The sequence below is a fragment of the Hyperolius riggenbachi genome, chromosome 6 (genome assembly GCF_040937935.1).
Source record: "Hyperolius riggenbachi isolate aHypRig1 chromosome 6, aHypRig1.pri, whole genome shotgun sequence".
NCBI lineage: Eukaryota > Metazoa > Chordata > Amphibia > Anura > Hyperoliidae > Hyperolius > Hyperolius riggenbachi.
Window position 1 is genome coordinate 111,348,977 of NC_090651.1, and position 144,179 is coordinate 111,493,155.

At 45.6% G+C, this 144,179-nt stretch overlaps 1 protein-coding gene and 3 long non-coding RNA genes across 4 annotated transcripts; 1 reads left to right on the forward strand and 3 right to left on the reverse strand.

Annotated features, from left to right (window-relative positions):
* Positions 1-1,975: 1,975 nt before the first annotated feature.
* LOC137521040 (uncharacterized) lies at positions 1,976-26,389 on the reverse strand. The gene is made up of 3 exons (XR_011022000.1): positions 26,366-26,389; positions 22,859-22,937; positions 1,976-2,196 (listed from the first exon to the last, which is right to left on the reverse strand). It is a non-coding gene; the product is annotated as an uncharacterized lncRNA (long non-coding RNA).
* On the forward strand, positions 2,048-84,601 carry LOC137521043 (uncharacterized). The gene is made up of 3 exons (XR_011022002.1): positions 2,048-2,207; positions 78,222-78,336; positions 84,543-84,601. It is a non-coding gene; the product is annotated as an uncharacterized lncRNA (long non-coding RNA).
* LOC137521041 (uncharacterized) lies at positions 26,389-99,236 on the reverse strand. The gene is made up of 3 exons (XR_011022001.1): positions 99,183-99,236; positions 38,940-39,100; positions 26,389-26,505 (listed from the first exon to the last, which is right to left on the reverse strand). It is a non-coding gene; the product is annotated as an uncharacterized lncRNA (long non-coding RNA).
* Positions 99,237-100,535: 1,299 nt separating this feature from the next.
* On the reverse strand, positions 100,536-108,551 carry LOC137522065 (uncharacterized). Its single transcript, XM_068242089.1, has 4 exons — positions 108,365-108,551; positions 106,960-107,122; positions 106,096-106,449; positions 100,536-100,539 (listed from the first exon to the last, which is right to left on the reverse strand). The coding sequence occupies exons 1-4, from the start codon at positions 108,549-108,551 to the stop codon at positions 100,536-100,538; spliced, it is 708 nt and encodes a 235-aa protein (XP_068098190.1).
* Positions 108,552-144,179: the final 35,628 nt, after the last annotated feature.

Genomic DNA, 144,179 nt, shown 5'->3' on the forward strand with positions numbered 1-144,179 from the left:
TGTTTATAAACAAACTTTTTAAAACTGTTTTTAACCACTTTTTTAATGCGGCGAAATTGTGACAGAGGGTAATAGATGTCCCCTAACGCACTGGTATGTTTACTTTTGTGCGATTTTAACAATACAGATTCTCTTAAATTTCTGAAATTTTGGTCCATACTGACATAAAAGCTTCACCCAGGTCCTGCAAATGGATCAGTTGCACATCTATGATCCTGTTTGACCCCATCATGGGAAAAGTTCTGTGTGTGTGTGTGTGTGTGTGTACCTTTTAGTTAAACTGTTACATAACATTTGGCTCCACCTACATACTGTCCTAGCTATGCCTGTTTTCCTTGATGCCCTGGATATTTCAGGATTTTAGCAATGCCCCAGCCTCTTACAGTAATTGTTGTCTACTGGCTCCCTCTCCATCACCATATAGTAATCCCCGGTGTCTTGTGGTTTCCCCCTCCCTTCCCCATACAGAGTGATACCTGGTGTCTAGTGGTACCCCCACCATACAGTGATCCCTGGTGTCTAGTGGTTCCTTTCCCTTTACACTGATCCCTGGTGACTAGTGGCATGCCCCCCATACAGTGATCCCTGATGTCTGGTGGCTCCCCTCTCTCTCATACAGTGATCCCTGGTGTCTAGTGGCTCTCCCTCCTTCCCCCGTACAATGTTCCTTGGTGTCTATTGGCTCTCCCTCTCCCATACAGTGATCCTTGGTGTCTAGTGACACCCCCTCCCTCCCCTATACTGTAATCCCTGATGTCTGTTGGCACCCCTCCCTCCCCAATACAGTGATCCTTGGTGTCAAGGGGTTCCCTACTCCCCATACAGTGGTCCCTGGAGACTAGTGGCTCACCCTCCCTCCCTCCATACAGTGATCCCTGGTGTCTAGTGATTCCCTTTACCTTACAGTGATCCCTGATGTCTAGTGGCTCCCCTCTACCCCAGACAGTGATACCTTGTGTCTAGTGGATCCCCCTCCTTCCCCCGTTCAATGATCCCTGATGTCTAGTGGCTCCCCCTTTCCCAAACAGTGATCTCATCTCTGGTGTATAGTGGCTCCCCCCTTCCTTCCCCCATACAGTGATCCTTGGTGTCTAGCGGCACCCCCTCCCACCCCCATACTGTCCTGATGTCTATTGGCACCCCTCCTTCTCTCATACAGTGGTCCCTGGGGTCTAGTGACTCTTCCCCCCGACCCCCCCCCCCCCCGGTAGATCGCGACCGCCTATTTGGTAGATTGCGGCTGTTCGGCCGCGTCATGTTAAATTTTGCGACTGGCAGCTATCAGATTCTGCTGCCAGCCGCTGGCTAATCGGAGGAGGCAGAGGATGAGAGAAGCGGTGCAGCAGGAGAGGAAGAAGCCGCAACGTCATAGCTGGGGGCGGCGCTGGGCACGATGTATCAACGCACGCTGCCCGTAGCCCCTTGCGCCCGCCATTCAGCCACCCATCTGCACGTTAGCCAGCGCGGCCAAAGGAGGGGAGACCAGGAGGAGCCCCAGACACCGCCGCTGGAACTGGAGGGGGGTAAGTGGCCCCCACACCTAATTACACTATACCTGGTTAACTATCCTGAAGGCCCCTACATCTAACTACACTATACCTGGCTAACTATCCTGAAGGCCCCTACATCTAACTACACTATACCTGGCTAACTATCCTGAAGGCCCCTACATCTAACTACACTATACCTGGCTAACTATCCTGAAGACCCCTACACCTAACTACACTATACCTGGCTAACTATACTGAAGGTACCTACACCTAACTACACTATATCTGGCTAACTATACTGAAGGCACCCACACCTAACTACACTATACCTAGCTACCTAAATGTTGGTAGATCTCCTGGACTCGGCAAATTTTAAAGTAGCTCGTGAGCCGAAAAAGTGTGAGCACCCCTGTCATTGACTATCATATTAATAGCTTTCATTCACTGAATTTCTTATCCATTAGAAAAGAACACAAGAGACAACATTTCACACTAATAACAGAAGATATGTTATATTTGTTGGAGTTACAGAGAAGTGTTTATGCTCCAGAGCACACTTTTTCCTGTTCTTTTAATCTAGGAGTCCAGTGGCACATCGAGGATCCCCGACACGGTGCTGTTGATCCCAGAGACAGCGTTCAATGTCTTCAGAGTGCAAGGTCCTCATGGTTTTATGCCATAAGATGTGAAGTCACAAACTGCAGAGCTGAGAAAAGAGTAAGGCACACCTTCAATTCAAAAAAATCTATTCATCATAGATAACAAAAAAATAGTTAAAACATCAGTTAACAATTACATTAGAAATGTGCTTTTTCAAACTCATTGGAAAAATATGTTGAGATCAGAAGTTGATTAACCCTCCTGGCGGTTAATTTTTTTTTGCCACTTAGGCAAAAATCTTTTTTTTTTTTTTTTTTTTTTTTTTTGTTTCATGTAAAGCTACCAGAGTGGTAGCTACATGAAACACCACTAGAGGGCGCATGTGTCCCTCTAGTGCGATCGTCGCCGGCATCAAAAGCAAACAGGGGAACGCGTATATAACGCGCTCCCCTGTTTGGCTTCTCCTGTCGCCATGGCGACGATCGGAATGACGTCAGCCGACGTCCTGACGTCAGACGTCTCCGATCCAGCCCATAGCGCTGCCCGGAACTCATTGGTCCGGGCAGCGCAGGGCTCTGGTGGGGGGGGGGAGGCCTCTTGTGCCGCTGCGTGCGGGCGATCGCCGCAGAGCGGCGGCGATCGAGCTGTACGCGCGGCTAGCAAAGTGCTAGCTGCGCGTACAGCAGTTTAAAGTGTGCAAATCGCCCCACCAGGGGCTGAGATATCTTCCTGCGCGGCATAGCCGAGCTCAGCTCGGGCTTACCGCCAGGAAGGTTAACCACTTCAGGACCACAGTCTTTTCGCCCCTTAAGGACCAGAGCCTTTTTCTCCATTCAGACCACTGCAGCTTTCACGGTTTATTGCTCGCTCATACAACCTACCACCTAAATGAATTTTACCTCCTTTTCTTGTCACTAATACAGCTTTCTTTTGGTGCTATTTGATTGCTCCTGCGATTTTTACTTTTTATTATATTCAGCAAAAAAGACATGAATTTTGGCAAAAAAATGATTTTTTTTAACTTTCTGTGCTGACATTTTTCAAATAAAGTAAAATTTCCTATACATTTGAGCGCGAAAGTTATTCTGCTACATGTCTTTGATAAAAAAAAAAACCATTCAGTGTATATTTATTGGATTGGGTAAAAGTTATAGCGTTTACAAACTATGGTGCCAAAAGTGAATTTTCCCATTTTCAAGCATCTCTGACTTTTCTGCGCACCTGTCAGGTTTCATGAGGGGCTAAAATTCCAGGAAAGTACAAATACCCCCCAAATTACCCCATTTTAGAAAGAAGACATCCCAAAGTATTCAGTGAGAGGCATGGTGCGTTCATAGAAGATTTTATTTTTTGTCACAAGTTAGCAGAAAATGACACTTTCTGACAAAAAAGAAAAAAAAAAAAAGTTTCCATTTCTTCTAACTTGCGACAAAAAAAAATGAAATCTGCCACGGACTCACTATGCTCCTCTCTGAATACCTTGAAGTGTCTACTTTCCAAAATGGGGTCATTTGTGGGGTGTGTTCACTGTCCTGGCATTTTGGGGGGTGCCTAATTGTAAGCACCCCTGTAAAGCCTAAAGATGCTCATTGGACTTTGGGCCCCTTAGCGCAGTTAGGCTTCAAAAAAGTGCCACACATGTGGTATTGCCGTACTCAGGAGAAGTAGTATAATGTGTTTTGGGGTGTATTTTTACACATACCCATGCTGGGTGGGAGAAATATCTCCATAAATGACAATTTATTTTTTTTTACACACAATTGTCTATTTATAGAGATATTTTTTCCCACTCAGCATGGGTATGTGGAAAAATACACCCCAAAACACATTATACTACTTCTCCTGAGTACGGCGATACCACATGTGTGGCACTTTTTTGCACCCTAACTGCGCTAAGGGGACCAAAGTCCAATGAGTACCTTTAGGATTTCACAGGTCATTTTGAGAAATTTGGTTTCAAGACTACTCCTCACGGTTTAGGGCCCCTAAAATGCCAGGACAGTATAGGAACCCCACAAATTACCCCATTTTAGAAAGAAGACCCCCCAAGGTATTCCGTTAGGAGTATGGTGAGTTCATAGAAGATTTTTTTTTTTTTGTCACAAGTTAGCAGAAATTGATTTTAATTTTTTTTTTCACAAAGTGTCATTTTCCGCTAACTTGTGACAAAAAATAAAATCTTCTATGAACTCACCGTACTCTTGATAAGCTGGTGTGAGAGTGTGCATTGCGTGAGCCAAGCAAGCACACGACGGGCTGCTGCAATTCGTGGAAACCAGCGGCGAACCGCGTGGATGTTAAACTTTGACTGAAAGTGCACATCAGTCATAGCCAAAACCGGGTCGCAGGTGACTGGAAGCTCCGAGGCCGGCTGGCAGCTGCCGCTGGAGATCGATCCGCTGAGCCAGTGTGGGTACACAGAGATGGCTCAGTAATTCCAGGGGGTCCACTCAAGGTTCGTGAAGTTGCCACAAGCTGGGCGAATTGGCAGGCCTACGAAGTCCTCTGCTCAGGCAAGTTGGATTTACGTTGTTATATGGCATTATATGTGTTGTATTTGGGTGTTATAACAAGGAGAGAATGATGTGTTAAGGTGTACAGTCTGTGTTAATTGCAGCGGGGAGGCTGCGTGCTTCATTTTTTTTTGTGTGTTGTTCCTTTTTCTGTGTTGGTTTTGTTTTTTTTTCTCCCCGTCCAGAGACTGGGAGTGATGCCAGCTGTGTTTTCGCTTAGCAGAGAGCTGCCCGCGGAAGAGATGAGGGGGGGCGGCTGTCGAGCAGGTGGAGGGGAGAGAAGAAAGAGAGAGAGGTAGCAGAGTAGACAGGAGAGAAGTAATTTTTTCCTTCGGTGAGCTGGCGTTTTTTCCCGAGCCCGATCAGGGTGTTTTTTTTCCCTCTCTGTCCATAATGGAAAGCGTAGAGAGATAAGTAGGCTTATCTCGTCCCAGTCAGAGCTGCTTCAAAGGCTTTAAATGTCGGTATCTGTTATGTTGTTTAGCCAGCTCGTCTGTTGTTCGTCTCAGTAATAGCGCTGTAATAGTTCTGAGTTATGGCTGAGATAAGCTGCAGATGAGTTGTGGAGAGAGGGGATAGAGGGAGAGAGATTCCTACGTCTCTGGGGATCCGTATGTCTGATTGCAGTTCGGATTACAGCTGAGACGTGAAGGAATGCTGAGGCTGATTTTTGTGCACTGTGGATAGATGCTGTGTGTGACTAGGCATGTTTGTTTGTATTTTGTTCTCTCTCCTAGGTCTATAGGAACGAGAGGCTGCTATGGGAGCAGCCATCTTGGCTGGCAGTCCAGGACTCAAAATGGCGGCAGTGGAGAGAGCCCGCCCCCGTGAGTCATGGCCCCCACACGTCATGGCAGGGGGGAGGAGGGGCTGGGGGGATCCACGTCACGTCAGGCTGTGCTCGCGGCTCCGGGCAGAGCAGCTGAAAGGAAGGGGGGTAGAAATACAGAGACGTTCTCCTGTGTGTCTCGGTTCTCAAAGTATTTCCCCAGAGTTTTTCCCAGAGTCCATGGACAGGAATACCAGAATAGGAAGTGTTTCCCAGCTCGGTGCAGGGACACACGTAGCAGTGCAGGTCAGGAAAGTGTCTGTACTGTGTTGCTTATGGGATTCTTCCTGTAAGTGGGGCACCTTAATGGGTGGTGCAGCATGAGTTCCCAATAGAGTATAGGGGGGGACAGTGCATCAGGGGGGTGCCGGAGGTGGAAAAAAAGGGAGTTGACCAATATGGGTTTCCGTCGCCGCTGATGCAGAGCGGTAACGTTTTTTCCGGTTTTTGTCGTGGACAGGGCCAGAGCTTGACTGAGAGGTCTATGCTGGGCTGTTTTTTTGTGGGGTTTTTTTTTTTGGTTGGTCAAATATGTTTTTTCCAGCTCCTGTCAATTGTAGCACAAAGAACAAGGACTGACAGCAGTTCATGGGGCAATTATACAGATGATAGAATTGCCGTTTACAGAGTGACAGTGTATCAGTACGGTGTTTGCCAGGTGACTACCTCCCAAGTGGGCATTCAGGGATCTGCATACAGGCATGTGACGCTGGTATGCTTAGCCCTGCACCCTGTGTAGTTTAAGTGCAAAGCGCTCCTTCCTGCAGGGAGGCAGCCGTTTTTTTTGTGAAGTCTGGGGGTAGTGGCACGGCAAACATTGATCAGAGGGTACAACACACAGAACTTCTAGCAGAGCTGGTATCGCGATGAAGTTCTAGACAAGTAAATGCGATAATGAGTAAGAGCATTGCAGGCTCACCTGCAAAGCAGCAACAGGTGTGGCATCCGTAATCTGTGCATGCGACGGCCGCGCATGGACAGATAGGGGGGGATGTGGAGTGAGCTGCAATGAGGTGAGAGCTTCCAAAGGGGAAGCGAGCTTCCAAAGGTGAAGTCCGCGGGAGCATATTTTAAACAGGTAAGTACTGAGGATAGTACTGAGGTAGGGGGGTGAAGTTTAACTCCAATCTACCAATAAGAGTAAACAGAGTTCATGAGAACCATAAAGCAACGAGATCAATTACGATATATATTGATCAATTTAAAGGGTAAAGGGTAAAGAGTACAAGCCGCAGGGCGAATCCCAAATCATTAATAAGAATTGATTTATTTGTATTTCGATTTCAGGTGTTTGGCAATATGGAATTGAGACAGCTGCAGTGCTGGCAGCAAAGATGGAGATGTCAGTCGGATAAGCGAAAGGTTCCAGATGCCAATCTAAGCTTGGAGGAACACGAGATTCCTGAAATCGGAAAGAGACTAAAACACGAGATTCCTGAAATTGGAAAGAGACTAAACCGCGAGATTCCTGAAATCGGAAAGAGACTAACAAAACTGTCGGAGCAAAGCATAATGCAAAGTGCTAATGTTTTTCTTTCCCAGGGTGGTGCTTTTATAATGAGGAGTACCGTGCTGATGGCGATCCTAGGTTGCCATTTCGTCCTAGGAGAACAAAGAGAGGACATTCTCATCTATAATAAGGGGTTAATGAGAATGCAAGGCCCAAGCATGTTAATGTTGGGTGACAAAGGTACTGATCCTTTCACACCTCCCTCCGCTTGGCACAGATGGACCATGCAGGGACGGAGGAAAAGAGCACTTGTGCCAGGAGAAAGCAAATTTCATGGCACAAGGTGGGTGAAAGGTCTGAAGGGTCAAGTGTGCGGGCAGTGGGAATTTAATGGCAGTGTAAATCTGCTATTGAATACCACACTCCCAGAATCAATGCACCGATCCAAAGGTTTGTTAAAAGGTACATTGCAGTATAATGGGTACATGCAAAAGGTGGAGTGTGTGATTCAGGGGTACCTTGTCTTGGTTATGCAGAGTGAGATGGTTCCAGATTGGAGAGGAACGAGCAGGAGGCGTCAATTCTCTTACCAGAGAGACGCAGGGGACAACATCACACTCTGGAGCTACCAACAGAGAGTGCCTCTGAAACAACTATACACACGTAAAGGCTGGAAAGCCAAGGGTGGGTGGTTCTCGAAACAAGAAGTAACAATCGAGATCAAGCCACATTTCCAGGTGACAAAGAGGGTGGGGAGAGCGGTCCCGGGGGAGGGAAAGCCAACACAGGGAACCCCATCCACACTACACGGGTCACAACAGGGGACGATATTACACAGTCCCTATGCAGCAGCTTATCCTCATGATAGTTGGGTAAGTGAAGAGGTACTCTTAATCGAAAGATTGCAGAGAGTACAGTCTTCCCGACCTCAGGTACATATTGTGCCTCAGGACGTAAGGGGGGAAGAGGTCCAATCAGGACAGCTGGGGACATATTTTGTCAGCGAGAGATTGGACAAGGGGAGGTATAGTAACTTTTCTGGAGAAGGATCTTTTGCATGGCATCTTCGAGATGTTTGGGTGAACAAATGGAAACGGTGCAACATTCCTATAGGCACCGCCACTTCCTTAGTTCCCACCTCAACACATGTCTTACACCAGGACCTGAGAGGTCAACCTTTTTTGGTGCTAGACGGGGAGGTGAAGCAAGTAGAGTTGTCCTCATGCGGGCAATTCTTGCAGAAGTATCTGCGTTGGCCGGGGCAAGCCAAATTTAGTGAAGAAGCCTGCGGGTTCAATAACGCAGACTGCGAGGCTACCATTCAAAAGATCCACCCTGAAGCCAAACCAATAGTTCCGGTGGCTGAAGGAAGGGTTTGGTTTTTTTAACATAAGGTCTAGTGATACATTCAAGGTATATTCTCATAATTGTTCCGATAAGGGGGAGTTTTCCAAGGGGAACATATTGTGTGAGTGGAGATCCCATATGGATCCTGTCATCCAGGCTGGATGACGTTGTTTCTCAAATTGTTAAGAGAACTCTAAAGGTCAAAGTTTCACGAGTAGTTCCCGTCCTGAAAGAGAACACGACATGGGACAAAAGGGAACAGGGTTTGATCCAAGACGGCCACATGTTGTTACAAAGGTTAAACAAACAGTACACTAAGTTAGAGGTAAGATTTCACCATGATACAGGTGATCTTAACGAGGTAGAACACAAAAATGAGCAGGTGAGTTCCAGTCTGCCCTGGTGGACAAAGGTTCCGGTGATGTTCCAGGGACACTCGGACGGGGCATCTGCAGTTCCAAAGTTCTTTCTACACCCACTGGTCGTCTGGATGGGGATGACAACTTTAGGCATCGTTATCCAGGTGAGGTTGCGGGTTAAAATTACGTAAAATAAATTAACCTGGTCCAGAGATTGGTGCCTCATAAACAATCTCCGGAACCAATAGTTTAAATTAAGGGATATACAGGGTTACGGGTATAGGTTTAGTAGTACCTAGGAGCTGATTGTATAAAGGCGCTCTTTTAGAAGGCACCTGGCACTGCTCCGTTTTGTAACAACCAAACGAGTTTCACTTTTCTGTGGTCATGCAAGTTTGTGAGTGATACGCAAGTGACGCAAATGCTGAGCATGTGGTGTTGAGGGACTTAGAAGTAGGGCTTTCCCAGAGAGCCTGGTTACAGGAAGACCAAGAGGTCTTGCTCTCTCTCTTCCAGGGGTAACCACCGAGAGCAGAGAAGTTGTGTGAGCACGAACATCGAAAAGTGAAACATAAACGAAAGAAACCAGGTACTGGGAGGTTCAGACGCTGGGATCTGCGGGTCAAGCCGTTTTAGGGGGGATTGTTATAATTTAAGTAGGCCTCAGTTATTTGGACTGAGTTAGTCAAAAAGGCTTGATGAGCAGACCTGCCCTTTAAGGGGATTTTCTCTGAAGAGAGAAAATCTGCAGTTCTGTCAGCAGAACTAGAACATACCAAGAAGCTGTTCTGAACAAGGCCGCGGGTCTCTCTGACCTGGGCATGTACCACCACCAGAACAGAAAACATTGGCCATGTTTACAAAACATCCACATTCCTGTAAGTAAAGGAAAGGTGACATTAAATATTAATCGAGTAGGCGTGTAGGATGACACCACGAGTAGGGTCCACCAATAAACTGGTTTAGGGGGTGGCGAAGGTGATGTCATATTTAACTCTTTCCTAGTCGCTATTAAAGGTGGAGGGAGCTATGAGAGCTCACTTCTGCTCTTGACTTTCACGCTAGCTCGCCAGGCTGACTGGGACTTCTAAGCATGTTATTCCTTTCTGTAATCTGATATAATGTATGCTGTACATAGTTAGTCTAGATGTAACATAGAGTAGATACAAGAAGACCTGGGTATCTTCAGTAGGATAGATACTCAAGTAGCTGTAACGCAACATGGAAGTCTGCTTTGCCAGGAGATGAATGTATCTATCTGTATTCCTGTTTCCTGAATAAATAACGTAAACATTGGAAAAAGCCTGAGGAAGTCTATATCCGGTTTGCGGTGTGGAGAGTCAAGTGATCTCACAGTCTGTGAGACGATGGTGTCGAAGCAAGGTGATAAGAACAGTTTATAACAATACCCATGCTGGGTGGGAGAAATATCTCCATAAATGACAATTTTTTATTTTTTTTTACACACAATTGTCTATTTATAGAGATATTTTTTCCCACTCAGCATGGGTATGTGGAAAAATACACCCCAAAACACATTATACTACTTCTCCTGAGTACGGCGATACCACATGTGTGGCACTTTTTTGCACCCTAACTGCGCTAAGGGGACCAAAGTCCAATGAGTACCTTTAGGATTTCACAGGTCATTTTGAGAAATTTGGTTTCAAGACTACTCCTCACAGTTTAGGGCCCCTAAAATGCCAGGACAGTATAGGAACCCCACAAATTACCCCATTTTAGAAAGAAGACCCCCCAAGGTATTCCGTTAGGAGTATGGTGAGTTCATAGAAGATTTTTTTTTTTTGTCACAAGTTAGCAGAAATTGATTTTAATTTTTTTTTTCACAAAGTGTCATTTTCCGCTAACTTGTGACAAAAAATAAAATCTTCTATGAACTCACCGTACTCCTAACGGAATACCTTGGGGTGTCTTCTTTCTAAAATGTGGTCATTTGTGGGATTCCTATACTGCCCTGGCATTTTAGGGGCCCTAAACCGTGAGGAGTAGTCTTGAAACCAAATGTCGCAAAATGACCTGTGAAATCCTAAAGGTACTCATTGGACTTTGGGCCCCTTAGCGCAGTTAGGGTGCAAAAAAGTGCCACACATGTGGTATCGCCGTACTCGGGAGAAGTATTATAATGTGTTTTGGGATGTATTTTTACACATACCCATGCTGGGTGGGAGAAATATCTCTGTAAATGACAATTATTTGATTTTTTTTTACACACAATTGTCCATTTACAGAGAGATTTCTCCCACCCAGCATGGGTATGTATAAAAATACACCCCAAAACACATTATACTACTTCTTCTGAGTACGGCGATACCACATGTGTGACACTTTTTTGCAGCCTAGGTGCGCTAAGGGGCCCAACGTCCTATTCACAGGTCATTTTGAGGCATTTGTTTTCTAGACTACTTCTCACGGTTTAGGGCCCCTAAAATGCCAGGGCAGTATAGGAACCCCACAAGTGAAACCATTTTAGAAAGAAGACACCCCAAGGTATTCCGTTAGGGGTATGGTGAGTTCGTAGAAGATTTTATTTTTTGTCACAAGTTAGTGAAAAATGACACTTTGTGAAAAAAACAATAAAAATCCAATTTCCGCTAACTTTTGACAAAAAATAAAATCTTCTATGAACTCATCATACACCTAACAGAATACCTTGGGGTGTCTTCTTTCTAAAATGGGGTCACTTGTGGGGTTCCTATACTGCCCTGGCATTTTAGGGGCCCTAAACCGCGAGGAGTAGTCTAGAAAACAAATGCCTCAAAATGACTGTTCAGGGGTATAAGCATCTGCAAATTTTGATGACAGGTGGTCTATGAGGGGGCAAATTTTGTGGAACCGGTCATAAGCAGGGTGGCCTCTTAGATGACAGGATGTATTGGGCCTGTTCTGATGGATAGGAGTGCTAGGGGGGTGACAGGAGGTGATTGATGGGTGTCTCAGGGGGCGGTTAGAGGGGAAAATAGATGCAATCAATGCACTGGGGAGGTGATCGGAAGGGGGTCTGAGGGGGATCTGAGGGTTTGGCCAAGTGATCAGGAGCCCACACGGGGCAAATTAGGGCCTGATCTGATGGGTAGGTGTGCTAGGGGGTGACAGGAGGTGATTGATGGGTGTCTCAAGGTGTGATTAGAGGGGGGAAATAGATGCAAGCAATGCACTGGCGAGGTGATCAGGGCTGGGGTCTGAGGGCGTTCTGAGGTGTGGGCGGGTGATTGGGTGCCCGCAAGGGGCAGATTAGGGTCTAATCTGATGGGTAACAGTGACAGGTGGTGATAGGGGGTGATTGATGGGTAATTAGTGGGTGTTTAGAGGAGAGAAGAGATGTAAACACTGCACTTGGGAGGTGATCTGATGTCGGACCTGCGGGCGATCTATTGGTGTGGGTGGGTGGGTGATCAGATTGCCCGCAAGGGGCAGGTTAGGGGCTGATTGATGGGTGGCAGTGACAGGGGGTGATTGACGGGTGATTGACGGGTGATTGACAGGTGATCAGTGGGTTATTACAGGGAATAACAGATGTAAATATTGCACTGGCGAATTGATAAGGGGGGGTCTGAGGGCAATCTGAGCGTGTGGGCGGGTGATTGGGTGCCCGCAAGGGGCAGATTAGGGTCTAATCTGATGGGTAACAGTGACAGGTGGTGATAGGGGGTGATTGATGGGTAATTAGTGGGTGTTTAGAGGAGAGAAGAGATGTAAACACTGCATTTGGGAGGTGATCTGATGTCGGATCTGCGGGCGATCTATTGGTGTGGGTGGGTGATCAGATTGCCCGCAAGGGGCAGGTTAGGGGCTGATTGATGGGTGGCAGTGACAGGGGGTGATTGACGGGTGATCAGGGGGGATAGATGCATACAGTACACGGGGGGGGGGGTCTGGGGAGAATCTGAGGGGTGGGGGGGTGATCAGGAGGGAGTAGGGGGCAGATTAGGGACTAAAAAAAAAATAGCGTTTGACAGATAGTGACAGGGAGTGATTGATGGGTGATTAGGGGGGTGATTGGGTGCAAACAGTGGTCTGGGGGGTGGGCAGGGGGGGGTCTGAGGGGTGCTGTGGGCGATCAGGGGGCAGGGGGGGGGGAATCAGTGTGCTTGGGTGCAGACTAGGGTGGCTGCAGCCTGCCCTGGCGCTTCCGAACGGCCGGCGGGTTACAGCGAGCGGTGGGCGGAGCCAGTCCCCGGCGGCTGATCGCGTCACAAATGACGCGATCGCCGCATAGCCACTCCCGCAGCCGCCCCCGCCGATGGGCGTATTGCGGTTGTTTGGGCCCGGACTTTGCCGCCGCCCATCGGCTGGGGGCGGTCGTTAAGTGGTTAAGATGAACTATTGCCCGGGGCAAGATAGCAGTTTTTTCCCACTGCTGATGGTTACCTGGCTTGTTTTAGTTAATTTGGTGAGGGCTATCATCCACCAGGTCCCTAGACTCTCTCCAGGCCCTAGGCAACTGCCTTGTGGATGTCAGAAACACCTGATCTGCATTTGCTTGTTCAGGTTCTATGGCTAAACGTTATAGAGGCAGAGGATCTGCGTGATGGTTTTGCTTAAAAGGAAATAAATATGTCAGCCTCTATATCCCTCCAGCTTCAGTTGCCCTTTAAAGTACCCCTGACCCGGTTTCAAATAAACATACTGTTAACACAGTTTTAAGTGTGGTGATGTTGTCCCAGCGCCTTCAGTGCTCCCTGTAGCCCCCACTCTGCTCCGCCAAAATCTTCGACTGAGAAGAAAGTTGAATATGGGAAGGTAGGAAGTGTCAGTACTTCCTCCTCTCAGCCCGTCCTTAGTTCCACTCACCTCTGATGGTTCCTGCTATGTGTTATAGTACACAGCATACTGCGGAGTTGTACTGTGTGCGGTGTTGGGATAGTTTAGCTCGGAAAGATAGTGTACTAATACAGCTATTAGTATACTATCTTTCACAGCTAAATTATCACAATACCGCACACAGCGCAGCTCCACTGCACGCTATGTACTATAACACCTAGCAGGAACTATCAAAGGTGAGTGGAGGGGGCGGAACTAAGGACAGGCGGAGAGGAGGAAGTACTGACACTTCCTCCCTCCGTCCAGAGGATTTCAGCTCAGAAGAGCGGGGGGCGCAGGGGACGCTGGAGGGGGAGAAAGTTGCTGTGTCACTTGTACACACACTATACATAAAATGTATTAAAAGCATGTATCTGTTAGACCAGGTCAGGGGTACTGTATCTACAAGTGTTTTATGTAATTGTTTCCATACCAGGAGAGAGCTTCTGGGAGTCATTTTACCAAGTATTCGTTAAATTGGCAGCTGACAGACGTGTTTGCCACCTTCTCTAGTGGAATTGGAGGTGCTTGAAGGTTAGCATGGGCAGTGGTGCCCTGGCAGTTATGTCAGTTCTAGAAGTGCCTTGTGAAAAGGGGTCCTGGTGTCCAGGGGCATAAATATGATCCTCCGAGCCCCGCACCAGCAAAAATCTCACAGTCCTTAAGAAGTTTGAAACGTGGGCACCAGTGCACTTTAGCAAACATTTATTGCACGATAGTGTAAAACAGTTATAGCAATGTGTCACATGGTAAAACCAGTACAGTACTTCACCCGTCTAGATGACACCACACACATCAGAACCCATCCTCCAACAAATGTTTCGCACCGAGCGGTGCTTGATCACGGATGGTTTGGCTCAATGGTGTTGGACTTCATATCGTCCAATAAATGTTTGCTAAATTGCACTGGTGCCCACGTTTCAAACTTCTTAAGGACTGTGGTTGTTTATACTAGTGTGTGGAGGCACAGTGCTCACGGAGAAGCAAACTGCACTTACGTGTGTCCCTTTGATCGTGTCAGGAGTGTGGGGTATCTGCTTTGCTGCTTTTCCAGCAAAAATCTGACAGCCCCCCTCCTCCTCCCACACACAAGGTACAGATTTTTCCTATTCCCTCCCTCTCTTCCCAAAAGTCAGAGTATCAGGTCGTTTCTTTCCACCTGTTATGTAGAGCAGCAGCAGAGGGTTATGCCAGTGGCGTAGCTTAGGAGCTGTGGGCCCCGTTGCAAGTTTTACATGGGGCCCCCCAAGCACTCTACAAATAACAAATGATACGGCGCACCAAAACCTGGCAATGGCAACTACAGTGTCAGTGATGCAAGAAGGGGATGGGTAACAGTTTGTTAATGATTACCACTATTCAAAGTATCTATAGAAGTGATTATTATGGGCACAGGACCAATAGAGAGCTAATACTGCAGTTCAGGGAGGAGCCTACGGGGCCCCTCTGGCCCAAGGGCCCCGATGCGGTCGCAACCTCTGCCCCCCCTATTGCTACGCCCCTGGGTTATGCATTACCTGCTCCCGGTGTCAGGACAGGTCCTCTTCAGTGTAGCTCATCACCATGCGCCTCTAGATACACACCTTTAAGAGTCATGGCTGCACGGTATGGCGATGAGCTACACTAAAGAGTGAGAAAGACCCAGAGAAGGATTAAGACAAAATGGGGCCCCAGGCAAGGATATACTCTGGCTCCCCATGTCTTCCTGGCAAGCTAAGCTGGGAAAAGGTTCAAAAGGAGATGGCACCTTGACCCACTAGGCCCCAGGTACCTGTTCAGGTTGCCTTGTGGATGATTCTGCTATGGGAGGACCTGTCCTGCCGCTGGGAGGTAATGCATAATCTTCCGCTGACACTCTGCATATTAACCATGGAGCGGGCCCCCTTTAGCCCCTCATTTCAATAACCTTTTGACAAAACACAGCAAACGGAGTACAACCAGTCTGTGAGTTAAACAAAATTTCCCAGCTATTCCGATAAAAATACATTTTATACAGAGAAATAAGTCATAGAGCTTCAATCAATACACAGAGGCTTTTTTATTTTTTCTTATGAACTTTTGCTTTGTTATTATGTTAGTGCCCAACCGGTGCCGGAACAAGGTTCTCTAGCTCCAGAGGTGGAGTTTCCAAAGTTGGCCCCTCTTCCCTCCCGAACTGTGCCTTCCCCAGTGTACAGATGTGGACTTAGTATTAAGTAGGTAGCCCCCTTTCCCAGGATAGGCAGAAAGAATTGCCCCCAGTTTTAGGCAGGCAGCCGTCCCTGAAGGTCCCAGCACAGAGACGAGAGGTGAAAAGCACTTCTACAGCTCCACTCGTGACTCTGCATATGGCTGAGCTAGGGGGTCCACTGGGAGGGGGGAATGCATGGGTGCACCCTCAGGGCTGTGTGCCCAGAGACTGGTGCCGCCTCTGCCTCGGCTCAGCCCTGCATCCAACAGTCCATTTTAAAAACATAAAAGCAGAGCGATCAACAGTAACAAGAACTGCAACACTAATGCTGCTAAGTAATCAATGTCCTCTTTGGCGTAAGCCTAATGCTGTCCAAACAAAGTTCATCCACATTTGATAAGTATAGGCTCTTCACTGTAAAACTTCCTCCAAAGAAATTGATAAATTTCTGTCACAGCGCTTATCACTATACGCTCACCAGATCGGTTGGCCAATCTTTTCAGATCAGCAGTCAGCGTTTTTGGCCTTGCCAGCAAGAGATTCCTCCGATCACTTCACCAGCCTCTCCAGGCATCCGACCATAAGCTCAGAATAAAACAAGGGAAATGCAATAGTGTGATACCATTTGGATAGAGCTTAATATTATCACCAGTGCACCCCTTTTCCAGAACAGTGCCACCAACGTGCTTCCACCATAAACAGATACACAAGGCGCTCACCAGATGCACTGGCCGACCCGCAACAGACCAGCAATATAGCGTGTTGTTATAACTTCAGTTTTTGGGATAAAGGACATCCTAGGACTCAAACAAAGCCGACCATAGCATAATTCCGTTTGATTTTAATAAGTAATAAAAGTAGTGCACTTACAAATTTGCAGTAAAACATGCGCATATAAAAAAACGTAGCACAGGATCCTCCAGCGTCTCCTCAGCTCCTTAGGCTCCGCCCTACTAGTTTCGTCCAATGACTCATCAGGGGCTCGGCCATTCAGAGCTGAGGGACGCTTAAAATACTCTCCACCTCTATCACATGACCAGCTGTCTCAGCTGGATTCATTCGCTGCTGCCGCTTCTGTCATAATCATGCGGCCACTCCAATAGGCTGTCCATATTGGACTAAAGACTACAGTACCCATCTCACTTAGCGGCTACTTCCGCATTTCGGGTGTGTACACCCATCACCCAGCATTTATTACTTGAAATCCTAATCCCACTTCCAGTTAAAAACAGTAGCCTTATTAAACAACCCCAGTATATCATTACACTCACCGCTTTACTCCACTGTACATCCCCCATCTGCTAACTGGGGGCTGCAAACTCCAGAATCCACATGTCAGCAGCAGCGGCCATCTTGTGCCTCATAGACTACATTACCCAGAATCCCCTGAGTCAGACGGCTGCCATCTTGAAAAAACAGACTACAGGGATACTAATGTCCTCTACTCCGGATTGCAATGACTACATCACCCAGGATCCCCTGAGTCATAGCGGCGGCCATCTTGGAGAGGGACTACAAGGAAAAAATGCCCTTTGGACAATATTTCATAGATATCTTCTGCCTACTCTTGCAGGCATGAAGATAGTACAAGCTAAAAACTCAAAAATTAAAAGTAAAACTAAAAAAGTCTTGCAAAATAAACTACATAAACAAAAATATATAAAATTGAAAAAAGGGGGGATAAGAAACATCACCAATCAGTGGCCGTAGAAATTCTCATTCCTGAGCAACCTTATTTGAAAATCGGGGAAATAAAGAAGGTATGGTTACCACATGACTCAGAGTACCCCCTTATGTGATGCCCCCACACACGATCACCTATCGGGACCCATCCTACATATCATTACATTCACCACTTTCCTCCACTATACACCCCCATCTACTAACTAAGGGCTGCAAACTCCAGAATCCACCTGTCAGCAGCAGCGACCATCTTGTCCCACATTGACTACATTACCCAGAATCCCCTGAGTCAGACGGCTGCCATCTTGAAAAAACGGACTACAGGGACACTAATGCCCTCTGCTCCGGATTAGAATGACTACATCACCCAGGATCCCCTGAGTCATAGCGGTGGCCATCTTGGAAAGGGACTACAAGGAAAAAAATGCCCTTTGTACAGTATTTCATAGATATCTTCTGCCTATTTATGCGGGCATGAAGATAGTGCAAGCTAAAAACTCAAAAATGAAACTGAAACTAAAAAAGTCTTACAAAATAAAACTCCATAAACAAAAATATATAAAATGAAAATAATGAAAAAAAGGGGGGGGGGGGGTTAGAAATATCAACAAATAGTGGCCATAGAAATTCTCATTCCTGAGCGACCTTCTTGGGAGATCAGATCACGGAAATACAGTGACATAAAAAGGGTATGGTTACCACATGACTGAGTACCCCCTTATGTGATATCCCCACACACGACCACCTATCGGGACCCATCCACTAAGGTATAATTAACTAACCTCTCATCTACCCAATTTGTATAGATGCCTTAAATGGGCCTACAGTATAGACCAGAACCTTGACCAGTATAAAGAACTGCGGCTCATAAATCCAGCTTCAACAGTGGGAACACAATCCCCAAAATGACAGTTTAATCACCCTCACCCTCCCATATCACCTGATAACCCTAATCATCCGCAATAAAACAGTTTATGTCAAGTTCCACATTCAAACTCCCAGGGGTGAGTGTCTTAAGCTCATATATCCATCTCGTTTCCATTTTTGATATCTCCCTAACCTTATGACACCCCCTCCACCTAGTCGTTAATTTCTGTAACCCACAAAACTTCAAGAATGTAGGATTTCTATTGTGTTTCTCCAAAAAATGTTTAGACACACTGTGTCCCCCGAAACCTCTTGCAATATTATTAATGTGTTCCCCAATTCTCCTTTTTAGGGTCCTTTTCGTGCGGCCCACATATTGTAGGCCGCACGGGCACCAAAGGAGGTAGACCACATATTTACTGCTGCAGTGAATAAATTCCTTAATTTTATGACTCCTCCCAGTTTGCAAAGAAGTGATTTCCTGTTTCCTAACACCATGTGCTCTTTCGCATGCAACACATTGGTGACACGGATAAAAACCCACATTACCCCAGGCATCGGTTCTGTCTCTTACTTTAGGGCCATCCACATATGTTTTAACCAATTTTTGCTGAAGGTTACTAGCTCGCCTATAAATGAACTTTGGCTGCTCTGGTAGCGACCTACCCAGAACAGGGTCATTCCTTAAAAGACTCCAATGCCTTCTATAAATCCTTTCCACCTGTTTATATTGTGAGTTATAATCCATCAGGACCGCATATTCAAACACATTGGACCCATTGTTGCTCTCTCTTTTATCCTCTAAGTAATGTTCTCTCTGTGTATTTAAAACTTCAGTAGAAATTTCGTCAAGGTAATCCCTACTATATCCCTTTTCCACAAACCGCTCAATGAGCATCTCTGCTTGCATAATATAGTCTGTTTCAGTACTGCAATTTCTCCGTATTCTACTAAGTTGGCCTTTGGGAATGTTCCGCATCCAATTAGGGTGATGACAACTTTTTACTGGGATATATGAGTTCCGGTCGGTTTTTTTAAAAAAGGTTTTCGTTCCTACCGTACCCTCCCTTTTCATAACCACCACATCCAAAAAATCTATTTGTTCTTGACTACATTTCATTGTTAGTTCAATCCCCCATTCATTATTATTGGCCCACTGTATGTATCTTTCCAACTCTTCCTTATCACCACTCCAAATCCAGAAAAGGTCGTCAATAAACCGTTTCCAATTGGATACTTTACTACTTTCCTGTGCCCTTAGTATCTTTCTCTCCCACTGATCCATAAAAATATTTGCTACACTCGGAGCAAATTTTGCCCCCATGGCACATCCAACGGCCTGCACGTAAAATGCACCATTGTACCAAAAATAGTTGTGTGATAAACAGAATTCCAGTAGTTCCAAAATAAACCTAATTTGGTCCTCACCCACCCCCCCAGCCTCTAAAAGAGCTTCCTTTACAGTTTCCAATGCCCTTGTATGCGGAATGATGGTATATAACGCGGTCACATCTGCTGTGACCAACATGTCACTATCCCCAATTTTCATACCATTAATGGATCGTAGGAAATCTTTGGTATCCCTCAGTAAATACGGTAAAGTGCCCACTACTGGCTGCAAAAATATGTCAATATACTCACCAATTCTTTGGTTGAGTGACCCTATCCCACTCACAATAGGGCGTCCAGGTGGGTGGGTTTGACTTTTGTGGATTTTAGGGTTGATGTACATAACCGGAATACGTGGGGCATCAACCATGAGGTATCTGAACTCTACATCCTTTAGAATACCTTTCTCCAACCCACTCCTAAGAATTTTCCTTAATATTTCCATATATTCGCTTGTTGGGTCTCCCTTAAGTTTTCTATAAGTAATGTTATCACTAAGAATATTGGTCATTTCTTGTGTGTATTGTTCATGATGCAAGACAACCACCCCACCCCCCTTATCAGCCGGCCTCACTAAAATTTCCTTTTTTTCGCTCAACTCTCGTATAAGCTGTGCTTCACCCTTGTTGTTTTTCATATTCAGTGATTCAACATCTTTGAGTACCATATTTTTAAAACTCACTATTGTGCTATCTTTTGACATATCTGGTGGATTGAACGTGGAACGATTTTTTAAATTTGTGTGCATATATTGTGAATTTAGCCCTCCCCTATTGGCCCTATTAGTGGGTCCCTCTTTAGCTAAAAAATACTTCTTGATGTTCATCTTACGAATAAATTTATGCGTATCCACATATACATTAAATTTGTTTACACCTTGCTGAGGTGCATATTTCAGTCCTCTATCAAGGATATTTAATTCAGCTCTGGTCAATGGTATACCACTAATGTTAAAGATGCCCTTTCCACTCACTTCCTTCTTTTTAGATCTCCCCCCTCTTCTTCCCCGTCTGTGTCTCTTTTGCGTATGTTCCTTATCTGATAGTCCATGTCCTCCCATCTGTCTTCCTCCCCCCTCCTGTTCCCTAAAAAATGATGGCGAGTGACTTCATCCACCTCCCGCTCCAAGGGTTCAAATCTATTATAAATGGGCAGTGATTCCCTTAGTTCTTTTTCTTCCCAACTCCCCTTTGCTGGTGGTCTCCTATACGGACTAGGGTGATGGCCCCGATGTGGGTTACTCACATAATCCCCATTCTGACCTCCCATATGCAATCCTCTATTTCCTCCGGGGCCTCTACCTCTGTTATACCTGGGGATCTCCCACTGACTGAACCCCCTTCTACTGGGTGAGCTATACATACCTCTGCCCCCTCTTGTGGGTCTCTTTGGGACTGCTCCCCTATTCCATTGGGGTTCAGGTCTATCATAGAAACCTTCCCTCCCACATAGGGTGTCATAATTGTCAAGCTCATGGTCACACTCCCTACTCCTAATTTGTGGTTCAGTGGCCTTTTGGGTCTCATCCTCTTTCTTTTTCCTTTTACTCTGTTCCAGCTGCCACTTATATGCTGTTTTCTTCTTATAATCTTGCCAGTCATTTTGAAATCTGTTAGTCCTAATATCACATACTTCTTTTTCACACTTTTGCACAATTTTACTTAAGGCTGCTGCATTAGTTTTAACCTCATCATCATCTTTATAAGGCTCTAGTTTCCCTTTTATAACATCAATTTCCCTACCCAACCTTTCCAGTCTGTTTTGTTTCCTTTTGGCTAAAATTTTCAATAGACTTATCCCACAATTATTCAAAAACTCCCCCAATTCTCTATCATTTTCATCATTTTCTTCCCCATCATTGGGTAGGATATCCCACCTATATCTCCTCGGGATTATCCCCTCAGTGGCCTGTTTCTTAAGGCTAGCCAGATCCCACCATGTATTAGTTTCTCTAATCATTAAATGCTGCAATTGTTTGAAAAGTGCATCCGTACTAACATGGTTGGGGTCTGGTTCCTTAACAAAGATTTTATCCAGGTCTATGACCCCTCTATTTCTCAATTCAAACACCTCCATTTTCTCTATTTGAGTATGCTGCCCAAGTGTTAACACAATATAAAAATCAAATAAACATAAAACCTGGCGCTCCTCACTACCTCCTTGCTTTCCTCTCTCCTATATCAATCTGGTTCGCTTACTGCATAAAAAGTGTGTGTAACACTCACAAAAATATTAAAAACATAAAAGCAGAGCGATCAACAGTAACAAGAACTGCAACACTAATGCTGCTAAGTAATCAATGTCCTCTTTGGCGTAAGCCTAATGCTGTCCAAACAAAGTTCATCCACATTTGATAAGTATAGGCTCTTCACTGTAAAACTTCCTCCAAAGAAATTGATAAATTTCTGTCACAGCGCTTATCACTATACGCTCACCAGATCGGTTGGCCAATCTTTTCAGATCAGCAGTCAGCGTTTTTGGCCTTGCCAGCAAGAGATTCCTCCGATCACTTCACCAGCCTCTCCAGGCATCCGACCATAAGCTCAGAATAAAACAAGGAAAATGCAATAGTGTGATACCATTTGGATAGAGCTTAATATTATCACCAGTGCACCCCTTTTCCAGAACAGTGCCACCAACGTGCTTCCACCATAAACAGATACACAAGGCGCTCACCAGATGCACTGGCCGACCCGCAACAGACCAGCAATATAGCGTGTTGTTATAACTTCAGTTTTTGGGATAAAGGACATCCTAGGACTCAAACAAAGCCGACCATAGCATAATTCCGTTTGATTTTAATAAGTAATAAAAGTAGTGCACTTACAAATTTGCAGTAAAACATGCGCATATAAAAAAACGTAGCACAGGATCCTCCAGCGTCTCCTCAGCTCCTTAGGCTCCGCCCTACTAGTTTCGTCCAATGACTCATCAGGGGCTCGGCCATTCAGAGCTGAGGGACGCTTAAAATACTCTCCACCTCTATCACATGACCAGCTGTCTCAGCTGGATTCATTCGCTGCTGCCGCTTCTGTCATAATCATGCGGCCACTCCAATAGGCTGTCCATATTGGACTAAAGACTACAGTACCCATCTCACTTAGCGGCTACTTCCGCATTTCGGGTGTGTACACCCATCACCCAGCATTTATTACTTGAAATCCTAATCCCCCTTCCAGTTAAAAACAGTAGCCTTATTAAACAACCCCAGTATATCATTACACTCACCGCTTTACTCCACTGTACATCCCCCATCTGCTAACTGGGGGCTCCATTTTATTCTCACTACTGGAAGTTTCCAACGTTTGGTTTGGTGACCTGTTCACAGAATCATCTTTACCGCTGTATGGAATGTGTCTCCCCAAGGATGGTGATCTGATCATTTTCTACAAGGACATGATCTTCCTCCATCAACTGACCTGGGGAGATAAACAGGAATTATGAAAAATGCATTTCAGTGTGAAGCAGGGGCGTAACAATAGACCCTGCAAGGGATGCAGCTGCAGGGGGGCCCAGAAGCCACAGGAGGGCCTATCCTGAGATACTGACAACTAAGGGCAAGGAGAGAAGAAACTTTCTGCTCATTGCACAATTGTTCTAATGACTGCATCTGCTCAGCCACTGATAGCTAAACATACAAAATTTTGTAGACAAAGATTTGTAGACTGTCCCTATGCAGTGCGCAGGGGACCCCATCCAAAGTTTTGCAGGGGAGCCCAGTGATTTATAGTTACGCCCCTGGTGTGAAGGCATAAATCCTAACATCCCACCAGCTGCACTGGGGTATAAGCTGTTTGGACATCAGCTCCACTCTTTACCTTTGGGAGAGGCAGTGAGCCAATAGCAGGTGCTAAAAGAAGAGGATTCTGGGAAATCCCAACCAGGAAACGGAGTATAAATGCAATGGCTTTAGCGAAGAGAGGATTGTAATTTTTGGCAGAAAAGCATAGCTGGCTACAAGTTAAAGTGGACATATTAAATTATAAAATTACAGGTAAATAAAAATGGAGCATGTCATATCATTTATTTCTTTTTTTAGGACAAGGCTGTCTAGGCTGGCATTGCTTGTAAACTGACGCAGCAATCTGGCTTAGCTGCAGAGTGAATTACTACTTTCTTATAGACTGTACGGGCTGGATTACCATTATTACCATATATCACTGTGGATAAGCAGATGCCCACATTTTGAGTGTAAAGTGGTCGTGGTAGGAAGGGTAGGCCTATACCCAAATGACATACTGTGAATTACATGTTCATGGGGCTGCATATGCAAAGTGGACTGCTGAGTGTGCTTCAGCATTTATAGCTCCTTGCTCTGCTTTGCATCCTTTAGTGTCCCCTGCAGAATTCTGAACTGGCCACTAGAGCTCCAGGCTCAATACGGTCACATGACAGTGCGCCCGGAGCTCTAGTGGGCAATTCAGAAGCTGCGTGGGAAACTAGGAAGCAAGCTGGAGCAAGGACATGTATCTATACATGCTGAAGCACTCGGTTTACAAATTACTCACCTCCCTTCAGAATCTATAGATCTAGATCAGGGGTGTCAAACTCAATCAAGTAAGAGGCCAAAATCGAAAAATAGTCTAAGTGGCGGCTAAATTGTTTATGAAAATGTAACATTTAGTGTTTCAAACTAAGTGGCATAACTATAGCGATCGTAGGGCCCACCCCTCCCCTCTCTTAAAGGGAACCTAAACTGAGAGCAATATGGATATTTCCTTTTAAACTATACCAGTTGCCTGACTCTCCTGCTGATCTATTTGCTGCCGTAGTGGCTAAATCACACACCTGAAACAAGCATGCAGCTAATCCAGTCTGACTTCAGTCAGAGCACCTGATCTGCATGCTTGTTGAGGGGCTGTGGCTAAACTTATCAGAAACACAGGATCAGCAGGAGTGTCAGGCAACTGGTATTATTTTAAAAGGAAAAATCCACATCCTTCTCAGTTTAGGTTCCCTTTAAGGGTAGTGCAGTGGGACAGTTTAATATTTACCTGCTCTGGTGAGGCTTCTGGTCTCCTCTGATATTCCTGACAGCCACATGCTCTATGCTGCATACCTTTGGCTCTGAAAACATGTCATGTGATCGGGAGCTAGAGATATGGAAGCATAGAGCGTTCAGCTGCAGGAAAGAACAAACTCGATGCATCACTGGACTAGGTAAACAGTACTCAGCTGCAACGTGAGGAGATTGGGAGGGGGGGTAGGCTTGTGTTTATTTTACTAGCCACTCAAGGAGATTTGGATCCCAGGTGGGAGCCCATGCTAATTTAGCTGGGGAGTCCCGTGGGTTGCTACTGCACACAGGCTAAATGACAATGTTTCGATCAGAAGCACTGTCACCAGAGTGCTTCTCTGGATGGGAGAGTTCTGTCATTCTTTTACTGCTTACAATGATGCACATTTGAAGCTCTCAAGTGCCACATGAAGTGGCCCGTGGGGCTTGAGTTTGACACCTGTGAGCTAGATGTTTTATCTATTACATAGCAGGTTTTGCTTGGTGGATTAAGCCCATTGTTGGCTAGATCAGGGCTTTTCAACCCTGTCCTCAAGTACCACCAACAGTGCATGTTTTGTGGAAATTCAGCAGAGCCGATTAACTGCCTCTGTGGGACACTAATTACGTCACCTGTGAATGTTTGTGGTTTTCTGCAAAACATGCACAGTTGGTGGTACTTGAGGACGGGGTTGAAAAGACCTGGGCTAGATTACCTTTTCCTGATCTACTTTGTTGTGCTTTGTTTTCTTTGGGAGCATTTTTGTTTCCAGTTTTCCATCTTTCTCACCCCGCCACTTTCCGAAAGTTCACTGAGGGGTGAATGAGTGATTCTGAACTGGGCATGAGTAAGTTCTGAACCGCACATGCCAAGTGAAAGCATTTCAAGCCTTGTAAACACACGAGATAGTTCTTGGCTGTGGTGGCCAGTCAGGGCCGACTCTCCTGAGAATCCATGTGCCATAGTGCCAAAGCGTAAGAGACAAATCTGGTCTGCCGCATAATCTAGTCCAACCGCAGGCTGAATCTATTGTTCTACTTTTTAATCCTTCCCATCCACTGTGAGTTGTCGATCCACCCCTTTCATAGCAACCAGAAGGCACTTTTAGCCTCTAGGAACTCAGCCCTGAATTGTCACCCATAGGATCAAGTCCCCATCCCTGGAGGTGACTGTTATTGTGCATGTGTACTTATCTTAAATTGATGCCATAGTGGTAATGATCCCCTCTACAGTATATGTGTTTCAATACTGGTAATCATTAACAAACCATTTTCCTCTGCTTACACCTCTCTAACAACACCGCAGTCTTTAGATGTGTAGGTACTATAATTGGTGAGTTCAGCACAGGGTGAGCCGAATGACACGTCACCCTGTTGCTGATCAAATTCCTGGTGACGTTAAATACTCTTCCTCTTCCGAATCATAGCAACTTGGAAGGAGTAGTAATTCAGGGTCCACTGGAACCACAAATTACCCGTGTGCGAGCCGCGTACTATAGTACTACTGCTATAGCGGCGCCACGTGGGACACACGCACGGTGCCGAATCCACCTGCGTCGCCTAAAAGCCTGCTATTATACAAGCATCCAACATAGTTTACTGATTATGGAGGCATGCACTATGATTAACCAATGTGGTCACTGATATTTGGCTAGCAGTTGTTGGGCAGGGCCAAGGGACAGTTCGGTGGTAGAATTAGGTGAATCACTGAGCTGAAAAGAAAGGATCAGAGTGTAGAACAGTTCTAGTACCTCATGTGATTGCCACCTAATCAAGAGTGTCAAACAACAACTATGGTAAACGATGACAGGTCTACTTTATGGTGCATAGTAACTGACAGTCAGTACATACCAATGAGGCCCACACCAAATTCCTTCTTCTTACTCTCCACATGTACATTCAGGCGGTCAGGATTTTTTCCCCGTAAAACAAGGACTCAAAATCCACTGTCCAATGATATGATTAATTTCTCTCCTTCTTTCTTTACAAATCTTTCAGGAAATGTTAAAAAGTTTTTTAACCTTCCTGGCGGTAAGCCCGAGCTGAGCAGGAAGATATCTCAGCCCCTGGTGGGGCGATTTTGCTTATTTAAAGTGCTGTGCGCGCAGCTAGCACTTTGCTAGCCGCGTGCACAGCTTGATCGTCGCCGCTCTGCGGCGATCGTCCGCACGCAGCGGCGGAACAGGGCCCCGCCAGAGCCCTGCGCTGCCCGGACCAATGAGTTCCGGGCAGAGCTATGGGCTGGATCGGAGGCGTCTGACGTCAGGACGTCGGCTGACGTCCATGACGTCATTCCAATCGTCGCCATGGCGACAGGAGAAGCCAAACGGGAACGCATTCTGTACGTGTTCCCCTGTTTGCTATTGATGCCGGCGACGATCGCACTAGAGGGACACATGCGCCCTCTAGTGGTGTTTCATGTATTTTCATGTTTTCACTCTGGTAGCTTTACATGAAACAAACTAAAAAAAAATTGATTTCTGCCTATTTGGCAGAAAAAAAACGCCAGGTTAAGTATAGTTGTGCAAAGTTCTATACAATTCCAAAGATGGCTCTAAGCAGGTACAAACTTTGCTGAATAAAAAAAAGCATTAAAATCCTCTATCATAAAGATTTTTTTTAATTTTGAATACATCTGTACACATACTTATAAGAAGTACATTTTAAAATGCATCTACATTACTTTCCCCCCAAATCACTGTCGCTTTCAGTAGGAAGTAAAAATCTGACAGGTTTTGGACTAGTCCATCTCCACTGGGGAATTCTCAGTATTTCCTTTTATTCTTTAAAAAAAGCACATCCTGGCATGGATCTATACAAAGATAGATATACACTTAATTGGCAAACTTCTCTCCTCCCAGACCTTCAAATACCACCTTTATGCCAACGACACTCAGATTTACTTCCATACCATCGAATTCTCAACCATCATAGACAAGGTCTTCTCATGCCTTTCAACTATTTCTTCCTGGATGTCAGCTAGATTCCTGAAGTTTAACCTAGACAAAGCTGAGCTCCCGATCTTTTCACCCCTCGCTGCTGCACCCCTCCCAGATTTCCACCTCACAGTCGACAACACAACCTTTGCCTGGCTGGGCGTCACCCTGGACTTTGCCCTTTCTTTCATTCCCCACATCCATATAGTCACCAGAGCCATATCTCCAATATCCACCCCTACCTGACCCGGACACTACCAAGCTGCTCATCCATGCCCTCATCATCTCCTGCCTTAATTGCTGCAACTCCCCACTGTCTGAACTCCCTTTGAACAGCTGTGTGTGCGTGCGTGGGTGCGTGTTCAACGAAACTTGGTATGCAGATACCTTACTACCTAGATTAATATGTTCTGGGGGTCTCGCATCTCCCTTGCACACCTGGGCGGAACCACTACAGCCAATCAGATTTCACTCATTCCCATCATCGGGAAAAATGTAAAGGGCTGCCATTCTCACAGCAATAGTCAGAGTCCCCAAACATGGCACAGTTGGTCACTTGGTGACCGAGATGAAAAATTCAGGGAAAGTGGGTGGAGCATAAAACAGGCAATCAAATTTGAGCAATTAATTTTCAATGGGAATATGTAAACTGCAGCTATTCTTAGACTGTTAATCGCAGGGTTTTCAAACTTGGCACACTTGGTCAATGGGTGACTGGGATTAATGTTCATGAAAGTGGGTGGAGCCTACAACAGCCAATCAATATTCACCTATTGATGTGGAATATTTAAACTGCTGCCATTCATAGGACCAGTGCACACAAAAAAACGCTAGCGTATCCGCAAACGCTAGCATTTTTTTAAACATTTTTTTCAGAGCGCTTCTAGGCATGTGCAGAGCAATTTTTCTACACATGCCTAGCAGTTTTTGGAGCGTTTTGGTGTAGCATATATTTTTTGTTACAGTTGAACTGTAACTGAACAGCATCTGTAACAAACGCTTGGAAAATCGCTCTGATCTAGCGCTTTTCAGACCGATTTTTCAACTTTCCTATATTTAACATTGAGGCTGAATCTCCTCAGAAATCCGCAAAAAATGCTGCAGGACCCGCGGTTGCATTTGGGGAAAAACAAATCACTCTGGTGTGCATCATCCCATTGAAATACATTAGCCAAGCGGTTTTCAAACCGCACGTTTTTTTTTTTTAAACGCTCTTGGTGTGCACCAGCCCATACACTGTTAATGGAAAAGTCCTCAAACCTGGTACTGTCAGTCAATGGGTGACTGGGGTTCAAATTAACTAAAGGGGGCCAATCAGATTTCTTTGCTAGATAAACTAAACTGCTTCCATTCACACATTTTTGATGCCAGGAACTCAAAAGCTCACAAACTTGGTCATTGAGTGACTGTGTCAGGGTTACAAAAACTTTGGACAGTTGGTCACTGGGTGACTGGGATTAATATTTAGGAAAGTGGGTGGGGTCTACAACAGCCAATCAAAATCGCCTATTGATTTTCAAGTGCCATTCTTACACTGTTAATAGCAGAGGCCTCAAACCGGATGTGACGAGAAGTGTTCATACACCATGATCAGACCAACAGTTAGAGGATAACAGTTAGAGGAGATAGCAGGGGATTGTGTGCACTGATGCGGAATGATAGAATGACGCAGTAACTCAGAAAAACAGCAGCCTCTGATTAGAGGCTGTCGCTTTTTCTGCGGGGGGCTTTGATCTATGAATGGGATCTATAATCCCTTTCATTGATCGCTGGGCTAACGGCCGACGGGGGGAGCACACGCGACCCGTGGGAGTGAGCGTAGCCTATCTGGACGAGAATGTTCGTCCAGATAGGCTTGAGTGGTTAAATCTAGTTTTTATGTTTTTACTGTTTCATTGTCTCTGCTCAATGACATAGCTCAAATCTGTGAACTAGTGACCCCTTTTATCTCTTTTCTGCTCTCAGAAGTTATTTACTGATAGAAAAGTGTTTTATGGCTGTAATTCTCTATCATCGAAGGTTATGATGTAGTCCGACCCAGTCTTAACCCAGACAGAAACTGTCACTTGCATACCTGTATTTTAACTGCTTGCCGACCGCTCCACGCCAGCTGGCATGAACATGGCGGCAGCCCCAGGACCACTCCACGCTAATTGGCATGAAGTCCTAGGGGCGGAGATAGCAGGGGATCGTGTGCACTGATGCGGAATGATAGAATGACGCAGTTACTCTCCGCCATCAGTCTCCCAGTGGCAATCGCCGCTAGGAGACTGTTCGATGGTGAAACCGCCATTCATTTACATGATATAGCACTGCGATCTACGGCAGCGTTGTACTGGGGACAGCCGTGTGACACGGCTGTCCCCCTGAGACATGCATGAGAGATCCGCTGTCATTGGCTAGCGGGGGAGGGAGGGGTTAAAATAAAATAATTTTAAAAAATGGGGGCAGAAGGGGGGGGGGGGGGGGGGACACTTGTGTGCTGAGTTGTACGGCCCTGTAGCGAGGCCCTAAGGCTGCAGTGGCCTATTAGTAAAAAATCGCCTGGTTACTAGGAGGGGTTTAAGACCGCAGTCCTCAAGTGGTTAACATTTTCAGGCAGAGAAAGAAAAAGAAACACAGCATAGTTATTTGTGTGCTTTGCACTGTACATATGTGCACACGTCTATCTCATTATGGTCACATGTCACCTCAGTTGTCCTTTAACCTCCTTGCCGGTTCAATTCCTCCGGCAAGGAGGTAGCGCAGGATTTTTTTTTTTTTTTAAATCATGTAGCGAGCCGAGGGTTGAGAACGGGATTTCCTGCAGGGCTTCCCCGGTCGCCATGGCAACGGGGCGGGATGACGTCACCGACGTCATGGACGTCATAGGGAATCCCGATCCGCCCCTCAACGCTGCCTGGCACTGATTGGCCAGGCAGCGCAGAGGTCTGGGGCGGCGGTGAGCGGCGCGGCGAGCGGCGGCGATCGGAAGTTACAAGCAGCTAGCAAAGTGCTAGCTGCTTGTAACAAAAAAAATTATGCAAATCGGCCCAGCGGGGCCCGAGCAATCCTCCTGCGCAGGTTACCCCGAACTGTGTTCGGGATAACCGGCAAGGAGGTTAAGGGTAGAAATAGTGGGCAGAGCCAACAGCAGCCTAATACATACCTGGGCAACGCCGGGTCTTCAGCTAGTAATGATAAAAAGATGCAGGCTTCCCTACTTGCTTACATATTATTACTGCAGGTGCACTGAGTGAGCAACTACCATTCATTAAAGAGACTCTGAAGTCTCTTTTTTCCCTGCTTTTGTCATATAATCCTGTTCAGCATGAATGCCCCAGTGAAATCGCTACATCCCCGCAGCAGATGAGTGATTTATTACTGAGGAATAGCCCTGCAAAGCTCCCAGGCTCGCAGGGCTTTACTTCCTCAAAGAGGTAGAGCTTAAAGCTGGGTACACACGTACGATAACGATCGTTCAAAAACGAACGATAACGACAATTGGACCGATAATCGTGCGCTCCAAATTTTCCAACGATCGTTTTTTGGGACGATAACGACTGTTATCGTTCAATCCGACCGATCCAACCCAGCGGATTTTTTCGAAAGATAATCGTTCAATCGTTGCAGTGTGTACAAAGATCGTCCGATAACGCATGTTCTTATTGCCTGTCATAACGTCACTTCCGTTTGCGCACGCATTTTTTAATCGTTCGTCGTTCAGTATTTTATACTTATATCGTTCATGTGTGTACACAATCGTTCATTACGAATGATCTTTTCCGTCTAATTTCAATATCGTGTAAACGTCACGAATCGTTCGTAACGAACGATCTTTATCGTACGTCTATACGAACCCTTAGGCTGTAGCTCTGCCTCCTCCGCAGTCAATCTCTGCTACAGCTCAAAGCTCTGCCTCTCCAGGGCAGCACGATCTGTGACCTGCAAAGTCGTGGAATTTTGCAGGTCGCTTTCTCTCTATTAAATCATTCATCTCCCGCGGGGATACAGCGATTTAACTTGGGTATTAATGCTTAACTGGATTATATGACAGAAGCGGGGAAAAAAAAGAGACTTCAGAGTCTCTTTAAAGTGGAACTGTAAATTCGTTAAAAAGAAACAGTTTCACCTACCTGGGGCTTCCCGTAGCCCCCAGCAGCCGTCCTGTGCCCTCGCCGGTCCTGCCCGAGTTTCCGTTTCACTAGCGCCGACTTACAAGTTGACGGCAACTGCGCGCCCCAGGCAATGCGTCGCTTTCTTCGCGTTCCCACCCGCTAGAGCAGCTATAGCGGGCGGGAACGTGAAGAAAGCGTTGCATTTCCCAGGGCGCGCAGTTGCAAGTCGGCGGTAATGAAAGTAGCTCCTGCGGGAGAACGGAAGCTTGGGCAGGGCCGGCGAGGGCACAGGATGGCTGCTGGGGGCTTCGGGAATCTCCAGGTAAGTGAAACTGCTTTTAACGAATTTACAGTTCCGCTTTAAGTGTTTTTGAAAAAAAAGAAAATACTGAGAATCTCCCATGAGAAGATGGACTAGATCCTGACAGATCTGTCACATTTTTGCAACCTATTATATGTGAGTGGAACGTAGGAAATAGTAAATTTATGGGGCATTTTACTGTCAAACTAATGTGACAATTGTATACATGTGCATACACACACACTTTTAATTTTAACATTTTTTGCGATAGTGGTATTTAACCACTTGAGGACCACAGTATTTTCGCCCCTTAAGGACCAGAGCCTTTTTCTCCATTCAGACCACTGCAGCTTTCACAGTTTATTGCTCGGTCATACAACCTACCACTTAAAGTGAACCTAAAGTCACAAAAAAAAAACCGAGATGAACTCACCTGGGGCTTCCCTCAGCCCCCTGCAGACGATCGGTGCCCTCGCAGCTCCATTTCAGAAAGAAGACACCCAAAGGTATTCCGTTAGGAGTATGGTGAGTTCATAGAAGATTTTTTTTTTCTTTTGTCGCAAGTTAGCGGAAATTGATTTTAATTGTTTTTTTTTCACAGAGTGTCGTTTTCCGCTAACTTGTGACAAAAAATAAAATCTTCCTAACGGAATACCTTTGGGTGTCTTCTTTCTAAAATGGGGTCATTTCTGGGGTTCCTATACTGCCCTGGCATTTTAGGGGCCCTAAACCGTGAGGAGTAGTCTTGAAACCAACTGTCGCAAAATGACCTGTGAAATCCTAAAGGTACTCATTGGACTTTGGGCCCTTTAGCGCAGTTAGGCTGCAAAAAAGTGCCACACATGTGGTACTGCCGTGCTCAAAAGAAGTAGCATAATGTGTTTTGTGGTGTATTTTTACACGTACCCATGCTGGGTGGGAGAAATATCTCTGTAAATGACAATGTTTTGATTTTTTTTTACACACAATTTACATTTACAGAGAGATTTCTCCCACCCAGCATGGGTATGTGTAAAAATACACCCCAAAACACATTATACTACTTCTTCCGTGTATGGCGATACCACGTGTGACACTTTTTTGCAGCCTAGGTGCGCTAAGGGGCCCAACGTCCTATTCACAGTTCAATTTGAGGCATTTGTTTTCTAGACTACTCCTCACGGTTTAGGGCCCTTAAAATGTCAGGGCAGTATAGGAACCCCACAAGTGACCCCATTTTAGAAAGAAGACACCCCAATGTATTCCGTTAGGTGTATGGTGAGTTCATAGAAGATTTTATTTTTTGTCACAAGTTAGTGAAAAATGACACTTTGTGAAGAAAACAATAAAAATCAATTTCCGCTAACTATAAAATCTTCTATGAACTCGTCATACACCTAACAGAATACCTTGCGGTGTCTTTTTTCTAAAATGGGGTCACTTGTGGGGTTCCTATACTGCCCTGGCATTTTTACAGGCCCAAAACCGTGAGTAGTCTGAAAACCAAATGTCTTAAAATGACTGTTCATGGGTATAAGCATCTGCAAATTTTGATGACAGGTGGTCTATGAGGGGGCGAACTTTGTGGAACCGGTCATAAGCAGGGTGACCTCTTAGATGACAGGTTGTATTGGGCCTGATCTGATGGATAGGAGTGCTGGGGGGGGGGGGTGACAGGAGGTGATTGATGTGTGTCTCAGGGGGTGGTTAGAGAGGAAAATAGATGCAATCAATGCACTGGGGAGGTGATCGGAAGGGGGTCTGAGGGGGATCTGAGGGTTTGGCCGAGTGATCAGGAGCCCACACGGGGCAAATTAGGGCCTGATCTGATGGGTAGGTGTGCTAGGGGGTGACAGGTGGTGACAGGAGGTAATTGATGGGTGTCTCACAGTGTGATTAGAGGGGGGAAGTAGATGCAAGCAATGCACTGGCGAGGTGATCAGGGCTGGGGTCTGAGGGCGTTTTGAGGGTGTGGGCTGGTGATTGGGTGCCCTAGGGGCAGATAGGGGTCTAATCTGATGGGTATCAGTGACAGGGGCTGATTGATGGGTGATCAGTGGGTGATTAGATGGCAGAACAGATGTAAACAATGCACTTTGGAGGTGATCTGAGGGTAGGTCTGGGGAAATCTGATGGTGTGGGAGGGTGATCAGATGCCCGTAAGAGGCAGGTTAGGGACTGATCTGATAAGTGGCAGTGACAAGTGGTGAATGACGGGTGAATGACAGGTAATTACAGGGGAGAATAGATGTATACAGTACACGGGGGGAGGTCTGGGGGGTCTGAGGTCGTTCTGAGGGTGTGGGTGGGTGATTGGGTGCCCTAGGGACAGATAGGGGTCTAATTTGATGGGTAGCAGTGACAGGGGGTGATTGATGGGTAATTAGTGGGTGTTTAGAGGAGAGAACAGATGTAAACAATGCACTTGGGAGGTGATCTGACGACAGGTCTGCAGGCGATCTGATGGTGTGGGTGGGTGATCAGATTGCCTGCAAGGGGCAGGTTAGGGGCTGATTGATGGGTGGCAGTGACAGGGGGTGATTGATGGGTGGCAGTGACAGGGGGTGATTGATGGGTGATTGACAGGTGATCAGTGGGTTATTACAGGGGGGATACAGGCATACAGTACACTGGGGGGGGGGGGGGGGTCTGGGGAGAATCTGAAGGGTGTGGGGGTGATCAGGAGGGAGCAGGGGGCAGTTTAGGGTTAAAAAAAAAATAGCGTTGACAGATAGTGACAGGGAGTGATTGATGGGTGATTGGGTGCAAACAGTGGTCTGCAGGAGGGGTCTGAGGGGTGCTGTGGGCGATCAGGGGGCAGGGGGGGGGAGATCAGTGTGCTTGGGTGCAGACTAGGGTTGCTGCAGCCTGCCCTGGTGGTCCCTCGGACACTGGGACCACCAGGGCAGGAGGCAGTTTGTATAATAGGCTTTGTATACGTTACAAAGCCTATTATACATATTACATGCGGCGATCTGGGTGCTAGTAACCACCGGCGGCTAATCGCGTCACGAATGACGCGATCGCCGCATAACCACGCCCGCCACCGCTGATGGGCGTATTACGGTCGTTTGGGCCCAGCCCTTGCTGCCGCCCATCGGCTTAAGGCGGTCTGCAAGTGGTTATAGGACAGGTCCAAGCATAAACAAAAAAAAAAAAAACAGATCTACTTACCTGGGGCTTTCTCTAGCCCCTGGCAGCCGATATGTCCCTCACCGCAGCGACGGTGTCCCAGGATCTCCTCCGTTGGAGTTGCCGATTCCTGGTCGGCACCTTCTGCTTCTGGTCGTGCTCCAGTGGCCGGTAGCTTTCTGTGCAGGCACAGAAGATGCCGATCTGGGGAGGTTGGCACCTCAAACGGAGGGGATCCCAGGACACCGAAGCTGCGGCAAGGGACATATCAGCTGCCAGGGGCTGGAGGAAGCCCCCGGGTAAATACAGTGGCTTGCAAAAGTATTCGTCCCCCTTGAAGTTTTTCACATTTTGTCACATTACTGCCACAAACATGAATCAATTTTATTGGAATTCCACGTGAAAGACCAATACAAAGTGGTGTACAGGTGAGAAGTGGAACGAAAATCATACAGGATTCCAAACATTTTTTACAAATCAAATCAATAACTGCAAAGTGGGGTGTACGTAATTATTCAGCCCCCTTTGGTCTGAGTGCAGTAAGTTTCCCATATACATTGCCTGATGAGTGCTAATGACTAAATAGAGTGCACCTGTGTGTAATCTAATGTCAGTACAAATACAGCTCCTCTGTGATGGTCTCAGAGGTTGTCTAAGAGAATATTGGAAGCAACAACACCATGAAGTCCAAAGAACACACCAGACAGGTCAGGGATAAAGTTTTTGAGAGATTTAAATAGGCTTAGGCTACATCCCACGGAGCACTGTTCAAGCGATCATTCAGAAATGGAAGGAGTATGGCACAACTGTAAACCTACCAAGACAAGGCCGTCCACCTAAACTCACAGGCTGAACAAGGAGAGCGCTGGTCAGAAATGCAGTCAAGAGGCCCATAGTGACTCTGGACGAGCTGCAGAGATCTACAGCTCAGGAGGGGGAATCTGTCCATAGGACAACTATTAGTCGTGCACTGCACAAAGTTGGCCTTTATGGAAGAGTGGCAAGAAGAAAGTCATTGTTAACAGAAAAGCATAAGAAGTCCCGTTTGCAGTTTGCCACAAGCCATGTGGGGGACACGGCAAACGTGGAAGAAAGTGCTCTGGTCAGATGAGACCAAAATTAAACTTTTTGGCCAAAATGCAAAACGCTATGTGTGGCAGAAAACTAACACTGCAAATCACTCTGGACACCCCCATCCCCACTGTCAAATATGGTGGTGGCAGCATCATGCTCTGGGGGTGCTTCTCTTCAGCAGGGACAGGGACGCTGGTCAGAGTTGATTGGAAGATGGATGGAGCCAAATACAGGGCAATCGTGGAAGAAAACTTCTTGGGGTCTGCAAAAGACTTGAGACTGGGGCGGAGGTTCACCTTCCAGCAGGACAACGACCCTAAACAAAGCCAGGGCAACAAGGGAATGGTTTAAAACAAAACATATCCATGTGTTAGAATGGCCCAGTCAAAGTCCAGATCTAAATCCAATCGAGAATCTGTGGCAAGATCTGAAAACTGCTGTTCACAAATGCTGTCTATCTAATCTGACTGAGCTGGAGCTGTTTAGCAAAGAAGAATGGGCAAGAATTTCAGTCTCTAGATGTGCAAAGCTGGTAGAGACATACCCTAAAAGACTGGCAGCTGTAATTGCAGCAAAAGGTGGTTCTACAAAGTATTGACTCGGGGGCTGAATAATTATGCACACCCCACTTTGCAGTTATTGATTTTTAAAAAAAATGTTTGGAATCATGTATGATTTTCGTTCCACTTCTCATGTGTACAACACTTTGTATTGGTCTGTCACGTGAAATTCCAATAAAATTGATTCATGTTTGTGGCAGTAATATCACAAAATGTGGAAAACTTCAAGGGGGCCGAATACTTCTGCAAGCCACTGTAGATCTGTTTCCTTTTTTTATGTTTGGATGTGTCCTTTAACCACTTGCCGACCGCGCACTCATACCGCGCGTCGGCAAAGTGGCAGCTGCAGGACCAGGGACGCAGTTCTGCGTCGCCGGCTGCAGGCTAGTTAATCCTGTCAATTCACGGCGGGGGGCTCCGTGAATAGCCTGCGGGCCGCCGATGGCGGCTCGCAGGCTAAATGTAAACACAAGCGGAAATAATCCGCTTTGTTTACATTCGTACAACGCTGCTAACAGTAGCAGCGTTGTACCAGATCAGCGATCCCCGGCCAATCAGCGGCCGGGGATCGCTGTCACATGACAGGCAGGAGCCTGTTAGAGGCTGCACAGGACAGATCCGTTCCTGTGCAGCCTTGGATCTCTGGGGAAGGGAAGGAGGAGAGGGAGGGGGGAATTTCGCCGCGGAGGGGGGCTTTGAGGTGCCCCCCCCCCCGCAACACCCAGGCAGGCAGGAGCGATCAGACCCCCCCCCAGCACATCATCCCCCTAGTGGGGAAAAAGGGGGGGCGATCTGGTCGCTCTGCCTGCACCCTGATCTGTGCTGGGGGCTGCACAGCCCACCCAGCACAGATCAGCTAAAACACCGCTGGTCCTTAAGGGGGGGGGGGGGGGTAAAGGGTTGGTCCTCAAGTGGTTAAAAGAAAATAAATCACTATACATTTTATTTTTTACAGCAGAAGATTTTGTGCTTTGGAACATAGAGCTACTGTTGTGAAGTCACATTACTGTCCTGCAGAAGGATAAAGCGGCTGACCCATAATGGCTATTTCCTTTGCGCTCTACCATAATCCCTTGCTGGTAGGAGCACAAACTGCTGCTGCTCATACATCTCCTCTCTAGTTTCCAGACACCAAGCCAACCGCAATCTCAGATCTATACGTGACCTCTTCCTGTCACTCTCTAGAATCACTTTCTCACATTCATATATACAGTACAAGATTTCTCACAAGCCTCACCCCTTCTTTGAAATCCCCTTCCATAACACATCCATCACTGTCCAGCCTTTGAAATCTTTAAGCCCTCCCTCAAAACTCACTTTTTCCCGCAAGCATACACTCTACCTTAGGCCATTCTCCTTCAACTTTTAGCCAAGTTGTGTTCCTTACTAAATATAACCTAAATACCACACTCCCCCCTAGTTATACATATTGTATACTACGCCCACTTGTTTCCTCCCTATTCCTTTAGATTGTAAGTTCGCAAAGGTAGGCCTCTCTCAACTGTTTGTCTTGTAATTTGCCATACATTTTGTTCATCATGTTATGTTTGTACTGTAATTACTATCTCTACCAATTCTGAATTATGTTTCAATGTTTTTATTTTATATATATCACTGTTTATATTCTTATGTACCCTATGTCTGTTTTTACTCTGTACACGGACATAAGGTACCCATACACTACGTCGATTTCCCGTCGAAATACAGCAGATTCGATCAATGTGATCGAATCTGCTGTGAAATAGTTAACGCGGATGTTGACCGACCGATTTCAATCCGAAATCGATAGATCCAGTCAATCTGTCCAGGCAGAAAATTCTGAAAGATCGCCTGCGGGTCGGGATCACATCATTAGTGGCATTCAATACGGCGACTACCAACGCAGCAGTAATATCACCTGTCCGCCAGCGTGAGTCCCCGAGTCCCTGCAGTCTCTCACTTCTTCCGGCATCGTCTCCATCTTCACTTCCTGTCCCGTCCTGTGAGAAGGCGAAGTTCAAACAGTAGAGCGCCCACTACTGTTTAACTTAGCTTGTCACAGGACGGGACACGAAGTGAAGAGGAGAACGGAGGAGAATGCCGGAAGAAGTGAGAGACTGCAGGGACCCGGGGACTCACGCCGGCAGAGAGGTAATATCTTTGGCGGCGGCGAGGTAGGCGGCTGCAGCAGCTCCACAGGTTGTAAATTCCAATAGAATCCTCTGATCAGATTTGATCAGAGAGTGATCTATCTGTTGGTCGATCTGGTGGCAATCAACAAGTGTATGGCAGCCAATAGAATATGCTGGCACTTTGTAAATCAATAACAATCTGCTAAAACAAAGTTCCATTGTTTTCAACACTTACCACATAACTTGCAAGGCTAACTCCCAGCTGTAGGTCTTCAGATGCTGTAGATTGTTGACTGTGATCACATCAACTGTTATCATATATACTGATTTTTTTCTTGTGTCCTAGTTTTTCAAAACTGTTTCTACTGGCTGCTAGTTTTCCATTCATGGTTATGGCTTAGGAGGAAGGAAGCAGAGATATATTTATTTTAAACAGAAAGATAAATATGAAAAGTCTATATTGTAAAATGTGGAAATGAACAGAGGAGCCAATAGAATAAAAGTAGCTAAAACTTAAAAAAAAAAAAAATGGGGGAGGCAGTGGTGGACTTGCCTCCTCCAAGCAGACACAAAAACAGGTTGAAATTATATCAACAAGCAAATTTATTTACATATACACTCCAAAGGATGTATAGCTTTGACCCTTTAGAGTGTACTGAATTTTTCGGACCATAAGACGCTCCTGACCATAAGACGCACCTAGGTTTAGAGGACAAAAACCAGGGGAAAAAAATATACTAACCCTGGTGCATCCATGGTGCAGGGGCATCTTGTGGATCTTCTCCCCTCAATCCTCCCCCCAATTATTTCCCTCTTGAGTCCTTCTTTGACCATCTTGTGTCCTCCCCTCTCCCCTCTGTTCCCATGTCTTTTCTGTTCCCTTGTATCTCTCTTTTCCCCCGGTGTTCTCCTTCCCCCCCCTCCCCATCTTTGATGTCCCCGGGTCCTCCTTTTCTCTCCCCTGTGTCTCTGATGTCACCCCCCCCCCTGCCCCATGTTCCCTGGTGTCAAACCCCTCCCCCATCTCCCCTGGTGTACTCCCCCCCCCCCCCCCATCTCTGATGTCCCCTGGTGTCCTTTTCCTTCTCCCCATCTCTGACAGGCTCCTGTGTTCTGCTGCTTTCTCCCTTCCCCTTGACTCTGATGTGCCCTGGTGTCCACTTTCCCCCCAGTGGCTCTGTTGTCCCTCTTTCCATTCTCCCTTGTGTCTCTGATGTGCCTCGTGTCATCCTGTCCCCATCTCTGATGTCCCGGTGTCCAACTTTCCTCCCTTCCCCATGTTTCTGATGCCCCCCTTTCCTTTCTCCCCCATGTCTCTGATGTGCCTGTCATCCTTTCCCCCCTCCGCCCTCTGATGTCCTGGTTTCCTTCTTTCCTCCCTTCCCCATATGTCTCTGATGTCCTCCTTATCCCGCTTCCATCTCTGATGTGCCCCGTGGCTTAATGTGCTGCCGCTGTCCCCCTGAAGGTGAGATAATTACTATCAGCAAGAACGATGTGGAAGATCCTCAGTGCGGACGAGCAGGGATTCGGTTCTCGTTCATTCGCGGCTTCAGCTGCAAAGTACTTCCTTCAGGTTGCAGACGCCATGCAGCCAATCAGGAGAGGCGCTGCACGGACAACATCCAATCACTGCTGCCGCTGTTCTAACAGGACGTGATGGTCCCGCGGGCGGGACAAGGCTCTGTCATTGAGCCAATCGAGTGCAGTGATTGGCTCAATGACAGAGCTTTGCAAGACTCATCCATTCTTCGCACCGCTCTGCATCCACATCTCCCCTTTGTGAATCCCTGCACTGGCTCCCTATCCGTCTCAGGATAAGTTTCAAGATTCTATGCCTGGCGTATAAATCTGTGCACAAAACATGCCCTACCTACATCTCGCAGCTTGTTCACAAGTATACACCAGGTCGCCCCCTCCGTTCCTCCAACGACCTTCGCCTCACCACCCCGCGCATTTCACACTCCCATGCCCGCCTGCAGGATTTCTCAAGAGCTGCCCCCACCCTCTGGAATGCCCTTCCACCACCCATCAGACTTGCTCCCTCTTTCAACACATTCAAGCAAGCCCTCAAAACCCACCTCTTTATGATGGCCTACCCACCTCCTACCACACAGTAACTCTCTAAGGAATATTTAACAGCCCCCCCTAGTGTTTCCACCCCTCCCTTTAGATTGTAAGCCTCTGGCAGGGTCCTCCACTCCCTAGTGTAATCTACAGGATCATGTGCTCCTGTCCTATGACAGCCTGTACTTGTATTACTGGGCCTACCTAACTAGCCCATATTGCATGATCATGTATAACTTTGTTCTATGTGTAAAACCCTATGTATGTCATCCTTGTATCATTGTATATATTTATTGTCCAGCGCTGCGTAATATGTTGGCGCTTTATAAATACAATAAATAATAATAATAATAATAATAACATTAAGCCACAGGGGGCACATCCGATACACGGGGTGGGGGAGGACATCTGGAAACACAGGCCATCAGAAATGGGGAGCGAGATGAGGATGACAAAGGCACATTAGAGCCCCTGGGGTGGCAAAGGAGGACACCGGGACATCAGAGACAGTTGGAGGGGGGAAAGGAGACAAAGGGGCACATCAGAGACAAAGGACTGCAGCCTCCACAGGACACCTTTGGACTATAAGACGTACTGACTTTTTACCCACGTTTTTGGGGGAGAAAAAGTGCGTCTTATAGTCCGAAATTTGTTTGATTTTTTTTTACACACAATTGTCCATTTACAGAGAGATTTCTCCCACTCAGCATGGGTATGTGTAAAAATACACCCCAAAACACATTATACTACTTTTCCTGAGTACAGCGGTACCACATGTGTGACACTTTTTTGCAGCCTAGGTGCGCTAAGAAGGGGCCCAACGTCCTATTCACAGGTCTTTTTGAGGCATTTGTTTTCTAGACTACTCCTCACGGTTTAGGGCCCCTAAAATGCCAGGGCAGTATAGGAACCCCACAAGTGACCCGATTTTAGAAAGAAGACACCCCAAGGTATTCCGTTAGGTGTATGGCGAGTTCATAGAAGATTTAATTTTTTGTCACAAGTTAGTGAAAAATGACTTTGTGAAAAAAAAACAATAAAAATCAATTTCTGCTAACTTTTGACAAAAAATAAAATCTTATATGAACTCGTCATACACCTAACAGAATACCTTGGGGTGTCTTTTTTCTAAATTGGGGTTACTTGTGGGGTTCCTATACCACCCTGGCATTTTACGGGCCCAAAACCGTGAGTAGTCTGGAAACCAAATGTCTCAAAATGACTGTTCAGGGGTATAAGCATCTGCAAATTTTGATGACAGGTGGTCTATGAGGGGGCGAATTTTGTGGAACCGGTCATAAGCAGGGTGGCCTTTTAGATGACAGGTTGTATTGGGCCTGATCTGATGGATAGGAGTGCTAGGGGGGTGACAGGAGGTGATTGATGGGTGTCTCGGGGTGGTTAGAGGGGAAAATAGATGCAATTAATGCACTGGGGAGGTGATCAGAAGGGGTCTGAGGGGGATCTGAGGGTTTGGCCGAGTGATCAGGAGCCCACACGGGGCAAATTAGCGCCTGATCTGATGGGTAGGTGTGCTAGGGGGTGACAGGAGGTGATTGATGGGTGTCTCAAGGTGTGATTAGAGGGGGGAATAGATGCAAGCAATGCACTGGCGAGGTGATCAGGGCTGGGGTCTGAGGGTGTGGGCGGGTGATTGAGTGCCCTAGGGGCAGATAGGGGTCTAATCTGATGGGTAGCAGTGACAGGGGGTGATTGATGGGTAATTAGTGGGTGTTTAGGGTAGAAAACAGATGTAAACACTGCACTTGGAAGGTGATCTGACGTCGGATCTGCGGGCAATCTATTGGTGTAGGAGGGTGATCAGATTGCCCGCAAGGGGCAGGTTAGGGGCTGATTGATGGGTGGCAGTGACAGGGGGTGATTGATGGGTGGCAGTGACAGGGGGTGATTGACGGGTGATTGACAGGTGATCAGTGGGTGATTACAGGGAAGCACAGATGTAAATATTGCACTGGCGAATTGATAAAAGGGGGGGGGGTCTGAGGGCAATCTGAGCGTGTAGGCGGGTGATTGGGTGCACGCAAGGGGCAGATTAGGGTCTGATCTGATGGGTAACAGTGACAGGTGGTGATAGGGGGTGATTGATGGATAATTAGTGGGTGTTTAGTGTAGAGAACAGATGTAAACACTGCACTTGGGAGGTGATCTGACGTCAGATCTGCGGGCGATCTATTGGTGTGGGTGGGTGATCAGATTGCCCGCAAGGGGCAGGTTAGGGGTTGATTGATGGGTGGAAGTGACAGGGGGTGATTGATGGGTGATTGACAGGTGATCAGGGGGATAGATGCATGCAGTACCTGGGGGGGGGGGGTCTGGGGAGAATCTGAGGGGTGAAGGGGGTGATCAGGAGGGGATAAAAAAAAATAGCGTTGACAGATAGTGACAGGGAGTGATTGATGGGTGATTTGGGGGGAGATTGGGTGCAAACGGTTCTGGGGGGTGGGCAGGGGGGGGTCTGAGGGGTGCTGTGGGCGATCTGGGGCAGGGGGGGTAAAATCAGTGTGCTTGGGTGCGACATAGGGTGGCTGCAGCCTGCCCTGGTGGTCCCTCGGACATTGGGACCACCAGGGCAGGAGGCAGCCTGTATAATACACTTTGTAAACATTACAAAGTGTATTATACACTTTGTATGCGGCGATCCGGGTGTTAGTAACCCGCCGGCGCTTCCGAACGGCCGGCGGGTTACAGCGCGAGGTGGGCGGAGCCAGTCCCCTGCGGCCGATCGCATCACGAATGACGCGATCGCGCCGCCCATGCCCCTACAAGGACCGCCACCATTTGTCAATACGGCGGTCGGGAAGTGGTTAACAATCCAACACACCATATAATCTTTAGAGAGATTGAAGAAAAATATCTGGCATTTCGAATCGATTAAAATCGAAGAAAATGGGAAATCCGATCAGATTTTTCAGTCGAATGAAAAAAAAAGTGTTCGATTTATATCGGGAGATCCGATCGTTTTTATCGAATTAATGTAAAATCGGATCATTTTATTGTATCGTGTATGGCCACCTTTAGACTAATGCTAGGTACACACCATACAATTTTCTGGCAGATTTACCTGCCAGATCTATTTCTAACATGTCCGATCTGAATCTCCATCGATTTTCTGATCGATTTTTCCAATCAATTTCCGTTGAAGTGAACGGAAATCGATCAGAAAATCTAAATTCAGATCAGACATGTTGGAAATAATCGAACTGACAGGTAAATGTGCCAGAAAATTGTATGGTGTATACCTTGCATTGGAGGTGCCCAGGGCCCCCAACTTCCCCCTCCTCTAACACCTTAATCTCTAGTTATCTGGCATGCAATCACTGCCATGTATGCTCCTTTTCTTATTTCTCTCTGCTTCAAACACCCTAATGAGCACTTTTGGTGTGGGGAGATCCAACAGATCCATGTAGAGACAGAATTCTCTGCAATCTTGTTACTGTGGCTGCCTGTTAGCAACCCAATTTTATAAGTAATATTTTAATTGTTTTTCATCTCCATTTGGTTTAAATACTATACTAAATTGGCGCTCCTGGTGTTTTCTGTTTCCCTTTTTCTCCCAAATTCCAGGAGTTCACTGGTTGAAGTTCATCCACCGGACACACCCACAAGTATTTCAAAAGCAACTTTGCTGCCTTACAAACACCTTCTTGTTGGTCTAGAGAGCTGTTACAATCTACCTACAATCAACCAACATCAGAAATAAAACTTGTGTCTTGAGGGAGGAGTAGTTAGGAGTTTGGCGATCACCGGAACCCCTAATTACCCTTACGCACCCCGTGCAGTTTAATATTACTGCTATGTCGGCGCCTAGTTATGTTGCACGGTGCTGAGCGCTGAAACCACCTGCTTCATAAACAAGGGGTTGGAGTGGAACTACCGTAGGTGGTTGTGGGTACTAGTGCGTGTGGTTACGTGACGTGAAGGACACCATGAAACGTCACTAGGATGACTCTTGGTGGCGTCAGCCCTAGGAACCAGATCAATCCATAGGAGGGGAAGTAGAGAAAATTATTTTTTTCCCCAAAGGTTTCTGTGATCTACAGATCAACATCTTGCTTGCAGGACAACATTCTAGTAAGAAGGTTGTGCATAGATCCACGGTTATCAGTCATAGTTTTAAAATTCAGTTCCCGTTAGAGGCACAAGACTGCTATAAACCTCTCCTGCATGGAAGCAAGTTATACGAGCTATGAGAAGTGGATTCAGAAATCCAGTGTTTTTCTCCAGCTTTCAGCTATATTAAAAAGCAGCAGGTGTTGCCCATGGGAACCCTACAATCACAGGCATTACTATTTTCTTCCAGCCTCCATAAAAATCTAATTTAAAATTTTAATGAAGCACTTCAGCTGTTTACATATAGTATGCATCCATAATAATCCATATGTACAGCACATATGTATGATAATCTCTATGTACAAAACGTGCCTCTTAACACAAGCTACATTGTCAAGAAAAACAAATGTCACTTTGTGCATCTTCAGTGATGAAGCAAAGAGAACCCAATCAACACTGCGTATAACGGATGCGTAGGGTTAATAGAAAACTCTGTTGACCTTCAATATTCATTTGTCAGGACGGCTCTGTGTGCACTAGTAATTCCTGATGGCTGCACAATATGCCATTGGTGATTTACTAGCGCTGTTGTACAATGTAATGCTAACTGGTATTACATTATGTTGTCTTTATGGTTCATGTTATTTCTATCCCCTGGGTGATTTTTCCCTCTCTTGATCCATGCCAGTCGCCATATGCCTCTGTGCTCTAATCGTGCTTTACATCATGTTTAACAAAAACCCTATTTTATGCATATTCCCCAACTACGCTCAAATAATCACTGATCTGCATATTAAATCCTGGCAGGCACTTCATAGTAATTCTTCAGTATCAACAAATACAGAAAGGGGGCTTCTGGTGGCACCATTGAACATTGGAGTGATATTCAAATCGCTGTTTTAAGTTTTGAAAAGGTTTTAGAAAACAAGCTGGGTTTGATATGAATGAAAGAGATTCTGAAGCCTTAAAAAATATCTATTTTTACTTACAATTCCTCTATAGTATAATGCCACTAGTTGAAAAGCCGCATTCCCGCGGCTCAACGGTGCCTCTTAGCCCCCCAAATCCCCGGGGCAAAATCCGGGGATCGCTTCCTGTAAGAGGCAGAGCTTTCTGCTGTAGCTCTGCCTCCGGGCGCGTCACTCTGCTCCGATAGCCACCTCTCCCCGCCCCTCTCAGTCTTCTTTCACTAAGAGGGGCGGGGAGAGGCAGAGATCCGTGTGAAGATTGACGCACCTGGAGGCTGAGCTACAGCGGAATGCAGCGTTTCAGCTAGTGGCATAATACTAAAGAAGAATTGTAAGTAAAAAGAGGTATTTTTTAAGGCTTCAGACTCTCTTTAAATCAATCCTAAAGGAAGCTTGAAATTTGGGTGCATCGCGCTTGGAAATTTGGGCACCGGGTAGACAATGTAGTCTGCGGCTATGGTAACGCCGATTGGACAATTTGGAAGTAGGAGTCGCTGGAGTTCAGCCATTATATACAAAATGAAGTGGCAAGACGGAATTCATGTACAATGTACTGAAAAGAAATAGTGGCAGAGGTCTCTAAGTGGCGCCAGGGCCCCAGGTATTGACAAGAAGGTATAGTTACTGTTGCATGGAGTTCAGCAGAAGCAGGGAAAGGGTAAGTACCTGGGTGCCCAGAGTTCGACTATTATGTAGCCAAACCCAACATTGGTTCTAATTTTGTGTTAGGCATAGGTTGGATAGTGTAGTGTTAGGAGTAGGTGGGGGGTTAGTGATAGGCATGGGTAGTGGAGTGTCAGTGTGAGATATAGGTTAGGGAAGGCAATAGTGGAATATCAGTAATATTACCAATACTCTACTATCGTTATTACCAGACCTCCAAGTTTCCCAAAGTCATTTTTGCATGGATGCATTTTGAAGTGATGTAGAAAAAATACATACATTGAAATACAATGCAAAACATTGCAATTCTGGAGTGACCCATTATGGACATTGCTCTCTCAAGTTTCAAAGTGAAATTATAAATATCGGAATTTACTTTTCTGTACTCCTCTGTAATCTGACCTGTTGCTCAGCTATCAGAATAACAATTAGCTTTTAACCAACACAAAACATACAGGGAGGGAATCTGCCTTCTGTTTACCTATGCTAAGCATGGTATGTCCTGGGGGGAATGGGGGGGGGGGGGCACCATTTGAGGGCCTCAGTGTGGAATTCCTTAAAGGGCAACTGAAGTGAGAGGGATATGTTAGTTGCAATATTTATTTCCTTTTAGGCAATACCAGTTGTCTGGCTGACCTGCTGGTCCTTTGCCTCTAATACCTTTAGCCATAGATCCTGAACAAGCATGCAGCAGATCAGGTACTCTGAGCTCATGCATTGTTTTTCTCTCTCCATGCACAACTGTCTTTGTTCAAATGGACCGGCGTGAACCGAGCTCATCCATAACCAACCAATATAGACAATTGACAGGATGATTCAGAGACTACCCACTACCAATGGAAGCATCCAATTTTTTTTTGAATGTTTTTGTAGTGTAATGTACTCTAATGCTCACAAAGAAGCAAATGATTAATGTGCACCTTTATTGACAAGCATTGTGTCAATGTGTGTGCTTGCAGCAAGGAACTGTATGTTCTGCCTCAGCCGGGACAAGGTCCTCCAGCACCCAAGGCTGAGACACCAAAGTGCGCCTCTCCATCCCTCCCACCACAGCTGTCACACACTGATTGCTGTTAGACTAAGAGGCACCCCAGGGCCCCCAACACCTTAACCTCCCTGGCGTTCTATTAAAGATCGAATAAAGATTTTTTTAATATTTTTTTTTTTTTTGCAATCATGTAGCTAGCCTAGCGCTAGCTACATGATGCCCCCCTCCCTTCCACATCCCTCCCACCGCTCCGATCGCCGCCGGCGCTGTTAGCCATAAGGAAATCCCGTTTTTGAACGGGATTTCCTTTAGGCCTTTCCCCGTCGCCATGGCGATGATCGTGATGATGTCATCGACGTCGTGACGTCATCGGGAGTCCCGATCCACCCCTCAGCGCTGCTTGGCACTGATAGGCCAGGCTGCGCAGGGGTCTCGGGAGGGAGGGGAGGCCCTTACGCGGCGGTATTTGTAACATAATTGTTACAGCTGGAAAATGTTATTTACATACCGTATATACTCGCATATAAGCCGACCCGCATATAAGCCGACCCCCCCAACTTTTCCAAGAAAAAACAGGGGAAAATGATTGACCCCCATATAAGCCGGGGGTAGGAAATGCTGGATTGGTGCAGGCCGCGTAATCCCCCCAGTGTGTCCCAGTATAGCTAGTATAGTGCCCAGTATGGGTAGGTAGTGCCCCAGTTTAGCTAGTATAGTGCCCAGTTTAGCCAGTATAGTGCCCAGTATAGGTAGGTAGTGCCCCAGTATAGCTAGTATAGTGCCCAGTTTAGCTAGTATAGTGGCCAGTTTAGCCAGTATAGTGCCCAGTTTGGGTAGGTAGTGCCCCAGTATAGCTAGTATAGTGCGCAGTATAGCTAGTATAGTGCGCAGTATAGCTAGTAGAGTGCCCCAGTATAGCTAGTAGAGTGCCCCAGTATAGCTAGTAGAGTGCCCCAGTATAGCTAGTAGAGTGCCCCAGTATAGCTAGTAGAGTGCCCCAGTATAGCTAGTAGAGTGCCCCAGTATAGCTAGTAGAGTGCCCTAGTAGAGTGCCCCAGTATAGCTAGTAGAGTGCCCCAGTATAGCTAGTAGAGTGCCCCAGTATAGCTAGTAGAGTGCCCCAGTATAGCTAGTAGAGTGCCCCAGTATAGCTAGTAGAGTGCCCCAGTATAGCTAGTAGAGTGCCCCAGTATAGCTAGTAGAGTGCCCCAGTATAGCTAGTAGAGTGCCCAGTATAGGTAGGTAGTGCCCCAGTATAGCTAGTATAGTGCCCAGTATAGGTAGGTAGTGCCCCAGTATAGCTAGTATAGTACCCAGTGTAGGTAGGTAGTGGCCGGTATAGTGCCCTGCTCCCTCCGCTGCTATTACCTGCAGTGGCTTCCTCTTCCCCGCTCTCATGCCTTTATGAAGAGATCACAGCAGCGCGCCCGGCGCTGCTGCTCTGATGATGCAGGGGGCAGGAAAGAGCGCGGCTCCCTGTAGCGGCGATCTGTATCGCCGTTACCAAAATTTCTCAGTTTTCAGCCATTATAGTTTTAAAATAATACATGCCTCCATAATTAAAACTCACGTATTGTATTTGCCCATATGTCCCGGTTATTACACCGTTAAAATTATGTCCCTATAACAATGTATGGCGACAATATTTTATTTGGAAATAAAGGTGCATTTTTTCCGTTTTGCATCTATCACTATTTACAAGTTTAGAATAAAAAAAATATAGAAATATTTCATCTTTACATTGATATTTAAAAAGTTTAGACCCTTAGGTAAATATTTACATGTTTTTTTTTTTTATTATTATTATTGTAATGTTTTTTTTTGTTTTTTTTTTTATATTAAACATTTTATTTGGGTATTTTTTGGGAGGGTGGGATGTAAACATTACTTTTATAATGTAAATGTGTGTTAAGTTTTATTTTTTTTACTTTTAGTTGTAGTTTTACTTTTTGGCCACAAGATGGCGGCCATGAGTTTGTTTACATGACGTCACTCTAAGCGTAACATACGCTTAGAGGGACGCATGGGGGACGCAACAGCCAGAAAAAGCGGAGCTTCTGAGAGAAGCTGTCGCTTTTGCTGCGGGGGAGAGGAATCAGTGATCGGGCACCATAGCCCGATTTACTGATTCGTGGGCTAATGATCCGCGGCCGGGAGTGCGCCTGCACGCGCGCGATAGGCCGTGGGAGCGCGCGGACGCGCACATGGCCTCCTGGGCGTAGCTAGTATGTCCAGGAGGCCAAAGTAGTTAATGTTCTAGTAATTATCCATACTGCACATCCAATTCATTATATCATCATTTTTTTTTTTGCTTCAGTTCAATAATTAAGATTTTCATATAGTAGTGACTACTGTATATATTTGAGTATATGTCTAGAAATGTAGGTCTCAGTCACTTCATAAAAGTATAGGGCTCGACTTATACACGAGTCACGGGCAACAATGAGCACACTGAGTAATGTTGTGTGTACTAATAGTGACCATCCCATTTTCAGCAATTTACCCTGTGCTAAGTGTTACTTTGGGGAAAGGAAGTGCCACGAAAACAGAGGTCTGAAAGTCCTGGGCACAGCAATTAACAAGGAAAGGGTCAGGGGGAAACACTGCACAGCATAAAAGGGCATGAATAATTGAAGCACTTGGGGGCCTGGAGGAGGTATTGGCTTTACTTTAAGCAGAGGGGGTTAATGACTGCAATACTGTATGCAGTGCAGTCATTAACCCCTCCTGAGCACCAAGTGCCCCCCCCCCCCTGATTTCTACCCTAATGAGACATAAGCAAATCTCTCCAGCAGCAATATTGACAAATAAACAACCTTTTTTGTAGTATGCAGAAAAGTCAGTAGTTTTAATTTATTTTTTGTGTTTAATTTCCTGACCCAGTGTCCACACATCCAAGGGTTCACATTACAGATTGATAATGGTTGTCTTTTTAACTGTATTCCTATAGTACTATGCAAGAAATATGTGTATATTAGCATTACCCACTGTTGCCTACCTGGGAGAAGCTGAGGCTTTCAAATTACTATGAAATAGAATAGTAATGGGAGATACCAACTACCAGAAATGAGTGAAAATATTTCCAATAAGGACACAGACATGATATCTAATCCAAAGCAAAATGAGTTTTTATCCCAGCAGTCTGGCTTTGTGAGTCATAACATTTACATCCTATAGTAATAAGCAAACATTAACACTTCCACTTTTCAAACATTTTGAAGAAATTCTCACATTTCATTGTAATAGGCATACATTAAAACTGGGCGCCGCAGTGATTTAAAGGATACCCGAGGTGACATGATGAGAGAGAGACATGTGTATGTACAGTGCTTAGCACACAAATAACTATGCTGTGTTCCTTTTTTTCTTTCTCTGCCTGAAAGAGTTAAATATCAGGTATGTAAGTGGCTGACTCAGTCCTGACTCAGATAGGAAGTGACTACAGTGTGACCCTCACTGATAAGAAATTGCCCTTTTTATCTCTTTCTTGCCCTCAGAAGCCATTTTCTGCTAGGAAAGTGTTTTTATAGTTGGAATTTCTTATCAGTGAGTGTCACACTATAATCCCTTCGAGTCAGGACTGAGTCAGCCACGTACATACCTGATATTTAACTCTTTCATACAGAGAAAGAAAAAAAAAGGAACACAGCATAGTTATATGTGTGCTAGGCACTGTACATACACATGTCTATGTCACATGTCACTTCGGGTATCCTTTAAGCACTGGAAAAAGCTGCTCATGGAATATGGGTAAACTTATCAATATTCCACTGCTTAATTACAATAGTAAAATATTTAAAATTTTTACAAATATTTTATTAACACCTAACCTAAAACATTTTCTCACATTAGCTCTAGCGATGCCTAACCCTAACAGATCACCCCAAATCACAATCCGCCAATATTTACATCTAAGACGTACTGACCCACACAGGAGCCCTACCTCTATTGATTTGTGATAAAGTTGTGAATGGGCACACCTCTGTGGCAGATTGGGTGCCTGATATTGTGACCTAGGCAGTGTCACTTGCAAAGTCTCTTTCCAATATATCAGCACACCAATATATCAGCACGCTCTTTATTGAGCCATCAGTATCCACGAACAAGTAGCCGACAATTGTTTTGGGGGCCTCGCGGGGTTCCCCTTGACCACACGCCCACCTCAACTGAAGCCTAATTTTTAAAGCTGAAATAAAGTTTTATACATACCTGGGGCTTCCTTCACCCCATCCCCTCGGATCGCTCCCACGCCGCTGTTCTCCGCTATTTGCAGCTTCGGTACCGGGTCCCATCACTTACATCAGTCGGAGCCAGTCTTTGAAGCGGCAGAGAACTGCCATGGCTAACCAACAAAACCTGGATTTTATGGCACAAGTGGTGATTGGTGATTTCTTAGACATTTTTCCTTGCTACTCTATTATAACTTCTGCTGCTCAATCATATAGTGTGGGTGTTTTTTTTTTGTTTTTTTTACAACGGAGGTCCACTATAATTGCTGTGTCACCAACTGTGCCCCATATTATGTGATGTATTTGACATTCATGTATGTAGTAAGGTCTCTGGAGGTAGGGAATGATAGCTCTATGAGTTTTGTTTCATGTCAATGTTTATGGCAAAGTTAAGAATATAAATAAACACAACAACACAGGAGAGATGTCATATCTTCTTTCCCCACCCTAAACATAGCAGGACTTCTAAAGATTTTTGGCATGATGGAATATTTCCGCAGTGAACAAGGATCTTGAGGAAGAGCATGTTTATAGAAAATGTATGGAAAAAGGTGCTTTCCTGCCCTATCTTCTGACCCAGAAGCCTCTAGATTCCTGGAGAGAAAAGTGAGAGAAAGAGAGCAAGGAGCTGTATGTCTCATAAGAAATCAATCTTGTGACTTCAGCAGGTAGTGAATGAGGTTACTAGAGCATAATGATTCACCATGTAGGGTTTGGAACAACATAACTCAATTTCACATGAGCTTTTTGAAGGCGTACATCAACACGCCTGGAAAAAAGGGCGCGTGGAAATGTAATGATTTTGTCAATAACCATATTTTATCATTTCTTGTTATAAAAATCTGAAAATATTGTTTATAACACTGAAAACGATAATATATGTATAATTTTATAATATTGTGTGTAACCTTCTTTTATCATTTCTTCATGTAATAAAATCTGAAAATATTGTTTATAACAATGAAAAAAATATATAATAATAACTGTAGTAAAACTTTAGTAAATATTACTAACATTTTACCACAACTAAACCTAACCCTACTCTCACACAGAACCCTCCCTCTACCTATCCCTCACCCTTAGAACCCCCCTGTTGGTGCCTAACCTTAAGACCCCCCCCCCCCCCCCGGTGGTGCCTAACTCTAAATCCCCCTGGTGGTGCCTAACCCTAAGACCCTCCTGGTGGTTCCTAACCATAAGACCCTCCTGGTGGTGCCTAACCCCAAGACTTCCCCCTAGTAGTGCCTAACCCTAAAACACCCATATGTTTTATCAAATTCTTTTTTAAATCAATATATATGTAGTTATAAACTCCCCTAGTAGTGCCTAACTCCAAAACTCTTATATCATTGATCAGATTATTTTTTAAATCAATATATATAGTTATAAACTATCCTAGTAGTGCCTAACCCTAAAACTCCCATATAAGTTAACAAAATATTTTTTTTAATTGATATATTAAGTTATTTAACCACTTGCCGACCACCCCCAGCCGATGGGCGGTGGCAAAGACTGGGCCTAAACAACCGCAATACGCCCATCGGCGGAGCCGGCGGTGGGCGTGGTTATGCGGCGATCGTGTCATTCGTGATGCGATCAGCCGCCGGCGACTGGCTCCGCCCCCCCTCGCGCTGTAACCCGCCGGCCGTTCGGAAGCGCCGGCGGGTTACTAGCACCCAGATCGCCGCATGTAAAGTGTATAATAGGCTTTGTAATGTATACAAAGCCTATTATACAGGCTGCCTCCTGCCCTGGTGGTCCCAGTGTCCGAGGGACCACCAGGGCAGGCTCCAGCCACCCTAGTCTGCACCCAAGCACACTGATTTGCCCCCCCCTGCCCCCTGATCGTCCACAGCACCCCTCAGACCCCCCCCCTGCCCACCCCCCAGACCACTGTTTGCACCCAGTCACCCCCCTAATCACCAATCAATCACTCCCTGTCACTATCTGTCAACGCTATTTTTTTTTAACCCTAAACTGCCCCCTGTTCCCTCCTGATCACCCCCCCACCCCTCAGATTCTCCCCAGACCCCCCCCCCCCCCCCCGGTGTACTGTATGCCTCTATCCCCCCTGTAATAACCCACTGATCACCTGTCAATCACCCCCTGTCACTGCCACCCATCAATCAGCCCCTAACCTGCCCCTTGCGGGCAATCTGATCACCCACCCACACCAATAGATCGCCTGCAGATCCAACATCAGATCACCTCCCAAGTGCAGTGTTTACATCTGTTCTCTACCCTAAACACCCACTAATTACCCATCCTATCAGATTAGACCCTAATCTGCCCCTTGCGGGCACCCAATCACCCGCCCACACGCTCAGATTGCCCTCAGACCCCCCCTTATCAATTCGCCAGTGCATTATTTACATCTGTTCTTCCCTGTAATAACCCACTGATCACCTGTCAATCACCTATCAATCACCCCCTGTCACTGCCACCCATCAATCACCCCCTGTCACTGCCACCCATCAATCAGCCCATAACCTGCCCCTTGCAGGCAATCTCATTACCCACCCACACCAATAGATCGCCCACAGATCCGACATCAGATCACCACCCAAGCGCAGCGTTTACATCTATTCTCTCCTCTAAACACCCACTAATTACCCATCAATCACCCCCTATCACCACCTGTCACTGTTACCCATCAGATTAGACCCTAATCTGCCCCTTGCGGGCACCCAATCACCCGCCCACACGCTCAGATTGCCTTTAGACCCCCCCTTATCAATTCGCCAGTGCATTATTTACATCTGTTCTCCCTGTAAAAACCCACTGATCACCTGTCAATCACCTATCAATCGCCCATCAATCACCCCGTCACTGCCACCCATCAATCACCCCCTGTCACTGCCACCCATCAATCAGCCCCTAACCTGCCCCTTGCGGGCAATCTGATCACCCACCCACACCAATAGATCGCCCACAGATCTGACATCAGATCACCTCCCAAGTGCAGTGTTTACATCTGTTCTCTCCTCTAAACACCCACTAATTACCCATCAATCACCACCTGTCACTGTTACCTAGTGATGCTCATCTGAGCTAGGATATCCGAGGTACTCGGATATCCTAGCTCTTTTTTCACTATTCGAGCTCGAAAACCGAGCTCGAATACAGGGGCGTAGCAATAGGGGGTGCAGAGGTTGCGACCGCATCGGGGCCCTTGGGCCAGAGGGGCCCCGTAGGGCCCTCCCTGAACTGCACTATTAGCTCTCTATTGGTCCTGTGCTCATAATAATCACTTCTATAGATGCTTTGAATAGTGGTAATCATTAACAAACTGTTCCCCATCCCCTTCTTGCACCTCTGACACTGTAGTTGCCATTGGCAGGTTTTGGCGCGCTGTATCAATTGTTATGTATAGAGCGCTTGGGGGGGCCCCATGTAAAACTTGCATCGGGGCCCAAAGCTGCTAAGCTACGCCACTGCTCGAATAGTATTAGCTATCCGGGCTGTGCTATCCGAGCGCACTCGGATAGAAAGCAGCTATCCGGAGATATCCTATAGCTATCCGAGCTCGGATAGCGTCACAAGCTCGGATAGCGTCACGGCAGATGTCACCTCGAGTCCTCACAAGCGAATCAGAGGGCTGACAGCCCTCTGACTGCAGCCAATCACAGAGGGGGAGCCTGGCCAAGCCCCCCTCTATAAATAGCGGACGCCATCTTGCCTCACTCGTCCTGCTTGCGACTTACTGACTGATTGTACTGAGAGAACTGCTCCAGTGCTTTTTGTCTGTGTGCAAGTGCATTGCTATTGTTCTAAACCTAGCGTTTTTAACACTTGATATTCAACTGTATTGCTTTGTATTGTAGATAGATTGTATTTTAGGCAGTTTAGGTTGTGTCATTAGGGACTAGGGAGGGAGACTGTCACTGGTGCTGCTGCAGGCCTGCAGCCAGCAGCTAGGCCCTGTGCCTAGGCAAGGCAGCCTGCCCTGCTCTGTGCTCTAGTCTCTACCTTACCTGTGCTCTCACCTGTCCTACTCCACTCCTGTACTACTACTTCTGTGTTCTGTGTAGATTATTGTACTATATTGTACTATAGTATTTTGTAGTTAGCAAGGCTCAGCTTTACTGCTATACCTACTATTCTCAAATCTGTACACTCACTGCATCCTCCTGCTGTCAGCAACACGCTCTACATTTCTCCCTCTCTTTTATCATCTCCACAGGTTGCTTCTCACGAAACTTTCTTATTCATACAACCATGCTATACATTTCATACTCCAACTACCCATAAATCTGAATCCCACCCTATCCTCCGCTCTCTCTGCCTCCTATTACTCCTTGCTGCAGGTGACATTTCACCAAACCCCGGACCCTCTCTGCCGGCTCGCTCCTCACTCTTGCACACTAATCGCACTGCTAACAGCCAACCACATGCACACCGAAACTGCCACAACCTTATTAATATTTCTCTTCTCCCCCCTCCTCCCCCACCTATCTCTGCTGCTCTCTGGAATGCCCGCTCAGTCTGCAACAAACTTCCATTCATCCATAACCTTTTCAATTCCAACGCCTTCACCTTCTTTGGGGTCACAGAAACATGGCTGACGCCTTCTGACACGGTCTCACCTGCCGCCCTCTCTTATGGGGGATTCCACTTTAGTCACACACCTAGAAGTGGGAATAAACATGGCGGTGGTGTGGGCATTCTTTTCTCTGATAGATGCTCCTTCAAGCCACTCACCCCCATTCCTTCTCTTTCTCTACCTTCCTTTGAAGTCCATGCAGTCCGTCTATACTCTCCCTCTAACCTCCAGATCGTAATAATCTACCGCCCTCCTGGCCCTGCTTCCTTCTTCTTAGATCACTTCTCTGCATGGCTCCTCCAGTTCCTGTCCTCCGATATCCCTACCATCATTATGGGCGACTTTAACATTCATGTTGACACCAACAATTCTGCCGCCACTAAACTTCTGTCACTTACTTCCTCCTACGGCCTGTCTCAGTGGTCCACTGCTCCAACTCACTCTAATGGTCATACACTTGACCTCATATTCACTCGTCTCTGTTCTATCACTGATTTCACTAATACTCCTCTCCCGCTCTCTGATCATAACTTACTAAACTTCTCTCTCTCCTCCTCTCTTCCTACCACCCTGTCTCAAGCACGCTCATATACACGCAGGAACTACCGCAACATAGACATGCAATCTGTCTCTGATGCCTTAGCACCTCTCCTCACACAACCATTCACTGACCCTGACTCAGCAGCTGCACACTATCACTGCTCAATCACGCAAGTCATGGATGAAATCGCACCCCTTACCAATGTCCGCCCGCACCGTGTCAGTCGCCAACCCTGGCTGACCAAAGCTACTAAACAGCTAAAGGGGTGCTCTAGGGTAGCGGAACGCCGTTGGAGAAAAACTAATACTAATGAGGATTTCATTACTTACAAAAAAGAGTTGAACAAGTTTAAAACCGCTCTCTCTTCTGCAAAACAATCATACTTCTCCTCCCTCATATCCTCCCACTTGCACAATCCAAAGCGCCTGTTCAGTACTTTCAACTCCCTTCTCCGTCCACCCCCTCCCCCTCCTTCTTCATGCTTATCAGCTGAAGAATTTGCAACATACTTTACAGATAAAATTGCAAAAATCCGTAGTGTGTTTTCCACGCAGACATCAAACTCCATCTCCACTCCTCTTGTTGACTGCTCTCTTTCCAGTTTCTCTCCACTCTCTGAACATTCGCTCTCTTCCCTTATCTCCAAATCCCATCTAACCACCTGTTCTTTGGATCCTATCACATCTCATTCCACAGCTATCCACATCCCTCATCCCTGCCCTAACATCGCTGTTTAACCTATCCCTCTCCACCGGAATTTTTCCATCCTCACTCAAGAGGGCTGTTTGTAACACCACTACTGAAAAAACCATCTCTAGACCCCACCGAACTTGCTAACTACCGCCCAGTGTCACTTCTTCCATTTGCATCTAAATTATTTGAACGCCACATCCATGCAGAACTAAGTCAGTATTTATCTGCAAACTCCTTGCTCGATCAGTTCCAATCTGGCTTCCGGCCAAACCACTCCACAGAAACAGCCCTCACCAAAGTAGCTAATGATCTCCTCACAGCTAAATCCAAAGGCTATTATTCCATACTCATCCTTCTAGATCTGTCATCAGCATTCGACACTGTCGACCACACTCTACTCCTACAGATCCTTTCATCTATAGGAATAAAGGACCTCTCTCTCCTGGATATCTTCCTACCTGTCTGGAAGGTCTTTCACTGTTTCTTATTCAGATCAGGCCTCCTCTTCACATCCTCTGTCTGTAGGGGTACCTCAAGGTTCTGTCCTCGGTCCCCTCCTCTTCTCCATCTACATGCACGGTCTTGGTAACTTAATCAGCTCATTTGGTTTCCAATACCACCTATATGCAGACGATACACAACTGTACCTCTCGGCCCCAGACCTTAACTCCCTCCTCACACGCGTTCCCGACTGCCTGTCCGCTATCTCCTCTTTCATGTCCTCTCGCTTCTTAAAACTTAATATGAATAAAACTGAACTAATAGTCTTTCCACCATCCCTGTCCACCCCTTTGCCTGATATTACAATAAATGTTAACAACACGTCTATAACATCAGTTCCCAAAGCACGGTGCTTGGGGGTAATATTTGATTCTTCTCTCTCATTTACTCCTCACATTAACTCCCTAACCAGCTCCTGCCATTTCCAACTGAAAAACATAGCACGTATCCGACCTTTTCTCTCCCATGACACAACCAAAATGTTAGTACATGCTCTTATTATATCTCGATTGGACTATTGCAATATATTGCTTGGTGGACTTCCAACTAACCGACTAACACCGCTCAATTCTGTACTGAACTCTGCTGCTCGACTTATTCATCTCTCCTCTCGCTCTTCCTCTGCTGACCCTCTCTGTCAAGCTCTTCACTGGCTACCAATTAATGAGAGGATTCAGTTCAAACTCTTAACCATAACCTACAAAGCTCTCCACAATCTCTCTCCCCTGTACATCTCCTCACTAGTCTCCAGATAATAACCCAACCGCAATCTCAGATCTGCACACGAGCTTCTTCTATCCTCTTCTACAATTACCTCCTCACATTCACGTGTACAAGACTTCTCACGTGCCTCACCCCTCCTCTGGAATGCCCTTCCACAACACATCCGCCACTCTCCCACCTTCGAAATCTTTAAACGTTCCCTCAAAACCCACCTTTTCCGACAAGCATATTCTCTAGCTTAGGCCATGCACCCACTAAATAACCTAATTACGCACTGCCTGTACATATACTGTATACTTCCCCCACCTCTTGTTTCCACCCCATTCCTTTAGATTGTAAGCTCGCAAGGGAGGGCTCTCACCCTTTTGTGTCATGGAATGTTATTAATTCAATTGCTTGCACACTGTTAGAAATCTATACATTTTAGTCATCACGTTAAATCAAGTTGTAATCAGCAGTGCTGTATCTTGTATCAGTGTTCATATTTCATGTATATCATTGTCTGTATCATTATGTATCCCTTGTTTGTTTTCTTACATTGTACAGCGCCACGGAATATGTTGGCGCTTTATAAATAAATAATAATAATACCTGTCCTGCTGTATCTGCTCTCTGTAAACTAGTCACACCTGTTGTATTATTTAGCTAGATTTTTCTATTGTTTAGTTAGTAGTACTGTAGTGTACTCTAGTCTGTGTATAGGGACCGTCCGTCACCACGTTACCTAGGGTCTTTGTGTGCGCAGTGCACGTCTGCGCTGTCCGCACCCTCTCGTTAGTGCTACAACCGTCCTATTGTTTATATTATTTCTATTGTGTATTAGCTGACTATACTGTACTGTCAAACTGTACTCTCAAACGACTTAAAATGAGACAACAACACTGCCACTATTGTCAAGAAAGCACAACAGAGAATGTACCATCTACGGCAGCTGAAAAAGTTTGGCTTACCTCAAAATCTAATGGTGCAGTTCTACACTGCAATTATCGAATCCACCATAACATCATCTATGACTGTATGGTTCGGCTCCTGCTCAGCATTAGAAAAGGGGAGGCTGCAGCGCATCATCCGATCAGCGGAAAGGATAATTGGCTGTAGCTTACCTTCCCTGCAGGATCTTTACACTAGCAGGTGCAGAAAGAGAGCAACCAAAATTGCCTCTGATCCCTCTCACCCAGCTCACTCCATCTTCCAGCGCATGCCTTCAGGAGTAAGATTCCGGTCAATTGCTACCAAAACCTCTAGACACAGGAACAGTTTTTTTTTTCCTCAAGCGGTAGCCATACTTAATGCTGAACCACGTTAGAGCTGCTAGGACTTGATAGTAATCAGCACAGAACTAAACATGAACAATTCTCACATTGCTTACTGCCACTATACTTATAATGTCCTTAACTTGTAATATTCACACTGTCTGTCCTTGTATTGTTTGTGTTTGTTAAGCAACTGCCAAGACAAATTCCTTGTAGGTGCAAACTTACTTGGCGAAAAATAAATAAATAAATAAATAAAAAATTGTAGTCTGTGTATAGGGACACTGTCAGTCAGCGTCAGCTATGGTCTGTGCGCACTGCGCACTCTCTCGTTGGCGCTACACCGATCTCTGCTGTAGAGTACAACACCTGTCCGTCACCTCACACACCCACCACCACCAGTTCCACCCCATTAAAGTACCCCACTTGTCCCACCCGCCTTTACATACATACGTTTTTTGTTTTTCATTTGTATAATATTAAAAATATACGATGTCTGGCACTGGCAGCCGCGGTTTGGGCAGGGGCAGCAAGGGCATCGCCAAGAGAGGAGGTCGTGGGCGTGGCAGCCGCGCCACCACCACCATGCGCAGTTCTGCATCTGCACCAGCGGCTATTCCGCCATTAGCCACTGGCCGTGGACGCCTTGGCCGCCCAACAGCTGGGAGTCACGCTGCAGAGACACAGCAGCAGCAGCGTGTGGCGCAGATGTTCCTCCCACCCCCAGGTCGTAACCGTCCTATTGAGGAGAAGGACGCAGACGCTGTGGTGGAACTGATGGTGGATGAGCAGGCCACCATTAGCTCTGGAACCGAGTCCTCCACCCCCGCCTCCACTCCTGTTCGCAAGAGCAGCAGCAGCCGACCAGCACTGCCTGGGGAGGAGGAGGAGGAGTGCAGTTCTCCAGCCCCAGCGGGCGACACCAGCACCCTGTCACTCAGCACCGTCTTATCCCCAAGCACAGCGGGGTTATGGAGTGCTGTTGCGGCAGAATTGGAGGAGGAAGGAATGCTGATGAGCACTTTGGGGGATGATGCTTTGGACAGTCCGAAAGTGGTGACTGTCCATCCGCCCATGCATGCAGAAGGGGAGTTTGGGGGATCCCAGCAGTACATGTTTGCGGAGGAGGAGGATGATGATGACAGGGTGAAGGACAGAGACTGGGTGCCAGGTCCTGGGAGTGGGCATGTCATCAGCTCTGAGGAGGAGGATGCGTCTGTGGGCCTTGCTAGAAGGATCAGCATCGCAGGCATGGGCAGGATCACAAGTGGGCAGGCCAGACAGCGTGCTGATCAGGAGACGAGTTCTGCCAGTGCCACCACCAGCCGCACCAAGAACCCCCCCAACCACCACAGGGAGACCAGCGGCAGCAGCACCTTCCAGCCGAAGGGGCAACTTCACCTCCCCAATATGGATTTTTTTCACCCTGCCATATTTGGAGTGCAAGTATGCCGCAAGCAGCTCAGCAGAGGGAAGGAGCCCTCTGCGTTTGGCACCATCTCTCTGGTCAACCATCTTGCAGGGAAACACTTTCACGAGCATGAGGAGTAAGTGAAGTTGAAGGAAGCTGGCAGTGGCAGACCCGCCACCACTGCGAAGCCATCGGCAGCAGCCACCCGCCCTCCTCCACCTCCTCCAGCAGCACCAGCAGGAGTTTTTCAGAGACGCACTGCTCCTCCTCCCTCTGCAACTCCTGCCGCCGACACTAAGGCCTGTTCTGGCAGCCAGTCCTCAGTGGCCTCCTCTGCTCCCTCCAGTGATTCCCGTGCCAGCAAAAGGCGTCGCCAGACCCTGCTCAGCGACACCTTCCAGGGGGTGGTCAGGGTTCTGCCTCCCAGCAGCCGTCGCGTGCGTCAGCTGAACCGCTTGCTGGCACGGACCATGTGCTCCCAACTCCTGCCTTATTCCCTTGTGCAGGAGGGGAGTGACATGCGTGCGCTCCTGATGTGCGCAGCCCCCGATTGGCCAATCCCCAGCCGACATTATTTTTCACGCATGGCCATCCCTGCACTTCACCGCTCTGTGATGGCCAATGTCGGGAGAGGGATGGATCACGCGGTGGGTCAACGGGTCCACGTCACCATGGACTCGTGGAGCAGCCGGTTTGGGACAGACCGCTATCTGTCCTTCACCGCGCATTGGGTCAGCTTGGTGGAAGGGGGTGAGGAGGGGGGCGCACGTCCTGAACCTGGTAGTCCAAAAGTTCCTGCGGACCTACCAGGGGATGGACCGACTCCTTGAGGCAGCAAGGAAGGTTGTGCATCACTTCCGGCACTCGCCTGCAGCCGTAGCGAGCCTGGAAGAGGTGCAGAAGGAGCTGCACCTGCCACAGAACCGGCTCATGCTCGATGCTCCAACTCACTGGAACTCCACCCTGGCGATGTTGGAGCATCTGGTTGAACAGAGGCAGGCTGTCAGCCAGTACCTTGCACGAGCAACAGTTGCCTCCATCACTGCAACTGGGCCTGCCGCACCAACCTCCCGTCCATCATCTCCACGGAGGACTGGGGGCACATGCAGCAGCTGTGCTCAGTGCTGGCACCCTTCCTGCAGGCCACCAACCTGGTAAGCAGGGACCATGCAAAGGTGTGCGAGTGGGTGCCCATGGTGTGTGTGCTGGACAGGGCCCTGTATGCACTGCTGGAAGAGGGAGCGGCAGCCTTGGACCAGCAGGAGCTGCAGGCAGCTTCACAGGCCACCTCTGAGGAGGAGGGCTCGGAGTTGGTGGAGGTCCCTGACCTTGCTGCTGATGAGGGGGAGCAGCAGAGCGCAGCTGGACGGGTGCGGGGGTGGAGAGAGGATGAGGTGGAGGAGGCAGAGGAAGAGGACTGCACTGTCGGCTCTGGGGCTGCCGATGATGTGCCAGCAGACGTGGCCAGACTCTTCCCAATGGCAGCGCACATGCTGAGGTGCCTGCGCAAGGACCCAAGGGTGATCCAGATGAAGAAGAGGGAGGACATCTGGATCTGCATAATGCTGGACCCACGTCTGAAGGGGAAGCTCAGCCAGTTCCTGCCTGCAGGAGGAGGCCGTGCGCGGGTGAGTGAGGGATTTGCAGCTGTCCCTTGTTGAGCGCTTGGAGGAAGCCTTCCCTCAGACATCCACCCCCACTGTCCAGCCAGCACAGAGGCAGCAGCAGGTGCCTGCATCCACCAGCAGCAAGCGCACGCGCACCACAGACCTGCTGTCTCTGACCCAAGAGCTCTACATGAGTGTAGAGCTGCCAAGGACTAGAGAGGAGGTGCCTGCAGCAGCATCCTTCTCCAGTCACAGGCAGCCCTTGACCCGCATGGTGGCTGACTACATGGGGTCCTTCAGCGGGCTTGACAGCGTGGCCCCTGTTGATCCCATGGAGTATTGGGTCAAGCACCTGCCGATCTGGAGCGAGCTTGCGCAGTACGCCCTGGAAGTGCTCTCCTGTCCCCCTTCCAGCGTACTATCCACATATGAGAGAAAAAGTAGTCCCCATCATACCTACAATAAAGATCATACTCAAAACCACAGTAGTGCAAAATAACAATTCATATTTATTTAAACATAGTGATTAAAAACAATTAAAAACAATAAGGATCCCCTGACCTCTTGCCATCCATGTTTTCCTATGTATTGTTATACAATCTTATTCAAAAAGGTCCGCTCAGTTAGAGTGGGTCTCAGGGTTGTCAGCACGCTGATCACGGTATGAGGGAAAGAAAGGACAACCAATCAATGTATGCCAGTAACTAGGTATCTAAATCAGCGTTGCTGACAAACCAGGAAGCCACAAAAAACACTGTAATTGTAAACCTGCTGGTTAGGATATGTGCAAAAACGCAAGTACATAAAGTGCTGTGCAATACATCTCATATGGTAATTCATGAAAAACAACATACAATTGGATATTTGTGAGTGATAATATGGAATAAGGTGCAAATGCAATATCAAAAAAAGAGAGAAAAAGATTGTAACCATTCAGTGGAAATGGAAACAGAAAATACAACAACCCAGTGTAAAAAAGAGATTATAGCAAGCCTGAGTGACCAGAAATGAAGCACCACGTGTAGTTGACCATAGCCAGCATGAGTAGAAATGTAATGGAAATGTATTAGAAGTCACATAAGAATATGCAGCCAATATCCACACATACGCTGAGCAGAGCTTACCCTCGTGGAAGGAGAAGGATGGGGCCGTGGGGATCCGGATCCTACCGGTTACGCCAGAAGCTACCTCAGGGATCGATGATCCTGGTCCTCAGAAATGATTATTCCTTACATGGTACAGCTGTCAGTGGATTAGACTAGACAGTGAGAGTTTTTGGGCTTGAATCTTTGAGAAATTAACCCCTTCCAGCGTACTGTCAGAGCGTTGCTTCAGTGCAGCCGGTGGAGTCGTCACTGGGAAGCGATCTCATCTGTCTCACAAGTCTGTGGACAGACTGACGTTTCTCAAAATGAACCAGGCTTGGGTGGAAGGCGAATTCATGGCCCCTGTTGTCGGCGAGAGGGGGACATGAAGTGACGACTGGCACACACACATACACTTGCTGCTGCTGTTGTATTTCATCCTGCTGTCTGTGTCTCCACTGCCAGGGAACACATTACAAGGTGCTGCTGCCCATGCACCACCAGCTATTACACTCAAAAATAGCTGCATTCAATTTGAAAAAAAAAAACAATGTTATTAATTTAGAGGTGTCCGGGTTGAAAACTGTGCTGTCCCAATTGTGTATTGGACACAATGTGGGCTTCACGACCGCTGTCTGGAACCTCATGCTGTTCATTTACGGCCCTGGAACCACCGCTAGGACCCAGGGCCTACTATGTCTCGCTGCCTGCTGCCAAATGCCAGTCTGCCACACACTTAACCTCCTCACGCTGCCTGCTGTTATTTTTCCTCTTGCTGTCTGTGTCTCCTCTCCACTGCCAGGGAACACATTACAAGGTGCTGCTGCCCATGCGCCACCAGCTATTACGCTCAACAATAGCTGCATTAATTTGAAAAAAAAATTGTAATTATTTTAGAGGTGTCCGGGTTGAAAACTGTGCTGTCCCAATTGTGTATTGGACACAATGTGGGCTTCACAACCGCTGTCTGGAACCTCATGCTGTTCATTTACAGCCCTGGAACCACCGCTAGGACCCAGGGCCTATTATGTCAGTCACATCACACTGCCTGACACACACTACTCCTCCTCCTGTAGCTGCATTGAGCCTCTGCTGTCTGTGTGCTGCTAGTACCACTGCCAGGGAGAACAGAAGAAGAACTACTTTCTGCTGCCACCCACTCTCCTACCAGCTATTGCCACACTACAATAGCTGCAACTACTTCCTCCTCCTGCTGATGTCTGTGTTTTACCACCGCCAGGGTATACAGAAAAAGGCGCTGTGGTTTGCAATGTGCCACTAGTAGTACACAAATATAACTATGGTGTTATTAAAATAAAATATTTCCACAAATGAAGTAAAAAAAAAATTAAATTACAAAAGAAAGGAAAACCAAGACACATAATATAATGAAGAAGAAGAAGATATAGAAGAAGAAGAAGATATAGAAGAAGAAGAAGAAGAAGATATAGAAGACGAAGAATAAGATATAGAAGAAGAAGAAGATATAGAAGAAGAAAACGAAGAAGAAGAAGCTATAGAAGAAGAAGAAGAAGAAGATATAGAAGAAGAAGAAGATATAGAAGAAGAAAAAGATAATTGAAGAAGATACAAGAAGTAGAAGATGAAGAAGATTCGAGTAGAAGAAGATATAGAAGAAGAAGAAAAAGAAGATATAGAAGAAGAAGAAAAAGAAGAAGATATAGAAGAAGAAGAAAAAGAAGAAGATATAGAAGAAGAAGATGAAGACGACGTAAATGAAGACTTCCAACTTACAACCATTTTGGACACACCTTCTCATGCAAACACTTTTCATGAAGTTAATTTACTATTTTTGATACCTTTTTTATTACTACTGCATCACCAAATACTCACTTGATGTTTTTCTTCATAAAAAAAGGTGGTTTCATGCATCATTGACCTCCAATACAAGTTTTAAAAGCTATTTAAGACCATCTCGAATATTTTACTCGAATACAGAATCGGATAGTGACGTCGGATATCCGAGGTTGAATCGGATATTCGATTAACTCGAATATCAAACTTCGAGTGAATTTGGATAGTTTACTATCCGAATTCGACCAAACTCGAATAGGATAATGAGGTATCCGATCAACAGTACTGTTACCCATCAGATTAGACCCTAATCTGCCCCTTGCGGGCACCCAATCACCCACCCACACACTCAAATTGCCCTCAGACCCCCCATTATCAATTTGCCAGTGCATTATTTATATCTGTTCTTCCCTGTAATAACCCACTGATCACCTGTCAATCACCCATCAATCACCCCCTGTCACTGCCACCCATCAATCAGCCCCTAACCTGCCCCTTGCGGGCAATCTGATCACCCACCCACACCAATAGATCGCCCGCAGATCTGACGTCAGATCACCTCCCAAGTTCAGTGTTTTCATCTGTTCTCTACCCTAAACACCCACTAATTACCCATCAATCACCCCCTATCACCACCTGTCACAGTTACGCATCAGATTAGACCCTAATCTGCCCCTAGGGCACCCAATCACCCGCCCACACCCTCAGAATGCCCTCAGACCCCAGCCCTGATCACCTCGCCAGTGCATTGCTTGCATCTATTTCCCCCCTCTAATCACACCTTGAGACACCCATCAATCACCTCATGTTACCACCTGTCACCCCCTAGCACACCTACCCATCAGATCAGGCTCTAATTTGCCCCGTGTGGGCTCCTGATCGCTCGGCCAAACCCTCAGATCCCCCTCAGACCCCCTTCCGATCACCTCCCAAGTGCATTGATTGCATCTATTTTCCCCTCTAAACACCCCCTGAGACACCCATCAATCACCTCCTGTCACCCCCCTAGCACTCCTATCCATCAGATCAGGCCCAATACAACCTGTCATCTAAGAGGCCACCCTGCTTATGACCGGTTCCACAAAATTTGTCCCCTCATAGACCACCTGTCATCAAAATTTGCAGATGCTTATACCCCTGAACAGTCATTTTGAGAAAGTTGGTTTCCAGACTACTCACGGTTTTGGGCCTGTAAAATGCCAGGGCAGTATAGGAACCCCACAAGGGAGCCCATTTTAGAAAAAAGACACCCCAAGGTATTCTGTTAGGTGTATGACGAGTTCATAGAATTTTTTTTTTTTTTGTCATAAGTTAGCGGAAATTGATTTTTATCTTTTTTTTTACAAAGTGTCATTTTTCACTAACTTGTGACAAAAAATAAAATCTTCTATGAACTCACCATACACCTAACAGAATACCTTGAGGTGTCTTCTTTCTAAAATGGGGTCACTTGTGGGGTTCCTATACTGCCCTGGCATTTTAGGGGCCCTAAACCGTGAGGAGTAGTCTAGAAAACAAATGCCTCAAAATGACCTGTGAATAGGACGTTGGGCCCCTTAGCGCACCTAAGCTGCAAAAAAGTGTCACACATGTGGTATCGCCGTACTCAGGAGAAGTAGTATAATGTGTTTTGTGGTGTATTTTACACATACCCATGCTGGGTGGGAGAAATCTCTCTGTAAATGGACAATTGTGTGTAAAAAAAATCAAAAATGTGTCATTTACAGAGATATTTCTCCCACCCAGCATGGTTATATGTAAAAATACACCACAAAACACATTATACTACTTCTCCTGAGTACGGCGATACCACATGTGTGACACTTTTTTGCAGCCTAACTGTGCTAAGGGGCCCAACGTCCAATGAGTACCTTTAGGATTTCATAGGTCATTTTGAGACATTTGGGTTCAAGACTACTCCTCACGGTTTAGGGCCCCCTAAAATGCCAGGGCAGTATAGGAACCCCACAAGTGACCCCATTTTAGAAAGAAGACACCCCAAGGTATTCTGTTAGTTGTATGGTGAGTTCATAGAAGATTTTATTTTTTGTCACAAGTTAGCGGAAATTGATTTGTATTGTTTTTTTTTTTCACTAAGTGTCATTTTCCGCTAACTTGTGACAAAAAAAAAATCTTCTATGAACTCACCATACTCCTAACAGAATACCTTGGGGTGTCTTCTTTCTAAAATGGGGTCACTTGCGGGGTTCCTATACTGCCCTGGCATTTTAGGGGCCCTAAACCGTGATAAGTAGTCTAGAATCCAAATGCCTCAAAATGACCTGTGAATAGGATGTTAGGCCCCTTAGCGCACCTAGGTTGCAAAAAAGTGTCACACATGTGGTATCGCCGTACTCAGGAGAAGTAGTATAATGTGTTTTGTGGTGTATTTTACACATACCCATGCTGGGTGGGAGAAATCTCTCTGTAAATGGACAATTGTGTGTAAAAAAAATCAAAAATGTGTCATTTACAGAGATATTTCTCCCACCCAGCATGGTTATATGTAAAAATACACCACAAAACACATTATACTACTTCTCCTGAGTACGGCGGTACCACATGTGTGGCACTTTTTTGCACCCTATGGGTTTGATTCACAAAGCGGTGCTAACCTACTTAGCACGTCTAAAGTCTTTAGACGTGCTAACCAGGGTGCTAAGTAGGTTAGCACCGGATTTCTCAATCAGATCGCGCGCAAAGTTTTACGCAGTATAGGAACCCCACAAATGACCCCATTTTAGAAAGAAGACACCCCAAGGTATTCCGTTAGGAGTATGGTGAGTTCATAGAAGATTTATTTTTTTGTCACAAGTTAGCGGAAAATGACACTTTGTAAAAAAAAAAACAATTAAAATCAATTTTCCGCTTACTTGTGACAAAAAATAAAATCTTCTATGAACTCACCATGAATCTTAGTGAATACTTTGGGATGTCGTCATTTGGGGGGTATTTATACTATCCTGGAATTTTAGCACCTAAAGAAACATGACAGGGTGTCAGAAAAGTCAGAGATGCTTCCAAATGGGAAAATTCACTTTTGGCACCATAGTTTGTAAACGCTATAACTTTTACCCAATCCAATAAATATACACTAAATGGTTTTTTTTTATCAAAGACATGCAGCAGAATAACTTTCGCGCTCAAATGTATAGGAAATTTTACTTTATTTGAAAAATGTCAGCACAGAAAGTTAAAAAAGTAATTTTTTTGACAAAATTCATGTCTTTTTTTTGATGAATATAATAAAAACTATAACTCGCAGCAGCAATCAAATAGCACCAAAAAAAAGCTGTATTAGTGACAAGAAAAGGAGGTAAAATTCATTTAGGTGGTTGTATGACCGAGCAATAAACCGTGAAAGCTGCAGTGGTCTGAATGGAAAAAAAGGCTCTGGTCCTTAAGGGGCGAAAAGACTGTGGTCCTCAAGTGGTTAAGGAATTTAGTATTTTCTACTATTCCACTAAATATTGTTTTAGTTACAAAACATGATGTAAATCAGGGGTCTCAAACTCGCGGCCCGCGGGCCATTTGCGGCCCTCGATACAATATTTTGTGGCCCGCGTCGACAAAAGCTTCCTTATAGTTCGCTTCAGTGCTCCCAAGTAATCCGCCGCATCACCGCCGCTAAACGAGGGCTGCAGAGCCCCCAAATCTCCCGGGGGGCAATCCGCCTGCATTTCCTGGAAGGAGCAGAGCTTTCAGCTTCAGCTCTGCCCCTCCTGACGTCAATCGCGGCGCATCGCCGCCTCTACCCGCCCCTCTTACTCTTCCTTCACAGAGAGGGGTGGGGAGAGGCGGTGATGCGCCGCGATTGACGTCCCCGCCTCGTTTTGCACCGGGGACACAGCGGATTACTTGTAATGGGAGCACTGAAGCGAACTATAAGGTAAAATAGGCAAAATAGTTCGCTTCAGTGTGAATTTGATTTTGAAATAAAAATCAATGCAAGGGACGTGGGGGTGGGGGGGGGGGGGGAGATGTGGGAGCCGCTGATTGACTTTTTTTGTGAAATCCCTCATGCGGCCCAGCCTCATCCTGACTTTGCCTCCTGCGGCCCCCAGGTAAATTGAGTTTGAGACCCCTGATGTAGATAGAAACAATAACTATGGTAAGTATGTTTATAAACATTATATGGTAAGAATGTTTGTAAACGTTATTATTCACTGGGCGCCTATTGAAAACTTTATTATTTACCGGGCACCCAAAGTTCCTGTTGGGCCCCCATTAAATATTTGACATGAGAGTCAATGGCGGCGCCCTTTTTGTCCACTTGCCTCATGCGGCCAAATTTCCTACTTTCATTTGAAGTACGTAGGCAGCACTAGCCTAGAATTATGGTATGAATCTTCCATTTTATCACTGACCAGCAATAAAAAAAATTTTTATAAAGACAAGCATGTTGACTCATAATTACATCATATGCCATACTTTGTATAATAGATTGTTTGTATAGCTGTGTCAACTGATGCTCTAAAGGTGGGTACACTCCTTTGATGGATGTCGCCTTTGGGGATCAGGACCTGATTCCCATGGATGATATCACTGGGCCGGTCTGTACAGACATATGTCAGTTGTGTAGCTGACAATACATTATGTTGCTATGTGGGGTGGAGGGGCAGAGGAATGATGGATCAGCGCATGCTTGACATCACACGGTGGGCAGGGGAGCAGCATGAACAAAGAAGTTGGCCACTGCATGGCCAGGTTCATCCCCCGGGCAGGTCGCTTGTGAAGTGGCAGTCAGAAACACTGTACACACTCCTACCGGCTGAGGCGGACGTTATCGGCTGCCCCAGCTGACTTTTTTAGATACTTAACTTAGATACTTACCTCGGTAGTGAGGCTTCTATGGGTTATAACTTGCCGCAGTCTAAAAAGTTTCAGTTGATTCATCTCACGGCCACACAAGAGTGCATCCGGACTGGGCATGTGCGAGTAAGGTCTACAGATGCTCATGCTCAATAGAATGAAGTGTTCCTGCTCAGAGAAAAATGCTGTGACCAGGGGGCTCCATTCTACTGGACATGAAGTGTACCTTACTCACACATGGTCAATAAGAATGTGATTGTCCAAGGTGGAAGTGCGGCCAGAAGAAACTTATTAAAATAAGGACCCTACACTGGAACGGAGCACGTAAGAGGATCCAGGAAGACTCTAGATCTTTAAACTTTAAAGGAGGTGCATCCAAACACTGATAGTGCACTGGGCATGTAAACGATTCAGGACTTCAAATGTGCAGATGTACCAGGCAGGCTCACAGGAAAGTGCTGCAATGTTGTTATGACCACCTGTTTAACACTTATCTCACTGCAAATGACCATTGGAAGAAAAGAGGAAGTATTCATAGGTACTAAGGCTAGGTGCGCATTTGTTCGTTGCAGATCCGGGCTAAAAACCAGAGCCACGGATACGTTTTTAGAACAAGTGTGAACCTTCTCTAAATCTGATTTAGTTATTAGTAAAATAAGTATCATTATCATTTTAACAAGTTATACTTACATAAATGTACAATTTTTGTTACCTAATGATAGTTTTTGGATAGCGTACATGACAGGAGTGATAGCTGTGGAGATTTGTGAAATGTATGAGTAGGCAGCAAGCAGGTGTATGGAGCAGATGGGAAGGATTCATTTCAGATCAGGAAGTTGGCAAAGCACATATAACAGTGAAATCAAACACTTGAGTCTCATGATTTTGCTGTTTCGATTAAGGCAAGTCAAATGTATACCAAATATCAGTTAATCAGTCAAGTTTCAACCAAATAACATTGACATTCAGTAAAAATTCTGATGTTTGGGTGCGTTAACTCATAATAATCTGCTCCACCAATCAACAGCTAGAGATGGGGGGGCTGGCACTAGTCTTCTGGAGGTATTAATCACAATGCCCTGCTCCATCAATTAGCAGCTGCAGATGAACCGTGGCTGGCATTAGTCTTCTGGAGGTGTTAATCACAATTCACTGCTCCACCAATCATCAGCTGGAGATGAACAGGGGCTGGCTTGACTCTTCTGGAGGTATTAATCCCAGTGCCCTGCCAGTTAGCTCAGTGGAGGGAGATTGTTAAAATGTTTTTTTGCTTTTTTTTTGCAGGGACAGTATAGTTAAGAAGGAACCATGGGCAAACATTAACATGGGGCCACCACCATATAACCAGCAATACAGCGGTAGCGGTATTAGGTGCCCCTTAATTTGCAGAATTAGGTGGCCTTGGCCTTCACACCCAAAAGGAGGAAATATTGGAGAGCTAAAACATGGCATGGAGCACAGTGGCCGGAGGCGGTAACAAAGGCAAGTTCACAACGCCTGCTGAAGTGCACATGTACAAAGATGCAGGTTGTGGTCAGAAGAATTTGGAACCAATTTCCGAATTCGAACTACTGGAATACATCAATTCTAAGGCTGTGAATCCATTGCATTGACAAGTGTGAACACCTCCTATTTACAAAAAAAGAGCTGGTCACTGTCAGTTTAGTGATGGGTGGGAACAAAAAAATGTCCATTCTCCACTCAACTGGGAATAAAGCCTTAAAGTGAACCTCCGGACTAAAACTCTACTCAGCAGAACTGAAAAGACTTGGTGCTTAGCTGCATTTTTAGCTAAGCTCCACCCATCAAAGACATGTTTTTTTTCCCTGATGCTGTGCAAAGCATGATGGCATTTCCTATGTTATTCACGTTGCCTAGCAACTGGGATCAGCACACAGGACAGTTGGAACTGTGTATCATGCTCCATGTCACCTCCTTTCAACCAAAAAGATGGCTGCCCTCATGAAATCAATCATTTGCCTGTTCTTTTAAAACAGGGTGGGTAAGAAATTATATTACCTATCTATTTTAATTAACATAACTCCTATCAATTTAATTAACACAATTAATGTAACTTAATGACAGTATGTTTGTTTAGGCTGAAGTTCCTCTTTAATGTCAGAAAGTGTCTTACTGGGTACCAAAAAAACACAGCATAACCCCATCTCCATTCCACTGCTTATGATCTGAGTAACCTAACCACATACTGAGATAATATTAAATACTGGGAGGTGTTGTATTGAGGAGGGGTGATATACTGTAACGGCAGGATTATTATGCTGCTTCTTCTGTTTACATTAACACACAGAGAACATTTTAATTAAACTGAATGAGTGCTGAAGGAGAAACAAATACTTCAAAAAGAGCATTTGCTCTTGATCTTGTGGATTACAAGATATGATAGATACAGATATGCCTCCATTATTTATCTCCACCTCTTGAAAGCAGCTCAGTGAAAAACAGTTTAATTCACTCTTCCTCTACCCTTAACCTGTTGTCTGTATAGGTGCAGAAATGATGATCTTTTAAACTGTCCTTCATTTGACCCTCCATCTCTTTAGTGAACCTGCAGCCCAGTGAATCATTTCACCATCCATTTACTACTGCTTATGGTATAGCATGGTCATAAATTATTTCTGCTTTGTTTCTATGGAGATACGAGACTTCACAGATTCTATTATTTCTTGTTGAACAGAAGCATTTCACACTATCCTGTGTTTCCATCGACAGGCAGAAGACAATTACTTGCACATACGGCACCGTGTGGCTTTACTATGAGGTTTAACCATTTCCTCTATAGCTGGCAGATCCTAAACTGCCATCTGGGTGATTAGTAAATGTCAAAGACGAATAGGACCTCAGTGTTATTCTAATTCCTGCCTCATTAACCTCGACTTGGCGGTATTCCCAATCACTGCTTATCAGGATTGCTTTGTCTACACCAAGAAGCACTACTACAGGTGGCTCAGTGCAGTAAACAGAAGGTCCACGCTTAAAGAGAAACTGTAACCAAGGACTGAACTTCATTCCAATCAGTAGATGATACTCCCATTTACCATGAGAAATCTTTACCTTTTCTCAAATAGATCATCAGGAGGATTTGTATGGCTAATATTGTGGTGAACCCCTCCCACAGTGTGATGTCATGACCTAGGTCCTGACAGTTTCTTTTCTCTGAACTTTGTTGCATTGTGGGAAATAACAGCTGTTTCCAACTGCCAAGCAACCAGTATCTCCCTGTGTGCATATGTATATCTATAGAAAAACAACCTTTTAGCCTATCGCAATGTTAGTGGGTGTTGTTATAAACAATGGAATTTGGTGCTGTCTATTTTATTTCTTGTCTGTCAGTAGTAAAGATGATGACTTGCAGACTGATTGTGGATCAAACATTATAAACACATTACATGGTGAATATCAATCCTTTCATGATTTCTCTTCCATTTTTTAACTCCTCACTTTGCAATGTATTGATTTATTTTTTCCCATTTTCGACTAAAGTCCCTTTTTAAAGAAGAAAAAAAAATCAGATTCCATAGAGTTCATTGAGCTTTCCCATATGGATACCTCTTCCCAAAGCATCATGTAAAATGTTATAACATTTCCCTGAAAAAAAAAATCCATTACATTTAGAAAGATGACAATGTAAAGTCTACCTGTCCAGAGAAATAGGGACTGCTTTGTTAAAAAGTGATAACGTGGGGATGGGATGATTGTACTCCTGCAACCAATGCAGAGGCTGTAGGATTATTTAGAAAAGAACTGAGTTCTCATATTGCAAATTATGCATTTCAAATGAATCAGTTAATCACGTGTATCATTGGGTAATGGTTATAACTTAGGTTGGGTTATTTTTGCTAACCGTGTCCATGAGGTCAGATTCTCTGTAGCTTCTTGTCCCTTGCCCTCCATGACCGTGGTAACCTATAGGTTTAATATTTACTCAGGAGGGAGGTGGGTCTGCCCTATCAAGGTATTAACCTCCTTGGTGGTATGGACGAGCTCAGCTCGCCAAGGAGGATTGCTCAGCCCCTGGAGGGTCTTTTTACTTACTTTTTTTTTCAGAACATGTAACTAGCACTTTGCTAGCTACATGTTCTGTCCGCTTGCCGCCGATCTGCTGCGATGCGCAGCTAAAGGGGCTGTCCCCGCCCCGAAATGCCTAGCGCAGCCTGGCGAATCACCACTAGGCTGCGCAATGGGAAGGATCGGAGCTCCCCATGATATTATGACGTCATGTCCGATCATCACCATGGCGACGGGAGAAGCGGCGATAGGAAGTCACGCTTCTCATGGGATCTCAGACGCGTAAGTATGGCCGGCGGACGCAGACGACATGGCGTACTGCAGTAGCTAGCAATACGCTAGCTACAGCAAGAAGGAAAAAAATATTTAACAAAAATGGTAATGCGTACTTATGTACGCATTACCCGGAACGCCAGGGAGGTTAACCAACTTTCTGTCAGGAGAGAATTGGATATACATGGACAAAAGCTCAGAACACCTAATGTTGATTAGGCAAATGTTCTCTGCCAATCACTGTTCCACTTCCCTGATGGAGACCATACAATGAAAAAAAACCCTCTGGGGATACTTACCTCGGAAGGGGGAAGCCTCAGGGTCCCAATGAGGCTTTCCCATCCTCTGTAGCTTTCAGGGAATCCAGCGCTGGCTCCCCCAAAACTTCCCACGACAAGCTTGACAAGGGTGCGCAGGCAAGAGCTATATTTACCTACCGTGATCCTACGCAGGCGCACTAGCAGCTCTTCATTCGGGTTAAGGTGGAAATAGCCCGATCGGATCCGCTCTACTGCGCAGGTGCAAAGGACTCGCAGGTTTGGCTATTACCGCCTTAACCCGAATGAAGAGCTGCTAGTAGGCCTGCTGAGGATCACGGTAGGTAAATATTTACCTTGCTGCAGCATTGGACTGCCAGGACACCAGAGGACAGGGGAAGCCTCGTTAGGATCCAGAGGCTTAGATCGATTGTACAGAGGAATCAAATGTACATTTGTTTCTGACAATTTTTGGTGCCACTTTAGCATGATTTCTACCATCATTTTTGTTCCTACCTTAGCCATAGAAACAAACACACAAACAACTTTTTGGTTCCTTCCTCACCTGATAAATCTTCCATGCTGCATCTCTCATGCCTTTCTATTTTAAGATTAGCCATTGAAACCAGTAGACGAGATAAACAGAGGAACACCAAGAGCCCCAATAGTGTAGTATGTATTGACAAAGGGAATAATGACAGAGTAATAGTTGTTATACTCACAAGTATGGGTCACCAATAGGCAACCACTGTAAAGGCAGGTGGGGAGATTATCCTGACCCCACTCAGGAATAAGAAGTCGCTCTCTGTAGATAGTAGAAAAGGGTCGCAACCCTCCACCCAGGGTGGATACAATATTATATAGGAGAGAACAGAGGTGCCAAAAGGATAAAAGGGGTTTTAAATGAGCTTAAAAGCCAAAAATTTGGTAATTAGAGGAGGCAGTGGTGGACTTACCTCCTCCAAGCAGGCACAACACGACTGTACATTCAGTCTATATATTAACGAACTCGAGATAAAACAAAGCAACGCATTTAACGGGTCAGTGCCCGCTTTCTCAGGCAATAGAAAAAGGAGTTACAGCATCTAGCAAAACAAACAACACTCGGCACCGATTGAACACACTACAACCTGAGGGCTTGAATATATGTCTAGAACACAACATGTAATGAGAAGACACTTTTCCTTTAGTGATCCACAGCCCCATTACGGCCTCTCATAGCCATCCTTCCCCCAATCCCCCCCCCCCTTTTTGTCCTTGTCCTTCCCCCTATCCCCCCCCCCCCTTCCTTTTGTCCTTGTCCTTCCCCCAATCCCCCTCCCCTCGCCCTCTCCTCCCATCCCCCCCCCCTTTCCTGGTCCCCTTTCACCCTCCCCTAGGCCCAAACTTGGTATCTGATATTTGACCTCCTATAGCCGAGACCCCCCTTCCTGCCCCCAGTCGATCCACTCAGGAATTCCCACATATAAGGTTCTACTCCAGAAAGTAGCCCCGTCTTCAGCAATTTACTCCAGCGACACTACCCAGTATCCTCTCCGCCCCTTTACACTCCCAGCATTCCTAAACATAAATGTGGACGGTTTGGGCCAGTGTAATATATAATATACTTGTGTACAGCTATCCTATTTACGTTATACACCTCTACTGTACGATCATGGCCCCATTACTTCCACTATTGTAATTTTATACTGTTTCATATTTCTGTCTAACTTCTAATTGTCTTATCTTATACTGGCTGAAGAAGTGTATGTTTTGTATTATTTTGTATTATATTGTATTATATGCATCCATCTATGTGTCTATATACTGCCATTAGGATTACTTCCATTTATATCCAGTTCATATATACTGGATTTAACACAATATATCCTAATTTCCACAATTTTTTGTAATACCTATATTTTAAATTATTCCCTGACCCACCACGATATGGCTGCCCCCATGTGTCTCCATCAACATGGCTGGCACGGCCGCCACTCGTGCTCTAGGTCACGCCGTGGGCCCTCCCCAAAATGGCCGCCTCCTTAGGACTTCTCTAATATGGCCACCGGCCTATACATCGTGCTCTATAGCACGTTTCACTCAGCACGCATCCCTGCGTGTTTACAGGACATCCCCATGCCCTGACGTATGTGGCGTGATGCCACGCCCCCCAGATTCAACACGAGGGATCCCCTCTTGGTACGCGAACCTTGCGTCATGACGCATAGGGATCCTCGCCCCGCGCCCCCCCGGTGACCTCACTGGGGCTCCTGCTCAGCGCACACGTCCAGCTATTTAGTCAGCGCCGTTCCACGTGCAGCGCTGTATGGCGCTCAGGAATCAGACGTGACTTCTTTAGGTAAGCTCCCTATTCTCATTACCTCTCTATACATTACCCCTGGGCAGTTTTAACCCCTCTTCCCTCCGGGAAGATCTCTCCGGTTTTCTACCATTCCATCTCGTCCCCCAGTGGCAGCATCCTGCCCTCCTAGGCAATGATACTAAATGTGAATTTTGAACAAGACTAGGCCTACTCCCCCCACCTCTCCACCACATATCCCGTTCATATATACTAAACTATCTCCATGTATGCCCCTTTTTTGTGGGAATCCCTGACCCTCAGAAGTTTTGCTTGGGAACCGAGGTTATACTCCCCTTGGTGTTTTAGCTTTTAGCCTATTTTGCATAGATATGAACTGTGAACACATGGATAATTATGTGTAGATGTACGTGGGTAGTGTGCACATATTGTTCCTTACGTTTGTGCGGGCGCACACGTGTATCCATATGTTTGTATGCCATACTCCCAATTCTTTAACCTTTTTAACCTTTTACCCATTATATATATATATGTATGTAGTTCTTTGTATTGGTATTATGCATTTATTATTTATTGTCATTTTTATAACTATATTGTTGTTTAATGGTATGTCTATCCCGAATGTTTTTATAATGACACCATTGTTTAGTGGTATGTCTATCCTGATTGTTGCCATATTGTATTTAAAGGCACACCTATAGACCTGAGGAAGCGGCTCGGCCGCGAAACGCGTTGTCATTTGTGCCCCAATAAAGCTTCAGAAACTTCAACCATTACTATATGTGTGAGTTATACTACTCTAAGGTAGGAACCTAAGTACTTTATCTGAATTGATATAAAGTTTAAAGCTACACGTCCACGGGCGCCTCCTACCCTTCTCCTAATTCATCGTACCCCTGCATAGGGGAAAGCACATTTGGAAGGTTCTTCCAGTGGCATTTTTTTCTTTTGGAGCTGCGACCAATCCCACTGCTAGAAGCAAGGCCGAGTGAGGACGGTACTTCCTCACATGCGATCAAAAGTGGTTGCGTATATATAGCAACCCAACTTTGTGAGTATATTTCTTATTACTATACACATATTCTGGTGTCCCTGAGATGATACACCAGATCGGGCTCCCGGTCTCTCTGTGCCTTTTTTGTCTCCTACAAGAACTTGCTCTTCACTTACGGAACGCCGGTACGCCGTCATCTCCGTCGGACACAGAGACTACCCGGTAGTAGACCACCCTGTAGAAGATATGGATCTACTGGAGGATCGGACCACACATCGGATGAAACTATTAGAGCAGTTTAAGCTCAATAATTTCCGACCAGAACAACAACAAACGGAGGGAGAACAACCACCATCAGATCCAGAACGGGTAATACCCGATCTGAGCCCCATGTTTTTTGCACTAGAAAAACTTTTAAAAACTGAATTTTTTAATCTAGCTGATATCCAGATGCAATCAGTATACATTGAGGAAAAAATTTCGCCGGGGGGTCTTCGGGTGCCCACATTGTCCCCATTCCCAGATGACCCTATATTTACTGCTGAATGGTATGACTATTTGGAGTCATGCTCAGGGGGGATGATGGAACGCATTAGTAACAAACGGAAATCCATAGTAGAGGGCTTGAAACCCCAAATAGAGGAACATAAAGTGGCCCTAGGAAAATTTACCGACACCAATCAGTACAAGACTTTCTCTCATATTCTGAACAATAAATTGAATAGGTTCGAACTAGAGGTATCAGAAAACAAACTCAAGAAAATAAATAGAGATAGGAACCTATATTTGAACAATAAACAGAGATTTATCAGACCCAGATACCATCCACCGCAGGACGTAAGACCCTTGCAAGAGGAAGGCCTAGAAGGTCCAACACAGCTCCATCAAACCAGACCTATATGTGAAGAACCACAGACTACCAATATACGTAAGGAAAATGCCCAGGAAAAACTAACTAATACTCCACACACACCACGCTCTAGATATCAACTTCCCGGAGCGCATCACAAGATTACCAAAAGGAGGAAGTCTCATCGGGACCAAAAACTGCCTCCACGCAAGGAACAGCCGGAGTCAAAAAGACCTAGACATCACTGGGAATATCCACCACTGGTCAACCTGAAGAACCCGATACAAAGGGTCAAGACCACAGAGACAATGCAGGATTATAGGAACAATGCCTCTACCCCCAGGAAGTCCGGCCAACGGTCGGAAGGAAAATCGGTACAATCAGATGAGGGCGAAGTATTTAGCACCCCTCTGGCACCAGAACCAGATAAAGAGAAATCCCAGTCATTGACCTTAATAGAGACCCAGTTACAACAGTCAGATGAACTTTTGGACCTAAGTACGTATAGTAGAATACCAGACGATTCGACATTGGAAGCCTCGAACGCGTTACCCAAAGTGAATGTGGACCTAATAGAGGACCTATCATCATTGTCATCTCGGCAACCCGCAGCTGTATCCAAAAAGATGGAATCCAACAGGACGAAAATTCCAAGATTGAATAGACGATCAGAAAAGGGCCCCAAAATACCAAATAAACAAATCACGGACTACTATCCACCCACACAAGAACCCAATAGCAGCTCAGGGTCCAACATTACAGGAGGAACTTCATCATCTTCTTTTTTAGAACTGCCCACTATAATGGGAGAGACACCTCCATTACGACCAAGGATACCCAATCCCATCGATTTCCTGTCACCTCTCATAATATCATCACCCATGAGGGCCACAAAGAGACCGGCCCCAAGCCCAGAAAGAGGGGAAAAAGAGGTGGCAAAAAAAGCAAATCGAAAACTGTCAATATAACCAAACAAACAGAATCCTCTACGAAGGACAGGAAGCCAATTTTCAATTTATCTTCATACATACTGAGCCATACAGAGGAGAACGTATTAAGCAGGGGACTCTCATTCTGTCCGACGAAACCAGCTAACCTATACGAGTTATTCGTAGATCTGAATGCTTTCATCAGAAAGCTCACTCTGAAAAGATACTTCGCAATGAAGAGGATACAAGGAAATACGACCACCGGAAATCGGACGACGACACCTATCATCCTGAATACCGATAATGACAACCAGACGATAGTTATAGATCAAGAAACTATGGCTCTGGAGAAGTATATACATACTAACCTAAAGAACAAATCCACATTCTATCCAACTAATCAAAGAGGACCATACATTGAGAGCTTCTATTCATTAGTTTTGGATGACTTTAAGAAAATGGAAAGGAAAACTACTAATCATAACCTAACCAAAGCCGAAAATTCAGCTATTAAAAACCTGGAAAAAAACCGAGATATTGTAATCAAGCAAGCAGACAAAGGAGGAGGAATAGTGGTAATGGACAAAATTGACTACCTTAAAGAAGCACAGAGGATCCTCAGTGATAAAGAATACTATGAGACCTTAAGTGAAGATCCATCTAAAGAATACTCAGAAGCCCTCAGCAAATTGGTCATATGGGCATATGAAGAGGGGATTATTAGTAAAAACGAAAAAGAATATATTCTGATACCAAATCCCAATATGGCACACTTCTACCACCTGCCAAAAATCCATAAAACTCTATCCAACCCGCCTGGACGCCCCATCATCGCAGGCATTGGATCTCTAACTTCACATTTGTCAGAACTGGTAGACCTACATCTTCAACCATATGTGCAGGAATTACCCTCGTACCTGAAAGATTCGACCCAGCTGTTGAGAGAATTAGAAGATATACAGTGGAAGGACGACTACAAATGGGTCACCCTAGATGTTTCAGCCCTATACTCTAACATACACCACCGTATAGGCCTAGCAGCCGTGTGGCACTTCCTTAACCATGACAAGAACATGCCTTCTAAACAAAAATTCTTCCTCATACGATCTATATCTTTCATACTCAGTCATAATTTCTTTCAATTCATGGGAACCATTTTCCTACAGAGGAGGGGAACTGCCATGGGAGCGAGCTTTGCACCCAGTTATGCCAACCTGACCATGGGCCTTCTGGAACTATTACTGCTGGGGCCTTCCAACCCATTTAATGGGAATATCGTATATTATAGGAGGTATATTGACGATCTGATTTTAATATGGCAGGGGGAAACTCCCTCCATCCACGCCTTCAAGGACTACATCAATAACAATGATTGGGGGATAACCTTTACCTCCAACTTTAGTGATCTCCAGATCGAATATCTAGACGTGGTCCTCTACCACGAAAACCATAAAATCAAATCGAAAAATTTCTTCAAGTCTGTGGACTCTAACTCCTATATAGACTATAAAAGTAATCACTATAAAGCATGGAAAACTAACATTCCCTATGGGCAATTCCTGCGAATCCGGAAGAACTGCACAGACGCCAAGACCTATGATGAACAAGCAAAAATCCTATCCAGAAAGTTCAGAGAAAAGAATTTCCCAAATGGAGTAATAAAGGACGCAAAGAGGAAAGCTAGAGCTATGAACCGCAAGGACCTTTTGAAAATTACAACAAAGCAGAAAGCACAAACACAGAAAGAACCCAACTTTATCACTAGATTTTCTAATCAACATAATCCAATCAAAACTGCACTTAAAAGGCATTGGCCTCTCCTATTGAAAGATCCCTATCTGAGAAGAGAATTGTCGGACAGACCGAAATGTGTTTTCCGCAGGGCCAAAAACCTAAAGGCACAAGTAGCCCCTAGTAGGATAAAGAACATTCCAGGACCTGAGGACATGAGTGGCCAATGCTATGGTAACCAGGGGGAAATATCAGGATGCAACCATCCGAGATGTCTATGCTGTAATAGGATCCAAAGAGGTGAACAGAACTTCCAATCTACAACCACAGGAGAGAGCTTTTCGATAAAGCAAAAAATGAACTGTGGCACAGACTTCGTTATCTATGTAGTAACCTGTCCTTGTGGACTGCAATACGTAGGCCGTACGACCCAACCATTAAGAACAAGATGGGGCCAACACAGGCGGAACATCGAGAACGGCTACATGAAACATGGTCTCTCTAGGCATTACAAAATTCAACATGGACAGAGCACTGACAATACCAGCATCTGCCCCATTGAACATATCCCCGAGGACACCCAGGACAGACATGGAAAGCTAAAAAGAAGATAAATGTATTGGGTATTCCGATTGAACACACTACAACCTGAGGGCTTGAATATATGTCTAGAACACAACATGTAATGAGAAGACACTTTTCCTTTAGTGATCCACAGCCCCATTACGGCCTCTCATAGCCATCCTTCCCCCAATCCCCCCCCCCTTTTTGTCCTTGTCCTTCCCCCTATCCCCCCCCCCCTTCCTTTTGTCCTTGTCCTTCCCCCAATCCCCCTCCCCTCGCCCTCTCCTCCCATCCCCCCCCCTTTCCTGGTCCCCTTTCACCCTCCCCTAGGCCCAAACTTGGTATCTGATATTTGACCTCCTATAGCCGAGACCCCCCTTCCTGCCCCCAGTCGATCCACTCAGGAATTCCCACATATAAGGTTCTACTCCAGAAAGTAGCCCCGTCTTCAGCAATTTACTCCAGCGACACTACCCAGTATCCTCTCCGCCCCTTTACACTCCCAGCATTCCTAAACATAAATGTGGACGGTTTGGGCGGGTGTAATACATAATATACTTGTGTACAGCTATCCTATTTACGTTATACACCTCTACTGTACGATCATGGCCCCATTACTTCCACTATTGTAATTTTATACTGTTTCATATTTCTGTCTAACTTCTAATTGTCTTATCTTATACTGGCTGAAGAAGTGTATGTTTTGTATTATTTTGTATTATATTGTATTATATGCATCCATCTATGTGTCTATATACTGCCATTAGGATTACTTCCATTTATATCCAGTTCATATATACTGGATTTAACACAATATATCCTAATTTCCACAATTTTTTGTAATACCTATATTTTAAATTATTCCCTGACCCACCACGATATGGCTGCCCCCATGTGTCTCCATCAACATGGCTGGCACGGCCGCCACTCGTGCTCTAGGTCACGCCGTGGGCCCTCCCCAAAATGGCCGCCTCCTTAGGACTTCTCTAATATGGCCACCGGCCTATACATCGTGCTCTATAGCACGTTTCACTCAGCACGCATCCCTGCGTGTTTACAGGACATCCCCATGCCCTGACGTATGTGGCGTGATGCCACGCCCCCCAGATTCAACACGAGGGATCCCCTCTTGGTACGCGAACCTTGCGTCATGACGCATAGGGATCCTCGCCCCGCGCCCCCCCGGTGACCTCACTGGGGCTCCTGCTCAGCGCACACGTCCAGCTATTTAGTCAGCGCCGTTCCACGTGCAGCGCTGTATGGCGCTCAGGAATCAGACGTGACTTCTTTAGGTAAGCTCCCTATTCTCATTACCTCTCTATACATTACCCCTGGGCAGTTTTAACCCCTCTTCCCTCCGGGGAGATCTCTCCGGTTTTCTACCATTCCATCTCGTCCCCCAGTGGCAGCATCCTGCCCTCCTAGGCAATAATACTAAATGTGAATTTTGAACAAGACTAGGCCTACTCCCCCCACCTCTCCACCACATATCCCGTTCATATATACTAAACTATCTCCATGTATGCCCCTTTTTTGTGGGAATCCCTGACCCTCAGAAGTTTTGCTTGGGAACCGAGGTTATACTCCCCCTGGTGTTTTAGCTTTTAGCCTATTTTGCATAGATATGAACTGTGAACACATGGATAATTATGTGTAGATGTACGTGGGTAGTGTGCACATATTGTTCCTTACGTTTGTGCGGGCGCACACGTGTATCCATATGTTTGTATGCCATACTCCCAATTCTTTAACCTTTTTAACCTTTTACCCATTATATATATATATGTATGTAGTTCTTTGTATTGGTATTATGCATTTATTATTTATTGTCATTTTTATAACTATATTGTTGTTTAATGGTATGTCTATCCCGAATGTTTTTATAATGACACCATTGTTTAGTGGTATGTCTATCCTGATTGTTGCCATATTGTATTTAAAGGCACACCTATAGACCTGAGGAAGCGGCTCGGCCGCGAAACGCGTTGTCATTTGTGCCCCAATAAAGCTTCAGAAACTTCAACCATTACTATATGTGTGAGTTATACTACTCTAAGGTAGGAACCTAAGTACTTTATCTGAATTGATATAAAGTTTAAAGCTACACGTCCACGGGCGCCTCCTACCCTTCTCCTAATTCATCGTACCCCTGCATAGGGGAAAGCACATTTGGAAGGTTCTTCCAGTGGCATTTTTTTCTTTTGGAGCTGCGACCAATCCCACTGCTAGAAGCAAGGCCGAGTGAGGACGGTACTTCCTCACATGCGATCAAAAGTGGTTGCGTATATATAGCAACCCAACTTTGTGAGTATATTTCTTATTACTATACACATATTCTGGTGTCCCTGAGATAATACACCAGATCGGGCTCCCGGTCTCTCTGTGCCTTTTTTGTCTCCTACAAGAACTTGCATTTTACTGGAATGGTGCACAATGAAGAAAAGTTGTCATGATCTTGAATAAGAAACAATGAAGGGACTCCGGCACTCTCCAAGCAAGTCTTCATTATTTAGGCCATAAAGAACAGCTACAACTGATGCCCCTTCAGTCGACAGCTGTTTCACGTGTACAACATGCCTCCTCAGGACACATGGGGCCTTGGTGCATTGGTTTAACATGGCGAAAGCTACTGTTAGCTCTAGATCAGAAACTAAAGCACCTACAGGTAAACAGTTTTCACTGAAGCTTTCATTTACAACCCAGAACATAGTTTAGGGGTCATTACATTGACTACTGTAGTAGATTTTGTTTCAACGGCAAAAACAACCAGTTTTTGAATAGTGCATTGGTTTAACATGGTGGAAGCTACTGGTAGCTCTAGATCAGAAACTAAAGCTTCTACAGGTAAATCGTTTTCACTGAAGCTTTCATTTGCCACAAGTGTGATGGACCAGTGATGTTGAGGAACAAGAAGGTCCATGGACATAATGTGCCAGTATGGAGGTGCAGAAGAAAAGGTAGGAATCAAACTATAGTAGCACCAATTTTTTTTTTTTTTAAATTGAATAGTGTATGGTTAATTGGTTTGATATTTTAACCACTTCCCGACCGCCGTATATACAATTGGCGGCCGGGAAGTGGACGCCGCAAGGACCGCCGTATTGACAATTGGCGGCGGTCCTTGTATGGGCATGGGCGGAGCGATCGCGTCATCCGTGACGCGATCCTCCGCCTGGCGCCGCTCACCCGCCGCAACATCCCGCCGGCCATACGGAAGCGCCGGCGGGATGTTAACCCGACGATCGCCGCATACAAAGTGTATAATACACTTTGTAATGTTTACAAAGTGTATTATACAGGCTGCCTCCTGCCCTGGTGGTCCCAATGTCCGAGGGACCACCAGGGCAGGCTGCAGCCACCCTAGTCTGCACCAAGCACACTGATTTCCCCCCCCCCCCCTGCCCCAGATCGCCCACAGCACCCATCAGACCCCCCCCCTGCCCACCCCCCAGACCCCTGTTTGCACCCAATCACCCCCCTAATCACCCATCAATCACTCCCTGTCACTATCTGTCAACGCTATTTTTTTTTATCCCCCCCTGCCCCCCGCTCCCTCCTGATCACCCCCCCACCCCTCAGATTCTCCCCAGACCCCCCCCCCCATGTACTGTATGCATCTATCCCCCCTGATCACCTGTCAATCACCCGTCAATCACCCCCTGTCACTGCCACCCATCAATCAGCCCCTTACCTGCCCCTTGCGGGCAATCTGATCACCCCCCCACACCAATAGATCGCCCGCAGATCCGACATCAGATCACCTCCAAAATCCATTGTTTACATCTATTCTCTCCTCTAAACACCCACTAATTACCCATCAATCACCCCCTATTACCACCTGTCACTTTTACCTATCAGATCAGACCCTAATCTGCCCCTTGCGGGCACCCAATCACCCGCCCACACGCTCAGATTGCCCTCTGACCCCCCCTTATCAATTCACCAGTGCATTAATTACATCTGTTCTTCCCTGTAATAACCCACTGATCACCTGTCAATCACCTGCCAATCACCTATCACCCATCAATCACCCCCTGTCACCCCCTGTCACTGCCACCCATCAATCAGCCCCTAACCTGCCCCTTGCGGGCAATCTGATCACCCACCCACACCATTAGATCGCCCGCAAACCCGCCGTCAGATTACCTCCCAAATGTATTGTTTACATCTGTTATCTTCTCTAAACACCCACTAATTACCCATCAATCACCCCCTATCACCAACCGTCACTGTTACCTATCAGATCAGACCCTAATCTGCCCCTTGCGGGCACCCAATCACCCGCCCACACGCTCAGATTGCCCTCAGACCCCCCCTTATAAATTCGCCAGTGCATTAATTACATCTGGCCTTCCCTGTAATAACCCACTGATCACCTGCCAATCACCTATCACCCATCAATCACCCCCTGTCACTGCCACCCAACAATCAGCCCCTAACCTGCCCCTTGCGGGCAAACTGATCACCCACCCACACCAATAGATCGCCCGCAGATCCGACATCAGATCACCACCCAAGCGCAGTGTTTCCATCTATTCTCTCCTCTAAACACCCACTAATTACCCATCAATCACCCCCTATCACCACCTGTCACTCATCAGATCAGACCCTAATCTGCCCCTTGCGGGCACCCAATCGCCCGCCTACACGCTCAGATTGCCCTCAGACCCCCCCTTATCAATTCGCCAGTGCAATATTTACATCTGTTCTCCCCTGTAATAACCCACTGATTACCTGTCAATCACCTATCAATCACCCCCTGTCACTGCCACCCATCAATCACCCCCTGTCACTGCCGCCCATCAATCACCCGCTGTCACTGCCACCCATCAATAAGCCCCTAACCTGCCCCTTGCGGGCAATCTGATCACCCACCCACACCAATAGATCGCCCGCAGATCCGACGTCCGATCACCTCCCAAGTGCAGTGTTTACATCTGTTCTCTACCCTAAACACCCACTAATTACCCATCAATCACCCCCTGTCACTGCTACCTATCAGATTAGACCCCTATCTGCCCCTAGGGCACTCAATCACCCGCCCACACCCTCAGAATGCCCTCAGACCCCAGCCCTGATCACCTCGCCAGTGCATTGCTTGCATCTATTCCCCCCTCTAATCACACCTTGAGACACCCATCAATCACCTCCTGTCACCCCCTAGCACACCTACCCATCAGATCAGGCCCCAATTTGCCCCGTGTGGGCTCCTGATCACTCGGCCAAACCCTCAGATCCCCCTCAGACCCCCTTCCGATCACCTCCCCAGTGCATTGATTGCATCTATTTTCCCCTCTAACCACCCCCTGAGACACCCATCAATCACCTCCTGTCACCCCCCTAGCACTCCTATCCATCAGATCAGGCCCAATACAACCTGTCATCTAAAAGGCCACCCTGCTTATGACCGGTTCCACAAAATTCTCCCCCTCATAGACCACCTGTCATCAAAATTTGCAGATGCTTATACCCCTGAACAGTCATTTTGAGACATTTGGTTTCCAGACTACTCACGGTTTTGGGCCTGTAAAATGCCAGGGCGGTATAGGAACCCCACAAGTGACCCCATTTTAGAAAAAAAGACACCCCAAGGTATTCTGTTAGGTGTATTACGAGTTCATAGAAGATTTTATTTTTTGTCAAAAGTTAGCGGAAATTGATTTTTATTGGGTTTTTTTCACAAAGTGTCATTTTTCACTAACTTGTGACAAAAAATAAAATCTTCTATGAACTCACCATACACCTAACGGAATACCTTGGGGTGTCTTCTTTCTAAAATGGGGTCACTTGTGGGGTTCCTATACTGCCCTTGCATTTTAGGGGCCCTAAACCGCGAGGAGTAGTCTAGAAAACAAATGCCTCAAAATGACCTGTGAATAGGACGTTGGGCCCCTTAGCGCACCTAGGCTGCAAAAAAGTGTCACACATGTGGTACCGCCGTACTCAGGAAAAGTAGTATGATGTGTTTTGGGGTGTATTTTTACACATACCCATGCTGGGTGGGAGAAATTTCTATGTAAATGGACAATTGTGTGTAAAAAAATCAAACAATTGTCATTTACAGAGATATTTCTCCCAATTAGCATGGGTATTTGTAAAAATACACCCCAAAACGCATTATACTACTTCTCCTGAGTACGGCAGTACCACATGTGTGGCACTTTTTTTTACACCCTAAGTACGCTAAGGGGCCCAAAGTCCAATGAGTACCTTTAGGATTTCGCAGGTCATTTTGCGACATTTGGTTTCAAGACTACTCCTCACGGTTTAGGGCCCCTAAAATGCCAGGGCAGTATAGGAACCCCACAAATGACCCCATTCTAGAAAGAAGACACCCAAAGGTATTCCGTACGGAGTATGGTGAGTTCATAGATTTTATTTTTTGTCACAAGTTAGCGGAAAATGACACTTTGTGAAATAAAACAATTAAAATCAATTTCCGCTAACTTGTGACAAAAAAATAAAAACTTCTATGAACTCACCATACTCCTAACGGAATACCTTGGGGTGTCTTCTTTCTAAAATGGGGTCATTAGTGGGGTTCCTATACTGCCCTGGCATTTTAGGGGCCCTAAACCGTGAGGAGTAGTCTTGAAACAAAAATGACCTGTGAAATCCTAAAGGTACTCATTGGACTTTGGGCCCCTTAGTGCAGTTAGGGTGCAAAAAAGTGCCACACATGTGGTATCGCCGTACTCGGGAGAAGTAGTATAATGTGTTTTGGGGTGTATTTTTACACATACCCATGCTGGGTGGGAGAAATACTTCTGTAAATGACAATCTTTTGATTTTTTTACACACAATTGTCCATTTACAGAGGTATTTCTCCCCCCAGCATGGGTATGTGTAAAAATACACCCCAAAACACATTGTACTACTTCTCCCGAGTATGACGATACCACATGTGTGGCACTTTTTTGCACCCTAACTGCGCTAAAGGGCCCAAAGTCCAATGAGTACCTTTAGGATTTCACAGGTCATTTTGAGAAATTTCGTTTCAAGACTACTCCTCACGGTTTAGGGCCACTAAAATGCCAGGGCAGTATAGGAACCCCACAAATGACCCCATTTTAGAAAGAAGACACCCAAAGGTATTCCGTTAGTAGTATGGCGAGTTCATAGAAGATTTTATTTTTTGTCACAAGTTAGCGGAAATTGATTTTAATTGTGTTTTTTCACAAAGTGTCATTTTCCGCTAACTTTTGACAAAAAATAAAATCTTCTATGAACTCACCATATTCCTAACGGAATACCTTGGGGTGTCTTCTTTCTAAAATGGGGTCATTTGTGGGGTTCCTATACTGCCCTGGCATTTTAGGGGCCCTAAACCGTGAGGAGTAGTCTTGAAACGAAATTTCTCAAAATGACCTGTGAAATCCTAAAGGTACTCATTGGACTTTGGGCCCTTTAGCGCAGTTATGGTGCAAAAAAGTGCCACACATGTGGTATTGCCGTACTCAGGAGAAGTAGTATAATGTGTTTTGTGGTGTATTTTTACACATACCCATGCTGAGTGGGAGAAAGATCTCTGTAAATGGACAATTGTGTGTAAAAAAAATTAACAAATTGTCATTTACAGAGATATTTCTCCCACCCAGCATGGGTATGTGTAAAAATACACCCCAAAACACATTATACTACTTCTCCTGAGTACGGCAATACCACATGTGTGGCACTTTTTTGCAGCCTAACTGCGCTAAGGGGTCCAAAGTCCAATGAGCACCTTTAGGCTTTACAGGGGTGCTTACAATTTAGCACCCCCCAAAATGTCAGGACAGTAAACACCCCACAAATGACCCCATTTTGGAAAGTAGACCCTTCAAGGTATTCAGAGAGGGGCATGGTGAGTCCGTGGCAGATTTCATTTTTTTTTGTCGCAAGTTAGAAGAAATGAAAACTTTTTTTTTTTTTTTTTTCTCACAAAGTGTCATTTTCCGCTTACTTGTGACAAAAAATAATATCTTCTATGAACTCACTATGCCTCTCAGTGAATACTTTGGGATGTCTTCTTTCCAAAATGGGGTAATTTGGGGGGTATTTATACTATCCTGGAATTCTAGCCCCTCATGAAACATGACAGGGGGTCAGAAAAGTCATAGATGCTTGAAAATGAGAAAATTCACTTTTTGCACCATAGTTTGTAAACGCTATAACTTTTACCCAAACCAATAAATATACACTGAATGGGTTTTTTTTTTATCAAAAACATGTTTGTCCACATTTTTCGCGCTGCATGTATACAGAAATTTTACTTTATTTGAAAAATGTCAGCACAAAGTTAAAATAATCATTTTTTTGCCAAAATTCATGTCTTTTTTGATGAATATAATAAAAAGTAAAAATCGCAGGAGCAATCAAATAGCACCAAAAGAAAGCTTTATTAGTGACAAGAAAAGGAGCCAAAATTCATTTAGGTGGTAGGTTGTATGAGCGAGCAATAAACCGTGAAAGCTGCAGTGGTCTGAATGGAAAAGAAGTGGCCGGTCCTTAAGGGGTAGAAAGCCCTAGGTCCTCAAGTGGTTAAACAATACAATCAATCAAGAAAACTGATTGAAAGAAGGAAAAAAAAAACATTTTTATTGTGTAGGGAATCCGAGGTGAGAGGGATATGGAAGCTGACATGTTTGTTTCTTTTTAAATATTGCACATTCCCTGCCTGTCCTGCTGACCATCTGCCTCTAATACTTTCAGTCATAGACCCTGAACAAGCATATGCAAATCAGTTGTCTATGACAAATATGACAAGATTAGCCGCATGCTTGTTTCAGGTGTGAGATTTGATTTAGTCCCTGTTGACCAGAAAGATCAGCAGCACTGCCAGGCAACTGGTATTGTTTAAAAGGAAATAAATAGGGCAGCTTACATAAGTCTCACACCTTGACAGGACAGAGGTTAGGATACCCTCTTGCTTGTCTCCACTCCCTCCTACTTAGCAATAAGTAGAGGCATTCTTGTGTCTGCTGACAGCAGCCCAAAGACAGGTCATGCCTACATGTATTACATCCCTCATATGTCTGTCTCAAGCTTTAGTCTTCCTTTGTGGATATCACTGTGGAGCCTGCATGACCACCGTGCACAATAAAGAATTCATGAAAAGCCTCACACATGAAAGAGCTGCTGCTGCAGACACAGGCACATGTATGAAATGATTAGAAGCTAGTTACAGAATGCCGGCTTTCAGTGTGATGAAACACAAGTGTAAATCCAAGCCAGCAGATTGGCAATGCACTCATGCGGGAACCAATTTCCTACACAAATCACTTATGCATTTAAGGTTTGTAAAGTGCAATTTCATGCTTCTTTTACTAAGAATTTTAGAAAAGATGGTTCTAGGCTTAGGCTTAAGAGCCATTTAATTATTTTTTAAGTTACTGGTGTGTTTAAGTACCGCTAGCCCAATTTCTACTGCACAAAGGACCTCAGAGGAGGTTTTGAAAATCTGAATTTGTTGTTTAAACACTTTTTATTTGGGGTACACATGGCCGCATTATTTTTTTTTTTTTTTCAAAAATCATTTTTTTTAATTAATTTTTTAAAACAGGTATAACAAAACACAGATAGTAGTGCAATTGGTTGTGCAAACAAGAAATTGTATATACACTTGACTCCTCTGACATAAAGTGTCGGCATGCAATAAAAGACATGAACAAGATTAGGTGTAGCAGTTGGGCCTACACGTCACATTAATATGTAGATGAGAGCAAGTCCATATTTACCAATTCAACCTTCAATGGAAGTGTTTATGGTGCATGTGTAAACGGACTTGGGAAGGAGGGAGAGGGTAAAGAGAGACAGGAGTGGGGAATGGGAGGAAGTGGAGAGCCTGGGGGGGAATAGGAACATCAGGTTGAGGTTTATGGAAAAAAGGGGGGGTGGGGAACAGGGGGGGGGGGAGGGAGGGGTAGGGCACCAGGATCCTCACACTCGTGAGGTACTTAGGTCTTATTGCGCTATCACCCTAGGTAACGCTTAGGGATATAACGGCTTAATAGAGATATGGTCCCTTTGTTCCATTATTCATATAAATGACTTGAATATTACGCCAGTCATGATAAGTAGTTAGTGCATTTATCAGAGTCACAAAAATCTATCCATACGGCCCATCGTGCTTATATAAGGCAGCAGCATCAGCCATTTTCTCACTCTGTCTGCTTCTGTAATTAGAGAAAGATGGCCTAAACGGTTCGCCGGCGAACAGTTCCATGTGAACTTCCAGGGGTTCGCGATTGCGGAGAACCGCAAACTTTACCGGAAGTTCAGTTCGCCCCCCATAGTGCACCATTAGGGTCAATTTTGACCCTCTACATCACAGTCAGCAGGCACATTGTAGACAATCAGGCTACACTCCCTCCTGGAGCCACTCCCCCCTTATAAAACGCAGGCATCACCGGCCATTTTACTTACTCATGTGCCTGCAGTAATTAGAGAAGGGACAGCTGCTGCAGACTTTCTCATAGGGAAAGATTAGTTAGGCTCTTGAAGGCTTCTTAGCTTGCTCCTTGCTGATTCTTATTGCTAAAATAGCACCCCTCAACAGCTCTTTTGAGAGCCATCTTGTTCTTGTGATCTATTTTTTTTCTGTGTGTCCCACTGACACTTATGTTGCATAGACAGCCTTGATAATTCATACTGTGTGTGCCACTGCCAGGCCCAGCACATCCAGTGACTACCTGTGTGTGTGACAGGTGCACATTACCCATGACTGCAGCCGGTGGCTGGATAGTGTAATGGTTAAGGGCTCTGTCTCTGACACAGGAGACCTGGGTTCAAATCTCGGCTCTGCCTGTTCAGTAAGCCAGCACCTATTCAGTAAGGTGTTTCTTGGGCAAGTCTCCTTAACACTGCTACTGCCTACTGAGTGCGCTCTAGTGGCTGCCTCGCAAGCGCTTTGAGTCCGACAGGAGAAAGGCACTATACAAATACTGCAATTATTATTATTATATACCTACCTGTTGTTCACTGTGCACCCACCTACTCACGTAGGTGGGTGCACAGTGAACACCCGCACAGTGTCACTGTACCTGTCCGCTACCTGTCTGTGGGTGACAGGTGCACATTGTAATACCCATTACTGCATATACCTACCTACCTGTTCACAGTCCACCCACCTACCTACGTGAGCTGAGCGCACGCAGTGTCACTGTGCCTGTCCGCTACCTGTCTGTGTGTGACTGGTGCACATTGTAATACCCATTACTGCATATACAGTACCTACCTGTTGTGTTCAGTGCGCCCACCTACCTACGTCAGTGCACGCAGTGTGATATACCACTACGTGCATACCTGTTAACTGCACGTGTGTGACTGCACATTGTATTAGTCAAGTCAGTGCATACCTTTCACTTCATCCCCCCCAATAAGGACAAAACAAAAGGCAGAGGCAGGCCACCTGGCAGGTCTGTTCGAGGTCGCGCTTTCGTGATTTTGTGAGGCCCTCGACCAAAGTACAGTGTTCAGAAGAAGGCACGTGCCATCAACCCCCAATATTGTCAGGAATGTAGTTGACTATTTAACACAGAACACCTCATCTTTCTCAGCTTCCGCACGGAAGCGTGACATATCTTCCTCCTCCTGCTCGGATTCTGGCACCACACTTAACACTCAGTCGGCCGCCACCACCTGGGCTCAGCGGTGTGGACATTCGCGAACCGAAAATCGGAGGTTCGGGCCATCTCTAGATATAATTAGTGAGGGAAGGGAGAGACATTGGAGAGATAGGGAAAGCGATAGTTAGGACGTCTGTTAGCTTGCTCCTTGCTGATATTTATTGCTGAAAAGTACCACCAAAACAGCTCTTTTGAGAGCTAATGTTCTTGTGATGTGTTTTTTTTTTTTTTGCGTGGCCCACTGACACTTGCATATGCAGCCCTGTCTGTTACAGCTGGCCCTTGCTAATTGCTATACTGTGCCATGCCCAGCACCTTCAGTGCCTACCTTTTCACTGTACCTGTGTGTGTGACAGCTGAACATTGTATTGTAATACCAGTCACTGTATACCTTTCACTGCACCTGTGTAACAGCACCCAGTTTTATATACCAGTCACTGCATACCTGTTCACTGCACCTGTGTGACCGCACACTGCTTTATATACCAGTCCGTGCATACCTGTTAACTGCACCTGTGTGACAGCTGCACATTGTGTTGTAATCCCAGTCACTGTATACCTTTCACTGCACCTGTGTGACAGCACGCAGTTTTATATACCAGTCACTGCATACCTGTTCACTGCAGCTGTGTGACCGCACGCTGTTTTATATACCAGTTCGTGCATACCTGTTAACTGCACTTGTGTGTGTGATAGCTGCACATTGTATTGTAATACCAGTCACTGTATACCTTTGACTGCACCTATGTGACAGCACGCAGTTTTATATACCAGTCACTGCATACCTGTTCACTGCACCTTTGACTGCACATTGTATTATACCAGCAGTCAGTATATACCTTTCACTACACCTGTGTGACTGCGCATTGTTCTGAGAGCAGTCACTGCATACCTTTCACTGCACCTGTGTGACTGCACGTTGTTCTACCAGCAGTCACTGCATACCTTTCACTGCACCTGTGTGACTGCACATTGTTATTGTTATACCAGCAGTCACTGCATACCTTTCACTGCATCTGTGTGACCGATCATTGTATTTTATATTAGCAGCTACTGCATCCATTTGTACAGCACCTGTGTGACTGCACATTGTTATACCAGCAGTTACTGCATACCTTTTCACTGCACCTGTGTGACTGCACATTGTATTAGTCAAGTCATACCTTTCACTTCATCCCCCCCAATATGGACAAAACAACAGGCAGAGGCAGAGCCAGAGGCAGGCCACCCGAAAGGTCTGTTCGAGGTCGTGCTGACGTGATTTTGTGTGGCCCTGAACCAAAGTACAGTGTTCAGAAGGCACATGCCATCAACTCCCAAGATTGTCAGGACGTAGCTGACTATTTAACACAGAACACCTCATCTTCCACAGCCACCAGTGCTACTACAAGCACCACATCCACTCCATTTGACACTTCGCAGGAGTTATCTGGTGGGAAATTAACTGATTCACAGCTATTATTTTTACAACAAGATGAATGCGCTAAGCAAGTTACACCACCTCATATGCCTGAGTTAGGTGTCACTATGGACGTAAGGTGTGAGGATGATTAAGTACCTGCTGTTGGTGCAGTTTATGAGGTTTATGATACAAGCGAAGCTGTGGAGGATGATTATGATGTTGACGATATTGATGATACTGCCATGGATGTCACGTGGGATCCTAATAGACATGATGACAGCAAACAAAAGCAAAGCCACCCTCCGCCTCCTCTTCCTCCTTCAGGTGCAGCATCTTCAGCCACTTTCTCCCTTGCACCTTCACAGCCACCCTCCTCTACTCCGACTCTCACCTTGAGCGGTTCCGGCTCCTCTGCCCACAGCAGCCAAGGGTCCGTGAAGGAAATCTTTGAGCGGAAGAAGCCAATGTCTGCCAGTCACTCCCATGCCAGGCGTCTGACAGATGGCTTGGCGGAACTGTTAGCTCGCCAGGTGTTACCATACCAGCTGGTGGACTCTGAGGCCTTCCAAAAATTTGTGGCCATTAGGACACCGCAGTGGAAGATACCAGGCCGCAATTATTTCTCAAAAAAGGTGTTGGCTAAACTGTACCATGAAGTTGAAAGGCAAGTGATGTCATCTCTGGCACACAGCGTTGGCTCAAGGGTCCATCTGACCACGGATGCCTGGTCTGCAAAGCATGGTCAGGGCAGGTACATTACTTATACAGCACATTGGGTCAACCTGCTGACCGCTGGCAAGCAGGGAGTACATGGCTGTGCAGCAAACCTAGTTGTGACACCTCTATAGCTTGCAGGCAGGCCTGCTGCCACCTCCTCTCTTTCTTCTCTTTTCGCAGACGTTCGCGTTCGAGGTTCGCGAACCTAAAATCGCAGGTTCGAGACATCTCTAAGGGCATCAAGGGGAGGGGTGTGAAGACTGGGGGGGCCCCATCAAAGGTTTGCTTTTGGGCCCAATGAATTGTAGTTATTGTCCTGTGCTGCAGTGGGCCCCACCAGCCATCCGTTCTGCTCCCTGTGTGCCCCACCAAGAATCTGAAGCTGGAACCGCTTCTGAGGGCATCAAAAACACAGCATGCTGTAGAAACTTCCATTGGAGTTTCTGCAAGGTACTATAGGCATCAGGAACCACAATCCAACCAGACAAATTATTACAAGGGAGGACATTGACCTTCAGGGATATTGGTACTCACTTCTGAAATTCCAATGTTATCAGAAAATAGTGAGATAGAAGAAAAAAGTGGGTATGACCCGGTTGAGCACAAATCACAGATAATTGATTACTATATTAAAAAAAATACTTTATTAATCCAAATGTATATAACATTAAAAAACATTATTAAAAATGTGCCCGCCCCGCACCCCCAGCAACCTCCCCGGCCTGGACCCTCGACCCTCTACAGCAAACTCCACTGTTGAGTCTATACCTCCACTGGTAATGAATGATGGGACCTAAAAGACCCCTGTAGAATGATAATCCAGCTGTACAGTAACCGTGTCACTGATTTTGGGATGAAAGTTAGCATGCACATGCGTTAATGAGAACAGGGAGACACAGATAAATCCATATGGTTAACAAGGCTCAAGCACTCAATAGAAAAAGATTCAGCAATCCTCCAGCAAGTCACACACGTTTGCATCAATGCCATGAAGGAGCACAGCCACAGCAGGTCTGGTGATCATACATCTATGTGATTTGGTCTGTATAACAACAGCCTGATTCACCAACAGCAGGAAGCATAAAAAAAGCACAGTTCCATGCAAAGCAAGGTTAGTAAAGCAAGAGTTCCATATTGGCATCTGACAGGCACAAACAGCAATCCAGCCTTTGAAATGAAAAACACTTACTAAATAAACAAAGTTCATGTTTGGACAACCTGATCCATGTTGCTTGCATGCAGGCAGAAGAGTGGCAACAGGCAGGTATATTGTAGCAAAGTTGTTGTCCCAGAGGGGCTGGCTTACGTGCTCCAGAGATTGCTGTGTTGTGATTGCGGTGGAATGGTTGTTTGTAGGATCAAGCTGGTGTGCTGGTTGCCATGTGGGATCCAAGGGCTATACCAGGTCCACGTGCAGGAGGATGATGGAGGTCGGGACGCAGCACATGCGACCTCGACCGGTTTCGCCGGACTTCCGGCTTCCACTGGAGGTGTACGTCACTTCACAAACTTCCCCTATGGGGATCTTATCTCCCCGCCGGCCCAACATCACCAGTGGGCCGGCCACGCCCGCCCCCACAAGTGGCCAATGCCGGGTGGGCAGGGCAGGCAGACGCCTTGGCAACCCGCCGGCGCGTCCACCAAACCAAGGCCACCCGCCCGAACGCCGCACACGGGGCGGGCAGGGCGGGCGGACACCGCGGAAGAGAGCAGCCGGACCAAAACAGGCACCGCACACCCCCAAGCCGCCGCGTCCACCAAGCCCCGACCACACCAGGCGGCACCACCAGAGGGTTCCAATGACTCGAGCTCAACTATGCATGTACAGTCATGTCCACACGCCCGTTCACAACTCGGCCCCAGGTCATCGCCAGCAGCATTCTGCTCATGCGAGGTTCATTTTTTTGAGAACGGCACATGCGCAGATGCTCCCGGCAATGAGAGCTAGATTGTAGAGCGGCAGAGGACAGGATGGCGTATGCACAGTCGGCATGACTGGAGCTCCAGTCACAGGTACTCCGAAGCTGCCAGCGGCACAATGAAGGGGGCTCAACGGACTCTGCGGGAACACACTATGGGGGGAACTAAAAGAAGTAAAAATCTACAGTTTTAAGCACAGCTCAGGTGTGTTTTAATAGGATACAATGTTTACATCATCATTTCACAATATTTTTCCCTTCTGACCCCCACTCCCCACTTTAACAAGTGCATTTATTATGTGCAGATTGTTTTGACCTTTTTTACTATTCATCGGAAGATGCTGGTTCACCCTCCGCTGTTTATGTATAATACTCTTGGGAATGCACAATTGTCGTTTTCATTGATAATGATTTAGAATAACACACTTAGTCTGAAAGTAACCCATGAACTTGAACATAATCAATAGAAATAAACTTTAAATTGCATTCTAGAAGCGTAATTTAGCACAGTCTGGAAATGTCACAAGAAAGCCAACCCCTCCTACAGTTTATGTTTATTTAACTGGTAATGAAGGCAGTTTAGACCTCACCCTGTACACCTCATAGAAGTGGAATAATCAATAAAGAAATAAATACTGAGGACACAAAACTGCGACTAACACAATTTCTGACGGGGGTCGATACACAAATTCACATGCTAGGCTGGCCTAGTAAACATCTCAGCAATTTGCAGTATAATCTCCCCTGTATGCAGGCCCCAATCAATACAGATGTAAAGAACTGTGCTAACTCTCAATATAATAAGTCTACAAGAACATTTCAGTAGTCAGAATGACCTCAAATTACTGAAGGATTACTTGAGTTTTCCTCTGACCTCCTGACCTTAATTTCCATTATCTCCGATATACACGTAACTGCAGGCACAAATATTATCATACCTTTCAATTGAGGCTTAAATCTGTAGTAGAAAAGATAATGTGGCCTCAAAATAGCAACAGCTTTGCATATCCAACTGCCCCGAACTGCCTGTCAGCTGCACAGAGCATCACTCTTTACTACAGGGCTGTCACATGAAGTTGTATGCAGTACAACATATAACAAAAACAAAGCTACATACTACAGGGTAATAAGGCATACACATATGTTAATGCTGGGTTTGTACTCTATCTCCTCCACCTTAAAGCTAAAGAAAGACTCTAGCCACTACAATTTAGAACCTTATGTGAAGGTGATTGCAGGCAGCGCCGTTGCTACCGTAGAGGCAAAGGTGTCTCCCCCCCCCCCATCTTAACTGTTGCTCCCCACGGGCCTCTGCAGAGTCTTTGGTAGAGTAGCATCTCACCTGTACTGGTAAACAGGTGAGACGCTACACTATCAAAGACTATGCAGGGCCCCAGGGAGCACAGTTAAGCTGGGAGGTGATTGGGAGGGAGGGTCAGCAGCTGGCTCGGGCCCAGGAGGGAAATTTTGCTGCAACAAAGGGCCCCTAATGCTGTTTTTTGGTCGGGAGGTGTCTGTTGGGGGGTTAATTTTGCCCTGGGGCTCCATTGGTACTAGAACCGGCCCTGATTGCAGGTAAGTATAAGATACATATGCAGTCTGCCACTATTGGATCCAGATGCTTTAACGGACATGGTACTGGCCTTTATTCACAAATTGGACTACTTCTATTGTGGCTCTGCATTTTGACCAATTGCATGATGGCCTGGTACAACAGCTGCACCAAGGCTACTAGAGAAGCCCTGCAGTGAGTTGTTAAAACAGCAGAAGCCATTATCTGCACTGAACTACCATCACTGGAAAATATAAGGGAAGACGCCGAGAGCCCAGTATAGTGTAGTATGTACTGTAAATTGGGTATGGAAGGTAAGTATAGGTAGGTTATACTCACAAACAAGGGTTACCGTCCAGGTAACCCACTATGAAGGCAGGTGAGGAGATTAGACCTGTCCCCACTCAGGATTAAGAAGTCGCTCTCTGTAGATCGGGAAAAAGAATTCCCCTCCACCAGGGGTGGAAACAACTGCAAAAGTAGTACAGAGGCGCCAACAGGGTAAAAACAATATTTCTTTAAAATGGTTAAAATGAAGTAGGTAGCGGTGGACTTACCCCTCCAAAACAGACACAAAAATTGCTGTTTTAAGCAAAAATCAGTTTATTTACATACTCCAAACAAGGTGCAACGCGTTTCGCGGGTATATCCCACTTCCTCAGGCAATAAATAGGAGCATATCACCAATGCGGTCCGGTACATAGCCTGGCGCCTCTGTCACTGGAACTTTTGTATAAGTCTAGCTGTATGAGAAGGGACAAAAAACATTATCAAGGACAACACTCACCCTGGAAACGCCTTGTTTGAGCTCCCTCCATCAGGTAAACGTTTTACATCATGCATACAAACAAACAGACTGAAAAACAGCTTTTTCCCATCCGCCTTAAAGGGAACCTAAACTGGATTAGGTGCATGCTTGTTTCAGGTGTGTGATTCAGACACTACTGATGACAGAGATCAGCAAGACTGACAAGCAACTGGTATTGTTTTAGGGCCCATTTCCACTATCGCGAATTCGCATGCGAATTCGCATAGCAATACAAGTGAATGGGACTGTTTCCACTTGTCAGGATTCCTTTGCGTTTTTCTGTGCAGAAAAAATTCGCATGGCAGAGCCATCAGAATTCGCATACCGCTATGCGAATCGCATACAATGTATTTAATAGGAAATTCGCATGCGGTTTGGGTATGCGAATTTTCATGCGAATTCGCATAGAAACAGTGGAAAATCACACCTGCACTGGCATGGTTAAATTCGCATACCTCGTCATCCATGCGAATTCGCATGAAAGTTTGCATAAAAATTCGCATAGACCCGCATGCGAAATTCGCATCCGCATGCAAATTTTTCCCGCGACGATTCCCACCGCACAAGTGGAAATGCAGCCTCAAAAGAAACCTCCATATCCCTCTCAGTTTAGGTTCTCTTTAGGCCTCTTTCACAGTGCGACGTTAAAGTCGCACGTTAGAAAATATTCTAACGTGGACTAACGCACAGCAATAGAAAGTCTGTGCAACATTCACAGTGCACACGTTGCGTTGACTGTAACGTGTAGCAATATTTAGAAAGTGTTGCATGCTGTGCGTTTAGCAATACATTTCTTGTGTTATGTGTGTTGCACATGCTCAGTAAGGTTTTTTTTTCTAAAAAAATGTAACACATGCGCCATTTTCGTTCAATCACTGTGCAACGAAAACGGCACACCAAACGCAGGGCTAAATAACGTCCATGTTATAGTGTTTCAATGCGTTGCATTAGGGGCACGTTATGCAACCTTAACATTGCATCAAGCGCAACGTCCCACTGTGAAAGAGGCCTCAAACTTGATGAACTCTGTGGGCATATTCACAGTGGGATGTTGCTTTGTAATGCAACATTAAAGTTGCAACACAGTATTACAACGCAACGCAAAAAACAAACAAACGTGGTAATGCACATTAACACTGCGTTCCCGTGGCATACAGTAGATACAGTGTGGAGCATACAGGCAATGAAAAGCATGCTTCTCTGTATTTGTTTAATATCTGCGTCTAGAGGTAACGCACTGCAAGCAACATTTACAACGTCGCACTTTGAATGTCGTATAGGCTTAACATTACAGTGCGTTAACCTGCGTTATAATGACTTTATGACGCAGGACAACAACTTCCCACTGTGAATACGACCTGAATCTTCTCTGAAATAACACTGTGTACAAATTGTTTAAATATCTGTAATACCTGGCATACTTGTATAATTTCTTCTCTTTCTACCTTTGTTACTATCACTATGTTCCCTATATGCAGAGGCGTAGCAATAGGGGTTGCAGAAGTTGCGACCGCTTCGGGGCCCTTGGGCCAGAGGGGCCCCGAAGGGCCCTCCCTCAACTACAGTATTAGCTCTGTATTGGTCCTGTGCTAATCACTTCTACAGATACTTTGAATAGTGGTAATCATTCACAAACTGTTCCCCATCCCCTTCTTGCACCTCTGACACTGTAGTTGCCATTGGCAGGTATTGGTGTGCCGTATCAGTAGTTATGTATAGAGTGTCTGGAGGGCCCCATTGTAAAACTTGCAGCGGGGCCCACAGCTCCTTAGCTACGCCACTGCCTATATGCACCATGGGGCTGTTATGAAAAGTAACTTCCTTGTGTTGCACAATGACAATAAAGTGCTTGAATCTTCCAAGTGGTCCGCATAGTCGATCTTGTCAATTGACCAGGCTTCCATAAACTCCTATGGGGGTCTATAGGTGAGCAGATAATTGTATTCAACAGGCAGAAAAAACAGCAGGTGCAGCAGATGGTTGCAAAGTTATGCTAGTTTTCTAAAGATGTATTTTATGTAAAAAAAATTGTATTAAAAAGCAACGTTCTTTTTGCTTTGACTCTTTTTTGACATACTATGCATGCACATACACGTGTGCAGATTGCTGTCAAAAGTGACGTTTTCGTAATCACACAACCCAGCCGCAAGTCAGCCACCACTTGGATACTAAGCTGGGGATGTATAGGGGATGTGAACCAACATTGTTTCGGCACAGCGGGGCAGATGGAACACAGAGGCATGCTTCCTACTCCATTACATGCCTCTGCCCCTCTCTCCCCCCCACACACATGCCCTTCTCCCCCTCCACGCCACGCTGCAGGCCCACGAAGCTGGCAACAAGCAGTTTGTCGGCAGCTAACGGGGAAGAGGCATCCATGACCTCTGCTGCCTGTACAGATAGTGTGGGTTTTATTTTTACACTGGAGGTCTACTTTAAAGGAAACCTGAATTGAGAGGGAAATAGAGGCTGCCATATTTATTTCCTATTAAAGGATACCCAAGGTGACAAGTGAAATGATGAGATAGACATTTGTATGTACAGTGCCAAGCACACAAATACCTATGCTGTGTTCCTTTTTTTCTTTCTCTGCCTGAAAGAGTTAAATATCAGGTGTGTAAGTGGCTGACTCAGTCCTGACTCAGACAGGAAGTGACTACAGTGTGACCCTCAGTGACTGATAACCCAAATACAGTCAGCACGGTAACAAAAGATTCTACACACATTATAAGGTACAGCTACTATTTGTATCTCCAGTTATTATAAAAGGAACATGGAAAAGACATTAAACGTGAGAAAAATGTCATGTATTGCAGAAACATTAATACATTCTGCACAAGTGATTCACTGCCAGACTCGCTTGAGTTATAATGGATTTCAAAGGGCACCTGAGGTTGCTGTCCTGCTGATCCTCTGCCTCGGAGGGCCCGTTTCCACTATTGCGGTTTCCGCCGCGATTACGCAGAGTTTCCCCGCACATGAATCGCACGGGGAAACTCTGCCATAGGGGATAACGGCGCCACGGCCGAATCGCTTGTGGGAGCGATTCGGCCGGAACCCCCCGCAGAATTCGCGGCGGAGGCTGCGAATCCCATAGCCGTGCATGGCACGGCTCATGGGATTCGCCTGCGATCCCGCCCACCCGCTCAGTGCCAGCGTGCGTCTACGAGACGCACGCCGCACTAGTGGAAACGAGCCCTTATACTTCTAGCCATAGACCCTGAACAAACATGCAGATCAGGTGTTTGACTGAACTTTGACTGGATTTGATGAATGCTTGTTTCAGGAGTGTGATTCAGACACTACTGATGCATGAAAGGACAGCAGGATGCCAGGCAACTAGTATTGTTTCAATGGAAAAAGATATGGCACTCTTTTAATGAGGTCTTGCCCAAATAAGTAAATTAACAAATACATTCATTTAAATGGTTTGACAATAAAAATAAATACTCAAATAAATACATCATTAATTTTTATTTTTTTGCCGTTTGGAGAGAGAGCCAATGAGAGGTCCACCCCTTTATTCCATGGAGTCAGGGGCAGAAGGCTGAAAGTCATCACTGATCCAGGATTCGTTCATCAGTAAGAAGGGCAATCTGTTCATGTTGGTTGTCGACATACAAGATACAGGTTCTCCTGTTGTGGGCACCCACCTTGTCATATTGGATGCCAACTCAGTAATCAGGAGTAACAAGTACTAAGCAACCTCTAGACGGGTGTCTGGCCTTTACACACTATAGTGCATGGGGTTATTAGTGCTTATGGTGTCCAGTACAGCAACTAATTGGCAGAAGTTCCAGATAGGCTGTTACCGTAGTTTTAGTTCCATTGCACTGATAGTGAAAAAGTTTTCAGGTGGAGCCAGGAGGTGTGTACAACATTTCAGCCAACCAGTGGCGTAGCTACAAACCTCTGGGCCCCGATGCGGAATCTGGATGTGGGCCCCCCCCCGGCAACAACAGCCCCCCCTCCCCCGGCAACACCCGACGGATGCACACACATATCAAAATCCCTATAGCCAGCTATAGGTACCCCCAGTATAGGTAGTCAGGCATAGGTAAGCCAGTATAGTTGCCCCCGGTATAGGTGAGATAGGCAGGCGCCGCCGGTATAAAAGTTAGATAGATAGGTGCCCCCAGTACAGGTTAGCTAGGTGGGTGCCTCTAATATAGGTAGCCAGAATAGTTGCCCCCAGCGTAGGTTAGATAGGTAGGTGCCCCCAGTATAGGTTAGGTAGGTGCCTCCAATATAGGTAGCCAGTTTAGTTGCCACCTGTATAGGCTAGCTAGGTGCCCCCAATACAGTTTAGATAAGTAAGTGCCCCCAGTATAGGTTAGATAGGTAGGTGCCCGGGCCCCCAGTATAAATTAGATTAGGTCGGTGCCCCCCAGTATAGGTTAGATTAGGTAGGTGCCCCCCAGTATAGGTTAGATTAGGTAGCTGCCCCCCAGGATAGATTAGGTAGCTGCCCCCAGGATAGATTAGGTAGGTGCCCCCCAGTATAGGTTAGATTAGGTAGCTGCCCCCCAGGATAGGTTAGGTAGCTTCCCCCCAGGATAGATTAGGTAGCTGCCCCCCAGGATTAGGTTAGATTAGGTAGCTGCCCTCCAAGATAGATTATGTAGCTGCCCCCAGGATAGATTAGGTAGGTGCCCCCCAGTATAGGTTAGATTAGGTAGCTGCCCCCCAGGATAGATTAGGTAGCTTCCCCCCAGGATAGATTAGGTAGCTGCCCCCCAGGATAGATTAGGTAGCTGCCCCCCAGGATAGATTAGGTAGCTGCCCCCAGGATAGATTAGGTAGGTGCCCCCCAGTATAGGTTAGATTAGGTAGGTGCCCCCCAGTATAGGTTAGATTAGGTAGCTGCCCCCCAGGATAGATTAGGTAGCTGCCCCCCAGGATAGATTAGGTAGCTGCCCCCCAGGATAGATTAGGTTAGATTAGGTAGCTGCCCCCCAGGATAGATTAGGTAGCTGCCCCCAGGATAGATTAGGTAGGTGCCCTCCAGTATAGGTTAGATTAGGTAGCTGCCCCCCAGGATAGATTAGGTAGCTGCCCCCCAGGATAGATTAGGTAGCTGCCCCCCAGGATTAGGTTAGATTAGGTAGCTGCCCCCCAGGATAGATTAGGTAGGTGCCCCCCAGTATAGGTTAGATTAGGTAGGTGCCCCCCAGGATAGATTAGGTAGCTGCCCCCCAGGATAGGGCAGGTAGGTAGGTGCCCCGTCCCCATAATGGAGGGGGGGCCGCAGCCGCGGGGAGGGCAGCCCGACCTCTCCCTGCGTTGCATATGGTAAGAGAGTTGTGGGTGTGCATTATATTGTTGGCTGGAAGCAGGCAGGTGTGGTTGCTGCAAGTAGTTGTGCACATTGTCATCTGCACGGCTCTCAGGTAGTAAGAATCTCCCCAGGGTCTCAGAGATGGCATGTCTGGCTGCCCATTGCTTATCAGCAGGCACTTTTTGTAATAGTGGCACCAAACTTAAAAGATACTGTGTGCATGGCTCTTTAAGTTGTTTCATTTCATCCTCTCGCTTCTCCATATGATCAGAAGCCTTTTCTATAGAACTAATCAGCTTCTGGTCGTATTCAGCCCTGCTCATACCTCTTCCTATTCTCCTGCCTTGTGTAGCTACCCTCACACCTCTACTAGACCTGACAGTTGTGCGTGTCCGACTACTCGCTGGGCTGTGTGGTGTGTGATCTGGGGTAGTAGAGTCACTGTCTTCCAGTGTAGCAGTGTCAACATCCTGTGTAGTGTCTTCTTCAACTTCCACATCACTGGTGGTGGTAGGTGGCACCTCTACATCGTCCTCCACAGGATCTGGTGGTAGGCTATCTTCAGTCCTTTGGAAAGGGGAAAGCACAACTTTAGTTCATGGAATAGTGACCATGGATGTCACAGTAAATATATGGGCACAATGCGATGCATCTTTCATTGCAAAACAATAGCAGTAGCCTGTCTATGTTTCCAATTATTTGTGTACATAGCTTTTAGGCACAGCCCCTAAGCAAGCATAGAGCAAAACTGGCCTGAGTAAACTAGCACTGATTTTGGTAGATGTGTGTTACAGATGTGTGATGCAGACACTACTGCAGCCAAACATATAACCAGCACTGTCAGGCAACTGTTATGTTGGGTAACGAACAGTCCACATTCCTGTCATGTAATAATCATTTTAAACTGGACCTATGCCATCCTTACATTAAGCTACGTCCCCCAATATATTTGGTAGAGTGATGGCAGATTATGCGTTCCACACTACTGAATTGCATTGTGGGCCTACTCCTTCCTTCACTGTTCTATTGGCGAAGTTGACAAACATTGCAATAGGTTAACATTTACGCCATACTTACTCAGCCGGTTCATGATGTTTTCTTAGAAATTCTAATATGCCACAATATTTATATTTTGTTCGCTGCGAACTTCCAGACCCACTTTTGGATTCATGGTATTGCTTTTCAATCTCCTTTTTGTAACTGTCTCTGACCGACTTCCATCTTGTCCGCAGGAGGGCAACTAGGAATAAAAATAAACATACATGTTATTTCTTTTCTTTTGCAGATTTCTGGCAACAGGGCATTCATATGCAGCACTTCACTACCAATTCCTCATGGGAAGAAGTACAATCCGATACTTAGTTTTGGACACCTGCAAATTGATCTGGAAAGTACTTCAACCGGAATTTATGCCAACTCCTGACGTACCTATGTGGGAGGCTAACATGCAGCTTTTTTGGGAGAAACATGATTTCCCTAACTGCCTTGGAGCAGTGGATGGGAAACATGTCAGACTGGTTATGCCTGCATTCACTGGCAGTCTCTATTACAATTATAAAAAATTCTTTTCACTAGTGCTCATGGCTGTTGTGGATCCTAATTTGAAATTTATCTATGTGGATGTTGGGGCTTACGGAAGTTCCCATGATTCCTCAGTCTTCCAGCACAGTCGATTTGGCGTGAAGCTTCGCACAGGCCAGATGACTTTACCACCACCACGCCCCTGGCCTGACACTGTAGAACCACCTTACCCCTGTGTGTTTGTGGCTGATGAGGCCTTTGCACTGTCTGAGCATGTTATGAGACCGTATGCACAGAGAGATATGACTCATAAGAAAGTAGTCTTTAATAACCGCCTGACCAAAGCCAGACAAGTAGTAGAATGTGCTTTTGGAATTCTGGCAAACAAATGGCGCATTTATCACACTGCTATAAAAATGCAACCAAAGTATGCTATAATAGTGGTGAAGGCAACATGTATTTTGCATAATTATGTGAGAACACTAGATAGCATGACCATAGAGGAGGAAGAGGGGGATCTTTCAAACAGTGCTCTTGTCACTTTACCACCAGCTACTTTACGTGGTCCCATTTCTGCCATTCACAACAGAGACAAATTAGCTGATTATTTTGTGCCATAACTGTAAGAACTAAAAAACCTGCAGGCTGCTATTTACTTACATGACGAGATCAGTATTATTGTGCAAATAAACATTCTTGAAACCGTGTTGTATGTCTATATCATTCATGACACTCTAAAGTGGCAAATAGCGCCCTAATAATACATGTGAGTACATACACACACATGTACCTGCTGTTTATAAGGAGAGATGGCTATAGAGAGAACAGCTTTGCCAGAGACCTGTGATAATGAAATTTCTAATTGTTTAATTACTCATTTAGTGGAGGGGTGATGATATATTGTCTGCAAAGTGCTGCATGAAATCAATAAAATACAACAATTCTGTACACATATACTTACTCTTAGAATCCTTGCCCTTTTGGCTCAAAGTATTCCATTTTTCTCCAAGAAAATCTTTTGCAATGTTGCTCCAGATTTCATGAGCCCTTTGGTGGTCTTTATATCCAGGCAAAGACTTGTCATAAAGTTCTGGGCTGTTTTCAATCTTTATTATCAGGTTTTCTGTGGTAAACCACTTTGCTGCCATCTTCCTCCTGCGCAGTCTAAAATCCCTCATGCAAATCTGCCACACAGGAAGCACACTTTGACCTGGAAGTGCGCATTCTTGAAAAAAACGCATCCGCATCCGCATCAAAATCCGCTTGATCAAGCGGTTTTACAGGCGTTTTGCGTTTTTCCTATACTTAACATTGGAGGCAGAAACGCATCCGAAATCCAAAAAATGCCTCACCCAGGCTGAAAACGCCCAAAAAGCCGCTCGGTGTGCACCAGCCCTTACTTCTCATTCTTTCTTTTAAACTTCCAGACCTTGCTGATTGAAATCTGCACCTTATTTAGGATCTGTTATCCCTGCCAGGGTATAGATTTCAATTACCACACCGCACGCTCCTACCGATCACGCTGCCGCAGCCCACTCACCCTGCTGTCGGTATGATAGCACAGCTCCGTTAGCCGTTCAAGAGCTGATTTCATTGGCTCCTGACCCTGTTGTCACTGTGAGCCAATCTCGCACTGATCACAGGGTCAGGAGCCAATGAAATCGGCTTCTGACTGGCTCATTGAGCTCTGCTGTCATAGTAACAGCAAAGCGAGTGGGATTCAGTGTCGGGAAAGTGGTGCGATCGCCGGTAGCAGCGGGTGTGGCGACGTGACGTCGGCAAGCCCTGTTTTCAGACGAAAAATTCTCTGGTCCTTAAGGGGCCAGAGTCTGCTGGTCTGGATGCGGTTAACACAGAAACTTGAGTCAAATGTTGCTTTGTTGCATTGTGATAATAATCTCTGCTGAACATTAAATGTGGATTAGAAGTATAATGGCCTCGATTCATCAACATTTAGCAAATTTGTTAACAACAGTTTGGTAAAATACCGAATTTGTTAACTTCATTTCAGGATTCATCAGTTATCCACAGCTGTTAGCGAACATTCGGTAACGATTCGGTAACGATTCGCTAAAACGGAATAAAGTGCAATTCATGAAAAAGAAAGTGGGCGTGGTTTAGCGTTACATTTAGGATTAGTTATCTCCTTCACTGCTCTGTCGTTATTCCTGTCAGATCATTGCTGACAGAGAAGATGGAGCCATTTGAAGTGGTTATGTATCAGCTGAGAGTGATTCAAAGGCGCAGAAGGGCAAGAATAAGGTCTGCAACCATATAAATTTGTAAGAGAATAGATTTATTTGCTATAACACGACATCTGCATTTCTCTTGAATCATCTTGTAAGAGAACACAGGCAGTGTCAGGGATAACTAATTTTGCTAGCTGCACTATAATTTTTTAGAAAAGGCTCCTATCAAATTGTGGGATTGTCCCAACCACTTCCAGAATCCTGGTCCAGGTGTTAAGCCCTATTCAGAATGTTGCTACGTAGTGCTCAAAGGACTGCCTTTTACCCACAATTCCATGGGAATCTTATGGCCTTGTGTTAAATTACCGCTGTAAAATGGAAATATCGACACGTTACCGAATTGTTATCGAATTCACACCGAATGCCGAAAAACCTTGATGAATACAACTAGAAATCGCTAAACTTCGAATTCGGTAATTTAACAAACTGGAAAAAGTTATCTCAAAGACAATGATGAATCGAGGCCAATGTGCAGACTAGAAGAAGAGAGGCTAAGGGCCTGTTTCCACTACATGCAGATTCTGCATGCAGAAAACTAACTCCAATGAATGTCTATGGGCCTGTTTCCACTGAATGTGATTTTTCTGATGCAGATTTCCCATAGGCATTAATTGGAGTCAGTTTTCTGCATGCAGAATCTGCATGTAGTGGAAACAGGCCCTGTCTGGCATGGTATGTATCTAATATCTGGATTGATATGTACCGTATCTTTATACTCAATGCACACTAATGCATAGCGCGTGTTGAAGCATGCTGACGAATGCATGTGTACCTGTCTTATCATTTGATTGCATTCACATGTCTACTTGGCAAGTTCTAATCTGGCCACAAGAGCTCCAGGCTCACTGGGGTCACATGACAGGGCTGAGCCACACCCAGAACGCTAATCAATCTGTTTTAATTTTTAAAAACATGTTCTCATTGACTTTCATTAAACAGAAAGTTTTATGGACCCTACTAAAACCCAGCTCACTTTCACTTTTATTAAGCCAGTGGCCAATAGGAAGATTCAGGGGGTTACGTTCTGTGCCAAAGTGTCAGCACTTACATATGAGAGTAGATAGAACATGTAGGCAGGTATGCTATGCACATTAAACCCATCTGGATTGTTACACTGATGTCATGTGTAATTTTACTTTCATGTTTTCTTTGTGGCTGTACTCTAAGGGCTGGAACCCACAGGAGCGCTTTTGGCAGCGTTTTGGCAGCACTGCGATACGCTAGCAGTTTGCCAAAACGCTGGGCTAATGTTAATGGATGGGGCAACTTTCACAGGAGCGTTTGCGTTTCCCAGAAACGCAAACGCAGGACCTGCAGCATTTTGGGAGCGTTAGCGCTTCAATGTAAAGTATTGAAACGCTAGCAGAAACGCTCAGCAAAACCTAAACTGAGCGGTTTTGCTAGCGTTTTGCGGTTCAGCACACTGTAACAAAATTAAAAATAATTCACAGGACCAATCAGGATAAAAACGCAAAACGCTAGGCACCCGCTGGGGAAAAAAATACAATGTTGCAAAACACAACCCAAAACGCGCATGAATCCGCTTGCAAACCGCTCAGACAAAACGCTAGCGGTTGCGTTTTGCGTTTGCGGTTTTCAGTGGGTTCCAGGCCTAAGTGCCCGTTTCCACTAGGGCGGTTTCGCCGGCGATTCTGCAGAGTTTTCCCGCACATCATTCGCACGGGGAAACTCTGCCATTGGGGATGACGGCGGCGCGGCGGAATCGCTTGCGGGAGCGATTCGCCCGGAACCCCCCGCAGATTTCGCCACGGAGGCTGCGAATCCCATAGCCGTGCATGGCACGGCTCATGGGATTCGCCTGCGATCCCGCCCACCAGCTCAGTGCGGTGTGCGTCTGCGAGACGCACGCCGCACTAGTGGAGACGAGCCCTTACTCTTTTTGCTGTCATGTTAAACATTCAGTTTAAATAATGGCTAAGGTTCTTTGGTCAGCAGCAACGACATAGAATGTCTTCTATATGTGTTGTTGATTAAATATTTCCATATACATTCAGTCTAGCTATGAGAAGAAAATGTATGAAATAATGTTTATTCTCAACACTACATATATGAGACATTCCATGAATGGGGATATGTACAGTATATGCCTGTCTCCATTCAATCTGCACATCAAACTATCTTCACTCTACCCAGCTTAAACAAGCTATTAAGGACCAGGCCTGATTTGCCTGATCTGTGCAGCGTGGGCTCTCTAGCCCACAGCACAGATCAGGTTTGCAGCATGGCGATCAGACTTCCTCCCTTTTTTCACCACTAGGGGGGTGTCCTGCTGGGGGGGTCTGATCGCCGCCGGCTTCCTGTGATTTGCAGGGGGCTCCTCAAAGCCCCCCTCCGCAGCGATTTCCACCCTCTCTGCCCATACCTGCTTCTCCCGCAGGCTATGGGCTGCGCTGGACGGATATCCGCCCTGCACCGGATAGGATAGGCTTCAGCCTATCAGGCGGCAGCGATCCCCGGCCAATCAGAGGTCGAGGATCGCCGATCTCCTTTACGGCGCTGCGGATTTCTTCCCCGCGTGTTTACATTACGCGTGCGATCGGCGGCTCGCAGTCTGTTCACGGAGACACCCTCCGTGAACTGACATGGAAAGGCAGCTCGTACGAGCGGCCATTTCCATATAATACCACTTACGACCTGCCGATGCCTATCGGCGTTAGGCGGTCGTTAAGTGGTTAAACATTTGGGGCTGGAGGTCCACTCAAGGCTGTGTACACATTCTGATAAGTATTCTGCATCAGCTGTCTACTAGCTAAAAAACAGAACTGTCTTTCTCTGTTTCACTGACTCATTATTAATTTGTAATAAAACGAAATAAACTACCTATTATTCACAGCTATATGATAATTATGTATGCATATGACGAACACTCTTATTAATGAGTTTGATGAATCATACAATCCTAGAAGCTTTATATTCTATATATAAGAAAAATGGTTATATCTGTTTTTATTCAATCTATAAATGAATCATTTAATCGCTCATATTTAAAATCCGACAGGTTTCATTGTGCCAGCGGCGATCAGCACAGGAAGCTCTGCTAGTAGTTTTCTGCTGTAAGGTTTGGTGCACACCAGAGGAGTTTTTCTGAGCGTTTTGAGTTTTTGAAGCCTCCTGCTAATGTTATCCTATGTGTCTATGCACACTGGAGCGATGAGGTTTTGTAAAAAAAACAACAACATAGCATTACATTGGGAAGAGCTTTTGAAACCTCTAGCGTTTGGGGAGATTTTCTGGTGTGTCTCAGCCCTAAGGGCCCGTTTCCACTTGTGCGGTGCGAATCGCAGCGGTAAAAATTCGCATGCGGATGCGAATTTCACATGCGTTTGTATGCGCATGAAAATTCGCATGGATGACGCTGTATGCGAATTTAACCACAGCAGTGCCGGTGTGCTTTTCCATTGATTTTCATGCAAATTCGCATGAAAATTCGCATACCAAAGCCGCAGGCGATTTCCCTATTAAATACATTAGCGGCGATTCGCATGCATTCCACACGCAGGCGAATTCTGAGGGCTCTGCCATGCAGAAAAATCCTGCACAGAAAAACGCTCAGGAAAACTGACAAGTGGAAACAGTCCCATCCACTTGTATTGGCTGTGCGAATCTGCATGAAGGAAACGCATGCAGATTCGCGATAGTGGAAACGGGCCCTTAGTGTTTATTAACTCGTTCATGTGAAATCTTTCACCATGATAGCTTAAACTTTCTTCCTAATCCTGCACAAATGATCAATCTTAAGGGAATCAAGGTTTTTGCGTGTTTTTGATGTTTACCTCAGACGATGAAGCATTATGAGCTGTCTGGTGATGACCTCTAGTGGCTGAGAATGTGCTTTCTGCTCTCTTTGAAATGCTGAAGAAAATACAGTATGTTACAGTAGAGGCCTAATTCACTAACCATTACAATGGCCTCAATTCACTAAGCTTTATCAGACACTTTATCAAATGTTTGATAATTCACCTCATGAGTAAAATCTAATTTTGAATTCACTAAGGTGTTATAGATTTATTGAACATTTTATCGATAAAACATTTGATAAATCTATAACACCTTAGTGAATTCAAAATTAGATTTTACTCATGAGGTACAGTAAATTATCAAACGTTCGATAAAGTGTTCGATAAAGCTTAGTGAATTGAGGCCATTGTGCAGATAGCTGATGGGAAGGTTAAAAGGTATTATGCGAATAGCGTAAGCATGTAATGAATAAAGCATGTGTTTCTTTATTGGCTGATTGCAGTCACTTTTTTGTTCTCCGCGTTTCAAAGTCTGATTACTACTTTTTCAATGGCGCATGTACAAAACTGGTGAACAGGTTTTCCTTTCTGGTGCTTAGACATTGAGAAGTGGAGTCAGAAGCATTTCATTGCAGTGAAAAGTGGTGAAGCATTAGAGGACGGGGTCAGATAAAAATGGCGCCAGGTATCGTTTTTGAAAAATGGCGCCCCATAGAAATTCACTATCGAACAATATTTTTCATTTTAATGTGTTAAAAAATGGCGCCGCCGTCCTTAACGAAATGTATCGTTTAAATACATTTTTTTCTTTCAGTACGAATGATATTTATCGTTTATATGTAGTAAAAAGTGTTTTAAATGATATTTTTCGTTTTTACTTTTTATCTTTTTTCTAATGTGAACGATCTTTAGTTCATTATGTTTTTTTCCGTTTTTATAATTTTTCTTTTCTTTTAGCGAATGTACTTATTTTTGTAATGATTATTGTAACGTATCAATTAATAAATGTCTTTTTTATATACTACTTTTTTTATATCACTGCAAACATTTCTGTTCATTTCGTAAATAATCTTCATCATGTATCATTATTTTCTATCTGCTATGAAAAGAATAATTTCATTTAAGAACATCTATCATATAAGTTTTGTACATATTTTGGTTCAAAATAAAAAAAAAATTGTATCACATGAGATTTGAACTGGCAAATATATGAGTCTGCTATCCTCAGCCCTCTGAGTTATCCACTACACTAGGTTGTTTTTTTTTTTTTTTTTTTTTTTTTTTTTTTAATCTCTAGATTTTCAATACTTGTCTTGTCTTCATAGTTAGTTTTCTTCAACTAGCTCCATCTAGTGTTGTAATTAAATACTGTTCTGAATGTTATTCTATTTCTTCAAATCAATTATTTATTTTCCCAAAACGACAAATAAATATGTAATGAACTCCCAAGTTTCATAAATTTTTATCTCATTTCATACCAAATGATAGCCTAATTTTGTAACTTTCAACTTTTTTTTTAAACGTAATGTATTGTTTGGAAACGATAAATACACAATTATTACGATAATTACCGTTTAATTATAAAAACGAAAAATATCGTTTTATACTAATTTATCGTCGGGAATCTGGCGCCATTATTTGGCCGGCGCCATTTTTCACTGGACGCTTAGAGGACAACTAAAGTGGGAAGAATATGGAGGCTGACATATTTATTTCCTTTTAAATAATACCAGTTGCCTGTCAGACCTACTGATCTATTTGGCTGCAGTAGTGTCCAAATAACACCAGAAATAAGCATGCAGTTGATATTGTCAGATCTGAAAATAGTGGCAGAAACATTTGATCTGCTGCATGCTTGTTCAGGGTCTATGGATAAAAGTATTAGGGGCAGATGATCAGTATGATAGGTATTGCTTAAAGAGTAACTGTCAGGCATAAAATAAAAAAATCAATTCTTTATTTTTATCTGGTAAACAAGTAATAAGGATGCTAACTAGGCAAACCAAACGTTAAAAATCACTCCTTTTCTTCTCCATAAAACATCATTCCCCAGTTTCCCTGGCTCTTATTTGGTACATCTGCCACACAAATGAAGTTGCAGGGCATGCTGAGTTTTCTATTGTTTCTTCTTTACTAACTATTTAACTAATGCAGTCTGATTGGCTGAAGCCTCTTTCCCTCCTGTCTCAATGCTCTTTCTACTGCAGACCTAGGTGGGAGTGTCTGAAGAAGACTGGGAGGGTGGGGTTGGTGGGCAATGATACACAGACAGAGTAAGGGCTGATTCGCACTACACAAGCTTTTTAACTGTAGAGATGGGAAGTTCTGATCTTTTCAATGATCTAGATGATTCGAATCGGATCATTGAAAAGATCCGGATCTTTGATCCGAATCTCGGATCATTTTACTACCGAAGCATTCGGGGGTGAAATGAATAGCAGGACAGGTCTTTCCCTGCTGTGGACAGGAGAAGGGGAGGGGGGTGGACACACAGAGAAGGGGAGAAGATGGACAGAGGGCAGGGAGTGGACAGAGAAGGGAGGAGGGTCGAGCAGAGAGCAGAAATGTTTGCTTGCACACAATACCCACATGCTGCAATCATATGCTTTACATATATTTCACTTATATGCTCATCTGTGTACTTTGAATGCAAACGTCACACAGTGAAAGAAAGCATTCCCCAAAGCATTCCCAGAAGTGAAGTGCAGCTGTTTAGAGCAGTGCAGGAGGATCAAATTGCGCTGCAATCACAGTGCCTGCAAAGTTACTGAGCTGTGCTGAGCTGAGCCAAAAGCTTCCAATTTGTTCACTGTGCACAACTACGGAACAGACAGCCTATAGCCAGTATGTGTGCTCTACACATATCTGGCAGTGGCACCCATGTCCCCTCTCTCTCATCTACCTGTCTCCCTGCAAGGCTGGCTCCCATCCAACAGAGCGATCCATCTCAGCTCTGCTTCCAGGGCCCCGCTGCCCGCTTAGAGGGGGCGTGTCACTCCTGGCCCCGCCCCTTTTGCGATCCGAATCACTCATTTGGATGATTCGACTCACAAAATAGATTCGGATCAAAGATCCGAATCGTTCATGATCCGGACAACACTAACTGCTAGATATTTTAAAAGCTGTTGCCAATGCAATGCTATGGGGGATTTTTACACAATCACATCGCTCCAGTGTGAACACACATATAGGATAACATATAACAGAGCTTTTAAAATCACAAAGCTCTTACAAAAGCTCTCATAGGCCTAGTGCACACCGAGCGGTTTTTAGAGCGATCCGCCGGCCGCATCCGCCTGTAAAAACGCTTGGCTAATGTATTGCAATGGGATGGTGCACACCGGCGGTTTGAGGTTTTTGCCCAGCCGCAAACGTGCCTCCTGCTGCACGTTTGCGGTTTGCAGAAGCGTTTCGTCCTCAATGTAAAGTATATGAAAAACGCAAACCGCTCTGAAAAACGCTACTTCAGAGCGGTTTGCCAGGCGTTTTTGTTACAGAAGCTGTTCAGTAACAGCATTTACTGTAACAATATGTGTAATCTGCTACGCAAAAACGCACCCAAAACCACTAGGTATGTTTAGAAAACCTCTCTATACATGCCTAGAATCGCTCTGAAATCAGCTCCCAAAACTGCTAGCATATTGCGGATCTGCTGGGCCATAGTGTGAACGAGCCCTTAGGGAGGTAATTATGTCAAGATGTGCTTCAGGATAGACACAGACAGAATACAAAATGGAAAATCCTAAATAGGATTTTCTCTTTTTTTTTTTTTTTACTATAGAAAAATCGCTGAAATCAAAATGTGGACAGTAACATGTGTTATGTAAGTAGAGCAAGTATTTATCTATTTATATATGCTTTTTTTTCTGAGATAGTATTGCTGACAGCTCCTCTTTAAAAGGGAATAAATATGGCAGCCTCCATATCCCTCTTGCTTCAGTTGTCCTTTAAAGAGGCACTGTGGCGACATACAGCAGAATGTACCGTATTTTTCGGACCATAAGACGCTCCGGACCATAAGACGCACCTATATTTAGAGAACAAAAAACAGGGGGAAAAAAAAATAACTAAACACGGTGCATCCATGGTACAGGGGCATCTTGTGGACCTTCTCCCCTCCCCAATTATTATGTCCTCCTCATACCTTTTTGTGTCCTTGTGCCCCCTTTGTATCTTTAGTGTCACCCTTGTGTCATCCTCTGTGTCCCTTGGGTTCTAGTTTGTCTCCCTGTGTCCCTGTCCTCCTGTATCATGTCCCCGTGTTCTGCAGCTGTCCTGTTCCCCTGTCCTCCTATCTTGTGCCGTGTCCCCTGCTGCTGTCCCTCTATTCTGTGCCCATTTTTGTCCTCATCTCTCTTGTCCCTTCCCTCATTCCTCCTCTATCTTGTCCTCCTGTGTCCTGTTACTGTGCCGTCCCTCTGTCCTCTATTATATGCCTGTTTCCCCCTGTCCTCCTCTATCTTGTCGCGTGTCCTGCTGCTGTTCCATCCCTCTGTCCTCCATCTTGTCCCCCGTGTCTTTGCAGCCCGTCCTCCTCTGACTCTGATTGTTGTGCAATGGGCTTACCGCTACAGGCTACAGATGATCAGCGGTAAGCCTCTGGGAAAATGCCGCGGGGGAGTCCGTGCAGATGTTGAAATTTCCATCCCCTTCACTTGTGCTGGCAGTCCAAGTTGGTGGCTTACCGCTGCAGGCTACAGATGATCAGCGGTAAGCCTCCGGAAAAAGCCGCGGCGGAAGTCCGTGAAGATGTTGAAATTTCCATCCCCTTCCATCCCCATCACTCGTGCTGGCAGTCCAAGTTGGTGGCTTACCGCTGCAGGCTACAGATGATCAGCGGTAAGCCTTCGGGGATAAGCCGCGTGGGTGTCCGTGCACGCTGCCTAATGTTTATCTAGCGTCACTTCCGCTTACATCACCAAGGTGGAAGTGAAGCTAGATAAACATTAGGCAGCGTGCACCAACACCCACGTGGCTTTTCCCCGAAGGCTTACCGCTGTTCATCTGTAGCCTGCAGCGGTAAGCCACCAACTTGGACTGCCAGCACGAGTGATGGGGATGGAAGGGGATGGAAATTTCAACATCTTCACGGACTTCCGCCGCGGCTTTTTCCCGGAGGCTTACCGCTGATCATCTGTAGCCTGCAGCGGTGAGCCCATTGCACAGCAGAGTCAGAGGGGGACGGGCTGCGGGGACACGGGGGACAAGATAGAGGAGGACAGAGGGATGGAAAATCAGAATAGAGAAGGACAAGGGAGGCGGGATGCCTGGGACGCATTACCACGGGGAATCCCAGTGGATTGACACCTGGTGCCGGCTAGCATTTGGACCATAAGACGCAGGCACTTTTCACCCCTATGTTTGGGGAAGAAAAAGTGCGTCTTATGGTCCGAAAAATACGGTAGATAAATTATTCAGGATACTCACATTTACATTAATTATCCTGGTTTCAGCATCAGAAATACGGTATTTTTCTAAATATTTTATTATATCTTTTTATGGGACATTCTTCGCTTGGGGTGTACTCACTTGTGTTGCCAGCGGTTTAGCTATTGATGACTGGCTGTTGAATTATTTGATGATAGTACAGATGAATAGGCTATGTTCACTGGTCTCAGTCTGTCAGACACTTGCAGACTTGTGAACCCGAGGTTAGAGTGATACAGAGGCTGCCATGTTTGTTTCCTTTTAAACAATACCAGTTGCCTGGCAGCCCTGCTAATCTGTTTGGCTGCAGTAGTGTCTGAATAACACTAGAAACAAGCATGCAGCTAATCTTGTCAGATCTGACAATAATGTCAGAAACACCTGGGACCATATGCATTTAACTTTTTCTCCTGAGTTTTCTCCTAGGAGATCATTTTCATAATCTCTTTAAAATAACTTTTAAGCATTTTACAACTGAAAAAGTGCCTAAAATTTGTGAAAAAGTACTATTAAAATTATTTTGAGTATTTTATTGTTTGCTGGTGGCTTAAAAGGCATTTTATGACAAAGTGTAAAAATATCACCTCAGGAGAAAACTCAGGAGAAAATGTGAATTGCATATGGGCCCTGATGTGCAAATGCTTGTTCAGGGTCTATGGCTAAAAGTATTAGAGGCAGAGATGATCAGCAGGATAGGCAGGCAACTGGTATTGCTTAAAAGGAAATAAATATGGCAGCCTCCATATAACTCTCACCTCAGCGGATCAATATGTAAAAGAAAGGAAAAACACAATCGAGAGCCCCCAATAGTGTATTATTGATGATATAGGAATGCCAAGGTAGCAGCAAACAGAAATATACTCACAAGTATGGGTTGCCGGGTTCAGGCAACCAATTAAAGCACTTATGGGTATAGTAGGCCTGTCCCCACTCAGGCTAAAAAGTTGCTCTCTGTAGAAGGAAACCATGTGGATAACAATAATTGCAATGGAAACAGAGGCGCTAGCAACAGAGGGGCTGTACTTGGCTACACAACTTCTGAGTTACTCCTATCTGTATTATTGCCTGAAGAAGCGGGCTAAAGACCGGCGAAATGCGTTGCATTTGTTCTGTACGAATTAAATCTTGTTTAAAGCATACATAGTGGTTGTGTCTGGTTTTGGAGAGATAAGTCCATCCTTGCCCCCCAACTTTTATCTGTTTTTACCTGATCAACTTTTACTCTACTGGTGCCTCTGTTTCCATTGCAACACTCACCTCAGGTTCACTTTAATCTATAGAAATACACTTGATGACCAGCAAACGGCAACTATCTGTTGTCCTTATCCTGTTGCCATGTAAATAGGCATTGCTGGTCAGGTATGCCCCTGTTTGCTGCAGCCTGAGCGATACTTATACCAATTGAGCTATATTTACAATGGTCTGTAGTGGACCGTACTGCTGTTTATTCACTGCTTGGATGTGAATAAAAGAGTTATTTTGAGGGGACGGCAAATTTACACTGTTTTACAAGCTGTAAACAGACTACTTTACATTGTATCAAAGTGTCATACATTTAGTGTCATCCAATGAAAAGACATAATTAAATATTTACAAAAACGTGAGTGGTATACCCACTTCTGTGAAATACTCCATATTATATCAAATATATCCATATATTGATGGGAAATTGGTGTGTAGCCCCACCCTCCCAGTGATGTTGTTTAGCCTAGGCTATTTAGCTGTACGGAATTCTGTTTTTCCCTGGTGCCTCCGTGTCGGCATACTACTGGGTTAGCTCCGCCCCTCTAACCCCTATAGGACCAATTAAAAATGATATATATATGGTCCCTACCCCTTCCACCGCATTCTTTTTTCCGTCCTCAGACACTATAGGACCTGTGTCTGTTGAATTATTTATTTAATTGTTTTTTGTTATAAAGTATTTTTCTTTTTAGGTGTAAATAATCTCCTTACCCATATCACAGGTTAAACTTCCTGTGTTAGGGCTGCTAAATGCGCCCGTTTTAATTCCCCAGTACCTGTTGGTCAGGATAACGCCAGCCCAGCTTCAGCTAAACGCTGGGAGAAATGTCCAGAAGATTGATGCTCATCGTCCTGTGCTGTGGGGAGAAGGGCTGTCATGGCGTGGAGTAGCGCTGCAGGAGCTGAAGACACGTAGGAGGCAGTAATGTGCTGAGCCCGGTGAGCTTGGATGCGAGGTAAGTGGTGTAATGGCGGCGGATAGCACTCCGTGTTCGTGTTCCCCGGCAGGCGGAAGTGACGTCAGCGCATGCGCGTACTCCGCATAGGGTCCTTCTGAGTCCAGGAAGTTCGGCGGCCATGTTTGTTGAGGGCAGAATGCCCTAGCAATAGCGTTACCGCGTAGAGACGTCGGGGGCGGCCTATTTAAAGCAGGCTGGAAGCCTCAGTGTAAGGCTGACCTGCTGAAAGGCTGCTGCACGTGGGTGTCTGCTGCTAGACTACACGGCAAAGACCTGAATCTCTGGTAGAGGAATGGAGGAAGGAGAAGCCTCTGATGCATCTGGATGTAGGTTTAGTGAATTATTGAGCCTCTTTTCGTCCAAAGTCATTAATCTGTGGCCAGGAAAGTGCTTAAAGATTTTTTCTTTTTTTATGTTTCTTTATAGTGGACATTTCTGCTGAGGCTGGCGATCAATATGGACCCTCTGGGTAAGGAGAAGTTAAAAAAAAAAAAAAAAGTTTGTTTCTATCACTGAGCTAATAAATATATAAATTATGTTTTACAGCTCTTATGTGATACCGCCTGGACAAGGAGGTGCTAAAGGCCCTCGTTCACCATCAAGGCGCAGAAGTGAGACATACCAAGATCATCGTTCAAGTTCACGATATAGATCCTCATCTTACCGCAACAAGCAGTATTATAGATCCTCAAGGCGCTAAAGGTCTAGGTCAAGGTCTCCGCGAAGACGTTCAATACCGGAAAGAGGCCAGTGCTGGGCATGCCCTAATTCTGCAATGCAAGGAAAAACTTTGTGTGCCTCATGCCTGGGGCAATTGGCAAAGGAAAATTAGTAAAAAACTGAGGATCTGGTTGAAGTCATAAGAAGAGTAGTAAGGGAAGAAGTGGCTACACTCTCCTCATTTGCAAGCACCTCGCAGGCTGAGGCAACTGTGGCTGATAAGCAACCAGATCCAGAGGCATCGGATGAGGAACCATCTCCAGGCCTCTTTAGTTTTTCCCTGACAGCTCCTTTCATTTCCGCAGTAAAAGAGGCGTTGGATTGGAAGGATCCTCCGGAGGAACAACCCCAGAACAAGGAATATTATGCACATCTATCTAAGAAACAGTGTTCCTTTCCGCTGATGAAAGAAATTAAGAACATAGTGCTGGAAGAATGGGAGAAAGTGGAAAACAAAACATCTCTACATAATAGATTCTCAAAGCTTTACCCAATAAAAGAAGAAGAAGCTCCTTTCCTGTCTTCCCCTCCGACAATCGACGCATCCCTTTCTAGACTAATGAAGCACGTGACCTTGCCGATGGAAAATACGGTGACATTCCAGGATGTTCTGGACAGGAGAATCGATAATGATTTGAAAAAGATCTATCTTACAACGGGTCAAATATGTAAACCAGCCATAGCCTTGACTTCGGTTGGGAGAGCGTTGAATGTATGGATTGCCAACATAGAGGAAGCAATTGAAAATAGAGTGAATGGAGCAGAGATTATTTCAGCCTTAGACGACTTTAAACTTTCAGCGGATTTTATCAGTGAAGCCGCAATGGACACCTTAAGGGCAGCTGCAAGAGTGATGCTAAGCTCAGTAACGGCCAAGAGAGCATTATGGCTGAAGCATTGGAATGCGGACATGGGCTCAAAGCAAAGCTGGGTGAAGATACCCTTTAATGGTTCCTCCCTGTTCGGGGAAGAGATGGATAAGGCCATTACAAGAGTAACGGGCGGCAAATCAGGGCTCCTACCGCAAGATAAACCAGCAAGGAAAAATTTTCCAGATAAAAGGAGACAGGCGGCAAGCAAGTTCTCAGACGCCAAAAGTTATAGACCTGGGAGGTCATTCAGGAAGAATTGGAAGAGTACTCAGGCAAACTTGGCAAGATCCCTAAAGACATCAGTCAAGCCTAGAGGCCAGCAAAAGCAGCCTTTTTGAAGGTGCGCCCACCCAGACAATGACAGAGGGGTCAAGGTTAAGATCTTTTGTCAAGGTCTGGGTGGAAAAGATCCAGGATCCGTGGGTGTATTCGGTGATAAAGAATGGGCACAAATGGACTTTTCGAAAGGTACCACAGGACAGATGGATGCCTACAAGAATCCCTACAGATCAGGAGAAGAGGCAAGTGTTGACACAATATGTGCAATCCCTTATATCTCAAAAAGTAGTACTACCGGTGCCAGTGTCAGAAAGATTCAAGGGGGTCTACTCCCCTCTGTTTATGGTGAAGAAAAAATCGGGAGGATTCAGACCGGTGATAGATTTAAAATATCTGAACAAGTCAATAAAGTTGCCCAGGTTCAAAATGGAGTCATTACAATCAGTGATACTGGCAGTATCTCCGGGAGACTGGCTAATGTCCATAGACCTCCAGGATGCATATTATCATGTACCCATACATCACCAGTATCAAAAATTCCTAAGATTTTCTCTAGGGAAGATCCATCTACAGTTCTGTTCGCTGCCATTCGGACTTTCAACCTCACCGCGAACATTCACAAAGATCCTAGTATCAGCAATAGCCAGTTTGAGAACACAAGGAATAAAGGTTCATCATTATCTGGACGACATCTTGGTAGTGGCAAGATCCAGAGAGGATTTAGTAGAAGACTCAAGGAAAGTGTCAACCTTTCTTTCCAGCTTGGGCTGGGTAATCAACATCAAGAAAAGTCAGTTCCAGCCAAGCAGAATACTGACCTACTTAGGCGCAGTCTTCAATACGGTGGAAGATTCTGTATCCCTACCAGAAGCAAAAGTTCAGGACTTGATTTACAAAGTAAGATGGATGTTTCATCAGCACTCAGTGAAGGCAAGAACATGTGTGCATGTACTAGGACTGATGTCATCAGCGATAGTAATGGTAAAATGGAGCGGATGGCACATGAGGCCTCTACAAGAGTTATTCTTGAGTCAATGGAACCATCACTCAATGACTCAATCAATCAAGATATCACATCAAGTCAGAATGTCTTTTCTATGGTGGATGCAGCGTCGGAATCTGTCCAATGCCAATCAGTTGTCTCCATATCATTGGATCACTGTTACGTCGGACGCCAGCAGGATGGGCTGGGGAGCACATTGTATGGACAATTGGGCTCAGGGCCGGTGGAGCTCTCTACAAAAGAATGTAGTATCCAAGATTCTGGAATTAAGAGCAGCATACAGAGCAACTCAAGCCTTTGCCCATCTCTTGAAGGGACAAGCAGTGTGCATCCAAATGGACAACAAGGCGGCAGTGGCCTATGTACAGAAGCAAGGGGGAACCAGGAGCAGATCCCTGATGAAGGAATTGGAACCGCTCATGAAGTGGGCAGAGAGGAATCTGCTATCATTGAGAGCCGTTTACATCCCAGAAACCCTGAATGCCCGGGCAGACTTTCTATCCAGGAACCTGGTCAGGAGCAACGAATGGATGTTGAACAAAGAAATCTTCCAGATGTTGGTACAGAGATGGGGGCTGCCTCAACTGGATCTATTCGCCTCAGATATGAATTTCCAGTTGCCCAGGTTCTTCTCCAGATTCCCGTCCAAGAAGGCGGAGGGAGTGGATGCTATGACCCAGGCATGGAAGGCGAATATGATCTATGCCTTTCCCCCAACTCCTCTTATCTTACGGTTTCTGAACAGATTACAGGGAGAGAGAGTAGAAGCGATAGTAATTACTCCATTCTGGCCGAAAAGACCATGGTTTCCACTACTACTCAAGATGTCAGTGGCACCACATTGGAAGCTCCCTCTGTTACCGGACCTCTTATCACAAGGCGACCTGAAACATCAGCACCTTCAGAGAATGTCCTTGACTGCGTGGAGATTGAGAGGGAGAATTTATTGAAGGCTGGATTTTCGCATACTGTAGCAGAAACATTGTTGAAGGCAAGAAAATCTTCCACGAATAAGACCTACTATAGAGTATGGAGGAGGTTCATTGACTTCTCGTTACAGAAGAATGTGGACTATCTTGTTCCCTCAGTACCGCACATTCTGGAATTTCTGCAAACAGGTTTCGACATAGGATTAAAGGTTAGAACACTCAGAGTGCAAATATCGGCAATATCAGCCTTGGTAGGATCCCAACTGGCATCACACAGACTGGTACAGCAGTTCTTTCAGGCAATCATGAAATTGAGACCTCGATTGCAGAAGGTTTGTCCAAGTTGGGACCTCCCTTTGGTTCTCGAGTACTTGTCCTCAGGAGTATTTGAGCCCCCAGAAAGTTGTTCGATATGGAATATGACTTTAAAAATGTCCTTTCTGATTGCTGTATCATCAGGAAGAAGAGTGTCAGAAATAAGGGCCTTGGGGTGGAAAGAACCCTTTTTAAACTTCTTTCAGGACAGAGTGGTTTTAAGACCAATGTCTGGTTTTCTCCCAAAAGTTGTGTCAGTACAGCACCTGAATCAAGAGTGGACGCTGCCAACTTTTCCGGCGGAGGAAAATTTTCCTAATGGTCATCCATTAGATGTAGCAAGGTGGCTACAATGGTATCTTCAAGTAACCAGTTCATTTCGAAACTCAGACCATCTATTGGTAAATCCGGCAGGTCCAAGGAAAGGCAAAGAAGTCACCATTAGGACCATAGCAGCATGGCTGGTACGTTTGATCAAGGAAGCCTATAGAGCCAGAGGGTCAGAAGCACCTTCTTCTACCTCAGCCCATTCAACAAGGAGTATCTCCTCTTCCTGGGCAGCGGCATCTGGAGTCTCGTTACTAGAGATTTGTAAAGCAGCAAATTGGTCATCGCCTAACACGTTTATAAATCATTACAGAGTGAATCCATCTCTGTTAACATCGGTGAAATTTGGAAGGAGTGTTTTATCTGCAGTACATAAATAATTGTTGATAGCACCCACCCGTTTGGTCTCCTTTTTTTCTACTATGAAAATCCCAGTAGTATGCCGACATGGAGGCACCAGGGAAACAGGATAATTGATACTTACCTTGTAATTTTCCTTTCCTGGTGCATCTCCATGTCGGCATACGTCCCACCCTGGTCCATCGTGTCTGAGATCTAAATTATTAGAATGCGGTGGAAGGGGTAGGGACCATATATATATCATTTTTAATTGGTCCTATAGGGGTTAGAGGGGCGGAGCTAACCCAGTAGTATGCCGACATGGAGATGCACCAGGAAAGGAAAATTACAAGGTAAGTATCAATTTTCCTGTATTTTGCAGTTCCGCAGTTTTACAAGTAGATGCTGCTCTTGCTGCACAAAATGCTGCTATGCAAATAAAAAATGTCTGCTCAATCCAGCTTTGTTTTTTTAGAGAAAAACGTGTGTACTATCACTTGCGCTAGTCTGTTGCCGTGATGGCCCTTTAGCTTGTGTAGCTCCCGGTGCTAGCTCCCAGTACTGGCTGGTGCCAGTGGTCTAGTAAAAAAGCAAGGGGAGAGGGAGTGCTCCAATGGTGCATTAAACCTTTTATTAATAAAACACGCAAAGTTAATTTGCACTTACAAACTGTTAGAGTTGTCAATCGCTTTTGGAGGCCGTCCAGCGAGCTCTCTCACAGCTCCTCAGCTTGGCCAGAGCTGACAGGAGCGATAGTGATCTGGGAGACGCGGTCAGCGGGCGGAACCTCCTCCTAGCATGCCGTCTGACCTCACAACGCGTTTCGGCGCTTAGCCACGCCTTTTTCAGGTGACGCGGTGGTTAGACGGCTGCGGTTAAATAGCATATCTGGGCTGGACTTACTTCTATTGGAACGTCTGCTGTGGGCGTTCCCAGCATCGAAGCGGGTATTGTTACGTGCAGGGACAAGATTTAGAGAGAGCTCGCTGGCTGCAATAAATACAAACATATGTACATAAGTTTATAGTAAAAACCAGCAGTGAACTGTATAAATTAAAGCGCTTAGGCTACCAAACATAAAATACAATGTTACACATATCATACAAATGCTTAAAATGTTATAAACAAATGATAATCCTTTCTTCTAAAAACGGGGGGCAAATAAGAATTAGTTGAAGTAAAAAGTATAACGGTATATAAAAAATTAATTTATATGAAAAACTCAATCACAGGAGAGCCTAATAACAAATATTCATAACTATATGAACCCTACGGGCTATGTTTCCAAATGGCCCCTGTGCTGTCAGGCGTGCTTCTCCCTCAATAGTATGCAGGGACTATTAAAAAAGACTAGATATGCATGCATAACGGGTATAATAAATAGAACCAGGGTGAGGAGGATCATATTGTATGTGATGAAGCCAGGGTTGAGTAGGTCATGTACATAATATACAAATATAGATTTATAGGGGTTGAATGAACCTATGAATTTACTATGATCACTAAGGAATGAAATAGCGCCAAGCAATATAGGATCACATACCGGACCGACAGCTGAGGCCCAGCAAAGCACCCCTTTATATAGCCCCAAAGTAGCAGCTGATTTGTTGGCCTCTAATCCTAACTGCCACAAATGCCCGTTATTCCCTCTATGCCGACCAATCAGCTGCTAGCACCCGACAGTCAGTGACTCTCTCGAGGAGAGCCCCAACTGTCACTTATAGCTGCCACAAATCCCACGAGGAGCCTTCAAGGCTTGGCTCCTTTAATTCTCACTCACCTCTTTTGTATGAGTGTTCTGAAAAGATGTAGACCTACCCATAACTGGTTAAGAGTGCCTTCAGGGGCGTAACTAGAAATCACTGGGCCCCACTGCAAAACTTTAGATGGGGCCCCCTTCCCCTGCACACTTAATAGGTACTGTCTACAAGTCTTTGTCTACGAAACTTTGTATGGTTCGTTATCAGTGGCTGAGCAGATGCAGTCATTAGAACAATTGTGTAGAGAGCAGAAAGTTTTTTCTCTCCTTGCCATGATTTGTCAGCCTCTCAGGACAGGGCCCCCTGTGGCTTCTGGGGCCCCCTGCAGCTGCATCCCTTGCAGGGTCTATTGTTACTCCCCTGCTTCCAGAGGTATCAAGAGACCCAGACAACACCAAGAAAACATTCCTCAAACCATACGGACGGTCAAAAACTGATCCTTGTATTAGTTTTTGATCCATTCTATTAGCTCAGCGTGAATGTGACGCAACCATTGCTTTGGAATTATCGCAGCTTCCCCAAACTTGTGGTTCGTTCAGGGGAACATGCTGAACAGAGCAATGTGAACGGATCCATTGGTTAACACTGGATCCGTTCGCATCCGTTAGGATCCGTTGCAGTACGGTCCACTAAATGGACTGTATTACCTGCCAATATAAACCAGTCCTAACAATAGTTGCTGGGTATTTGTCATCAGCAGTTTTACGCCTGACATGACATGTACGGAGATGTATGTGTAATAAATAGCGGAGATGCCGCCGCAGCGGTGAGCGGCATGGCGGCTGTCTCCGCGTCTCAGCCGGCGGCCTTCGCCGCGCAGTTACATGGTGGAGTTTTGCCTGGTCCTTCAGTTGCACATAGACTATGGGCTAGTCGCGCGCCAGGCGACAGAACCTTTATGCGAATAGAAGGGGAGTCAGCTGATCGGCCGGTCAGCTGACTCCAGCAGTGTTCGTGATTGGCTGAGTGACTGGGGCGGCGCTGTGGGGCGCTCTCAGTATATATAGGACCTGCCTGTCAGTAGCTCCTCGTCTGCTGTTGCAAATGCTACGTGTTAGCACTCAGACCTTAGTCAGATCCCAAAGTGTGCTAGAACCAGCAGGAGCTGGGGATCCACACTTAGGCCCCATTCACACTTGCGTTTTGGCATGTAAACGGACCGAATCCTGATCGGATCCTGACCTGATCCTGATCAGAACCGTACGGTTCCGATCCGGATCCGGTCCGTTTGCATCAGGCATGCATAGGCTGCCATCCGGATCCGTGGGCAAAAAGTAGCGAAATTTTAAGAAAAAAATGTTGGGGTCAGCAGAAGGTGCACCTGGTGCACCTGTAGAATCAGGTTCCTCCGCTGTAGGCCTCACCTCCACCTCTGACATTCTGCCAAACAGCTCCAGCACGTCTGTCACTGCTGCTCCACTCCAGACATGCTTGGCCCATGTGTCCCCATCTGAAATGGCCGCTTGGATACGCATAGGAAGTGGGGTAGAACGTCAGATTTTTGTAGGCAGTGTGTTCTGTGCCTTCCGTTTCCCATTGGTTTCTGTGTTCCGGATGGTGCTGTCAGGCTCAGGTTCGGCTCCGGGTGCGTGGGCCAGAGATCCGGACCCAAAAAATAGCGCATGTTGGAAAAGAGTCCGGATCCGATCCGGCTCCGGTACGTACGGAACGGACGCGTGTGAACGTCTGCATAGACTTTACATTGCTATGCGGAACGTACGTTCCGTTTGTACAGTAAGCGGTCCGGATCAGATCCGGAAAATCCGGATAGCGAACGCTAATGTGAACCGGCCCTTAGTCAGATTCTGTTGATAGCTAAAGTACTAATTGAATTGTATTATTTGTTATGACCTTCTGCTAGCCTTGACTACTCTTCTGCTTACTGATTCTGTGCTTCTGCCTATCTGATCCTGTTGCCGACTCAGCCTGAACACTACTCTGATTTAAGCCTTCTGTCTTTGTACCGTATCTGTCCGTTTGTTGCCGAATCTGCTTGTCTGACTCTCCTGCCCTCACCAGTGAGCCAAGTCCCTGGTGAGAGATTCTCTGTACAGTCTTAATCACCTGCTCCTCAGGTGACCAGTAGCTGCAGTACAGTCTTAATCACCTGCTCCTCAGGTGACTAGTAACTACGGTACTGTCCTCATCACCTGCTCCTCAGGTGATTAGGAGCTGCAGTACAGTCTTGATCTCCTGCCCCTCAGGTGATCACCTGCTGCAGTACTGTCTGAATCATCCGCTCCACGTGTGATCAGTATACGTTGTCTTACTGTGCACCACCCGCTCCTCGGGTGGACTGATTACTAGTTAATCTGCATCTCCAGCTTGCTGGAGTGCTGATCCCTGTGTTCTATAGAGATATCTCCCTCTACCAGCTTCTCTGGGGGAGTTGGTATCTCTATCTATATTACTGTTGCACCAAACACCTATCTTTACATCTGGTTGTCCTGTGTCTCGCTATACTAGCATTATTGGTGATTCTGCAGATCACCACATAATCAGGTATAGTATCTGTATTATTGGTGATACTGCAGATCACCAATAATCAAAAAATATGTTCTTGCTGACACCAATCGTTACAGTATGATTCTAGTTATTTTTCAGTTCCACAAGTGCACCAGCAGATGCTGCTATTGCTGCACTATACAATGCTGTGAGGGGACGAGCTTTACTCTGGGGGAAGATTAGAATTGGGTATAAGGAAGGAGAAGGGCATGGTTTAGGGACACCTGATTGATGGCGAAGAGCACGAAGAACCTTGATGAAATACCACTGTGTATTGTTCGACTATTACAAAACTGTCACACTAAAAAGTTGTGTACAAGCTTACAGATGGGCTCCAAGATTTCATTAAACTGCAGCAATCTCAAGGTTAAGTTATTTTTCCAGGATAGATGGTAGCAAACTTTGAAAGGTAATAATATTAGTGTCTTGAATTAAGCTTCATACATAGAAAGCATATTTCGGCAATAAATGGCACAATTGCGTATAACATTTCTCACATTAGCAATCTGCAAGAGCATTTTCCAAACTTAGTTGTGAACTATTTCAGCTGAACAGTTTTTGCTTTCATGCCTATTAACTGTCGTATTAACAGTTCTGGGATAACTTAAAGGAAACCTAAACCAATGGGAAAAATGAGTTTCAGTTACCTGGGGCTTCTACCAGCCCCTGCAGCCGAGGGTTAGTTTCATTTTTGCCAACTCTGAGTCAGCTGGCCGCTGTGCTGGCCACACGTATCTTTCTTCGCGTGACCCTTCTATTGTGGAGGGTAACGCAAAGAAGCATACGTGTAGCCAAGGTGTGACCCGCCAACTCTGGGTTGGCAAAAAAGAAACTAACCCACGGCAGGGGAACGGAGGATCATTGAGGACCAGTGAGGGCAGAGGATGGCTGCAGGGGCTGGTAGAAGACCCAGGTAAGTGAAACTCATTTTTCCCGTCGGTTTAGATTTCCTTTAAAGGGAACCTAAAGTGAAATGAATGTGCTGAGCTTAACTAACCTGGGGCTTCTTTCAGCCCCCTGTAGTCCTATTGGTCCCTCGCCGTCGTTCCACGCCGTACCATTCAGTCGATGTGCCCCTCCAAAATCTGGCCAACTGTACCAGTCAGAATGAGTGGCCCTGGCCGCTCGCCTTCTCAGTCATACTCCATAACTAGAAGCATTTGGCACATGCGCGGTTTACATTTTTATGCACTGGGCAAGCGCAAAACACTCCAGTCCATGAGAGCACAATCAGGAGGCGCATTCAGCTTTCAGGGAAGCACAGCTGTTGATCAGCAACAACAACAACAACAACAAAATGTTTGTAAAGCCCTTTTCTCCTCTAGGACCCAAAGCACATCAGATCAGAGCACAGCGGAATGACTACAAGAGACCAGAAGGACTGCAGGGGGTTAGAAGAAGCCCCAGGTAAGATAGACTCCCAGGTAAGATATACTCATTAATTTCATTATGGCCCGGAGCAGAGAGGAAACCATGCAAGAAAGCTGAATGGGTTAAACAGAATACTATGTTCAGTTAGCCAGTAATGAAACCACTTCCCCTATCTCCAGACTTGTTGGATAGTTTCTCAAGAAAGAATGTGGTTTAGGAAACTCCCAGACCTGTGCAGTGTGCACGCCATCTGCACTAGACTTTTAGTAAACATAAAGTCATTTAAACTGAGGCTTAATAATGCAATGCATGGCACTTGTGATACTGATTTTGCTTTTGTTAAAAAAAAATCCTTGCCAATGTTAACATTGCAAAAATAAGCAAAGAGAGTCTTACAGACTCGTACACATGCTAGGTAACCCTCCGCCACAGCAACTATTTGGTAGCCAAGTGTCTGAGAATCTCCATTGTGAACCAAGTCCGATAACTTTGATCCGTGCGGCAGCTGATAATTTGGGCAGGGCAGCCATCGGGGGGGGGGGGGGGGGGGGGGGACATAACTGACACTACAGTGAGGGGCCCCCTCAAAGCGCTGGAAGGGCCACGTGCTGGCTGCGGGCCTGTGGCTCACTAACTAGCACACCGCGTTCCAGCACTGAGAGAAGAGTGACATCAGAGCTTGAATGTGGGGAGCAGATGAGTCAGCCCACTACAGCAGACTTTCTATACTGGGGCACAACCTATATCTGGCTACAGGCTACCTGTACTGGGCCACCACCTATACCTGGCTACCTATACTGGGGCTGAACCACCTACACCTAGTTACCTATACTGGGGCATCACCTATACCTGGCTACCTATACTGGGGTGCCTATAGCTTGCTACCTTTACTGGGGGCACCTGTACCTGGCTAACCTATACTGGTGCACCACCTATACCAGGCTACCTATACTGGGGGCAACTATACCAGGCTACCTATACCAGGGCACCACCTATAGTTGAATACCTATACTGGGGAATCAGCTATACCAGACTACCTATACTCGGGCATCTACACCAGGCTACCTATACTGGGGCACCACCTATAGCTGGCTACTTATACTGGGGGAACCTATACCTGGCTACCTATACTGGGGGCACCTATACCTGGCTAGGGCAGGGGGACGAGCTGAGACAGAAGGGAAAAAGAGGAAACACAAGGGGGGATAAAAGAGGCACAGGGGGAACAGAGGTGGACAAAAGAGGCACAGGGAGAAAAGAGATGAGATGGGAACATGGGGTCACACAGAGGGACACAAAAGAGGCACAAACTGAGGTGAGACAGAGGGGGACAAAAGAGCCACAGGAAAAAAAGAGGGGGACAAAAGAGAACAGACAAAGGATAACTACGGACCTATAAGTCCCTATGTCATTTGTTAACCGGGGACTACCTGTATTTTGCTAGTATCTGGCTCCACCCACAACATGCCATGGCCACGCCCACTTTTTGTCGCATCACGCTGTGCATGCCACTTTCTTCAGTGTCGGAGCCATGAACATTTTTGTGCACGGACACGGGGGTGGGGTGGCTAGTGGGCAGGTACAGCAACCAGTGGGTGGGCCCAGGGAGGGGGGGGGCAGGTCTGATGATGTGTGAGGGGACCCAAAATTTCTGATGGCGGCCCTGAATTTGGGTGCTAGCATTGACCGCAATGTTAATTTGGGCACCGGACCTTAGTTTATGGTAAGGTAATGCTGCAGAAGGAGATGGGTAGTGTTAGGCATAGGATAACCGGAAGGGTAGTTTTAGGAGTAGATACGGGGAAGGGTTAGTGTTAGGAGTAGCTAGAGGGAGGGATCGTGTGAGAGGTAGGTTAGGTTAAGCAATACTGTCGATATTCTACTATTGGCTTCACCAAATTTCCTAGTGCCCTTTTCCAATGTACGTCATGTGTACGTCACCTTACTTGTGCATGCCCATTATGGATTTGATTGTCTATGGCTGGTACCATGGCCAGAAGATGAAATGAGACCATAAACTGGAACAGAGGGTTCTACAAGCATCTGGGAAGCTTCTGGATCATCTAGAGGCTCCCGACTCCCAGGGGAAGTTACTAATTGTTTCGCCTCCCCACTTGGTGTTTTTCTAAATCTCAGTTGGCTACAAAGGACCACAAGAGGGTCACTTTGTGAATGAGACTCTATGGCAGTTTCTTTTTGTCAAGTTTTATTTGCAGATGTATTCACTAATTTTATTTAGTTTTTGCTTAAAATCCCACTGTGACAGAGACAAAAGTTTTCTAGAAAAAAAGGCAGTTTTAACTGTATTAAAGTGGACCTGAACTCAGAACTTCTACTCTGCTTTGAAAGATAAGCAACAGCATAATAATATTTATAATAAAAAAATGTCTTTGTTACAGCTGATACAAATCCTGCAATACATCTGCAGTGTGTCTACTTCCTGCTTTCATGGAAGCAGAAATATTGTTAGCATCCTGTGTTGATAAATTAGCTCTCTGCCATGGCAGACAGCTGACACAGCTAAGGGATCAAATTACAACTTGTGCTTAGTCACAGAGGAGGGAGAATAAGACAGGCTAACCCATCTAAATACATACGGGGTGAATGTCTTCATGTTTTCCTTCTGTCCAGTGCAAGAGTTAAGGTCCACTTTAATCTGAAGAAATAATGCAGAGTTATTATGGTCAAGGCAATTACATCCTTTGGACGAATGGGGATTTTGAATTCACAGACTTGGTAAATGACCATTACGTCACGTGTGTTTTCTGTCCAGCCATTGTAATAATAGTAGCAGGATGTGGTTTACAAGGAAATGTAATCGCTTCCAACGTTTTATGACAAAACAACATGCATTTTATAGACGCTCAAAATTTCCCTGTAGGAATTGTGTAATCTTCCTAACAATGAGGATTGTCACGTTTGTTTTTATAAACGTAGACATTCTACAATTCTAAAAATGCCCTGAATCAGTGCCTTGAATTGTTGTCTCGTGATGATGTACCAGTATATATTTGCAGTTAGTATCTGTAGATCTAAATGTAAACTTTTGCAGCAAATTTTAAATAAGCTTTATATAGGAGTAGCTATGGCAGTTTGTGCACATGAACGCATTCACAAATATTTGTTTGCATCAGGATTTATATTTTCTTAGTCTTTTGGTCACGTTAGCCAGCAGCAAACTTTTTTCCCTTAATGCATAGCATGACCTTTCAGCTAAGGTCAGCTGGGCTGGAATGGACAATAGAAATCGAGGTTGCATGCATAAGCGCAAGCGAGGTTGTGTCGGAGTTTGCGTGTGAACATGCATTCATGCTTGAGTATGCACTCACAAACGTGCATTCGTATTGGGATTTGCCCCTTTGCACAGATGCCATTTTGCAAACTAGCCTTTGCAAACATCACCAGATGTTTACCCATTCTGATACAGGAAGTGTGACTGCCTTTCAAAGACTGTAGTGATGACCCTCTAACCAACTGTCCACTAGTGATAGGCGAACCTCCTGTGGTGTGGTTTGCCAGTTGAACAGCAAACCTGCACAGAAGCATTCCCAAACCTGCAAGTTCGTAAATGCTTAAATATCTGATGTAAATGCTGGAAAGCAGTTGTTGGGGCAAAATCAATTCAAAACCAGCTGGCGTTAAATTTAAAAGTCATGCTGGACATCATGGGACAAAAGTTTACCAAATCAACTCTTTTGAATGCAAGCAATAGTTTGTGAATGTCAATGGTCACAACTGCAAAAACGCCAATGTAAATGGGGACCAGGGGCGAAAGTCATCCTTGCTCTCCATCAGTGCTGCTCAGATACCCCTTTTCAAAATCCGGATTGATTTCGGATCCGGATATCCAGATATCCGATCCGAAATCGGATATCAGAGTTTGACATTTTGGAATCCGAATCTGATATCCGGACCCAGTATCCCAGATATCCGCCCGGATTCGGATATCCGGGTAGAAAACCGGAAGTAGTCTCTCTCTCTCTCACTCTCACTCCCACTCTGGGCCTGAATGCCTTCGAAAGGAATTTTTGCCATTGAAGGTGATTTTGGCTTCTGCTCAGATATTGGAACTAACTATCCGCCCGGATTTCGGATTTCAGATGGGAAATCCGAGTTTGCTCGGATAGTGCTATTCGGATTTTAAAAAATATCCAAATTGCTATTCAAAGTTCGGATAGTGGAAAAAGTTTGGATTATCTGGGTAGTTCGAATACCCAAATATTGGATGAGCACCACTGCTCTCCATATCAATCATCACATGGAACAGGCACACCTGCCATGTCTTTGACCAACAAAACCAGATAGTCCAACAACAACAACAACAACAAATCACAAGCAACCAAAGTTGATTGTACTAATTGGAACAATAAAGGAAGACACAGCGTATATAGACTTACTTATACTTTTATAGTCACCTTAATGTGACCCTACAGTAAATCTTACACAGTCAATAAAGTTATGGCTGTAATGTATATATTCAGAGGCATAACTAGAGGGGAGCAGCCCCTGGGATTGCAGGGGGCCCAGAGCTGTGTTGGCCCCAACTACGAACCTTCCCTTCCTCCGATACAAGGAGCTATACTTCAGGTCAGGTGTTTTTGTGGCTACGCTTGTTATGGGTGTGAAGATCATGATAGACCCACTTTTTTTATGGCCCTTGTTAGATGGGGACCAAAGCTATGAAAGGCACCAAGGGGAGGTAAGGGAAGGGGTGTGATTGTGAACACCTGGGGGGGGCAGGATCAAAGTTTTGTTGTTGGGTTCCATAAATTGTAGTTACTGTATACAGTCTTCCCATTCTCTTTCAGTGTAATGCTGGGGGGTCATACTTTCTGACCACCCAGCACAACAAGGCTAAGAGCTGGATAATGGAAGAGGCTACACAGGCTACCCAGAGCAACTGCAGCTCTGGGCTTTTGATATCGCTACAAATAAGATGCAATGGCAGCGCAGTGCGATGTTGCGCTGCTCTTGCGATAGCAAGCATTCAGACAGATACAAGACAGGACTATAGATTGGAGCGTAACTAGTAGCAACCGCAGCTCCCAGTCACGTCCACAGAAGCAGAGAAAGCAGGCTAACAACAGTCACCAGCAAGCATCCACCCAGGCAAGACTACAGGAAAGAACGTAACTAATAGCAACACAACTATGCTAGCTAAGCACGGGTGATCACGATAAGTACAACCTACCGAAACGTGCTAAAAAATGACTAGCTAAACACAGGATATCAACAGTTCAAGTACGTATATATCAGCGGCACTGATATATCACCGTAGCACGAATACAAGGAAAATAACAAACGCTGACTAGAATATGTATATATTGGCAATAAACCAATATATAACATATGCAAGGGTGACTAGCTAGATCTGGAGCAATACAGCGAACTTAGCTAGGCAATACAAACAATACAAAATCTCTGCACTAATAAGGAGTACGTATATATGTCCCCGTGGGAAATATATAATCGTAGCTCCACAAGATAACTGAGCTAGAAAGTAACAAGACAAGGAAATATTATTCACAGTATCAAAGGACCCAGTGACAGCTTAGACAGAGATGAAACTATGACGGGCGTGGTCTAAAAGGGGAGGCAGACTTTTATGCTGGCATCAGCCAATGGATGCAAGCATGCAAATCTCCACACAGCTGAATGGTAATCATTCAATCCTGAGCTGGCCTGATTACCATTTGTTAGCTGAAAGACTATCATAACAAATGCATGCAGTACTATGCAACAACATGCATGCAGGAAATCCAGGGCTATCTGGCTGCAGTTCAGCTGTAGTAAGCAATTGGTGGAATGATGACAGCATTCTGAGCAATTGCAAATGACACTGTGACTCATTGCGAATGCACAACCGAATGCAGGCTGACAAGCCAGAACTATCCGTTTGCGGCCACACCGCAATGGACAGAACACGCCACAGGAGGAATCCTTACACTCAGTGTTTTGAAGGAAATAAAACTACAGGGAGCTATTTCAGGATGCTGTGCAGTCATAAGAATTTCCAATCACGGGCATGACTGTGGCATACACCCTATTCCCTCCCTTGACCATACACCAATAGGATATTGGAGCAGAGGCTGGCTAATAGTTATGTGCTGTAGGCAGAGTATGCCTATTTGCCTAGCAAAGCCACAATTCCTCACACTCAACGGACTCTGAAAGATTAGTTTAAAGGACAACTATCAAAGTTAACTAAAATTCTCAATGCCGCATATATTTCCAGTAATTACTAGCAAATAGCAATACAAAGGCTTTTTTCATCTTTTCATGTTTTATATGAAGAACGTGACTTTTACATAGAACGATTCTCACTGAGGGCATTATTATGGAGGACTGTGCCCAGTACATCCAGCATACAAAAACAATCTTCACTAACTCTAATACTGTGACTGGAATCTGTTCAGAATGATAGGCAGCAGAAATAAAGCTTCAAATGTGTGTAAATAATCATCAGCTGAAGCTCTGTGTTCCTGTCTGTGTGTGTCTATCTCTGCCACGCAGTGTAAAGTAAACAGTTTACAGCCAGGTTACAGTTCAGCTCTGCCTCCCCCACCCCCCAATGCTGACACAAAATTGTTACAAAACAGCTAGTAAACAAGGCTTTTCTTTTCACACAGGCTGTGCTTAGACACCTCTAATAAGCATTCTAGTGTTGCTGGCTAAAAGCTCAATGGGTATGTGGGGTTTACAGAAAACAGTTTCTTTGATAAATGTTCTTTAGCCTCTTAAGGACCACATGCTTACACCCCCCTAGTGACCAGACCATTTTTTACAATTTAGGCCACTGCAGCTTTAAGGCCTCGCTGCAGGGCCGTACAACTCAGCACACAATTGATCCCCCCCTTTTTTGCCAATCAACAGAGCTTTCTGTTAGTGGACTGTTATCGCTCCCAGGATGTTTGTTTAGTTTTTTCTAAATAATTATTTGTTTTATTTTTTTAATAAATGTGGGCATTTTTTTAATGTTTTATTTTTATCACCCTCCCTCCCTTCCCCCGCCAGCCAATCACAGTGATCGGCTGTCATAGGCATTAGCCTATGACAGCCGATCATTCTTTTGCCTCCAGAGGGGACACGCGGCTGTCCCCAGTAAAGCACTGCCTTAGAGCGCAGTGCTGTACATTGTAAATAGACGGCGGTTTTGCTATCTAACAGTCTCCTAGCGGCGATCGCTGCTGGGAGACTGATGATGGAGCAGAGATCCGTCATTCAAGCAGAGATGCGCGCATCGGCGCGTGCGATCTCCTGCAAAACCCCACCCCAGGACTAGACGCCAATCAGCGTTAGGTGGTCCTGGGGCTGCCGCTGCGTACACGCCCATCGGCGTAACACGGTCGTCTAGCAGTTAAGCAAAGTAGGGAAGTGGCTTCAATAAATGTGACCATGCCCTCTTTTTACCATGGGGACCATAAGCAAGCCTTTGTTTCAATGTAGAGCGGATGTATATGGCTGTGTGGGAGGCTGGGTAGTGTAATAACGGACCTGTACTAGAAGTCCAGGATGATGCATGGTACCAGTTAGAGATGAACAATAATATGCTAATAATTTAGTCTTGCAAATTTTATGCATCTTGAAACTAGGCCAGTGAGATGCACTTTCTAGTTTCTACCAATTTAGATTGAAGTGTATATGTTTCTGGCCACAAAAGTGATGGAAAAGTTGTTTCAAGGGGCCTAACATCTGGAATGTAGCATCCCGGAGGGGGATCCATGGCAAAAGTCCCACCAAAAATCACGGACGCAGTCATGTTTTAATCACTAAAGTGAAGAAATCACATTACATTCCTGCAAATAATGCACTGAAGTAGTAATCTGTGCCTGCAACTTCATGTGGCCACAATAGAAGTAGTGTGCACAGTTCTGGGTGTCAGTGGGCTGTGTAGAGTGTCACACACACAGAAATGCAACAGTGCTATAAGAATACAGTGAAAAATAATGCACTGGAGTGGTTCTGTGTCTGCAACTTAATGAGGCAACAGCAGTAGTGTGCACACAGCTCTGGGTGTCAGCAGTGGCGTCAATACCATAGAGCGCAGGGGGGCGGGGTGCAACGGGTGACAGACACCCAGGGGGGTGTCGCCATGACCCCCCACAGCAGCACAGCAGGAGGGGGAAGCAGGGCTAGAAGGAGAGGCTGTGGAGGCAGCGGTGGGGAGGGGGGACATATCCCCCCCTCCCTCACCTGGGACCTCTCCTTCTGCCTCTCTCTCTCCCTCCAGAAATTAGCGGCGCCAAGTGCGGGGCGGCCGGAGGCGTATGGACAATTACTCACCTGATTTCCGCGTTCCAAGCATGGAGCGCAGCGTCATGACGTTACAGGTCTCCGTCTTCAATGCCGCCCACTGTGCTTCCTGATTAGCGGAAGCACAGTGGGCGGCATTGGAGGCGGAGACCTGTAACGTCATGACGCTGCCAGCGCTTGGAACGCGGAAATCAGGTGAGTAATTCTCTGTACGCCTCCGGCTGCCCCGCACTTGTCGCCGCTATGCTGGAGAGGGGAGAGAGAGGCAGAAGGAGGGGTCCCAGGTGAGGGACCCCCCCACAGCCCCTCCATCTAGCCCTGCTTCCCACTCCTGGGGCACCTACATTGGGGGCAACTATACTAGCTTACTGGGGGCAACTATACTAGCCATACTGGGGGCAACTATACTAGCCATACTGGGGGCAACTATACTAGCTTACTGGGGGCAACTATACTAGCTATACTGGGGACAACTATACTTACTAGGGGCAACTATACTAGCTATACTGGGGGCAACTAAACTATACTAGCTATACTGGGGGCAACTAAACTATACTAGCTATACTGGGGGCAACTATACTGGCTGGGGCAACTATACTGGCTGGGGCAACTAAACTAGCTATACTGGGGGCAGCTATCCTGGCTGGGGGCAACTATACTAGCTATATTGGCTGGGGCAACTAAACTAGCTATACTGGGGGCAGCTATCCTGGCTGGGGGCAACTAAACTAGCTATACTGGCTGGGGCAACTATACTAGCTATACTGGGGGCAGCTATCCTGGCTGGGGGCAACTATACTAGCTATACTGGCTGGGGCAACTATACTAACTGTACTGGCTGGGGGCAACTATACTAGCTATACTGTCTGGGGGCAACTATACTAGCTATACTGGCTGGGGGCGACCATACTAGCTATACTGGGGCAACTATACTAACTATACTGGGGCAACTATACTAACTATACTGGGGCAACTATACTAGCTATACTGTGGGCAACTGTACTAGCTATACTGTGGGCAACTGTACTAGCTATACTGGGGGCAACTATACTAGCTATACTGGGGCAACTATATTGCCTACACTAAGGGCAACTATACTAGCTATATTGGGGGCAACTATACTAGCTATACTGGGGCAATGGCAGCGACATTCTCCAAGCACCCCTAAAGCACCCCCCAGCGTGAACTGACTTTCGGCGTCTAATAGACGCTGTGTCAGTTCACTGACAGCAGCAGCCCACAGCTGCGGCAGAGCAGGGCTACAGTAAAATGGTGTCTGAAGCCCTGCTCTGGAGACTTTGAGTCTGCAGTGCAGGGCTTCGGGCGCCATTTTCCCATAGCCCTGCTCTAAGCGCGGGAGTTTCAGTTGCTGGCTGGCTGCAGAGGATTGTGGGAGCTGCGCCGGACGGAGGCCGGGACAGGGGGTCTGCTGCTGCTTCAGGTGAGTAAATGTTTTTTTTTTAATTTATATTAGCAGGTGTATCGACTGTTCTGGCCAGGTCTGCTACATGATTAAAGTGTTTTCTGGCCAGGTCGGCCACATGATTGCATGTATTTTCTGGTCAAATCTTCCACATGATTGCATGTATTTTCTGGTCAGGTCTGCCACATGATTGCACGTATTTTCTGGTCAAATCTTCCACATGTTTGCATTTATTTTCTGGTCAAATCTTCCACATAATTGCATGTATTTTCTGGTCAAATCTTTCACATAATTGCATGTATTTTCTGGTCAAATCTTTCACATGCTTGCATGTATTTTCTGGCCAGGTCTGCTACATGATTGAAGTGTTTTCTGGCCACGTCTGCCACATGATTGCATGTATTTTCTGGTCAAATCTTCCACATGATTGCATGTATTTTCTGGTCAAATCTGCCGACATGATTGCATGTATTTTATGGCCAGGTCTGCTACATGATTGAAGTGTTTTCTGGCCAGGTTTGCTACGTGATTGTATGCATTTTCTGGTCAGGTCTGCTACATGATTGAAGTGGTTTCTGGCCAGGTCTGCCACGATTGCATGTATTTTCTGGTCAAATCTTCCATATGATTGCATGTATTTTCTGGGCAAATCTGCCCCCATGATTGCATGTATTTTCTAGGCAAATCTACCGCCATGATTGCATTTATTTTCTGGGCAAATCTACTCACTTTACGTGTATTTTCTTGAGAAAACCTGCACAATTATGTGAATTTTCTGGGAAAAGGCTCACCAAAACTTGGGCCCACTGTCTTTGCGTTGCACTTTTAAAGGGAACCTGAGGTGAGAATAATATTGAGGCTGCCATATTTATCTCCTTTTAAGCAATGCCAGTTGCCTGGCTGCCGTGCTGGTCCTCTGCCTCTAATTCTTTCAACCATAGATACTGAACAAGCATGCAGCAGGTCAGGGGTTTCTGACAATATTGTCAGAACTGACGAGATTAGTTGCATGCTTGTTTCTGGTGTAATTCAGTTCACTACTGCAGCCAAATAGATCAGCAGGGCTCCCTATTGTTTAAAAGGAAATAAATATGGCAGCCTCCATATCACTCTCATCCCGGGTTCACTTTAAATTAGTTAGCTCCGCCCTCATCTGGTCATGGCCATGCCCATTTTTCACCGCAGTGCACTTTGCGTGCCGTAGGTTATAGCCACACCCATTTTTTTTTTTTGGGGGGGGGGGGGGTGTCTTTTAATACCCAGCACCGGGTGTCAAATGCCCTAGGTACGCCACTGGGTGTCAGTGGGCTGTGAAATGTCACACACGAAAAAAAACACAGGAAACCGATGTGCTAGCCCTCAAAAGGGATATTTGGGGTGCTTTCAGCAAGTAGCCAGTGAGGAACAAGAACACAGGCCTAGCTAATGCTTTCCCTACCTATCTGCAGCAAGTCTGACCCTGCTCTCACTAACACTGCAGCCAGAGAATGAATCCAATATGGCCACTGCAATTGCATTTTAATAGAGGGTGGGGGGTCCAGAAGGGGGTTCTAGCTTATTGGCTGCCATGTGTCTGCTGACTGTGAGGTAAGGGGTCAGAGTTTAGCTCAATGATGATGTATAGGGGGTGGTTCAAACCCGCCCCTTGCTTCCTGGTGCCCTAGGCCATGGCCTTTGTGGTCTTGCCTTAATTCCAGCCATGCCTCTAGTATGACAAGGAGGCTGAAATATCTGAAATGCATTTTGGTAAGTAATTATTTTTTTCTGTCTGTGTACTGTTTATTCTTCCCAGGAAGCAGGCATAACAATGTGTGGTCCTTATAATTGTACTTAGTTTAATATTTATGGACAAAATCTTTCATGCTGAACATTTTTCAGTGTTTCCATACAATATTCAGCAGAACACATGCTGTAATTGGACTTCTCCTCAGTTCATCTTTTTGAGTCGCGGGAGCCCTCTGGGCAGCACTAATTATAAATCAGAACCCCTTTCTAAAAATGGGATGTAGCTGTTTGCAAGTAAACAAACCCCCGACTGGCCCATTCACTTACTGACTAATCAGATCATAGCGCTGGGCTAAATTTCCTTTTAATTACAGTTTATGCTGAAGATACACTCATATGTTGTTTTTCAGGATATAGACAGACTGCATTAAAGAGGAGCGACAGCCATGCTATCTCAGAAAAAAAAAACATGTATAATTAGATAAATACTTACTCTACTTAGATAACATATATATTGCACTGTCCACGTTTTGATTTTAGTGATTTTTCTACAGTAAAAAAATTGGAAAATCCTTCTTAGCATTTCTCATTTTAACTGTGGCTATTTTGAAGCCAACCCTGATGTAATTTCCTCTCTTACGCTCCTCTGCCTGATTGTGTATGCATAGCCCGCTCTTCACTATAGAAAGTGCATTGTCTCAGCATGAGAAATACTGGCCAATCAGAGAGGAACAGAGGTGTGGGAGGAGAAAACAGGAGGGAAAGAAGCTTCAGCCAATCAGACTGCATTACTTAAAGAGTAACTGTCGGGCATAAAATAAAAAATCAGTTCTTTATTTTTATCTGGTAAACAAGTAATAAGGATGCTAACCAGGTCATCCAAAAGTTAAATATCACTCTTTTTTTTTTCTTTTCCATAAAACATCATTCCCCAGTTTCCTTGGCTCTTATTTGGTACATCTGCCACACAAAGGAAGTTGCCGGACATGCTGGGTTTTCTTTTTTTTTTCTTCTTTACTTTCCCCTCAGACTTAACTAATGCAGCCTGATTGGATGAAGCCTCTTTCCCTCCTTTTTCCCCCTCCCACACCTCTGTCCCTCTCTGATTGGCTAATATTTCTAAATGCACTTTCTACTATTGAGCTGGGTGGGAGTGTCTATAGACTGGGAGGAGACCGGGCAATGATACGCAGACAGAGTAAAGGAGGAAAGGATGTCAGGATTGGCTTCAAAATAGACACAGACAAAATGGAAAGAAGAATTTTATCTTTTTATACTATAATAAAGTCACTAAAATCAAAATGTGGACAGTGCAAT

Coding starts and splice junctions, on each gene's coding strand:
- LOC137522065 (XM_068242089.1), bottom strand. CDS start 108,551: ATGGCAGCAAAGTGGTTTACCACAGAAAACCTGATAATAAAGATTGAA. Junction 107,123..108,364: donor AAAGGGCAAGGATTCTAAGA/GTAAGTATATGT, acceptor TTTTATTCCTAG/TTGCCCTCCTGCGGACAAGA. Junction 106,450..106,959: donor AAACATCATGAACCGGCTGA/GTAAGTATGGCG, acceptor CCCTTTCCAAAG/GACTGAAGATAGCCTACCAC.